Genomic DNA, 144179 nt, shown 5'->3' with positions numbered 1-144179 from the left:
TGGTTTACAATTCCTACAATTGATTTCATATATTTTTTCATGTTCTACCATATTTCCATGTTTTTATTGGTTATATGTATATATGTTATCTCTCCCCCAAACTGGAGAATGGATATTCTGCCCATAGTCCCTCCTCCTTGCAACCCATCCCAGTTACTCACCCTGTGTTTGGCTTGGCTAGCCACATGAGTCCCCTTGTACAATATTTTTACAGTGCTCTTGATTTAAATACATCCTAGGGGGCTTCCCTGGTGGTGCAGTGGTTAAGAACCCTCCTGCCAATGCAGGAGACATGGGTTCAAGCCCCGGCCCAGGAAGATCCGACATGCCGCAGAGCAGCTAAGCCCATGCGCTACAACTACTGAGCCTTTGCTCTAGACGTGAGCCACAACTACTGAGCCCATGTGCCACAACCACTGAAACCCACGCACCTAGAGCCTGTGCTTCACAACAAGAGAAGCCACCGCAATGAGAAGCCCGTGCACCACAATGAAGAGTAGCCCTCCCTCGCCGCAACTAGAGAAAGCCCGCGCACAGCAATGAAGACCCAGTGCAGCCAAGAATAAATAAATAAATTTATTTTAAAAAAATAAATGCATCCTAGGTGTTTAAAAATGCATTATCTCAGTTAATCCTTTCAACAGCCCATAATATCAGTATAGTTATTCTCAATACAATTAAATTCATGTCATGGATCTCTGAGGCTGTTTGTGAATTGAAGAGTTGAAACAATGAATAGTAGTTCACAAATGTCAAGGGTCTGTTCTAATTTACCTGTCTCCCAAAATAGCCTATGAAAACTTTGAAGTCATGAACCATATCGTATTCATCATCATATTTTCAACAATATCTAGCATGGTTCCTGACACATAGTAGGGGTTCGAAAGTATTTTTAGAATAAATGAATGAATTAATGGAAATATATAATCATTAGCATTGCATTTAAATCATTTAAGTAGGGTGCATTTATGAATAATAGGTCAAAGACACATAAGGGAAATCTCAAAATAGTCTTAACTATAGTGAAGGATTAGAAAAACATCCTACATGATATTTCCACTATATGAAATAATGCATTCTTGAAAATTAAGACAGGGAGCAGGAATAGTTAAAAAATACCCTTCACATCTAGCTGTCACTCTTGTGATGAACCAAAATAATTTAGCTTACTCTAAGGAATAAAAGGGGAAGCCCTCAGTCCCATCTCCTTCCTTTCCCTTCTTTCCCTCCCATTTTCCCTTCTCCTTCCTCTCCTTTCCCTTCTGTTCCCATATTCAAACATTTATTGAGATACTACTGCAGTAATGCCCTATGAGGATTTCAGCCCTTGCCTTCAAAGAGTTTACTCTCTAGTCAAGAGGAGAAAACGTTCAAAAATAGCAATATCTACAACCATAGTGATAGCATCTGATTCTGTAAAATAACATCAAACCCACAGTTTTGCCTGGAGCTGCCCTCTTGCCCAACATGAATCCCATCTTGGAAGACTTACCTGATCTTACCTCCTGAGCAAAGGACAAAGAAAATTCTTTTCCTCAGTATCTAAGTACTCATTTGACTGAATTACAATAATAACAAGGCTTTCCTCTGGGATTAAAAGTTACGAAAAGCCCCAGAATTATATCCAAAATGACTAGAGCTACTCGAAAGAAGGATTATAGCAACTAAAAGGGGACTTTATAGCTCCTCCAATCCAACCCCCTTATTTTTCAGATCTGGAAGCTGGAGTCCAGAGAGGTGGAAAGATTGCCTCCAGTCACACAGCAAATCAGTGGCAGTGCCACAGCTAGAGCACAGGTTTATAGGCTCCCACTAAATGCTCTCTTTATTTTCCACTATTTTTAAAGTTCCCAAGGTTTACTCAGGGTTAACATGTACATCCACAGGCTGTGCCCTGAACAGCTCTGATGTGACCATGATGCAAATTGCACCCTTAGACTTTTGCACGCAACAGCCCTGGTTTTACCAACGTGCTCCTGAGATTATTTTAAGTAGTTCAGGACAAACATTTAAGGATACTAATAGTTATGCCTTTATTTTAATGTTTAGGAAACATAAAAAGCACACTAAACTTTGATTTTATGGATAGGGATATTAGATAGTAATCTAAAGTTTACTTTAAAATTTAAGTTGAAAGGTGAATGAAATAAAATTAAAATATTTTTTAAAAGGCATGCAACTGGTAACAGAATGTGATAAAAATCATGAAAGAAGTATACAAATTACTGAAGTTTAGGAAACATTGTGTTTATCATATCGTGCTGCATCCCTCTAAGATAAGATAAAGTATTTTTACAAATTTACCTGCTCAGGACATTGTGAGAAGATGAGTTTTTAATGTGAAAGTGATGATTGAATGGTTGGATATATGTACATTTAGTAGAAACAGGTTAAAAGCAGTTAGGAGAGGATACTTTATTCAGGAAGGTTAGAGGGCAACTAGATGGGAGAGTTAGGCCTGAGTTTTGGCGTGTCATGGAAATGATTATGATTTTCAGATATGCACTCTTGGATTAGCAAAGGGTTAGGTAAAAACCTTGTGACCTATTTCCTGTAATTGAATGTGAATATTTATCAGAAGAGATAGGTTCAAATCCTGCTGCTGCCACTTCCCAGCTTGTGCCCTCTACCAAGTCACTTAACCCCTTTGAATTTATTTTAAAAAGCTGTGTTGTGAGGAATAACTATGAGAATATAAAAATGCCTTGAAAGAGAGAGTGAGAGAAAGACTGAAAGGGAGAGGTAGAAAAAGAGAAGAATGATGAAAGACAGGAAGCCAGGTTGGATGGACTGTCAGAAGAATGGGAGCTGGTGAAATTATCTCAGAATTTATGTGCTGAAATAGTCATTCTTGTCACAAGCTGCTAGATTTTTTTCTTATGAAAACATTTCTAAGGTGGCAGATGAATATATATATATATTTTTTTTTTTAGATGGATATATTTTAAAAAATTTTCCTGAAACATAACACTCCAAAAGGATGTGTTAGAGAAATGCCAAGAAAAGAAGGCAGAAGGAGGTAAAGTCCTTAGATGAAGAGGAAGATAAAATGATTTATACATGGACCTATGGAGGCAGAAGTCTCACCTCCTCCATGAACCTTCCTGACCTCCTGGGTGGAATTGACTATCTCCTCTTGGACTCCCACTAGACTTGTACACTTTCTACTAGGGTTGGTACAATGGTTTAGGAGCTTCTCTGCCTGTCATTCCCATTAGATAATACAGGCATGCCTTGTTTTATTGCACTTCACTTTATTGTGCTTCGCAGATATTGAGTTTTTTACAAATTGAGGGTTTGTGGCAACTGTGCATTGAGCAAGTCTATTGGCGCCATTTTCCCAACAGCTCACTTTGTGTCTGTTTTGGTAATTCTTATAATATTTCAAACTTTTTAGTTGTTATTATACTTGTTATGGTGACCTGTGATCAGTGATCTTTGATGTTACTGATGTAATTGTTTTGGGGTGCCACGAACCAGGCCCGTATTTAAGCCCCTTGAGTACTGGCACTGCATCTTATTCACCTTCTGTATTCTAAGTTACTTCCACAGAACCTGGCACATGCAATATGCTTGACTAATGTTTGTTGAATGAATGAGCCTGGGTCAAGGGACTTAACACCATATCCTTTGAGGGATGAAAGGCAGTCCAGAGGACATTTAACCTGGAGAAGAGATAACTCTGAGGAGGTATACTCACTATTTTTCCAATATTTGTAGCACTAACTTGGGGAAGTGTATTTGACTGTTTTATTTTTGGCCGTGCCGTGCAACATGCGGGATCTTAGTTCCCTGACCAGGGATCAAACCCGTGCCCCCTTCATTGGGAGCTCAGAGTCTTAACCACTGGACCGCCAGGGAAGTCCAGAGGAAGTGTATTTGAAATGGGCTCTGTGGTCCCCATGGCATAACTAGGACTAAGAAAGCAACCTGGACTCATTATAAGGAATTCTAACCGTCAGAACTGGCCATAAATGTTATGGGTTATCTCATTGAGGCAAAGGCTCATTTCTACAGAGACTAGATACCACCTTTCAATGTTTCAGATACTGGATTAGATGATCTCTGTAGTCTACCTGTCTTCTACTCTTCTTTTTTGCTTGTTAGGTTTCTAGCTGATTTTAAAACATCTTCCCACTGGACACCTCTATCTATTCTTGGAAACACAGACCTTACAGCTGGAAGGAACCTCAGAATTCATTTGGTCCAATCCCTTCTTTGTACCACTCTACGTATGAGAAAACTAAGACCCAAGTCAAATAGCTAGATTATGGTGGAAGATAGCCCTAGAACCCAGTTCTCCAGGGTTCTCTTCAGTGCTGACCAAGATATGGTGCCACTGTGTCTCGAGCAGTAGGACTCTCTTCCCCGTCCTTGTAGTATGTCAACAGGTACTGTATCTCTATTTCCCGTTCTCTCACTTCAGAATAAAAATTGAAAGAGAGAAATTGCAGAATTAATGCAGGCTTATCCTGAAGTAAGACAGAGAAAGAAAAATACTGTATGATATCACTTATATGTGGAATCTAAAAAATACAACAAACTAGTGAATATAACAGAAAAGAAGCAGACTCACAGATATGGAGAACAAACTAGTGGTGACCATGGGGAGGGGTGGGGAGGGGCAACATAGGATGAGGGAATGGGAGGTACAAAGTATTGGGTGTAAGATAGGCTCAAGGATGTATTGTACAACACGGGGAATATAGCCAATATTTTGTAATAATTGTAAATGGAAAGTAAGCTTTCAAAATTGTATACAAATTAAAATTTTTTAAACAAAAAAAGAGGAAAGAATACAGACATCATAATGAAAATACCATTCTTTTGATAAACCATTATTGCATAGTGGTTAAGGGCTACGAGCTTGGAGCACAATGCATGACCGATGCACAGCAGATGTACCCATGTCCATGAGCTCTGGTGCAGGGCTTCATGTGCCCCAAGGCAGAGGCACCCGTTTTTAATTTACACAGGTGACACGGGATTGAAACTTGAGGGTCAGAGAGACCTGGGTTCTAGTTACTCCACATTTCTAGTAGTGTGACATTGGGCAAGTTAATTAGCCCTTTGATCCCCAGTTTCCTTATTTCTAATATGAGAATAACTATACCCCCTCCCCAGGGGAGTGGTAATACTTAAGTAAAATAGCATGTAAAACTCTGAGCACAGTATAGTAATAAGCACTCAATATATAACTTAAAGTCAGCCCTAGTCTTTTTGTTTTTCTTTCCAGTCTCTTATCAGATATAAAAAGAGATAATTGAAGAAAACTTCTCCTCAACATTCCAGCCTCTTCCATTTCTACTGGAAATAATCCAGCTCAATCCCAGTGTCTGTCTCTGTGAAAACTTCCCCTGCACACTCACTAGATGACATTGCATAGTCACTTTACTCTATGAGCTGTTTCTTCACCTGTAAATGAAGGCAGGAGAGGAAGGAAGGTCTATTTGCTATTTATAGCAATCTGTTACAAGTATATCTTAATTTTGTAATGTAAAAAAATAATAAAGGATTTTTGAAAATTGGACTAGAGTGTTATCTAAGGTCCCTCCCTGCTCTGACAATATTTGAGTTTGAGAAACTAAGCCTTCCTCTCTTTCTTCCACTCCCGTTCCTTTCCTCCATCCCCACTCTCTTCTCTGGCCTTAGAACATGAAACTCAGTAAGAGTGAACCATGCAGGTGGAAGGATTGTAGGAAATGGATTTCTTCTTGAACCAGTCCCAGGAATCACTGTAGCTGGAAGCGCAGGGAAGCCCAGGACAGATCCAGTTGCCTCCCTTAGCTGGAGCACAGCCTATCTTTTAAATTGGAGTGTTTTTCTTTACAATTTCACTATGTCATCCCTATCTAGTATCACATTTCCTTTAGGGAAATCCAGCAGTTGAGTTAAAAAAATACAGACCTAAAAGTGCACAAACTGGGTAATAAAGAAAACAAGTTTCGGGACTTCCCTGGTGGCGCAGTGGTTAAGAATCCACCTGCCAATGCAGGGGACACGGGTTCGAACCCTGGTCCGGGAAGATCCCACATGCCGTGGAGCAACTAAGCCCGTGAGCCACAACTACTGAGCCCACATGCCACAACTACTGGAGCCCACGCGCCTAGAGCCCGTACTCTGCAACAAGAGAAGCCACTGCAACTAGAAGCCTGCGCACTGCAATGAAGAGTAGCCCCTGCTCACCGCAACTAGAGAAAGCCCGCGTGCAGCAACGAAGACCCAATGCAGCCAAAAATAAATAAATACACCTATAAAAAAAATCTAATTAGACTTATTATCATAGAATAAATGCAGGTGGGATGATATCACATAAAATGTAACTTTAAGCTGTCTCTGAGAGCTCCATCTCTGACATTCCACCACCTTCTAAAAACCCACTTTTCTAATACCCTATTCCCAGCTGCTTGTCTGACAGCAGTCTTAACAAATCCTTTCCTAATCCTCCAGGAATTCTGCTGAGTAATGTTACCTCCATCTTCTTACAGAGGTGTTTTTAAAGTGGGAGTCCAGAAGAGTTATGCACTCTGTATGAGGATGAGGGCAAAGCATCACAGGGATTACTGAGGAAGGAACCTCCTTATCCCAGGTTTCATGCATTCCAGTGGAGGGACCCCCGAAAACAGAGAAGCAGTGGCTTATGACTTGTGCCTGGTGCGTCTGGAGGAAGGAATAGCACAGACAGGGCTTTTTGTTTGGCACAAGCCCACATGGACCTGGCAGATATTCTGAACTGTTCCTTTATACCTCATGTGTTACTGGAGATCAATGATTGCTGGGAGCTGAATGAGGAGAGGTGCAGGAGGTGTATTAGAAAAGGGTATGGAATACTTTTATGGGTGATGGATATGTTCATTACCTTGATTGTGTTGATGGTTTCATAGGTATACAGGAATGTCAAAACTATCAGATTGCACACTATAAATATGTACAGTTTATTATATCTCAATTATACCCCAATAAAGCTGGGGAAAAAACTAAATAGGTAAATGCTGAGAGGATTGTGAAAAAGCATTTTCTATAATAACATGATTTTATTGTAAAAATCAATGAGAGTCACCTATAAAATTTACACATACACACATAGAACATGGAAAAAGAATGGTTAACCAGTTTTAAAATCTTGAAGATAAAGAGCATCATTGGGTTTTTAAAAACTCATTTGTTAGGGGCTTCCCTGGTGGCGCAGTGGTTGAGAGTCGGCCTGCCAGTGCAGGCGACACGGGTTCGGGCCCTGGTCCGGGAGGATCCCACATGCCGCGGAGCGACTGGGCCCGTGAGCCACAACTGCTGAGCCTGCGCGTCTGGAGCCTGTGCTCCGCAACAGGAGAGGCCGCGATAGTGAGAGGCCCGCGCACCGCGATGAAGAGTGGCCCCTGCTTGCCGCAACTGGAGAAAAAGCCCTCGCACAGAAACGAAGACCCAACACAGCCAAAAATAAATAAATAAATAAAATAAATTAAAGAGGAAACATTTCTAAAAAAAACTCATTTGTTAGAATTATTGTAATGCCACATCTTGCAAATAGTTTGCAGGAAAAACAGATTAACATAAAAGAAGATGGAAATTTACTAGATGAATTTCAACGAAAAGCAGTAGGAGTGTAAAATTGAAAGAGGAAATCAGGTTTCGATATACATATCAAAGTCTTGGATCTACATATCTCTGTGAAGCATCTTTTATAGCTAGGACAGCCTCAAAACAAACATCCAATAAAGCTGAAATGAGACTAGACCTTCAAACATCTATATCACAAATTATTTTAAAAGTTTTAAAAACAGCAAAATACATTCAGTATATGGTACTCACTAAAATATTATCATTGGTTAAACAAATGCTTTTTTCTATGACTAATAGATAAAATAAGGTAAAACTAAATTTTTAAAATAATGTTTGAAATAGTACTTTTAATAGATAAAATTTTAAAAATTAAGAAATAAAGTCTCCTGAGAAAACCATAATTCAGAAAGAGTCATGTACCAAAATATTCATTGCAGCTCTGTTTACAATAGCCAGGACATGGAAGCAACCTAGGTGTCCATCATCGGATGAATGGATAAAGAAGATGTGGCACATATATACAATGGAATATTACTCAGCCATAAAAAGAAATGAAATGGAGGTGTTTGTAATGAGGTGGATGGAGTTAGAGTCTGTCATACAGAGTGAAGTAAGTCAGAAAGAGAAAAACAAATACAGTATGCTAACACATATATATGGAATCTAAGGGAAAAAAAAAAAAAGAGGTCATGAAGAACCTAGTGGCAAGATGGGAATAAAGACACAGACCTACTAGAGAATGGACTTGAGGATATGGGGAGGGGGAGGGGTGAGATGTGACAGGGTGAGAGAGTGTCATGGACATATATACACTACCAAATGTAAAATAGATAACTAGTGGGAAGCAGCCGCATAGCACAGGGAGATCAGCTCGGTGCTTTGTGACCACCTAGAGGGGTGGGATAGGGAAGGTGGGAGGGAGGGAGATGCAAGAGGGAAGAGATATGGCAACATATGTATATGTGTAACTGATTCACTTTGTTGTAAAGCAGAAGCTAGCACACCATTGTAAAGCAATTATACTTCAATAAAGATGTTTAAAAAAAAAAAAAAATGAAGGAGAGTGGGAGGGAGACACAAGAGGGAGGAGATATGGGGATATATATATACATATAGCTGATTCACTTTGTTATAAAGCAGAAACTAACACACCATTGTAAAAAAAAAAAAAAATAAAATAAAATAAAATACTGAAAAAAAAAAAAAAAAAAAAAAAAAAAAAAAAGAAATAAAGTCTGACTAATTCCAGGGCCAAATATTAACATAGTCATTTGGCCTCAAGCATAAGCCATGTTCTCCAACCTAGACTTTATGAATAATAAAAATGACATTTTACTCTGAATCAGCCAGTTCCTCTGTCTACATCTCAAATAGTTCTGAACTGAGCAGGGAAAAGGGGAGAGTCATTTATTAACCTCCCAATAGTGGTGACATTTTGCTTGATTTTTGAAGACTGAATAGAAGATCACCAAGTAAAGATGTGGGAGAGGGCATGACAGGTAGAAGGAGAAGCATAATCAAAGTTACGGAAGCATTAAAGAACCTGGTGCACCAAGGAAGTGCATGGCTGGAGATTTAGGGTGTATGTTGAAAAGTGGCAGGAAAAGAGGCTGTTGAGCCATACCCTTGGGTCTAGATCGATGCTAAACATTCGTGTCTTAAAAGCAGGGGTCATATCCATCATGTTCTGCGCTGACTACCTGATGCCTCGAACAATGTCTGGCTCAGGGGAAGGAATAAATACTGTTCTGCACTATGTTTAATGAATTTGAGTATTTCACTGGGGGTGATGGGAAACATTCCCTGGGGGTGATGGGTGAGTTCAATTCTTCAGCCTTTCCTTTTCTTCTGTGAGCTAGCCCATATCATTTTTTCTTAAGTTAGCCAGAGCTGATTTCTGTTGCTTGCAACCAAAGAACCCTGCCTGATTCAGCTCCCTCAATATCTCTTCCATGAAGTATATCAAGGGCATCCAAAGTGCTTTCAGTAGTGGGCTACAAGTTCAGAAATCCCTGGGTGTGTGCCACTGGCATTTAAACTAATAAACATAGAGAATAAAGAGGGTCCATATGTGTGCTAGATGGAAGTCAAGTGTGTGTGTTTAAGTCAAGTGTGTGCAACATATGAATGAGCAGAAACATTAAACATAACCTTTAGAAAAGGAAAACAGGCAAGTCCAAACAAAAAGAAAGCAGAATATGCATTATTCATATTACAAAATAAATTCAAGGAAAGCAAAATCTATTTAGATATTTACCAAAGGGAGAGCACTACATAACAAAGCTTATGGGAATGGGCCAAATCTCTACTTTCAGGAAGATTAACAACCTTAATTTTCCTTATTATAGAAATAAGAATGAAATGTCTGAACTGAGCAGTCAAGTTAAGAAACTTGATGAAAAGAAGGGAGCAGACAGAATAAGAAAGGTGTTCGGCTGCAGTCAGGTCCATGGTAGGGGGCAGGGTGAGGAAGAAGGGCCTCTCAAATGCATAAATCATATGGTCAGAAGGGTTCAAGGACAACCAAAAGAGCTCAGTGTCACAGAAGCAAGGAAACAGAGTTTTAATGAAGTAATGAGTTGCAGAAAGGGGAGAAACCAACAGCATCAAATGCAAAAGAGAGATCCAATAAGAAAATTACTCAAATTTCTACAGAATTTGGCAATTACCAGCAAGAGGTCATGAGAGTTTCTTCTAGCTTCTCACAGAAAGAAAAGACTTTTTCAGAATTAAAAAAAGGACATGGAGTTAGTGGTTATTTCTCATGTTTGCCATCCAGCATCTTATTAGCCTTCTTATGGTAAGTGCACTCCAATTTTGTTACAAAAGAGGCAGCCATGCAGAAACTTGCAGCCATGTTGTTCAGATGAAGGTGACACGTTTCCATGTCTGGGGTTGATGTGGCACTGTGGGTTGGATAACCTAACATCATTCCCATCCTTCTTCTCCCTTACCTGCTCCCTGCCCTGTACTCACTTTCCCGATTACTTTATAGCAAGCAGTGGCAATGCGATGTGTGACACAAAGGAGACATAATGTCTAGACAGACATGATGAGTAGAACTGGGGCGCCCATCTTGTAAGAAAAAGTAGAAAGATCAAGAGAATCACAGCTCTACCAGCCCTGAATCATTGCTCACTGGATGGACACCAGTAGCTGTGTGACTCTAGACGTTTTATGATGTGAGAAATATAAACTCCTGATGTATGAGAAGTATAACATCACCCTTCGGTGGGAGGCATATCAATCACATTGCAAGAAGAGAATGTGCAATGGGATAAATATATTGATGCAGCCATCTCTGGAAAAAACAATCTGCTACAGACTGTATCAGTTTCATGTTACAGAAACTCCAAGACTAACTGGCTTAAAGAGAATAAAGAGAAATTGGGTTCAAATGACATAGCTTAAGATTTAGTCAAGCCTTATCTGGAGTCAGCCCTACCCCTGGAGTTTTCACATATGTGACTCAATAAATTTCTTCTTTGTTTAAGCCAGTTAGTCTTGGGTTTTCTGTAACACAAAACCGAAAGAGTGTAGCAGATTATTTTCCCTAAAGATGGCTGTATCCATGTATTTATCCCACTGTACGTTCTCTACTTGCAATGTGACTGGGTCTGTGTTCCCATCCCTTGAGGCTGGGTGGGGCTTGTGACTGCCCTAACCAGTGGAGTATGGCCTGGTGATGCTGTGTGAGATCCTATGCTAAGGTATCAAAAGGTACAGATTCCACCTCTCTCTTTCTGTTTGCCATTGTAACCCACAACTATATTGCAAGGAACCCTAAGCCACATGGAGAGGCCATGTGTAGGTGTTCTTGCCAACAATCCCAGCTAAGGTCTCAGCTGACAGCCAGAATCAGTCACTAGATGTGAGTGAATGAGCCGTCAGCTAATTCCAGCCTCTAGTCTTCAAGTCTTCCAGCTGTGACTCAAGATATCAAAGGGCAGAGACAAGCCATTCTGGTGGCGCCCCATCTGCTATCCTGACCCACAAAAAACATGAAAGATAATAAATGATTGTCACTGTTTTAATGAAACTAAGTATTGGGTAATTTGTTCCATGTTGCTAGATGAACTAATACAGAGTCCTAATTAATAGGATTGGGGTTCTATGTGAGAGTGGTTTAAGAACGGTGAAATGAGAAATAAGATTGCAGAGTGTGAGTAGTGAATTGGAAATGAGGAAAATGGAGCCAGAGTGTAAGCTCCTCAGGAAAATTTGCATGAAAGCATCTCCCTGGTGTTGAAAAAGGATAAAACAAGTCTGAATCCAAAGCAAACAGCAGCCTTCATGCTTTTGCTCATCATCAGAAGAATAAGGTTATGAGTTTGACAGAATCCAGAAGAAGGAACTTCAGCTAATAAGTTTCATGAATTCCTCTGAATTCAAAAAGGCATTAAGAAGGAATTAAAGGTGAATCAGTGAAACCCTCAAGAAGAAGGCATTTATTTGAGAAGCTCTCTGCTCAAAACCTCCAGCAGACTGCATCACCTATGGTTAAGATCAAGCTCTTCAGCCTGGCATTCAAGGGTCTCTTTGTCATTTCTGTTTCCCAGCCTTCCCTTTACATGCACTGTGCTCCAGCAGAACTGCAGTGTGCAGAATGGCACTACTCGATATTCTCCAATCGCTCCTTCACTTTGCCACCTCTGGGTCCTTGCCCTTGTGGGGAGGAAGCTCTGGGACCCCAGCCTTGGTCAGAGTGCTGTTCAGAGCCCGTGCCCATCCTCACCTCAGACAAGGTCGAGAAGCCCCCTGGAGACAAGAATCAATGCTATGTGGTCTTAGGGCCTCCAGCCTTCTTCTTATGTGACTTTTAAGTTGAGGTATAATGTATATACAATAAAATGCATTGCTCTTAAGCATACAGTTCTATGAGGTTTATTTATTTATTTATTTATTTATTTATTTATTTATTTTTGGCTGCGTTGGGTCCTCGTTGCGGGCTTTTCTTTTGGGCTTTTCTGTTAGTTGCGGCGAGCGGGGGCTACTCTTCCTTGCAGTGCACGGGCTTCTCATTGTGGTGGCTTCTCTTGCTGTGGAGCACGGGCTCCAGAGCGCAGGCTCAGTAGTTGTGGCGCACGGGCTCAGTTGCTCCACGGAATGTGGGATCTTCCCGGCCCAGGGCTCGAACTCATGTCCCCCTGCATTGGCAGGCGGATTCTTAACCACTGCGCCACCAGGGAAGCCCCAGTTCTATGAGTTTTGACAGTTGTATTCACATGGTAACCACCAGTCCAATGAAGCTTTAGAATATTCCTGTCACTTCAAAAATTTCCCTCATTCCCCTGTCCCTTTCCAGTCAATACTTGTGTACCTCCCAATCCCCCAGAAAACAACTGCTCTGGTTTCTATTACCATAGATTAGTTTTGCCTCTCTTTGAACCTCATATAAAGGGAATCACACAGTATGTATTCTGTGTCATGCTTCTTTCACTCAACATAATGTTTCTGAGATTCATCTGTGTTTTTGTGTGCATTAATTTTTCATTCCGTCTTATTGCTGAGTAGTATTCCATTGTATGAACGTAGCACAATTTGTTTATCCATTTCCCTGTTGATGGAAATTGGAGTTGTTTGCAGTTTTGAACTATTATGAATAAAGCTACTATGAACATTCTTGAACATTTCTAGTGGACATTTGTTTTGATTTCCTAGGAGTGGAATTGCTGGGTCATGGGATAAGTGAGGGTTTAACTTTGTAAGAAACTCTAAGCAGTTTATCTAAGTAGTTGTGCCATTTTATGCTCTCATCACCATTGTATGAGAGTTCCAGTTGTTCTATCCTTGCCAATATTTAGCATTGTTAGTCTTTTGGTATTGTCAGTGGGTGTGAAATTATATCTCATTTTGGCTTTAATATGCATTTCCCTGATGACTAAAGATGTTGGGAACCTTCTCATGTGCTTATTCATATATGCTCTTTTGTGAAGTGTCTATTCAAGTCTTTTGCTATTTTTTAAATTGATCTGTACATGTAGAATTCTTTGTTGCCAAGGTTACAGATACAGAATCCAGAAGCCCGCCTGGCGTTCACCTGGAGCTGGCACACGGGTTCAAGGCAAGAAAGGCCAAGGGTCTATAATCAAAGAATCTGAATATACTTAGGAGTTAGGCTACACAGGATCATGTAAACATTGAGAATTGTGTCTTTTGATATTGGACATTACACAGTGCGCCTGGAAAAAGAGCAGAAATTCTGAATATTATACTACAGTAGTAGCTCCCAACATTGGATCCAAATTATCCAAAACTCTGGAGAGTTTTCATCTCCAGAGATTATGATTAAATGATGGTGGTGCAGCCACGGCATTTGGAGTTGTACAAGTTTTCCAGGTGACTCTAAAATGCAGCCAAGGTTGAGAATCACTTTTCTAAAAGGAAAGACATTCACTCATTACTGGGCATCTGCTATGCTACTTTGCTAAACCATCAAGCTCATTTAAACAGAATATTAGGTGTCTTTTTCACATAGGTAAGTTATTTAGAGAAGCTGGAGATTTCTATTCATTTATCAATATCAAGTATCAAACTGCAGAATGTGGACCATGATCAGTTGCTTTTCGTTCCTGGCTTCATAATTCTCGCAAGACTTCATCTCGTCTGTAATAATCATGTTTGAAATAAAGTGAGGATTTAGTCTTCAGTTCTAGACACATTCTCCACCCAACAGTTAAAATGAGATGTAAGAATCATCTTTATTTCTTGTCTTAAGCTAAAGTGGAGACATCCCATGTATTTGTAACTTACTACCAAGTTCTATCCCCCCAAAAGCCAGATTTCAAATTTGGGAAAATCTGTATAGAAGTTATGATCTAGGGTAAGGGTCAGCAAATTATGGCCAGTAGGCCAAATCCTTCCTGTGGCCTAAATCCAGTACAATGCCTGTTTTTCTAAAGTCTGTGAGCTAAGAATGATTTTTACATTTTAAATGATTGAGAAAAGTCAAAATGAGACTAATAATAAGAATTAATCAAGGTCCATAAAATTTTTTGAAACACAAAAACACAACTGTTCATCTACATATTGTTTATGGTTGCTTTTGCAGCCAGAGGTTAGGACCATGAAGCTTTAATTCCTTAACCCATCAAAATAGAGACTTCCTTTTATCCAGCAGTAAAACCTCATATTCTCCTCCAAAAAGCACCTTGTGATCACACTATTGAACTGGAGGAGAACCCTTGTGACACAGGTAGGGCAGATGAGACATTGTGACACTCTGTAGTGGACACATCTTGTAATCAAAAGTTAGCCAACTTCAAAAAGACTATTTGATTACAGGACTTCCCTGGTGACGCAGTGGTTAAGAATCCGCCTGCCAATGCAGGGGACACAGGTTCAAGCCCTGGTCCGGGAAGATCCCACATGCCATGGAGCAACTAAGCCCGTGCGCCACAACTACTGAGCCTGCGCTCTAGAGCCCGAGAGCCACAACTACTGAGCCCGCGTGCCACAACTACTAAAGCCCGCATGCCTAGAGCCTGTGCTCTGCAACAAAGAGAAGCCACTGCAGTGAGAAGCCCGCGCACCACAAAAAAGAGTAGCCCCTGCTCACCGCAACTAGAGAAAGCCCGCGCGGAGCAACGAAGACCCAAACCAGCCAAAAATAAATAAAAAAAAAAAAAAAAAAAAGACTATTTGATTACAAATTCTATAGGTAAATGGTACCATTTCTTTTTAAAAATCACAAGAGAAAAAGAATAAGAAAAATCCTACATATTAAAAAAGACTTAAGAAACATTGCCACCAATTACAAAGTATAGATCTTTATACTTTGAATCCTGATTAGAGCAAACTGGGGAAAAAAATGCGACGATTGAGGAAATGTGCACTCTGGATATTTGATTATATTAAGAAAGTTGTATGAACTTTTTTACATGTGAGAATAGCATTGTGGTTATGGTTTAAAATAATTCTCATTTTTAGAGATGTCTAAAATATTTATATGAAAAGATACAATATCTGGGCAGGAGGGTAGCAGGCAGGGGTATAGATGGAACCAGACTGACCATGAGTTGATAAGTGTTGTAGCCTGTTGATGAGTGTATGTGTTCATTATACTATTCTGTCCATTCTTGCATATATTTCAAAATTTCCAATATAAAAAGTCTTATTTTGTTTTTTAAAAAGGCTTTTTGAAAGAGAAGCAATAACATTTATTTGAAAGAAATCATTTATTTGTCCAACAAAATATTTAGAATTCTTGTAAAAGCATTATAGTATTTGTGCAAGTGAGTAAAACATTAGAGGTTTTTATTTTTTTAATATTTATTTATTTAGGCTGCACCAGGTCTTAGTTGTGGCACATGGGATCTTCATTGCAGCGTGTGGGCTCTTTAGCTGCAGCATGCAGGCTTCTTAGTTGCAGCATGTGGGCTTCTTAGTTGCAGCATGCATGCGAGATCTAGTTCCACGACCAGGGATCGAACCCGGGCCGCCTGCATTGGGAGGGCGGAGTCTTACCCACTGGACCACCAGGGAAGTCCCAAAACATTAGAGATATTTTTGATAACTGAGTTTTGCCTGCATGATATTTTCCAGTGTTTCATTGGGAAGGGGCTGCTTTCCTCATCATTTTCTCCCCTGTTGGGATAGACCAATCCCCAAATACATACCTATGCATTCGTTGGGCCATGGATATGCCTTTCTAGGGATAATTGCTGTTTATCATCACTGTATGCTGGGGAAGGTGAGTGAGGGGGTAGGAAGATCTTCCACGTAGGCAGCAGCAAACCACCATCACAAGTAAGGTAAAGACTGCAAGGAATCCTATAGGCAGGATTCGCTCTGAGGTTTCCCAGTTCACACAGCTAGTCCTGGAGTTATTTATCCTGCATATCCACACAGTTCTCCAAGAATACGTCACGGTGGGTATCTCTTAGTGAGTTATGGATGTCTCTTCTCTTTCCAGGTGAAAGCCACTACAGAGCAGTGAAAACTTAGGAGTTCCCTTTCAGGCTATCGTAGTCCTAAATGGTACCTGTGATTTGGAGAGGAGTCAGTAGTACTTAGTTTTTAGTGCTTTTTGGTGTGGTTGTGGCTTCTTAGCTTTTAGTACTTTTGATGTGGCTGTGGCTTGTTTCCAATCTCCAGGAAGGCTTGCAATGAGATATGCGTATCCACATGGGTGGTCTGGTACAAAGTACAGCAATGGGAGTGGCCGAAAGAATTTCATAAGGCAAATCGCTTTGGCAGGTCTTTCTCAAGAATTCCATTTGTGTACTCAGTTTCCCAAGCTGGAATGAATCTGTTGATAGAGTCCAATCTTGACTTGGAAGCCTGCTGAGGCCCATGGTCCTTTCAATTACAGTTTGCATGTACATCATGAAAATTGGAAATGGCTCGACTATTTAAGGCTGTACTGTTGCAAAGTTTACTCAGTCCTTGCTTTGCAGTCTATTTGCCAGAGTTTTGGGGGCGACACAAAATATGTTGAAATTTGATGTTTAGGTATATATATATTATACATACATACATATGTTGGAAAATTTGTCCTATAAAAGGTACCCATACTTTTTTATTAAAGGTAATAGTATTTGCTTTCCAGCAAGGGATGCCTTGAGCCATTGAGAATAGTTATTTCTTGCTGCCTAACAAACACCCCAGAACTCAGTGGTTAAAACAATAATATATTATTCTGAGATCTGTCTGAGATCACGGTCCACCAGAGGGTTAGCAATGACACTTTCCTCCTCCTCTCCTCACCTTTACGCTTTTAAATCTTCCTCATCCCCATCTTGCTTTCTCCAGACTCCCTGCTCTGTCCTCAGCCGCTTTGAGCAGGCAACTCTCAGAGCCTCAGTTTATCTATCTGTAAAATGGACACATTAATTCCTGCCCATTTCATAGTCAAGTTCCATGAGGATGAGGACATGCTCCGAACATTGTCAAGGGCTGGGCAGGTGGTGCCGAGGCAGTGGAAGATGCTGCAGAGACCTGCCCAAGGCCACCTTGAGGTGGCAGGTGAACAATAAAGACAGAGAGAGATACAGAGATATATAGGGATATATATATATATATACACGTACATATATATGTGTATATATATTATAGAGATATGTATGTGTGTGTGAATATATATATAGAAAGAGAGAGAGAGAGCCAGAGAGAGAGAGAGAGAGAGAAAGAAAGATTTATTATGAGGAATTGGCTCATGCAATTATGGTGGCTAGAAGGCTTATAACCTGCTGTCTACAAGCTGAAGACCCAGGAAAGCAAGTGGTGTAATTCAGTCAGAGTCCCAAAGCCTGAGAATCCGGTGAGCTGATGGTGTAAATCCTAGTCCAGGGGTAGAACAGGAGATGAGATGTCCCAGCAGTTCAAGCAGTGAGGCAGGAAAAAAGGGGTAAATTTGTCCTCCCTCTGCCTTTGTTCTATTTAGGCTCTCGGTTGATTGGATGATGCCCACCCAAATGCGGGGGTGGGGGATGTAATCTGCTTTGAGTCCACCAATTCAAATGCTAATCTCATCCAGACATACCCAGAAATAACATTTAATCTGGGCGCCCTGTGGCTCGTCAAATTGACACATAAAATTAGCCATCCTGCATGGTATGGATGTACCACAGTTTATTTAACCATTCATCTATTGAAAGACACTTGGGTAGTTTCCAATTTAGGGCTATTGTGAATAAAGCTGCTATGAACATTCATGGACATGCTTCTGTGTGAAAATAAATGATCATTTCTCTGAGGTAAATGCCTAACAGTGAAATTGCTGGGTCATATGTTAAGTCCATTTTTGGTTTTAAAAGGAACTGTCCAACTATTTTTCAGAGCAGGTGCACCATTTTACATTCTCATCAGCAACGTATGAGCGATCCAGTTTTTCTGCATCTTCACCATCACTTATTGTTTTAAATTTTAGCCATTTTTAATATTTTGGTAATCAAAATTCCCCCGTATATTTCCGAAATGTTCCCTAGGTAGCACTGCTTCCAATGAGAATAGCTAGATCACTGGTTCTCAAACTAGACTGCCCACTGGGATTGCCTGGGGAACTTATGCCGGTGTCCCTCCCTCAGAGACTAGCCATTGGGAAGTTTTTTTTTTCATTGGGAAGTTTTAAAGTTCCCCAAGTGATTTCAACATACAAACAAATTCATGAAACACTGATGCCATTCTCATAACTCCATCATTTTAGTCCTAAAGTTTCAAGATCTCATGAATGAGATAAATTCAAGGACTGAGATAATTGTCTCTTGAATAAAGTAAGATTTAAAAGCCAGAGCTGTATTATATTCACAGCAGAACGTCAGTAGAGATCAAAGGGGGAAGTAAAAAGAACTGTGGCCCAACAAGCCATGTTATAAGAAGAAACTTTAAAAATAGACATATAGGGACTTCCCTGGTGGCGCAGTGGTTAAGAATCCGCCTTCCAATGCAGGGAACATAGGTTCGAGCCCTGGCCCAGGAAGATCCCACATGCCGTGGAGCAACTAAGCCTGTGCGCCACAACTACTGAGCCTGCGCTCTAGAGCCGCCTACAAACCACATCTACTGAGCCCGCGTGCCACAACTACTGAAGCCCGCGCGCCTAGAGCCTGTGCTCCGCAACAAGAAAAGCCACCGCGTTGAGAAGCCCGTGCACCGCAACAAAGAGTAGCTCCCGCTCGCCGCAACTAGAAAAAGCCTGCATGCAGTAAGGAGGACCCAACGCAGCCAAAAATAAATAAATAAATAAATAAATTTTAAAAAATAGACATATATAAGACTAAAACCCAAACCAAATTCTATAAAAACAAACTACAAAAGCCTGGGGTGCATTTCAATTCCTAGAATTATGATGTACTGGTAGAAAGAGAATGGGTTTTGTAGTTAGAAGTCCTGGTTTTTCCACTTAAAACCTGTGAGATCTTGGATGAGTCACTTGGTCTCTTTAAACTTTATTTTACTCATCCCTGAAATCTGTAACAAAAGGCTACTTTAGGGGCCTTTTGCAAAGATCAAATATATTGATATGTGCTGTATTTTTAATCATAACACGCTGAAATTATGATACACTTATTTTTGATAAGAAAATTAGAAATATTTGCTATCTGGGCAGCATCTGGCTCACCTCAACCAATATTTAGAGCATCTTTGATGTAATATTTGCTATCCATTATAAAGTTTCTTTTTATAATTTCTTAGTTTTTACATTTTTACTGTGGAAATCTCAAACATACACAAAAGTAGAAAGAATAATGTAATTTGATGCTTCTTAAGCATTAAGTGTTCCTATGATTCACCTGGGGAGCTTGTTAAACTACAATTCTGACTCATAGGTCTGGGGTGGGGCCTGAGACTCTGCATTTCTAAAAAGCTTCCCTGTGACTGACATGTTGCTGACCACAACTACCATATATTTGTGCTGCCCTAACAAAATACCATAGACTGGGTGGCTTAAACAACAGACATTTATTTCTCAGTTTTGGAAGCTAGTAAGTCTGAGATCAGGGTACCAGCATGGTCAAGTTCTGGTGAAGGCCCTCTTCCCGGTTTGTAGACAGCTGCCTTCTTTCTATACCCTCACCAGAGGGAGATCTGGTGTCTCCTCCTGTTCTTATAAGAGCACTAATCCTCTTAGTGGGGTCTCCATCCTCATGATATCCTAATACTTCCTAATACCATCACACTGGGGGTTAGGGCTTCAACATAAGAATGTTGGGAAGACATATATGGTCCATAACACAAGGATATAATGAACCTCCAAGTACTGTACTTAACTTCAACAATAATTAACTCACGGCCAATTTTGCTTTTGCCTCCTCATCCCCTTGCCCTCCGCAGATTATTTTGAAGTAAATATCAGACATCCTATCTTTACAAATATACATCCTATGTTTCAATATGTATCTTTTAAAAAAGAGAGATATTAAAGTACTTCCTTTGAAAAAAATAACCACCAGACCAACCCCCCCAATTCAACAGTGATTTCTTAATATTATTCAAAATCAAGTCAGCATTCATATTTCCCTGAACGCTTTTTTTATTGTGATATGTTAATTTGTCTCTTCAGTCCTTTTTAAAAAAATTTATTTATTTTATTTATTTATTTTTTGGCTGCATTGGGTCGTCATTGCTGCACGCAGGCTTTCTCTAGTTGCGGTGAGCAGGGGTTACCCTTCATTGCGGTGCACGGGCTTCTCATTGCGGTGGTTTCTCTTGTTGCGGAGTACGGGCTCTAGGAAAGTGGGCTTCAGTAGTTGTGGCACACGGGCTCAGTAGTTGTGGCTCACAGGCTCAGTAGTTGTGGTGCATGGGCTTAGTTGCTCCATGGCATGTGGGATCTTCCCGGACCAGGGCTCAAACCCATGTCCCCTGCATTGGCAGGTGGATTCTTAACCACTGTGCCACCAGGGAAGCTCTCTTCGGTCTCTTTTAATTTGAAGATTCCTCTTCCAGCCTTGTCTTTTCCTTGCCCTTTTTTTTTTTTTGGTTAAGAAACTAAGGCATTTGTCCCGTAGCGATTTCCATACTCTGGTTTTGCTGCTTTGCATCCTCATGAGGTTTTTTAACATGGCTCTTTCATTCCTGTGTTTTCTGTAAATTGGTAGTTGGATCCAGAGCCTGAATTGGACTCAGGTCTGCTTTTTTGGCAAGGCTACTTCAAAGGTGGTGCTGTGTACTTCATCAGGAGGTCCATAATGTCTGGTTGTCTTTCTGTACATAGCCTTTTAAAAGGAGTCGGCTCTCCAACGAAACCCATGATTGGGGCATGCTGCCACCAGGTGGTAACAGCACACATAGCCACAGGTTCAAGCAGCAGAACAAGAAACACTTTTCAGCAGAGATCCCAGAAGGCGGGACATGTCTTCCTCATTGAACCTACATTAAATCACCATGATTTTCATTTTTTAAAATTTTATTTATTTATTTATGTATTTTGGCTGCGTTGGGTCTTCGTTGCTGCGCGTGGGCTTTCTCTAGTTGCGGCGAGCGGGGGCTACTCTTTGTTGCGGTGCGTGGGCTTCTCATTGCGGTGGCTTCTCTTGTCGCAGAGCATGGGCTCTAGGCACGCGGGCTTCAGTTGTTGTGGCACGTGGGCTCAGTAGTTGTGGCTCACGGGCTCTAGAGCGCAGGTTCAGTAGTTGTGGCGCACGGGCTTAGTTGCTCCGCGTCATGTGGGATCTTCCCGGACCAGGGCTCGAACCCGTGTCCCCTGCATTGGCAGGCGGATTCTTAACCACTGGACCACCAGGGAAGTCTCCTCATTTAATTCTAACAACTCCCAGGAATGTTAATCACTCTGTCCATGGTAAAACAGTGGTGAGGCCGGGATTTGATGTCTATGCTTTTTCTCTCTACCATTTCTGCAGCCTGCTACCTTCTCTTTTGGTTTGTACTGGAGTCACCTGTACTTGCTGTCCTCCCCCAGCTTACAGCTCTACTGATTTTTTTCCTGCTCCCTTCCATCCCCCACCCCCGTTCATTCTCCACCTATCCGTGCCCTGGGAAGTTGGCTTCTGTGGATTCTATCACCAGGCTGCCTTACCTGCTGGCTTCCAATGACTTCCAACTGAATTCACCCCGATTTATTCTTCATGCTTCTTCCCCACCTCACTCTGTTTCCGAATGCTGCTTTCCTCAACTACAACTTCTGTGCCAGGTGGCCCCTCTTCCATGGCTTTTCACCCAGCTTCAGTTAATACCTCTCTTGCCCCTCAGGCCTCAGCTTCCTGCTATTCTATTCCCTGGGAGTCTCAACTTCCCCTTTAGTACTCTTACTCCACCTACCTCAGTAAAGAGTATCTTCATTAAGATGGCTCTTAAAACCGTGCAGCTGGAGGGGCTACGTGTTTCCTGCTGGGATTCTCTCCTTCTCTTCACTCTTGTCCTCACCTTTCATTTACTCTTCAGTTGACTTCAGTGAGGCAAGCCCCTTAGCGCTTTTCTGAAAGGTTGCCACCGGTTCCATCTTCCCTAGCAAATGGTTAACTCTCAGTTCTCATCTTATTTTTAATCTCCTAGCAGCTTTTGATGCAATCCTTGATGCACTTCCTCTCCAGGCCTTCCCAGTCACCATGTACTCCTCCTTGTGCCTTCTCAGCCACTCCTTCTCTTCCTGACCACATCGTGGTGGCATGTCCCGGTGTGCAATTCACAAACTTCTTCTCCATCTCCACTCTCTTCCTACTCATCTCATCTAGTCCTGGAGCTTAAATACCACCTCTGCACGGATGACTCCCCAGTCTGTCTGTAGTCTCAATCTATCTCCAGAGTTCCAGAATCACATATCTAGCTGCCTACTTGCTGTTCCAAAATTAACAAAGCCTCAGATAGAATTCTTGATTCCAGACCTCCTCCCACCCCCTATATATAACCATCTCAGTCGATGATATCACGATTCACCCAGTTGCTCAGCTCATAAACTTTGGAGTTATCCTTGACTCCTCTCTTCTCCTCACTCCCCAAGAAGATTCTTCCTTCAAAATATATCCAGCGTCCCAACAACTTTTCACCATCCACTACTGTCACCCAAATCCAAGCCACCATCATCCATTTGGACAGCAGTAGCTTTCTTGACTGGTCTTACTGCTTAAACTCTTCCCATTTCCAGCTGATTGCCTACACAGCTGCTTTCTGGTCTTTAAAATGTAAATCAGTCATATCACTCCCCAGTTGTGACTTTACATCACACTTGGAATGCAGTCTCAAGTACGTCATGGGGCTGCAGGGCCCTACGCAATCTGGTGGCTCCCACCTCCCCACCTAACTGCCAGCCTCTCTTCTCTTGCTCCTTTCGTTCCAGACACATGGGCCTTCTTTGAACATGCCAAGCCTGGTCCTGCTCAGAACCTGTCTCTGTTGTTCCCTCTGTGTAGAATGTTCTTTCCCATCTTCACATGGCTCTCTATTTCTGGCCCTTCACACCTCTGCTCTCTCATCACCTCCTCAGAGGGGCCTTTCCAGATGGCCTTATCAAAAGCAGCAGCTCTCTGTTTTGCTATATACATTAGTTTGTTTTATTTTTTAGATTCCACATATAAGTGATATCATACAGTATTTTTCTGACTTATTTCACTAAGTATAATATTCTCTAAGTTCATCCACATTGCTGCAAATGGCAGAATTTCATTCTTTTTTTTATAGCTGAGTAATATTCCATTGTATATGTATATACATCTTCTTTACCCATTTGTCTGTTGATGGGCACTTGGGTTGCTTCCATACCTTGGCTATTGTAAATAGTGCAGCTATATATAGCAAAACAGTAACAGGCTCACAGATATAGAAAACGAACTAGTGGTTACCGGTGGGGAGAGGGAAGGAGGCAGGGCCAAGATAGGGATGTGGGATTAAGAGATACGAACTGCTGTGTATAAAAGAGATGAGGAATAAGGATATATTGTATAGCACAGGGAATTATAGCCATTATCTTATAATAACTTTTAATGGATTATAATCTGTAAAAATACTAAATCACTACGTTGAACACCTGAAACTAGTATAATATTATAAATCAACTACACCTCAATAAAAATGAATAAATAAAAATAAAACAGCAACTCTCTCTCTGCATCACTTTCTATCCCCTGTCCCTGCTTAGTTTTCTTAGCATGTGTCACAATCTGAAATGAAATCACTTATTTATGTGATTTCACTAGAAGGTCTCACCCACTAGAAGGTAAGCTTTTTTTTTTTTTTTTTTTAATTAATTAATTTATTTATTTATTTTTGGCTGTGTTGGGTCTTCGTTTCTGTGCGAGGGCTTTCTCTAGTTGTGGCGAGTGGGGTCCACTCTTCATCGCGGTGCGCGGGCCTCTCACTATCGTGGCCTCTCTTGTTGCGGAGCACAGGCTCCAGACGCGCAGGCTCAGTAGTTGTGGCGCACGGGCCCAGTTGCTCCGCGGCATGTGGGATCTTCCCAGACCAGGGCTCGAATCCGTGTGCCCTGCATTGGCAGGCAGATTCTCAACCACTGCGCCACCAGGGAAGCCCAAAGGTAAACTTTTTGAGAGCAGGGATGTGCAGGCGCTCAGTAGATATTTGTCGAGTGGGTTAATGAGTGAGTGGTATCACTTTCATTTCTGTCTCTATACACAGAAAGCACTTGGCATATGCTTGCTCACTGGAGAGTCTTAGAATCCAGGCCCTGATTTTGAAGGTTCCAAGCCTGGTGCAGGCCCCTCCTGAACTTGGGGGTGGACGGTGTGTGAACTCCCTAGGATTCCCCTAAGGAATCTGCAAGCCCTTCTCAAGGGCATGGTGGTATCATGACTATGGGGTTGGAGGTTTCAGAAGACTGTCAGTGAGCCTTCTTATTGTGGCCACAGCCATTTCTTCACCTCAGCCCTCCTATTTGTCCTTCATTTCAGATCTACACACATCCCAGAGTCTTCTGCCCTGCTGGTGGGGAGACAGAGCCAAGGAAGCCCTGCTGTGACGAACTCATGGCAAGGAGGGGTCCACAATAATTGTTGCAGAGGAATGAGTGCACAACAGAGGCCAAGCAGACAGGCGTAAAATGCCTCAGCTGCAGCCCATCTGGTCCCAAAGTACTGGTCTGAATCTTTCTGCTCTTGGATCTGCTGCCTTGCCTGAACCTAGAAATATTCCTCAGAGTGAACAGGTTGGGGTTTCCACACTCCAATCCAGCTTCAGAGATTCTGGGAATCCCGGCTGGCATGAATAGCTTCTGAACAGAGAGTTAAAGCTATTTTAAGATTTTGTTTGTAGCCAGGGAGGGTGATCTGTGGGCTCTGGTGACTGTAGAAGATGACCCTCCAGATGACCTGTTCTTCTGATGGTCATGGCTCTCAGGCACAGTGTTGCAGCTGAATTGGAGTTGGGAGACAACGCAATATCACTTTTTCCTTGGCAGATGTGGATGCTCATTTATTTACATGTCATTTAAAACGTATTGAGTTTTTAAAAAATTTATTTATTTAGTTGAAGTACAGTTGATTTACAATGTTGAGTTAATTTCTGGTGTACAGCTAGGTGACTCAGTTATACACATATATACATTCTTTTTATATTCTTTTCCATTATGGTTTATGTATTCAGTTGTTATGTTATGACGTAACATAACATTTTTTGTGATGTTTTAACTATATTCCTTTCTCCATGTGGTTTACTACTCTCCCCTCAACTCATCCCTCCACACCCTCCTTCATTCAAGGTGCTGCCTTTTTTGTTGTCTATGTCCTTATGGAAAGAATGTGATAGAGATGAAAGAAAAATCAAAGGAGTCTCTCTTGCTTTGGTGTCCAAAAATGTGTGCACTTCCATAGAGAAGACTCCAAGAATAGACAAAATCTCTGTGGGAGACAGCAGGGCTTCCTGAATCCCATCCTCAAACAGAGAAGAGATTTTCCTGAGGCTGGAAAAAAGAAAAGACAAAGGGGAAGTCCTGATGATGGAGAACTTAGTGGCGTTCTGAGGGACAAGCCCTGCCTTCTGGACAGAGCCCCAAGAGGTAAAGCTGAAGCCTGGGAGGAGGGAGCACCCTGATTCCCATACTCTTAGATGGCACAGAGGGGAAAAGAGCTTCCAGGCAGAAGGCCTGGCTGTCAGGAAGGAGAGCAGTAGCAGGAGCCACTGGCATGGCCTGATGACCAAGGGTCAGATGCTTACCTCCATCATCTTAATGGGATGAGGGAGAAACTGAGGGGTGGACTCCAAAGACTATGTTTCTGCTCCTTTAGCAAAATGGGGATTTAAATTCAAAATTAAGCCGAGTTCTCTCTCCCTCTCTCTCTCTCCCTCTCTCTCTCTCACTCACTCACACACATACAGTACTTCAAAAAGAAAGTTTATTGAGCTCCTACTGTGTACCAGGCTGGATAAACCACATAGACACTGACTCTGGTCTCTAGAGTTACAGAGTCTCTCTGGAGGAGTAACACTCGACCAATTGGCCACGAGCCTTGGTGCTAAGTGGACTACTGGAGATGTGAGCATAAGGCTGTATGATCACAGAGGTGGAGTGTGTATTCTTCTGAGAACTATACCTCAGGCTTCACAAACTTAGAAGATCCCAGTTTTGGGGTGTTCACAGCAGTCACCAAACTCCCAGAAGACTACTAGAGAAAGCCAGAGCTTGTAGATTCCTTCACAGGAGGACAACAGACACGTGGGCCGCTCTCAGCTCCCAGAAGATTGCTCAGAGTGTGCAGGCTAGAGGCAAGGTGCTGGGATGCTGCTGTGGGACAGTCCCCTCTGGCTCTGAAAGGGCTCAGAATTCTCCCTGCCGCCCTGCTGCCCTGCTCAGTCTCTCCCCTGGTGACAAGTCCTCCACCCATAGGGACTGGACACACAGCATTTATGTCTTAGATGTTGGCCTTCTTTCCTCAACGCTCTACTCAGGTCCCTTTCCTTCTCCACTTAAAAAAAAAATTGAGGTGTAGTTATTTACAATATTATATAGTTTCAGGTGTACAACATAGTGATTCAAAATTTTTATAGATCATATTCCATTTAAAGTTATTATAAAATATTAGCTATAGTCCCTGTTGCTATACAATATATCCTTGCTGCTTAATTTATACATAGTAGTTTGTCTCTATTAATCCTCTATCCCCATCTTGCCCCTCCCCCTTCCCCTCTCCCCACTGGTAACCACTAGTTTGCTGTTTATATCTGTGAGTCTGTTTCTTTTTTGTTATATTCACTGGTTTTTTAAGATTCCACATGCAAGTGATATCATACAGTATTTGTCTTTCTCTGTCTGACTTATTTCACTAAGCATAATACCCTCCAGGTTCATCTATGTTGTTGCAAATGGCAAAATTTCATTCTTTTTAATGGCTGAGTAATATTCCATTGTATATATATACCACATCTTTATTCATTCATCTGTTGATGGATACCTAGGTTGCTTCCATGTATCAGCTATTGTAAATAATGTTGCTATGAACATTGGGGTACATGTATCTTTTCGAATTAATGTTTTCATTTTCTTTGGATATATATCCAGGAGTGGAAATGCTGGATCATATGGTAGTTCCATTTTTAGTTTTTTGAGGGACCTCCATACTGTTTTCCACAATGGCTGCACCAATTTACATTACTGCCAACAGTGTACAAAGGTTCCCTTTTCTCTACATCCTCACCAACATTTGTTATTTGTGGTCTTTTTGATGATAGTCATTCTGACACGTGTGAGGTGATATCTCATTGTGGTCTTGATTTTCATTTCTCTGATGATTAGTGATGTTGAGCATCTTTTCATATGCCTATTGACCATCTGTATGTCTTCTTTGGAAAAAGGTCTATTCAGGTCTTCTGCCCATTTTTTAATCAGGTTTTTTTTTTGATATTGAGTTGTATGAGCTGTTTACATATTTTGGATCTTAACCCCTTACTGGTCATATCATTTACAAATATTTTCTCCCATTCAGTAGGTTGTCTTTTTGTTTTGTTGATGGTTTCTTTTGCTATGCAAAGATTTTAAGTTTAATTAGGTCTCATTTGTTTATTTTTGCTTTTGTTTCTCCTTCCCTACTTTTGTCACTGACAACTTATTTTCCTGGATTAGTGTTTCTCTGATAATTGCGACCCTTTTACTTGGCTGGTTTTTGTTCTCCTGGTAAAGATTTGAGGGAAACATCTTTATTTCATGGACAACACACAATCTTGCTCTTTGGGTGGGCCAGATTTCTAAATTTTGGTGATTTTCATAAATTCTATTATTTCCAATCAGAGCAACACTTCCTACCCAGGTTCCCAGGTTCTGGGAGTGCAGGCCATTTGGAGAGGATTATCTAGCTCTGAAACCACTGTCCACATACAGATTTTTTTTTTTTCTTTCCATCCAGAAGGTCATTCATTAAAAAAATTTTTAAATTGTAAGTAATCATACCTGTTGCAAATTTTTTTTTTAACTGCAGGTATTGCTTTAAAAAACAATTCAGTTTTGGAAGGGTAATAGACAAGCCTGGTATAAAATTCAAAATGTATAAAGCCAAAGTGGTGAGAAGCCTTTCCTTCCCTTTCCTCTGGTCAACCAGTTCCCCAGAGGCAATCTCAGCTACCAGTTTATTTTGTCTGTGTATACATTATAAATCTTTCCCAGTTTGTTGTTTGCTTTGCAAATTATTTTTTGTCAGATTGATGTTATAACATTTTTATATAATCTATTATTTTTAGATCTAAAAATTAGTTTAAAAATGCATGCAATAACCCGCACACAAATGTTCATAGCAGCTTTGTTTGTAATTGCTTCAAACTGTGATCATCCCAGATGGCTTTTGACAGGTGAATGGTTAAATAAGCTGTGGTACATCCAACCATGAAATGCTACTCGGCAATAAAAAGGAATGCACCATTGATGCATGCAACAGCTTGGATGAATTTGTTTTGCAAAATGTTACCACTGGGGGGGTGTGACATAATAAGAAATACGTATTTGGTGTATGCCTTCCCCACTCCCCCTTTCCTGGCGCACAGCTCTAAAACCCTTGTAATCTCTGAAGTGGTAAGTGTGTTTTTGTTGTTAATGAGATGACTAGTGGCTGGAGGATCCTGGAAAGCTCCTAAGGATGGGGGACTAGTTTTTGCTTGGAAAGTCAACCATGTAATTAGAGGGTTGGAATTTTAAAAAATATTTATTTGTTTATTTTATTATTTATTTGGCTGCGCTGGGTCTTAGTTGTGTCATGCGGGATCTTTAGTTGTAGTGTGCGGGATCTTTTAGTTGTGGTGTGCAGGATCTAGTTCCCTGACCAGGGATCGAACCCGGGCCCCCTGCATTGGGAGCATGGAGTCTTAACCACTAAACCACCAGGGAGGTCCCAAGGGTTGGAAGTTTTAGTCAATCATGCCTACATAGTGAAGCCTCTATAAAAAACCCTAACTGAAGCTTTCGGAGAGGGTGCTAAATACATCAAGGTGCTGGGAGGGTGACGGTCCTGGAGAGGGTATGGAAGCTCTGCGCCCCTTCCCATACATCTTGCCCTATGCATCTCTTCCATTTGGCTGTTCCTGAGTTGTGTCCTTTAATAATAAATCAGTAATGTAGTAAATAAACTAATATTTCTGAATTTTGTGAGCTGCTCTAGCAGATTATCGAACTCAAGAAGGGGGTCATGAGAACCCCTGATTTATAGCTGCTTGGTCAGAAGTACAGGAAGCCTGGATTCCAGATGGCATCTGAAGTGGGAGCAGTTTAGTGGGACTAAGCTCTTAACGATTGGGGTCTAATGCTAATTTCAGGTAGATAGTGTCAGAATTGAATTGAATTGTAGACACCCAACTGGTGTCAGAAGTGTTCAGTGTGAGTAGTAGTACAGAAAAAAGAGTTTTGGTATTTTTTTCCAATTTAGAGAGAAACTGAGCAAAGCATACAACAGAACTCTCTGCATTATTTCTTACTACTGCATACGAATCTATAATTATCTCAATAAAGATTTCAACTAAAAATACACAAAATAGAGTAGTATAGAAAGTAAACACTAAATCTTCTTTCCATACCTTATCCTAATTCCATTTTCTAGAGAGAATGTTAACACTATAAAGTATATCCTCCCAGACATTTTCCTATACTTACACATTTTTCTAAACAAAAATGGGGCTGTGTTTTTGTTTATATCAGTAGCTTATTTTGTTCACTTAAAAAACAGACATCGTTTCATGGCGTTTAGGGTTGCCAGATATAGCAAGTAAAAATACAAGATGTTCAGTTGAATTTGAATTTTGGATAATGGATAATTTTCTTAGTGTAAATATGTTCCAGTATGTTGCCATTTTATTTGGCAACCCTAATGGCAGTATACTTACCTAATTCTTTTGAAAAATTGGTTGCATAGTAGTCCACTGATATTTAGCCTTTTCCTATTGATGAGGGTATTCTTTAGATCAGAGTGTTCATCATAATTCTCAGTAATTCATAAAGTCTCTTATATTTGTATGGTACCTTAAATTATTCAAACTTCTCTCATATTTCATTCAACAAAAATTAACTGAGAATTACAGCAGAAAAATCCTGGGCTTTGGATTCCTGGCTGTTATTCTTATCAGATACTTAAACTTGTTGAACTTCAGTTTCCTCATTTGTAAAATGGGAATAAGAATACCTACTCTGCAGGATTAGAAATAATGTGTATACAACCCCTAGTAGTGCCTAGCAGAGAATGGAACTCAAGAGATAAATCATTGTTATTTAAAGTAATGTTAAGATCCTGTGGTAGGTGCTAAGGGATAAACAGAAATAAGAAACATATTCCTGACATTTCTGGGTTACTTTTAATTTTGAAATAATTTCAAAGTTATTGGCAAGTTGCAAGGATAGAACAGAACGAGGAATTCCCACATACTCTCTACCCAGATTCACTAATTCTACATTTTGTCCTATCATCCTCCTCCTCCTCCTCCTCCTCCTCTCCCCCACTGTCATGTTTTCCTATGAACAAGAACATTCTGTTATACAACCATAATTTAATTATCAAAATTAGGAAATTTAACAAATTCCCAAAGTAGTTTTCAAATTCAAATTCCTGAAATATTTTTAATAGGTTTTATGGAGCTATATCCTTTTCTAGTAGGACTATGGCCCAAAACTTAATTTTGTGTGGCTTCCCATTTTCTCTTGGATTGGATATAAGAATCAAGGCATGGTTTGTAGCCTGAGGTGTGCTAACCTGACTAGCCTCAGAAGAGAAACAGCATTGCTATGAACGGACTGAAGCCTTTGCTTCCCGTCCCCACTGATGACTCAGCCGCAAGTGGTGCTGACATTCAGGCATTCATTCCACCACCAGAGAAGCACAGCTCTCGCCCTGCCTTGCCAGGCTCGGATACTCTTATGCTGGCAGAGTGGCTGTGTGGGCTTCCTCTGAAATGCACAACTGCTCATCTCCCTTTCCTGGTCAGCACCCCTCCCAACTCTAGCCTGGCACACAAGGCCCTTCACAAAGGGTTCCCTGATTACTGGCTCTTCCTTTCCTGCCACACCCCTTGTCTCCTGTGCTCCACCCAACATACCTTTCTCCCAGGAGACTTGTGTTTTCTTGCCTCTGTGCTTCTGCACATAGAGCTCCCACTGTCTGGGGAATGCTCTTCCCTCGTCAAATTTTTCTTTTTCTTTTTCTTTGTTTTTCAAGGCCTAACTCCAGTACAAAATACTTCAATCCCCTGGTCAGAAATAATTGTTCCCCATTTTCAGCTCTAACCAGCATGGCTGAGTGCACTTGTATTTGGTGCTTCTGTCTGGTCCTTTATTAAAGTTGGTTGTCTATGGATCTGGCTATTCTGTCTTTGAGATTCCTTGGGCAGAAGACACACCTCTTTTCTTCCCTTTTCTGGCATTGCCCTGAACAGGGTGAGGCATACGGTAGACACTGGTGACTGATAAAAGAATGAATAGCATGAATTACCCTGTGTGAGAGGGGCAGACACTTGGTTATAGAGATGATGCATGTAAGTCCACATTAATCATTCAAAAAATTGTAGAGGGTTTTATTATTGCTGCTAATGGTGTTATTATTGGTAGAGATGTTACATTCCAAATGGCCTGACCCACCCAGTTAGTGACTCAAGAAACAGGGAGCAGCAGAATCATATCCAATCTCCTTACTGTCCATTTGAGGAAACAGGTTCACAGAGGGGCAGGCACTTCTATCAGGTCAGGCTCCACAGCTCAGAGCCCTGCCTCCTTGCACTGGACTGTTTTGTCTTGCAGCGTAATTACTCTCCTTAATTCAGTAATACTCAAGCTCTTTTGAATATGTACACTCAACATAATTTTGAAAAACTTTAAGTAGATATCTAAATTTTCTCACCATACTTTTAGTAATAATTTTTATAACCTCCTTTATTTATATAGAATTCTAAGTTAAAAACTGTTATTTTCCTTAGTACTGTTAACCATGTGAGGCAGACAGGCTTGACTATATTAGCCCCATTTTACAGGCAAGACTGGAAACATTCCCATGTTTAGTATAAGACAGATCCAGGATATAAGCCCTGGGCTTCCACACTCACAGCTGCTCTTTTTCCATGACTTTTTGATACATCATTTTAAAGTCATCTGATTTTACGATGTTTCACAGTATCAGGGTAACATCTGTAACATCTAATCCTGGCAGGTTAACTCTTGAGCCAACCAATTTAATTACCTCATAATCTGGCACATTTTAAGGCACTGTTAATACCTCCAATTCAATCTCACAGCTATGTTCGTAATAGGGAAGAACATTTTGTATTCTATTACAAGTTAATCAGTAAAGGGATGTTGCCTATAAGCTTAAATTATACATAACGGCCAATCTCTGGGAGCCCTGCCTCCCAGGTAATGAGCCTTAAGCTAAAATACCTTTGTTTAGCTGACCAGGCTCACCTGTGAACGAATAACACATTCCCTCCGGAGGCTGACAGGAACCAGGAAGTGTTTGACTTTACGCCCTCCCCTTTCAGTATAAAAGAAGCCTGAATTCTAACTCAGGCAAGATGGTTCTTTGGGGCACGAGCCCGCCATCTTCTCAGTTTTCTGGCTTTCTGAATAAAGTGGCTATTCCTTGTCCCAACAACTCGTCTCTCCATTTATTGGCCTGTTGAGCGGCGAGCAGTATGAGCTTGGGCTCAGTAACATGTTTGGGCGCCCCATGAACCAAAACTGCAGCAGAGCTGATCTTAAAGGACCAGGGGACACAATAGTTAAGCATGTTTTCAGCTCTTAAGCTGGGCCTGGCACACCCTCACCAACTGCTTAGATGGCAAGTTGAGGCAACTAAGTGAGTGACAGGAGCAGAGGGAAGGCCCATTTAGGGGTGGGCACTGATGACAAACACAGCAGGGTCAGACCCTCTATTTAGGTCTAACATCTCCAGGAGTGTTGGTCTACATTATTACTTGCAGAGTAGATGGCAATACTTCTGGAGTCTAGAATATATAAGGAAAGGGTCCAATTAAGCTGCTTGCCTGCAGCCTAAAAGACCAAATAGTGCTAATTTCATCCATGCCAAACCAAGAAAATGGTTCACTCTTTCCTGATTTGGGTTTAAGAAGAAGACAGATCATCAGGGAAACCAGAAAATTCCATCCTGAAACCCAGCAGAACTAAATGGTGGGCATTTCCCTGAGTCATAGATGGCACAGGGACTCAGTAATCTACCACCGTGTTTTAAAAGGAAACACTCATTTGGCTTGAAGAGAAAAAACTACCTTGGTAAGCTTTGGTCTTCCATAGGACACGGAACCAGAAGAGACTGGGAAGGTCAGAGCCTGGGTGACCAATCCTGATAGTGCAGGACTTCTTCACATAAGGTGCATGGGTCCCTGAGTAGGGTCTACAAATACTCTAAACTTCCAAGAGAGAATTGGAGTTTCTGCATGTTTTCCTGGGGAAAGCGTCCTTCCCTTCTCATAGATCCAAGAACAGGTTAAAATCCTGAGCTAAAGAAAAGCATTAAGCCAGCTGCAGGCAAGGATAAGGAAGCCATCAGATACACTTAGAGCTCTGTGTAAGTCTGAGAGCTCACAACGCTGTCACTGAAGTTAGAACATGGACTCACAGCAGAGACAACCGAGCACTGCTTTTGTGCTCTTCTCTCTAATTGTACTTAAAATTCTTTCCAAAACAAGGCCTTAGGAACCCCTAGGTCCAAATATGTCCCTGGGGTTGGTCAACTACTGTCTTGTATTCATGCTTGGGTATTCATTCACCAACATTAAACCCCAGGATAGAAGATGTGACAAAGCATGCCTCCTTCATGGCATGAGTCTTTTGCTGGTTTCAGAGGTGGATGGTGACCAACACCGGAAATACACAGGAATGTTTCCTTGGACCTGAGGTGGGATGAAAAGTGCCTGCCATGACTAGCACCATCTTTTCCCTGACACTTCCCCTCCAGTTTCTGAAGATATAGTAGAAAATAATCTTTTTTGAAGATACTGGGTAACAATTCCATAAAACAAAAACACATGCTTCCAAATGCACTGTGCTTTCAGATATTCTGGGTTTAGTTCAGCTGCCGGATGACCTGACTGATGCTTTCTCCTCGATAGCCAGGTGAGCCCACCTCCTTGAGGAAACCCACTCTATTCTTGGTAGCCTGATGGGCCACTGAGAGTTGGAAAGGGCGCAAAACCCCTGAGATCGACTGAAAATTCTTCCTCAAGAAGGCAATTTCATGAATGAGGTCTCCCAAAGCAAATGAAACCAAACTTCCGCAGGTGCTCCTCAATCTCTGTGTCGTCTGTCGGATGGTTTTGTTCCTGACCTTGGCTTGTCCACGTTTCAAGATGAGTTCCCAAACAGACTTCAGATTTGGAAATCCCCAGGTCATATAAGGTTCCACTATCCAAAGCGTTTTTATGGTTTTAGGGGTTACTTTCACAAAGACACCACTGAAAATCTTATTCAAGGGAAGTCTTGCAATGGTCCTCTGCACCAGTGAACTCACCCCATTAATCCTTTGGATGCATACAACAAAGGCCAAAGAATATTTATCTGGCACTTTCAAGCCATGAGGTTTCACTTCTAGTCGTCTGAGGCACACCCTGTCACATAGCTGCTGCCAGGAATCATGTAGGAACCATTCTAGTTGCTTAAACTTGAGCCCTTTTCCATTCCTCTGTTCCTTCTTGTGCAAAAGCGCCTGCTTTGCCTGGGTGGCTTTGAGGGCCTGATAAGCCTTCCTCTTTTTCAGGAGGTTTTCTGGAACCAAAGGGACCTTCCTTCTTCGCTCTTCCTCCATCTTTCCCATACTGCGGCTACTGCTCATGCGCAGCCCCACCAGGTGGGGAAGAGAGGAACGGCTCTATGCTTACTTGACCATAGAGACGTCTATTCTAGCTCAGGGGTCCCCAACCCCCAGGGCGCAGACCGCTACCCGGCCACACAGCAGGAGGTGAGTGGCCAGCTAGCGAGAGCGAAGCTTCATCTGCCGCTCCGCATCACTCGCATTACCGCCTGAACCATCACTTGCATTACCGCCCCCCTCTGCCCCCCCCGCCCCATGTTCAAATTGTCTTCCACGAAACCGGTCTCTGGTGCCAAAAAGGTTGGGGACTGCTGTTCTACCTCATGGTGGGGCGACCAGGACTGCTGCGCCTTCTTAGCAGCAGTGAACCGCGGAGGCCTTGCTAACCCTTATTCCTGCCAAGAGTTGCACAAAACTTCCTTCGCACTGCCTCCAAGCTTTTTAGAGCTGTGTCATCTTCAAAACCCAGCCCTTTCCGTTTCAGCTGTATTCTCATAATGCTGGAGGCCAGGCTATAAACACTGAATGGCTTCCCACCATGCATTTTCTCGTTATAATTTTAAATAGTCACAAAGGTTTTAATTTTTGGATTAATTGTAAATATTTTTAAAAACAACTGGTTATTGTAAACCTCTGATAGTAAAGCTGTAAGTCCTTAAAAGATATCCAATGGATTGGAAATACCGGAATGATTTGATACCCACCATTATCCGATGAAAATTACACGAACAAAATAAACAATTTACTTTTTTTTTTTAAAAGACCACCTTCTTCCTCATTCTTTTTTTTTTTAAATTAATTTATTTATTTTTATATTTTTTATTTTTGGCTGTGTTGGGTCTTCGTTTCTGTGCGAGGGCTTTCTCTAGTTGTGGCAAGCGGGGGCCACTCTTCATCGCGGTGCGCGGGCCTCTCACTATCGCGGCCTCTCTTGTTGCGGAGCACAGGCTCCAGACGCGCAGGCTCAGTAGTTGTGGCTCACAGGCCTAGTTGCTCCGCGGCATGTGGGATCTTCCCAGATCAGGGCTCGAATCCGTGTCCCCTGCATTGGCAGGCAGATTCTCAACCACTGCGCTACCAGGGAAGCCCAACAATTTACTTTTTAACTTGCTTGTTTTCCCTCTTTTTTCTCCTAACTCATATTTCGGTTCCACAGAATGTTATCGTAGTATAATTTTTTTTTTTTTTGCTTGAAAATCTTTTATCCAGTGCAATAGCACACTTCATTGCAATAAAAATACATATATAACACTATTCCACTTCACAGGTAGGCAGAGCAGAAAAATTTAGGGCAGTGAAACTACTCTGTATGATACTATAATGGTGGAGACATGTCATTATACATTTGTCTAAACCCATAAAATGTACAACACCAAGAGGGAACCCTCATGTAAATTGTGGTCTTTGGGTGATAATGTAGGTTCATCAGTTGTAACATGTACCACTCTGGTGGGGGATATTGATAATGGGGGAGGCTATGCATGTGGTTGGGACAGAGAGTTTAGGAGGAATCTCTGTACCCCTCAGATTTGCTGTGAATCTAAACCGTTCTTTAAAAAAAGAGTGTATTTAAAAAATACATATATAAATTTATACTTAATATTTTTTTCTTTCCTCTTGCTATAATTTTTTTTCCTTCTGGATTATCATTACAATTGTAATTCATACAGCCCATGAAAGTCACATAAATAATGACCAACCAGTAAAACGTATTAGAAGGACTTCTCCTGTGATGCTAGGTAGGTGTTTCTGGTACCTTGAGCTATCTAATGGACAGTTTGTCCCCTGGGGGTTTTATTCCTCGTGGCAACATATTTTAGTAAGATTTTTAGAGGGGAGAGGTATACTTGTCTTTTGTTGGATGGGAGAAGGGCCACTGGGCAAGGGGAGGACGAAAATGAGAACTGTGACTACTAGCGACTTCTCTGCAAATCAATTTTAGGAAAGAGAACTTAAAGTTGAATTATGTAAAAACTTTGTATGTTCATGGCACCACGAAAATCTTCACGTGCCCTCCAGGAAGGGGCACTCCAGGTCGAAGACCAAGGCCTTAAGTCACCTCTCAGCAAGCTCCAGAGGCCTCTTGACCATCCCACTCCCTGGCCAGCCCTCCCCGCTCCCCGTCCTAGGGCGACCGCGCCCCCGCCTGGCTGCGACCGCCCAGACGCCGCTGCGTCCCCGCCCCTTCCGGCGCGCGAGGTTTGATTCCCTTGGCGGGCGGAAACGGCCAGAGCGTGACCATCCAAAAAGTTCCTAGGATCTCTCTGCGCTCGCCGCTTCCCTTCGGACGGGAGGCCGGCGCGTCTGTCTTTCTGCCTGGCCCAGTTCCTCCCGGCCCTCCGCCCTCAGGTCAGTGTGTCCCGCGTGGGTGAAGGCCGGGGTCCCGGCCGTGCGAGGCGCGGGGGACGGCGGCTCGGGCCCAGAGTGCTCCTGGCTCACAGGAGACTGGGGAACTTCACCGGAGTCCCACTTTATGAGCACCGTTCCTTGGATGAGACAGCCTTTCCGACCCCTGGTTTTCTCCTCTGTAAGTGGGATAGGGATCGTATCCGCCTCCGGGTTATCGGTGAGGTAAAGCACTTGCCACCTAGGAGGCTGTGATAGATGTGAATTCCCATTCCATGTTTCCATGACACTGACGGTCTCCGGGAAAGAAGTTCAAAGAAGGGTTTCGAGTTATTTCTGTTCGTACAACTCAATTTACTAGGCAGTTCAGTAAAAAAGGAAATGTGTTATGTTTTATCACCCCCTTTTCAGAGTCCAAATCCTTCCTTTTCCTTCACCTTCCCAAAGTAGTGGCTTAAGAGGCTTAACACTAAAAGGGGAATATGCACCGAATGCTATAGCACTCAAAGGAGTGACCCACCGAGAGACCAGTGGGAAAAAGGGAGACTTCCAAAGGAGGGGGTCCCAGGAGAGTGATCAGGCCTCTAGCTCCTAGGATGAATAATTGTCCTTGAGCTTCACAATTGGTATTTCTCCTTGGTAGTGGAAAGGGGGAAGGTAGTGCCTGGAGTTTTGCTTAGAGCCCAGTGTTCCTAACTTTTTTGTTCATATTTTGGTTTCTATCTCTGTTGTGTGGGATAAATCAGAAACATCCTTACTGCACCTTCATGGGCGTGTCTCACCAGTGGATCTGTCCTTTCAGTATATCTACTATGGACCAACCAGATGGCCAGATCAGTCCCTTACTACCTTTGGGAGTGAATGCCTCTTTACTGGTGCTCCCAGAAGCCTCTGCAAGGGAGCAGGACAGTACGTTAATTAAATGTATTACAAGGCCACATTATATGCCATTCTGTATTTTACTTCTCATTTGAAATATCCTCAGCATCAGTGTCACACCAAGCTCACTAGATAATGTAAATGTATTACACAGCAGGTAATAGCATAGCCCAGATAAGACTATGTTGGTAGGAAAATGCCCCCAATTTGTTGCTATCTTATAAAATTTACTGATAAACTTTCTCCCACTATCTAGGCAGTTCCTTCTTTCCTCAGAAAAGTTCAAGACCCCAATTGTATATAGCTCCAGTTCTTCTACTTAGTCACATTCAGAAGGACATTCAGGTGTCTGGGGTCTAGTTTCCTTCTTCATTATCCACAGTTGGGAGACTGTCTTCCACATTGACTGATCATATACCTCCTTTAGCAGCAAGTGGGTTACTCCAGTCAAAAGTCTTTCCTGTGTTTTGTATTTCCAAACTCTAGAGGATAAACAGGGAGAGCACTTCAGAATATTTAGAACCAGCTCCACTTCCACAAAATTTAAAAGCCAAGTAAAATCTGCTATTATTATAGCAGTTTTGCAATGTAAACACCAGTTTTCTTATACAGTAGCAAAAATGATGTTCCCTGGATTCAGTAGATACAATTTAGGGCCACATTGGTATTACTCACCTAAAGACATGGTGTGATTTGAGGGAAGGGGGTAGATAAGAAAATGGAAGGAAGAAAAAGAAGAGATGTGTGATTTAGTCTTACACTGGTGTGAGTTGATCTCTGCTAGTTGACTGGAGGCCATAACCTGGAAGTTCAAAACTCATTTGGGAAAAATCTATCAAGTTGGTTATGACACTCTTATATCCCTATCTGGGAAAATGAATTCCAACATCATACCAATTGCTTTCTCTTTCTGAGTGTGGCAATTTGAAATAGCCCAGTCCTTTGTATGGAATTTAGGCATGTGCAGTGGTGGCAATTAGGAGTCTTACTTATACTTCCTAAGGCCTACTTCTTTCCGTTTGTCCATTTCCATCTCATGTTATTTTGTTTGTTTCTTTGTTTGTTTGTTTTTTGGCCGAGCTGCGCAGCTTGCAGGATCTCAGTTCCCTGACCAGAGATTCAACCCAGGCCATGGCAGTGAAAGCCGGGAATCCTAACCATTAGGCCACCAGGGAACTCCCTCCATCTCATGGTTTTTAAACTTTGAAATGTCTGTTTGTGTTTCCTCTTTAACCCCTGTGTTCTGAATACCCCAATACTGCATTAGTTGGGGCTTTGCTCTCTAAGGAACCTGATAGCCTACTTTTATAGCAGACCACTTTCTAAACAGATTTATAGCCTAACATTCCCCCATTTCCAAAGTCCTGCTCATTCTCTTCTCCATCATCAGGATCCCAAAGATTTCTTAGCCTTGTGTTGACTTCTATACCTTTGCTGCTATTTTTGCCTGTTTTACAAATTCTTAGTCCTGTGATTCCTGTCTTTTGGGGGTGTGGTTCCACTTCATTCCCAATTTGCTCCAATAACAAATGCCCTTTGAAAGGTTTCTGAATTAGTAAGGATATTTCTAATCCTGTGTCTCAGGTGCCCAGGGAGAATAATATGTCCTCTGTGCTGTCTCCTTGCCTGGAACAACTTTTGCCACTCCAGTGGAAGCAGAAATATTTCATTTTATATCACCAGCTTTCCGCTAGTATCAGGACCTGTCTTTGCTTCCTTTGTTTGCCTACGCTGTTCATGCAGATTCAGCTAGATTAAAAGTTCCACCTGCTTATTAAGTTGGTCCAATGCCACCTTTTCCTAGGAAATGACTAATATTGTTTATTGGATCAGAATGTCTTTTGCCCATGATCTTTATCTTTCTTGCTATTTCAGCTTTGACATTGCTACTAAAACCTTTTTTTTTTTAAGCTGATTTTTTTCTTGGGTTTTGATACTTTTACTTCCAGAACTTCTGCTCTAGTGTTCATTTCACTGACCAAATTTTTGAAGGCTTTTTACTTGCTAAATAACATACCTTTTATCTCCAAGTAAAATGATTCCTGAAATCAGAGTGCTTTAGGCATTTTGAAAGGAAATTTAAAGGGATCTTAAAAAAAAAAAAATCCTCTGTGTCTCTTGGACTTTTGATAATTTCATTCATTTTTTTCTCCACCTCAGTTTAAGAAGATTACCCATCTTCATTGTAGCAAGGACCTTCCCTATTGCTCTGTCTTTTCCTTTATAAACTCACCACAGTCCTGAGGTTGAACTCATACTCTAGGTCTTCCGAAGTCATACCGTTATTAAGGTTTAACAACATGCTGGCCACTCAGCTCTGGATGAGCCAGGATGAAGGACAGAGAACTTGAAAGTAGTAAACATGGTGTTGGCCACTTAACCAGTCCCAGAGCCTTCAGCAGACTTGCTAAAGCTCTGCCTGTTGGTGAAGGGAGACTGTCTGGCTCTAGAAATGAGCACTAGCACCAGGTTTCCACTACTGAGAGGCATTAATTAAGATGTATGAGTTTTGCCCTTTCCAGGTAGAACTTTGCCCAAGTCCCAGTTGGCTATGCATATACTTACCTAATCTTTCTAAGTGTTACAGAGAGTGGGGTCCTGGGATCTTGAACTCTGTGGTGCCATCCCTAGTCCAGTGCTAGGGCACAGAAGGAGATTTGTGCATAGGAGTCAGACCAGGCAAAGGAGTTTATCACTAGCTGGGTCTTGGACTCAAAGCCCTTTGTGAACTCTAGAGCCCTTGGTGTGCTGTGCTGACTCAGTGACCTCCACTTCCCTGGACCCCCTCTGATTTCTATGTGGCTTTCTAAAGGGTGTGGAAGCATCTTTTTCTAAGGTTGAAATCTCAAGTCCTGTCCTGTCACATTAGCCTCTAGGAAGAAGAGCTCCTTAGAGAAACTTTATCTATATAGGTTCAGAGAGCTTGCACCCCATGTCTACCTATAAGAAAGCTCCACTTTGCAGTACCTAAACTCAGGTCCTAGGACTTAACCTATATAGGAGCACTTCCAAATTTATTTAGAAATCTACTTCCTAGAAACTTTCTTTTTAGTAGTGTTGCTTTTTTCCTTCCTTCTTGGCTTCCATTAAACTGTATTCGAATTCTTGCTTTTCTAATTGTTATCTCCATGCTCTTCCTCTTGCCACTCAGAGCTATAGGTCTGGTATGGGTAAGGCCTTATCTGTCTTAATTGTCTGCCTTTCACTTTACAGTCTTTACTGTAATTGATATTGTGTGTGGTGTGAGGTAGAGATCCAATGTTCTTTCTTCCCATGTGCCTAACCAATTGTCCCCGCTCCAAATCTGCATTTCCTTTTCCTGGTACCTCTGAAAGCAGTTTCAATTCAGTACATGTCAGCCTTTTCTTCCTCTGGGATCTTTGCACCTAAATTCCCTCTTTCTGGAATGCTCTTCCTCTCATTCTTTTTGGGTTAACAATTCCAGTTAAGGCCTATCAACCACAGACCATTAGGGACACATCTGTAATTAAAAAACAATTAGGTACACTTAGCTTGCTGCAGCAAGAGAAACCATACACCCTAGGATCTTGGGCATCTCAGTAAGAGTGAGTTGAAAGGGGCTTATAGGATTTGGGCTTGTGCTGGGGAAGCAAGGACCAGTTTTTTGTTTGTTTGTTTGTTTTTTTAGTTGCGGCATGTGGACTTCTTAGTTGTGGCATGCAAGCTCTTAGTTGCGGCATACGAGCTCTTAGTTGCAGCGTGCATGTGGGATCTAGTTCCCCAACCAGGGATCGAACCCAGGCCCCCTGCATTGGGAGCACGGAGTCTTACCCACTGGACCACCAGGGAAGTCCCAAGGACCAGTTTTGGAATGGATACTGTCAAAGAGCAGGAGCATTTCAGCATTTGGGTATCTGAGGAAGCAGGAAGTGGGAGGAATGAGGTAGTGCTGAGGATGTGGTTGGTGAGAAAGCCGCAGTCTGTCAAATAAAGGAACATTATCATTTTAACTGCTTCATATAGAAACATTGTTTACATGGGCCTGCACAGTTCCTATTGGAAACATTGTTCAAGTTTTGATGAGAAGGGCTGATTTTCTTTTTCTTGCTTCTCATTCTTTGAGTTAGATCTTGACTTAAACATTACCTTCTCAGTGACCCATTCTAACCACTGTTGCTTATTTTCCCCAGTATTTATTACATAGTTATTTATTTATTTATTTATTTATTTATTTATGTCTGTGTTGAGTCTTCGTTGCTGCGCGCGGGCTTTCTCTAGTTGCGTCGAGAGGAGGCTACTCTTTGTTGCGGTGCACAGGCCTCTCATTGCGTTGGCTTCTCTTGTTGTGGAACACGGGCTCTAGGCGTGTGGGCTTCAGTAGTTGTGGCTCATGGGCTCTAGAGCGCAGGCTCAGTAGTTGTGGCGCACGGGCTCAGTTGCTCCACGGCATGTGGGATCTTCCCGGACCAGGGATCGAACCCGTGTCCCCTGCATTGGCAGGTGGATTCTTAACCACTGAGCCACCAGGGAAGCCCTTTATTACAAATTATAATTATTTAATTCGTTGTCTGTTAATTTTCCTTTTGTCTTCTCCACTGGAATGCAAGATCTATGAGGGCAGGAACCACATTTCTTCTCTATTATAGCCTTGGTGCCAAGTGCAGGTCTGGCACATCATTGGTGCTCAGTAAGCACATCTGTATGGATAAATGATTGAATACAAGAAAGTTCAGAGTTAATAGTCTGATTGCATTAGCAGTTCTGCCAGATACACTGCTAATCTCTAGTTAAAGTCAACTAGGAGCTTATCCTCCCCAAATAAGACAAAGCTGGTATGAGTATGACCTCATGTGTACTCACCCCATGGTGTTTTGTAATTCTAGTTAATTTTAAAACTCAGGAAGACAAAAATCAAATAAGACCTCCTAAGACTTTTACAACTAATTTTTTATTATTTATTCATTTACTTATTTAATTTTTATTTTATATTGGAGTGTAGTTGATTTACAATGTTGTGTTAGTTTCAGGTGTAGAGCAAAGTGATTCAGTTATACATATACATATAACCATTCTTTTTCAGATTCTTTTTCCATGCTGGTTATTACAGAATATTGAGTAGAGTTCCCTGTGCTATATAGTAGGTCCTTGTTGTTTATCTTTTTTATATATAGTAGTGTGTATGTGTTATTTCTATAAATTATTTGATATATACTTAAGAGTATAGGGACTTCCCTGGTGACGCAGTGGTTAAGAATCTGCCTACCAATGCAGGGGACACAGGTTCGATCCCTGGTCCGGGAAGATCCCACATGCAGCTGAGCCTGTGTGCCACAACAACTGAAGCCCACCCACGCGCCTAGAGCCCATGCTGTGCAACAAGAGAAACCACTACAATGAGAAGCCTGCGCACAGCAACAAAGAGTAGCTCCCGCTCGCCACAACTAGAGAAAGCCTGTGCACAGCAACAAAGACCCAACATGGACATAAATAAATAAATAAATAAATAAATAAATAAATAAATAAGAGTATATATAACACATGGAAGTTGTGAACCATAATAATAAAATATGTATCTCATTACATGTATCTTAAAATTGTATATCATTGGAGTCTTAATTTGCTTATCCCTGATGACTAATGAAATTGAGCTTTTTTTCATGTTTTTATTGGTTATTTGTATTTCTTTGTGAAATGCCTTTTTATTTCATTTGCTTATTTTTCTGTGGGGTTGTCTTTTTCTATATTGTTGTGATGGAGTATATGTATTCTGGATAGAAGTCCACTGTTATAAGTGTTGCAAATATTTTCTCATATTTATGTTGTTTTTTTCTTAAATGATGTCATTGGATATGCAGAGGTTCTTAATTTCAATGTTATTTAATATTTATTTATTTAAATAATGCTAGCCTTTTAAAATTTATCTATCTATCTATCTATTTTTTATTTTTGGCCTTGCCACATGGCTTGTGGGAGTTTAGTTCCCCGACCAGGGACTGAACCCGGGCCCTCGGCAGTGAGGGCGTGGAGTCCTAACCACTGGACTGCCAGAGAATTCTCTATTATTATTTTTTATGATTAGCACTTTCTGTATCTATTTAAAAGATCCTCTTCTATCCTGAAATGATGACAATATTCTATTAAAACTTTTAAAGGCTTACCTTTCATATTTAAGTCTTTGTTTGATCTGGAATTGATTTTTATGTATGGTGTGAGATAGGAATCCATTTTTTTTTTATATGGCTAATCAGTTTTTCCAGTATCATTTATATGCCTAAGACTTATTTATATTTGTGGTTACAAGAATGAAGGAGATAGTCTCTCTCTCTCTTTTTTTTTTTTTTATACGGTAGCTCTATTTTTATTTTTTAGGGATCTCAATAAGAATGAAGGAGATAGTCTCTTAATAGTTCCTTTTTTGATCATGTACTGTTTTTGTTTTTGTCTTACAGGTTCTTTTTATAATTTTGAGTAAACTTCCAGGAGGACTATGAAAGATTATGATGAACTTCTCAAATACTATGAATTATATGAAACTGTTGGGACAGGTAATTATTTTCTTGGAGAGGATAGGTCATCTATTTGAGAGTATAGTGTATTTGGGCAGCCAAGAGCTTTTTAGCCTAACCTATGTAGTTTTAAAATTCTTCAACCTATTTTAGTAAGAAAAAGTGGAGCAAGAGAGAGGAGAGTTGTAGGAGGGGCCTTGTGGTTCATCTTATTTAGAATAAAAGTCACTAGAGAGTTTTGAGCCAAGTAGTGGTCTGACCTTTTGTTTTTAAGGTTCACTCTGGCTGCTTGGTTGTGAAAAGACTGGCTGGGAGAGGGCAAGGACAGAAAAACATAGATGTTAGGAGGTTATTGCAATAATTTAGGTGAGTGATACTGGAGATGATGGTGACTTGGATGGTGATAGAATTGAAGGTAGTGAGATTCTGTGTATAGAAAGGGGTGGGATTCTGTATACAGACCTACACACACATATGTACATTTAAGTATAGTTTATTGAGGCATAACACATAGTAAAATAAGCAAAGTGTACTAATTTTGGTGGAGTTTTTGTACACATATACCCATATGTTCCCTGCTCAGATCAGGACATAGAAATTTCCAGTCAGTGCCTGCCTCCTTTCCCCTAAGGTAAACATTAATATATTTTTGAAGACAGAGCCAGTGTGATTTGTTGGAGGGTTGGATATGTGGTGTGAGACAAAAGGGAAGGGCTAAAAATGGCTTCTGGAATTTTGGCCTGAGCACCTGGGAAGATGGAGTTGCCATTTACTGAGATGAGGAAGACCATGGGAGGGACTACCAGGAGCTTCTTTTTAGAAGTACTAGGTTGGCGGTTTCTTTTAGATACCTAAATGTGGACATTTATCCAGCTTTTGAGCCAGTTTTGAAACAATTGCTTATTTTTACAGTTTTAACACTGAATGGAAATTTCATATTACTTGTCTTTTGTCTCTCCAACTTTATATTGTGTTCTGGCAATGTTAATTATAAAGCAGGTTTAACTGCAATGTTAATTATTAAACACATTTCTAAAGAATGAATTCTTTTTTCCTACTTCTTCATTGCAAAATTAAAGATATCCTATCATGGCAAAGAAGAGTCTTTAGTTAGTCATTGAATGAGGAGAGGTTAGGATCATGGCCAACACTTTGGAAGCAACAAGAAGAAAGGGCCACAAACTTCAGGAAAATATAGATCAATAGAGCCTTATAAAAGTATGTGGAAAGGTATTTGTGCCTGAGTTCTCAGTTTGCTCTGATGATGATATTTAAGTTAGTTTGCTTCTCTCTTCATAATACATTTTCCCATACTTAGGTGGCTTTGCAAAGGTCAAACTTGCCTTCCATATCCTCACTGGAGAAATGGTAGCTATAAAAATCATGGATAAAAATGCACTAGGGGTAAGTTTAACATTACTTAAAAAATATTTATAGATCAGTTTTGTGAATTAAAACTTGAATTTGCTCTAATGTTCTAGTTACTGCTCTTTTATTAGAATAACATTTCCATAGCCCGTTATGTATAAATCTATGGTTTTAAAAAGTAATCTGGGGACTTCCCTGGTGGCGCAGTGGTTAAGAATCTGCCTGCCAGTGCAGGGGACACGGGTTCAATCCCTGGTCTGGGAAGATCCCACATGCCGCGGAGCAGCTAAGCCTGTGCGCCACAACTACTGAGTCTGCGCTCTAGAGCCCCCGAGCCACAACTACTGAAGCCCACGTGCCTAGAGCCTGTGCTCCTCAACTAGAGAAGCCACTGCAATGAGAAGCCTGCGCACTGCAACAAAGAGTAGCCCCCGCTTGCCGCAGCTAGAGAAAGCCTGTGTGTAGCAATGAAGACCCAATGCAGCCAAAAAAAATAATTAATTAATTAATTAATTTAAAAAAAAGTAATCTGGGGAAGGGGTTACTTTGTTCTTAATTTTAATACAGGGCAATGGCACATATTTGAACTCGACAGGGTCCATTTTCCTGTAGTTGTTTCATAGTCTTGTAGGTATTTCTGGGTATTGATATCTCCCTTCTTTATCTTCTCATGATACCCTTACTAAATGTTGATCTACTTTATAGTATAGATCGATCTTATGTCCCAGAATTTTATTCAAAGAATAAATTTTATTCAAAATTTATTCTAACTTTTATTAGAAATTATGAAATCCTTTTCTTAATCAGCCTTTTTTTCCTCTACATGAATGCTTCTAGGATTGAGTTGCTCATTACCTTCTAAAGCAGCCCATTTAATTTGTGATCTTGGCTATAATGTGCATAAAGTTTTCTGTTTTTCTATTAAGGGAAGATCTGTCTCTTTTGATGGTCTTTTGGGCATTATATACCCTTCCCAGTGTTTGAAGTCATCCTGAGTGGTCTTTTTTTTTCTAATTCTTTCTACCATCCCTTGTATGGTTTGGTTTCTATGCTTTGTTCTGGTCTCTTTCTGCTGAGAATTCACTAGTCTCTTAGTATGCATCTGTGATTGTTTCTTTTTTGGGAGATAAATTAAAAAAAATTTTTTTAAATCTTTTTTTTTGTCCTCTGACCAAAGATCTCTGTTAAAAAAGGTTTTTTATTCTTTGCGATTGAGTTAGCATTATAATTATTATTAGTATACAGTTGAGTAAAACAGCACAAACATTTTATGTGTTGATAATTATCAAACATAAAAATCAGTTTACTGAAAATGCATCTTTATATTAGACACGTTGGACTTTTTTTGGGGTCTCTCTTGTTGTTAGGACGAGGCAGAGTTTAATATCAATTGTTACTTTATTTTTAAGGATGGAAATGCTGATTAACATACATAAATTAGTCAAAGAGAATATGTTTTGTTATAATAACGTCACTCAATTCTTTGAACTCCTTCTGAAATATATGCCAAAATCACACAATGATCTATATCAGAAATTATTTTTAATAACCTATCAACTGACAATTCAGGCTCTCCTTCAATATTTTTGTTTTCAGTGCTCAATACTGTATTTATTAAACTAATAAAAAGGTATTAAAAAACATTTTTCTTGAGCATTTAAACATTGTTTACAAAACTGATTAATTCCCTTAAGCAATTTCAACTTCAGTTATAACTTTAGTATGACTTATTTACTTGGACACAGCAAACACTTAAATAGCAGACAAAATGTGAACTGTTATTACAAAATGCATTACCACATCAGTACTCAAAACTTATTCTAAAGCATCAATATGATGATATTAATTCATTATTTCTAAACTTGTTTTTGTATTTTTTATTGTTACTATGCTTATTTTAGTTACTTCCTAGGACTTTAAAAATATTTTGATTACTTTCAGTGTTTTAGTCATCAGACTCCCACATCCCCCAAAAAAGAAGAAAAAAAGATTATCATATCAAAATAGTCAAAGTTACAATTGATTCTTGGTTAAGAACTAATATCTGGTTGCATGGCTCTAGATAATTGCATATTAAACCACAGATCATTAGATCAAGTCCCTTTTTTTTTTTTTATAAACATCTTTATTGAAGTATAATTGCTTTACAATGGTGTGTTTCTGCTTTATAACAAAGCAAGTCCCTTTTTATAATAAAATTTTACTTGTTTACTTCATGGATATCTGGATTTCTATCTTTAATATGGACTTTGAAAGTTTTTCAACTTGGTTTACCCTCCTCCCCAACCAACTTCTTATTTTGAAAAATTTCAAGCTCCTTGAAAAGTTGGAAGACTGAGACAGTGAATACCTTTTATCTACATTCACCAATTTTTAGCTCAGCATGCTTCCTAATGGACATTGCTGAGACCCAAGTGGTAGCCAAGGCATGTACACTGAGTAGTGTTTCTGTCATTTTCCTTGTTTGGAATGCTAACCTTCTAAAGGGAGTCTGAGATTATTTTAATTTTTCTAGATGTTGTACTATTGCCCCACGTTGAGGGTTTCATAAAACCCTCAAGGCCTTTTTAAAATGAACACACAAATAAGTTTTGTTTTATATTTCTATATTGTTGAACAAATTGTTTTGAGGCTGTTGATTGCTTTTGCTACTTAGTATTAAAGTTGGTGATATTGATGCTTGGAACACTTCCCAAATAGGTTTATTGCTCATTTAATGAAATGTTTTGTCACAGAGTGATTTGCCCCGGGTCAAAACAGAAATTGATGCCTTGAAGAACCTGAGACATCAGCATATATGTCAACTCTACCATGTGATAGAGACAGCCAACAAAATATTCATGGTTCTCGAGGTCAGTAGTATGTTGCAGAGACCTAAAGTTATTTGGTCATTGTCTTAGTCTGTTTGGGCTGCTATAACAAGATATCACAGACTGGGAAGCTTCTGAACAACAGAAATTCATTTCTCACAATTCTGGAGGCTGGGAATTCCAAGATCAAGGCACCATCATGGTCGGGTGAGGGCCCTCCTCTTGGTTCATAACTGGTACCTTATTTCTGTGTCCTTATATGATAGAAAGGGCTTGGGATCTCTCGAGCCTCTTTTAGAAGAGCACTAATTTCATTCATGAGGGCTCTGCCCTCATGTCCTAATCACCTCCCAAAGGCCCCACTTTCTAATGCCACCATCTTTGGGGGTTAGGATTTCAACACATGAATTTTTGGAGGGACACAAACATTCAGACCATTCTCACTCATTTTATCAATAGTTATGGGAAAAGTACATTTCACCTGAAAGATTAAATGTTAAGTGGCTTACCTGTTTGAGTTCTGTAACAATTTAGATCAAGTAGGCATATAGAATAAATTGGAGATACATTGTGAATGTATCCTTTCTGATACCCTCCTAATGGGATGGTGTACTTTAGTGGACAGAATATGTTAGAATTTGTTCCTAGAGGGAAGGATTCATTTCAGTTTTTTTTTTTAAATTTAATTATTTATTTATTATTTATTTTTGGCTGTGTTGGGTCTTCGTTTCTGTGCGAGGGCTTTCTCTAGCCGCGGCAAGCGGGGACCACTCTTCATCGCGATGCGCGGGCCTCTCACTATCGCGGCCTCTCTTGTTGCGGAGCACAGGCTCCAGACGCGCAGGCTCAGTAGTTGTGGCTCACGGGCCCAGTTGCTCCGCGGCATGTGGGATCTTCCCAGACCAGGGCTCGAACCCGTGTCCCCTGCATTGGCAGGCAGATTCTCAACCACTGCGCCACCAGGGAAGCCCTCATTTCAGTTTTATATGATGTATTAGCCTAGGGCTGCCGCAAATGTGGTTTAAAAGAAGAACTTACTGTCTCATAGTTCTGGAGGTTAGAAGTCTGAAATCAAGGTGTGTACATGGTTGCTTCCTTCTGAATCCTCTGTTCTATGCCTCTTTCCTAGTTTCAGATGGTTGCTGGCAATCCTTGGCATTCCTTGGCTTATAGATGCACCATCTCTGCCTCTGTCTTCAAATGGTGTTGTCTTACCTGTGTGTCTGTGTCTGTGTCCAAATTTATCTCTTCATACAAGGACACAAACAATTGGATTAGGTTCCACCCTAATCCAGTATGACCTCATTTTGACTTGATTACATCTATAAAGACCTTATTGACATATAAGGTCACATTCACTGGTACTGGGTGTTAGGGCTTGAACATATCTTTTTGGAGGGACACAGTTCAACCCACAGCCTATAGGTAGACTTTAATGTATGTGTTGTTTGAACCAAACTCTTTCAAGTTTTAACCTGCCCCTTTTGGCTTGAAATGTAAAGTCTTTAGAACATGTATCATTCATCTCATTTCATTTTCCTTAGTCTCAGCCAAATAATTTGTAACTGCACATCATTTTGACAGATTAGCTCTGTTTTAAAAGCACATTTTAAAATTCATAATGCTGAAAATTTCGGACATAGGACCATTTTCTCTTTATTACACTGTAGATCCACCCACATGGTTTACAGTGGTGAATTTAAAGCCTTTTTAAAAGTTAATCCTTTTGTCCAAATTAAATACTTAAAAAAACCCAAAATCCATGAACCTGGGACAAAATTTAAAGGATACAAGAGAGGGGACTTCCCTGGTGGTTCAGTGGTGGAGAGTCCACCTTCCAATGCAGGGGATGTGGGTTCGATCCCTGGTCGGGGAACTAAGATCCCACATGCCGTAGGGCAACTAAGCCTGCGCGCCACAACTACTTAGCCCACGTGCCTCAACTAGAGAGCCTGAGTGCCGCAAACTACAGAGCCCCTGTGCTCTGGAGCCTGTGCTCCACAACTAGAGAGAGAAAACCCGCATGCCACAACTAGAGAGAGGCCTGCGCTGCAATGAAAGATCCTGCATGCCTCGAGGAAGATCCTGCGTGCCGCAACTAAGGCACAGCCAAAAAAAAAAAAAAAAGAAAATAAATTAAAAAAATTAATATTAAAAAAAAAAAGATACGAGAGAGTATATATTGAAAAGTAAAATTCTCTCTCCCCTCTATCCCAGTCATCCTGTTTCCTTTCCCTTATGTCAGTCACTTACTTTTTTGGTTTCCTATGTATTTTCCATGTACTTAGAAATACCTATGTATATTTTATATATATATATGTGTGTGTGTTTTCACATATATTTATGTGTATGTGTAGCTTACTGGTTTCTGTCACACAAATGGTCACATACTATAATATTATTCTGTACCTTTTTTTCCCCCCTATTTAACATTTTAGCTTGGAGACCATCTATGCATATTCATAGAGATTTTCGATGTTTTTGTTTTACTCTATTTTGTATTTCTTTATTTGAAAATACAAAGTAGGCTGTTTTCTTTATGTAAATCTTATTGGATAGCATTTAAAAAATTGACTATTTAGGTATAATTTATATACAAGAAAATGAACACATTAGGAACATAGTTTTTGAAAAAGGTGCACACCCATGTATTTCCCACCCCACTCAGGGTATAAAACATTTCCACTACACTAGAAAGTTTTCTCCTGACCCTTGAAGTTAATCCCTGTTACCCACCCTCCCAGTGCCCTTCTCAACAACCACTGACCTGATTTTTATCACCAGAGATTAGTTTTACCTATTCTAGAGCTTGATAAAAATAGAATCATACATTGTGTACTCTTGTATTTGGCTTCTTTTATTCGGCATAATGCTTTTTGCAAGTCATTATATCAGTATATTCTCTTTTACACCTTGCTTTTTTCACTTAATATTGGAGATTGTTTCATATCAGCTTATAAAGAGTTTCCTCTTTTTTTTTTTTTTCCTTCTTTTTATGGCTGCATGGAATGCCATTTTATGTAGTGTGAGTACATTTGGGTTGTTTCCAGTCTTTTGCTGTTACAAGCAATGCTGCTGCAGTGAATGATCTTAAAAGTGCATTGTTTTTTGATGTGAGAGTGTATCTATAGGAACAGTTCCTAAATGTGAACCTATGAGGTCATAGGCTATCTCCATCTGTAATTTTAATTGATATTGCTAAAATGAAATGAAATCTTAAATGGAAACCCCCATTTACAGGATAGTGGAGCTGCTCTGGTGAAGAAGGGATGGAAAGCCTAGATAGAGCTTTGTGCTCTGGTACCCATTCTCTCGTAGCCTCTGAGGAACTTGTGTATAATTAGGTTCTTTCTGGTACAGACTGAAAATCACTGATCTTCAGGATGGAGAAGCAATAATTGCTGCTGGGTTTTTGTTTGTTTCAAGTAACTACACTAAATGTGAGTGCATTAAGATTAGAATGGGTTTTAATACTTTGCTATAAAAATATAAAAACCCTGAATGAACTTAAAATCACAGTGGTAGTTGGTTCTACTTCTACTTACTGGTAATAAAACTGCTCGAGACCAAGAGCTGTTGCTCTCTTTCTTGGAATACTGAGAGTGTATTTTTGAATGTGCCTTACTTAGTTTGTTCCCTTGCTTGTAAATTGAATTAATAATATCTCTGTGTTAGGTATAATTTTTTATTTTAAATTCCTCTGAAGCGATTTCTGTAAGTAGTAACAATATTTATGTGACTATTGCTCTTGAAGTATTGCCCTGGAGGAGAGCTGTTTGACTACATAATTTCCCAGGATCGCCTGTCGGAGGAGGAGACCCGAGTTGTCTTCCGTCAGATAGTGTCTGCAGTTGCTTACGTGCACAGCCAAGGCTTTGCTCACAGGGACCTCAAACCAGTAAGTGACTGCTTCACAGATGGTCACCTGAGAGTTCAACATCATTTACCTGTCATTACTAGGTTTTCAAATGTTCTTTCTGTTTAGAATTTGTCTGGGTTTTGCTTTTTGTTGTTGTTTTTGTTCTATTCCTAATGTATCACTTCTTTTTCCTCCTTGACTTTTGACTCCTGGTAGGCTCTTCAGGTTGGACTTATTATTGGCATTCTTTTTCTCTGTCAATTATGTGTGGCATTATAAATATCTTTGTAGTCAGCTGCAGAATATGAACCTCAGGGTTTTATTTCTAGGAAAGAAGAGTTTTAGTATTTTCTTTGAGAATATTGTCATTGAGTATTTCCTCTCAATACTCTCTTCCTGACACCATCTTCCTTTAATTTTAATTCCATTACGCTTCAGAAAGGAACAGTTCAGTGGAATGGACAGACTCAGCTTTTCAAGGACAGAATAAAAATTTGATACTCTTAAGTCTGTAGGCTCTGACTGATATGCATGATGGTGAACATGGATTTTAATGTTATTTGGTACTAGGGTTAGGGACCTAGAATTGGTCTAACAAGATATGGCAGTTTCTATCCTTTTCCCTCTGTTTATATCCAACCCTTTGATTTGAGTTCACTCTTTTTGTTCAAACTTGCTTTTGGCACACATTCTGTTTGCTTGTAGTTGAACCTCAGAGCACCAAAGAGAAAATGGTTTATGCTAATGTGTCTTGAGGGGAAGCAGGATAGTTATCAACATTCATCTTCTCTTCCCTTATGTTCTTCTTGTCATTTCATTCTTTTTTAATGATTTTCATTCTTGTACCCACGCTGTTTAATATAAACAACCTTAAAGTGATTTTAGAAATAGCTAGAGGTGGGATGTGATATAAGGAAGACAGTATATAGTTATGAAAATATCTTTGTTTTTTCAGGAAAATTTGTTGTTTGATGAAGATCATAAATTAAAGCTGATCGACTTTGGTCTCTGTGCAAAACCCAAGGTAAGTGCAGAGATAAAAATGCATTTATTTCCTTTGTCAGTGTACCTCTTAGTATGTTATCTTACACTGACTTCACTTAGTCTTTATTGAACCTGGTTGCATCCATTGAGAAGAATGTTAAATTTCATGGTTTTTATAAGTTCTCTAGATGATTTTAATATATAACCAAGGTTGAAAACCACTGCTCTAGGTCTAGGGTTGGTCCTGCTGAAGACCCCATGGGTATGCTGTGAGAGAATTTACAGCACCTAGGTGACAGGAGGCCATCACAGTGTGAATGCTGAATTGACCATGTTCTTGCAGTTAGAGTGTGTTGCCACTAGATGATGCCTTTTTTCATTTAGATATGAGTTTTGGGAATTTAGTGCAAATCTGTTCTTTATTACCCAAATGGTTATATAACTAACAGTTAGTTACATTTTGAGAGACAATCCCCTTTCCTTCTAAAAGAAGAAGGAAAAAGTCCGTATGCACTTTAAAATTTATACCGTGATATATTTCTTTAATTTGCGCTCCATAGTTAGGTACTGGTGTTCTCCAGCATACCTTCTCTTTGAGGTGACTTTGAACTTCCTCCTGTGTGGCTGCTGTAGGAAGCTTCCTCCCGAGTTCTCTAATGATGGTACTCACAGTCCCTACAATGAGCTGTCTACCCTCATTAAGGGTGTTGAAATTTCAGACCTGTCTCAGCCCTTTGGAGTCCCATGATTATTTCCTGCCCCAATCAGAATTAGCTGCGTGCAAAGGGAAGCAGATTTTGCCCCTTTGGCTGAATGTCTGATTCTTTCTGATTTTCCTCTCTTTCCCTTGGCTCTTCAGAGATTGTCAGTCGAGTCTTGTGTCTGAGAACCAAGTGCTAGAAGGCATTTTTTTTGATCAGCAGGCAATAAAGATAAAGCATACTTTGAGCAGATAAGCTGGTTTAAGTCATGTTCATCAAGGAAGCAGTGGAGAGTGTGTGTGACAGACTCCCTTAGCCGTTAATTTATGGCTGCCACAGATTCAACCCACACAGACACCATCTCAAAAAGCAGGGGTTGGCTGGGAGAGGGTGGCCTCAGCTTTCCTAAGCTGAGGAGCTTACTTCTGGGTGTGTTGTAGCAGTTGTAAATGAAATCTCACAATTTCACAAGTCATCTGCCATTTGTGGAACTCTATATAACTGTTGGGCAGTGGTATCATTTTCATTATGTCTCCATATTTCTGTGGGAGACCAGAAGAGGCTGAGCAGATTCCTCATTTGAACAGTCTGGAAGCTCAGGTCGTGATTTGTGTTATAACCGAGTCTAGAAAGCAGACTCCCAAGGCACTATTCTGTGTAGCATTTGCTCTCTTCCCTCTAGGGGAAAAGAAACTCTTCTGTATTTGTAAAGATTTGATATTGGAGATAGGGTCCCATAGAGAAATAACCCTTTTTCCTTGAGTACTTGGGAGTGGGAAGACATGGGTGCTTGGATGTATGCTAAGCTGATTATTATGCAAATGAATGCCTAGGGAAGTACGAACCTGACTTGACTGAGCTAAAGGGAGAAGGATTTTTTTTGTGTCGGGTTGTCGTGGTATTGGAAATCAGAGAAGAGGAAGCCACACGTGCATGCATGCACATAGGCAGAGTATTGAGTTGGCAGCAGAAGTGTTTTATTATTTGGGGTAATTCTTCATCTAGCATCTCTCTGCTTGTGCTGAAGAATATTTATCGGGGTTTTAATTTTCTTAAGGGCTGTAGTTAATAAGTGTTTCATTTTTATCTTATTGGCAGGGTAACAAGGATTATCACCTGCAGACATGCTGTGGGAGTCTTGCTTATGCAGCACCTGAGTTAATACAAGGCAAATCATATCTGGGATCAGAGGTAATTATTCACTGATTAATTCAATATAACCAATATATGTTTATTGGTGACCTGTAGTGAGTCAGGCACTGTATGTTGAGGGTGTAATGAGGTAAGAAATAAACTTGTTAATCAAAGAGCTGTCTATTCAGAGAGTGAGATATGTAAAGTAATAAGTGAAATGAACAACTTGCAATAAATATAATAATACACAGTATACTTATGAAACAAGGATATATTTCTGATGTCCTTGTTGTGGTTGCTTTTGTGTTTAACTGTGCCATAGTTTTAGACTGATTAGTCCAGCCAGGTAGAACATGAGGCCAGGATTATAGGCACAGTTTTCAGAGATGCTGGTTAGCACAGAGAAAACCTGTACTTTGTTCACAGCCAACTATTCAAGGCCAGCAGTCCCGTGTAAGAGGCCCAGGCTCAGACGGCCTGGGCATTGCCTGCTTAACTACTGGCTACTGCAACCTAGTCAGCCCCTTCCACTCTCTGGAGTACTGTTTTTGCTGATATTAATATCATAAAATGAAAAAGGTTTAGTTGTCAAAAGGTCTGGAAATGCTGGGTTGAACAGTTTTCTTTAGTTAAGGACATCTCCAAATCTTAATATGTTCCTGTACAGTGTCCTTTGAGAGTAGAACATCACAGACAGCAGCTGGTCTCAATTTTATGCACCTACAGAATCCACTTTTTACGTGGAGCATCTTTTGGAACTGGCGTTATGCGGGAGAAGCTTTGAGATATGCTGGTTTACTTAATTTGTAACATGAGAAGATGGGGACTAACTTGTTTTTGGTGACCTTTTATTTGGATATAATCTCAAACTTACAGAGTAGTCGCAAATGTGGAATGAGGAACTTCTGTATATATTTAGCCAAATTCATAATTGTTTACATTTTTCCCTATTTGTTTTATCATTCTCTATGTTTATATGTACGTGTATTATTTTTTGAACCAACTGAGAGTAAGTTGGAGACATCATACCCCTTTATCATTAAATACCATGTATATATTTCCTAAAGGAAGGACTCTCTCTTTTATAACCACACTTTAGTTATTGAAATCAGAGAATTTAACATTGATACAATTTATTAAATATTTATTTATTTATTTATTTATTTGGCTGCATTGGGTCTTGGTTGCGGTCCGTGGGCTCTTCGTTGCAGCATGCGGGCTCCAGGGTGTGCGGGTTCAGTAGTTGTGGTGCACGGACTCTAGAGCGCTTGGTCTTAGTTGCCCCGTGGCATGTGGGATCTTAGTTCCCAGAACCAAGGATCGAACCTGCGTCCCCTGCATTGGAAGGCGGATTCTTAACCACTGGACCACCAGGGAAGTCCCTGATACAATTATTTAATCCACAATTCATATTCAGATGGTGTTAATTGTACCAGTAAGGTCCTTTATAGCTATATTTTCCCTCCAGTCCAGGATTCCATTCAGGATCATGCATCGCATTGTTGTGTTTCTTTGGTCTTCTTTAATCCGAAAGAGTTCCTTAGGCTTTCTTTATCTTCATGACCTTGAAATCTTTGAGGAAGCCAGTTATTTTGTAAAATGTCCCTCAATTTGAATTTTTAAAATTTTTTTTGAAGAATCAATTTTATTTATTTACTTATTTTTGGTTGCGTTGGGTCTTTGTTGCTTCGAGCAGGCCTTCTCTAGTTGCGTTGAGTGGGGGCCACTCTTCGTTGCAGTGCACAGGCTTCTCATTGCGGTGGCTTCTCTTGTCGCGGAGCACGGGCTCTAGCGCACGGGCTTCAGTAGTTGTGGCACACGGGCTCAGTAGTTGTGGCTCCTGGGCTCTAGAGCGCAGGCTCAGTAGTTGTGGATGACGGGCTTAGTTGCTCTGCGGCATGTGGGATCTACCCAGACCGGGGCTCGAACATGTGTCCCCTGCATTGGCAGGTGGATTCTTAACCACTGTGCCACCAGGGAAGCCGCCTTTTACTTTCTATCTCTATGAGTTTGACTATTCTAGGTACCTTGTATAGTGGAATCATACAATATTTTTTTGTGTGTGTGACTGCTTTATTTCACATAGTGTAATATCTTCAAACTTCATCCATGTTGTGTAGCATGTATCAGAATTTCATTCCTTTTTAAGCTTGAATAACATACCATTGCATGTATATATCACATTTTATTTTTCCGTTCATCCATGGGTAGACACTGGGATTGCTTCCACCTTTTGGTTATTGTGAATAATGCTGATAGAAACAAATATCTCTTTGAGACCTTGCTTTCAATTCTTTTGGATATACACCCAAATGTGGAATTGCTAGATCATATGGTAATTCTATTTTTAATTTTTTGAGGAACTGCCATACTATTTTCTGTAGTGGCAGCAACATTTTACATTCCCGTAACAGTGCACAAGGGTTCCACATGATAGATCCTTTTTATAATTTTCATTTAAGCACCACAAAAATCCTTTGGAGCGAATACTGTTACTCTGTTTCATGAGATAAAGAAGATAAAGAAATTGAGGCTCAGAAATTAAGTGCCTTTGCAGGGTCACAGCTGGCAACTGGGGGTCAAGATTTGAACTGAGTGAGGCTTTACTGCACACCTCTACTCTTTCCACTGTTCCATTCAGTCTCCCAGAAGGAGTGGTAATCATATGCCTGATGCTCACAAGATTCCTAGAGGTCTGGTGATGAGGCCCTGCTGGTTTGAATGCATCAAGATTTTCCTATAGGATCTTGTTTTCTTATTCATTTTAGTTCAACTTTCCATCCTTCTAGGACAGTTTCTTAAGGACCGTGTACCAAGGAATTGTCTGGGGGCACTTGTTAAAATATGCAGAGCTCAGGGCTATGCATGTTTAGAGATTTTGGTTTTTTCTAAGGTGAGGCTTTAGCAATCTTCATTCTAAAAAAAGTACTTTAGGGCTTCCCTGGTGGCGCAGTGGTTGAGAATCTGCCTGCCAATGCAGGGGACATGGGTTCGAGCCCTGGTCTGGGAAGATCCCACATGCTGCGGAGCAACTAGGCCCGTGAGCCACAATTGCTGAGCCTGCGCGTCTGGAGCCTGTGCTCCGCAACAAGAGAGGCCGCGATAGTGAGAGGCCCGCGCACCGCAATGAAGAGTGGCCCCCGCTTGCCGCAACTAGAGAAAGCCCTCGCACAGAAACGAAGACCCAAACACAGCCATAAATAAATAAATAAATAAATGAATGAATAAATAAATAAATGAATGAATGAATGAATAAATAAATAAATAAATAAAAATTAAAATTAAAATTAAAAAAAAAAAAAGTACTTTAGGTTATTCTGTTGCTCGTGGTCCAGATCATGCTTTAAGGAATGTTCTATGGTAAACATCTCTAATTCATTTTGTAATTTCTCAGAGGAAGTGGTTTCAAACCCCTCTTCCCCCCAGTTATTTTTTTCTTATTTGGCAGTTGGTAGCTTATAGATTTACTTGCATTTGCTTTGGTTTATGGTTTTAGTTGATTCACTTATTCTCATATCCATTTCAAAACAGTGAAGTGAAGGTGCTTTGATGCGTTAGCTGAAGAATACTTTTTCTGCTTTTTTTTCTCTCTAGTAGGCTTTTGTAGATTTCTATGGGGATGTTACTACTATTTTCTTCATCTTTTCCTTTAACCTCAGACGTAATCTCTCTTTTGACCTCTTCTTATGGCATTTGATGAGGCCATGTTAGCCCACTCTTCCCTGTGTAGTCTCTTTACCTTGACTATAACACCCTGGTCAGGAGTGCCATGCCGTCAAGACTCAATTTATAGATGAAGCATTTGATATCTTTCAGGCATAAATGGTTAATTTCTGACCTCCTGCAACTTGGAAGAAAAATCTGGTGTTTGCTTGAAAGTAAATTGTTCACTCAGGGCTTCCTAGTTGAGTCCTAATAATTTGATGCGATTTGGTAGGCAGGACTAGGTGTGAGATTTGTGTTATTTAGTATAGGTACTACCTAGATGTGTGATGCTGCTGAAGTTATTTTAACTCTGTTTCTCCCCTCTGTCCTTTCCCCCCACTTTTTTTTTTTCTTTAAACATGCTACATGCTGCCCTTTTACCTCTTAAAATTTTCCTAAGGCTCAAATGAGGGTGGGAACTGTGACTTCTCAGTCATCGGTGGCATGGATATCTTACATAAAGGCTAAGCTCCTTTCTGGGACTTCTTTTTCTTGCCCCCTCCCCCCCCTCATTTAAAAAAAAATTTTTATTGGAGTATAGTTGCTTTACAATGTCGTGTTAGTTTCTACTGTATCCTTTCTGGGATTTTGATATTTGTAGGGCTATTTGTGCTGGCAGGCTAATTTCTATTCTCGATCCTTGAAAAGTCAGTTGTTGAACTTTATTAAGGTGTCTCTACATAGAGAGGACTTTACATTATAGCTTAGTTACATTTGCAGATTATCAGCAGTAAATTTTAAGACTTGTTTTGACATCCTCATGCATGTTTACATAATCCTCATATGTAATAAACCCTCAGTAGCACTATAGTTTTGTCTTTCAGAATCAGAGACCTAGGGACTTCCCTGGTTGTCCAGTGGGTAAGACTCTGCACTCCCAATGCAGGGGGCCCAGTTTCGATCCCTGGTCGGCGAACTAGATCCCACATGCTTGCTGCAACTAAAAAAAAAGAAAAAAAAAGATCCCCCATGCCACAACAAAGATCCTGCATTCTGCAACTAAGACCCATTGCAACCTAAATAAATAAAAAAAAGAATCAGAGACTTAGCCTTATCTTCTTCCTTATCATGCCCAATCCAGCCCAGCCAACTAGAAATGATTTTCTATTAAGCATTAGAGAGGATTGCACTGAACTGGTCACTCTGAACTGAACTGGTCACTGGTCAAGAGACCTATCTGGGTGGCCTGCCATTGACTGGGTGACTTTGGACAAACCTTCCTTTCTGGGCTTCAGACTGTACAAGGAGCAGGTTGAATTGGATGATCTCTGAGCTCTTTTCCAGCTCTGTGAAGATTCTATGTAGTGCCATTTTGAAATGTGTTCTAATTTTTTTTTTAATTATTATTTTTTTCTCCTTCTCAGGCAGATGTTTGGAGCATGGGCATACTCTTATATGTACTTATGTGTGGCTTTCTACCATTTGATGATGATAATGTCATGGCTTTGTACAAGAAGATTATGGTGAGTATTACAAGGCACAGAATTTCATTGTAGAAGTTTTCTATATTGTAAACTATATGCTTCTATTTATAAAAGTACAAGAATAGGCAGAAGTAATGTATGCTGCTAGAAGTCAGGATAGTGGTTACTCTTTGGAGGTGGTTAGTGACTGAAAGAGAGACATGGTGGGGCTTCTGTTTGGTTTTTGATCTGGATGATGGTTATACTTGTATTCAGTTTTTGAAAACTTATCAAAGTATACCTTATGATAGGTGTACTTTTCTATATGAACATTATACTTCAGTAAGAAGCTTAACAAAACAAAAACAAATGGGAAAGTAAACATGTAAGTTGATTTTTCTGGTAAGAGTTTTTGTTTTGTATCCTGAAATGATGCCTTAGTAAGTTGCTGTGTTAAATCACATTTTTCTTTAGAGTTATGTTAAAATAAGAGAAACTGTTTCTTTTTGAAGGTAAAATTTGGCTTTAAGGTATAATAAAACCACAGTTAAGAGTACTGTAAGCTTTGTTAAAATCATATATATCAGAGATAGAAAGCAGATTTGTGGTTATGGGGCTGGCAGGGGAGGGGTGGAGTGGCAGTGGGGAGTGACTGCTAATGGGTGCAGGGTTTCTTTTTGGGTTGATGAAAACATTCTGAAATTAGATAGTGGTAATAGTTACACAACTTTGTGAATATACTAAGAACCACTGAACTGTACACTTTAAAAGGGTGAATTTTATGTTATATAAACTATATTCAATTAAAAAAACTCAAAAATCATATATAGGAAGGAAAATAGTAAAATTATTTTTAAAGAGTTAATATTCAAAGCAAGCTAACAAAAGAAGACATGTAAAGAGGAAGAGCACCATATTGTGTCCATAGCAAACCAAAGTCAGACCAGCAGAGCAACTTCTCTGAATGCGGCTTGAATTCCGTTCTGTTTAACAGATATTTCCTAAAGGTCTTCTTTGTATGAGATAGTGAAAGATGTGAACAAAGATCTATGAAACTTAATCATTGTCTGCCAGATTTCTTGTTGGAGACAGATACAAGGCTATCTAAAAAGGGGAAAGGGTGAGGGGTGCCATTTTATAACAGAGGTTAAATGAAGTTAATACAGGAGTGGGTGTGGGATTTAGGAGAACATTTTATAGTAAGTGAGGTTTGAGCTGGGCTTTAAAAGAAGGTTAGAAGCACTTCAGAAAGGGTTGTGGGGGAGAACATGCCTGGTAGACAGTATCAGCCAAGGGGTAAGATGGGAGAAGCGTGGGAAGAAATGGTCAGAAGTTTTATGTGGCTGGACCATTAGATCTCTAACACCCTTTAGGTAGGGAGACTACCTAAATCAGCTCTCATTTCTGGAAAGTAGCACACAGAATTGAAAGTGGTAGAACCAGTTGGCTCTTTGCCTACCCTACTGAACAACCAAGTCTGAGGGCACTGAGTTCAACCTGCAGTTATTTTATTTATTTGACTTAATAGTTTTTCCTGTATCCCACCCTGGAAAAAGCTTTAAAATCAGTGCCAAAACTGCAAGAGTAGTTTTGGGAAGTGATGGAATTGCAGTAGTTCCAATTTCTTGAAGGCTGAGGAGCTCTGATTCTGCAGGATCAAAGAGAAGTCATGTTAGCAGTAGCTGTTGCCACTGTTTTGGGGAACCGTGAGTGCTTGTGCTTCTCCTTGGGGAGGGGAGATGGATGGGGCAGTGGGCTGGAGGCCAACCTCCTGGAGCCTGCTGGGGTAGCCAAGACAGCCCGTATTTCCTCCCATCTCTTCTCACAAAGCCTCCCCTAAACTTTGCAGGGTAGCAGTTGTTGCCTTGGCTCTGCTTCCTGCCTGTGACAGCAGTTCCTGACCTCACAGAGCCACATTCCCCGTGTCAACAACAGGATACAGGGAGGGTAGTGTTAGGATTGCTTTGTAGTTTCAACTTTAGTTAACAGATGTGGAGTGGGAAGGAGGCTTGGTCTTTGGGCAGCTCAGTAACAATTTTCCAGTTTCACTTTCAAAAAACATTAGGTTGACCTCTTGAGTTGTTCCCTCTTTTTGCTACTCTTTCTATAAAGTAGAGCTCTGTTTTTTGTTCTGAAAATAACTTCAGTATTACAAGCTACTAGTATGTTTTACCATATTCTTTTTTTGCTGGGGGTACTCCATGCCAGAGAATAAACTGACAGACAGGGTTATCCAAAGATGAAGTAGAATTGGATCTGTTTGGTGTTATAGTATGAAATCTTATACCTTCTAGAATTCTAGAAACACAGTGTGGGGACACATGATCATAGAATTTCCCTGTTGGAAAGGATCTTACCAGTCATGTTTTCTCCTCTCTGCTTCTTGTTTCATATTTAAATCCTCACTAAAACATCTCTTGCCCTGGCTATGTCCAGGTAATCTCTCTCAGGACGGGGGAAGCCTTAGCTGATGGACTTAGTGTAGTGGTTCACAACCCTGGCAGCATACCAGCATCTCTTGGTGTGCTTTAAAAAATACAGGGTCCAGGGCTTCCCTGGTGGCGCAGTTGTTAAGAATCCGCCTGCCAATGCAGGGGACAAGGGTTCAAGCCCTGGTCCGGGAAGTTCCCACACGCCGCGGAGCAACGAAGCCTGTGCGCCACAACTACTGAGCCTGCACTCTAGAGCCCGCGAGCCACAGCTATGGACGCCCGCGTGCCTAGGGGCCATGCTCCGCAACAAGAGAAGCCACTGCAGTGAGAAGCCCACACACCGCAACGAAGAGTAGCCCCCACTCGCCGCAACTAGAGAAAGCACGCACGCAGCAAGGAAGACCCAACGCAGCCAAAAAAAAAAAAAAATTTAGGGTCCAACTCCTGGAGCAATTAAATCAGAATCTCATTGGTATTTTTAAAATCCAGGATCTCTACTTCTATCTGTGGACTTTGGCAAATTACTTAGCCTCTCTGTGTGTCACCTTCTTCATCTGTAAAATGGATGATAGTAGTCATAACATAGCGTTGTTAGGATTAAATGAGTTAGTTCATTTATCGTAGTGCTCAATAAATGTTAGCTATTATTATTATTATTATTATTATTTTTAATGAAAGGCCCAACAATCTTTTTTTTAAAAAATGTTTATTTATTTAGCTGCGCTGGGTCTTAGCTGCGGCACGCAGGATCTTCGTTGCCGCGTGCGAGATCTTCTTTGCAGCGTGCGGGATCTTCTTTGCGGCATGCAGGATCTTTAGTTGCAGCATGTGGGCTCTTTTAGTTGTGTCATGCGGGCTCTTTTAGTTGCGGCATGCGGGCTCTAGTTCCCTGACCAGGGATCGAACCCGGGCCCACTGCATTGGGAGGGTGGAGTCTTAACCACTGGACCACCCGGGAAGTCCTAGCTATTATTATTGACATATGTTTCTAAATTTGGTTTGCCAGTATTTTGTTCAGGACTTAAAATTTGTTCAGAGATTAATATGTAGTTTTCCTTTCTAGAACTGTTTTGTTTGTTTTTGGTTTCAAGATTTTACTAGCCATGGGCTTCCCTGGTGGCGCAGTGGTTGAGAATCTGCCTGCCAATGCAGGGGACACGGGTTCGAGCCCTGGTCTGGGAAGATCCCACATGCCGCGGAGCAACTAGGCCCGTGAGCCACAATTACTGAGCCTGCGTGTCTGGAGCCTGTGCTCCGCAACAGGAGAGGCCGCGATAGTGAGAGGCCCGCGCACCGCGATGAAGAGTGGCCCCCACTTGCCGCAACTAGAGAAAGCCCTTGCACAGAAACGAAGACCCAACACAGCCATAAATAAATAAATTAATTAATTAAAAAAAAAAAAAAGATTTTACTAGCCACGTAAAGTTGATTGGGAATATTCTCCCTTTTACTGTTTCTTTTCTCGTGTGTGTGCGTGGGGGCAGTATAAGGTTGGAATTTTTGGGTGTTATGGAATGTGCTTGGAAGTCCATCTCCACCAGTGACTTCTTTATGGGAAGATTTAAAAATAGTAAGTCAGGTCACATCCCTTTATTGGAAGCTCTCCAGTGGCTTCTTTCCCGTTTCACTCAAGTACTACAAGCCAGAGTTCACCCTGTGGGCTGTAGGTGTTATCCTAGGTGAACTGGCCTCCCATTATCTCAGTGCCCTCATTGCTTACTCATCTTATGATGAAATTCTTAAATCTTAAGTCTTAAGTTCAGTCTAGTTACTGAACACCTAATCTGTGCTAGGCACTTTTCTAGATGCTTGGGATAAATCAGTGAATAAAACAGATGGAAGGTCCCTGCCCTCGTGGAGTTTATATTGTAGTGGTAGGGAAAAAATAGTGGTGGTGGTAGAAAAAGATAATAAGCATAATAAATAAATTATATTAAAAGATGATACTTGCTTTAGAAAAAAGAAAAAATTGAGCAGGGTAAAGAGGAATCAGAACAGATGAGGAGGGGTGTGGAGGGAAGAGAAGGGCTGGTTGCATTATTAAATATTAAATAAGGTGGTCAGAGGTGAGATTTGAGCAAGACTTGAAGGAGGTGAGAGTGTTAGTCAAGAGGCTATCAAGGGAGAGAATGTTTCAGGCAGAGGAAGCAGAGCAAAGGCTAGTAGGTAGAAGCATGCCTGGTGTAGTCAAGGGAGGGCAGAGGGCTAGTGCCACTGGAGTGAAGTAAATGAGAGCCGTAGGAAATGAAGTCTCAGGGGACAGGAGCTCCAACTGCCTTGGGCTCTGTAGCCGTCATAAGGATTTTGGCTTTTTCTCCAAGTGAAATGGGGAGCCACTAGAGGGTTGTTTTTTTTTTTTTTATAAATTTATTTCTTTAATTTATTTATTTTTGGCTGCATTGGGTCTTTGTTGCTGTGCGCGGGCTTTCTCTGGTTGCGGCGAGCGGGGGCTCCTCTTCATTGCAGTGCACGGGCTTCTCATTGCAGTGGCTTCTCTTGCTGCGGAGCATGGGCTCTAGGTGCGCAGGCTTCAGTAGTTGTGGCACCCGGGCTCCGTAGTTGTGGTTCACAGGCTCTAGAGCGCAGGCTCAGTAGTTGTGGCGCATGGGCTTAGTTGCTCTGTGGCATGTGGGATCTTCCCAGACCAGGGCTCGAACCCATGTCCCCTGCATTGGCAGGTGGATGCTTAACCACTGCGCCACCAGGGAAGCCCCCACTAGAGGGTTTTGAGCAGAAGAGAGACATGGTCTGGTTTAGATTTTATCAGGACCACAGTGGCTACTGTGTGGAAATAGGCTACAAGGAGCCAAGAGGAGAACCATGGAGACTGGTGAGGAGGATATTGTATATTGTAGTAATTTTCAGATAAGAGATGGTGGTCATTGAGGTAGTGAGAAGTGGTTGGATTCTGGGTATCTTTTTTTTTTTTTGGCTGTGCTATGTTTAAGATTTTTTTTTGGCTATGCAGGAATTGTTTTATTTTTGTTTCGTCAAATTTATCAGTCTTTCACTGTCATATTTGGAAAGGCTTTCCTACCTAGATTATTTTTAAAAATTCCCATGTTTCCTTCTAGCGTTTTTATTTTATTTTTTTTTACGTTTAAATATTTGATTCACTTGGACTTTGCTTTGCTGTTGTTTCTTGCCTTTAAACATCACTAAAAAAATTGTAGAGATTTGTTTTCATATTCTGGATCCTTGTTTTTAAAAATCTTGTAATTGTGATGACAGTGTAGCCATATGTACTTGGATTTGAGGTTCACTGTTAGCAATAATGTGCATAAGTGTATTTCAAATAGTCTTGATAATTTCAGGTTTTAAGACCACTTGTTAGATCTGATTAGGTCTTTTTTTAACCTTGTGTTTCGGCTGATGGCCTCACACTAAGAGTAAAGGTGTCAGCTCTGTTATTGTTGTTTGCTTGTGCTTGTAGCAAACAAACAACCTTTAATCTGTGGTTTCTTTGCAAGAATCTTTTAAAACCAATTGGCTATTTTGCGAAGATTTAGTTTAGTTAAACCAGATACTATGATCTGTAAATCCATTTAACTGGGCACAGTAGTTCACAATAGGCACAGAGTGGTGCAAGGTAGAGCCACTGTCACCTGTCATGTGTCACTGTCACAGTCAAGGAAGAATGACTTCATTCTGTAGTTTATGTAGGGACTAGTGAGGGTGCCACTGCCAATCCATATACTAAATTTTAATAAAGCTTAATTTTTGTCTTATTTTTTAGATAGAAATGAATATAAATGAAAGTCTTAATATATTCTTTCCATGCCCTAGTGTGTCTTCTTACATGCCTTTGAAGACCACCAATCAAGAATAATGAGTGGTCAACTCTACATATTCTTTAGATGGTCTCTCAATTAATATAACCCCTCTCAGCCAAGTTATTGAATATCAGTAAATTAGGGATTATTCTCCCTGGAAATTTACTGAAGTTATGGCTGAGTTGAATAAGAGCAAAAGCAAATGTCAGTATAACTGGTGCAGGAGTTGACATCCTTCTGTGAACATTGAGTCTTCCCAGGATACTTGATTTCTTGGTGATGAGTATTTGGGAATTGCAGTAAAACATTATGCCGTAAAGGATGACTGTAATAGGGAGTTCCCTGGTGGTCAGGGAACTGGGAGCTGAGATCTCATAAGCTGTAAGGATGACTATAATAATTTTATCCAAGAAAAATTTTGAATACGTGCCTTGATCATGCAAAAGTCTCAATAAAGATGTCTGACTTTGAGCAGTCTACCTTCCATATACCCTGTGGATATACACCTAGTAAAACAAAATGAGGTATGGATTTACTAACTATAAACTTTGATTGTAGAATAATTATGTCTCCTTTATAACAATGATTATACAGGGCTATAATTCTTGATTTGTGATGTTAAAATGATGTAATCCACATGTAAGAAGAATACTTGGCAGGAGGGCATGCATTCAGTTCTTTCAAGTCATACCCAGGCATTAGGTGCAAGTTAAACAGAAGGGTAGGTAGGCAGGGAGGGGGTGTTCGGGGGGTGGGGACATATCTATGTTTTATCATATTGAAAAGTACTAGCTGTTCTGTCAAGAAATCATTCCTCCCAAACCTCACTCTTGAGTAAGTAGTATAATGTACAATTCTATAGATGTGTGAATAGCTAAGAGTCTGTGTTGGAGCTTAATTTACTCCTTTCTAGAGTGCTAAATGCAAGGAAAGTTTGGTTAAAATCTTAATCAGTCTTCTTGGCTAGGAGTATAAAGCAGAGGTTGGCAAACAATGGCTTGCCGGCCAAATCTGACCCACCACCTGTTTGTTTAAATAAAGTTTTATTGGAACAGAGCCAAGCCTATTTATTTGTTTATATATTGTCTGTGGCTGCTTTTGCACAACAATGGTAGGGTTGAGTAGTTGTGACAGAGATTATATGGCCCATAAAACCAAAAATGTTTACTATCTGTCCCTTTACAGAAAAAGTTTGCTGGCTCCTGGTATAGAGTTATTGATCTGTAGAAGAATGATCCTCCCTCAAGCCTGTCTGCTCCTTTCCTAGAACATTGGCCTGAAATGCCTAGGCTTGTCATTTGTCAATGAAGCGACATTCAGTTAATTGTTTTTATGATGAAAAACAAAGTATGTACGGTAAAAAGTTAAAACAGTACTAAGGAGTATAATTTAAAAAACACACAAAACTTCCTGCTTCCTTTCTTTTCTTCCACAGAGGCAACTATTTATAAATTTCTTCTATACATTTGCATAAATTATTTGTACTTATACAAACTTTTATGTGTCTATATCCTTTGGAATTATATAATTCACACAGTTAGTGGACCTTGCCCCCTCCTTTTTAAATTTAATGCTTTACTTTGAAGATTGTTTCATATTGGTACATAGCAGCGTGTATAGGTTTTCATTTTTCTTTTTTTTAGGGTTTATTTATTTATCTATCTATCTATCTATCTATCTATTTATTTATGGCTGCGTTGGGTCTTTGTTGCTGTGCGTGGGCTTTCTAGTTGCGGCAAGCGGGGGGCTACTCTTCGTTGCAGTGCAGTCTTCTCACTGCAGTGGCTTCTCTTGTTGCGGAGCATGGGCTCTAGGCACACGGGCTTCAGTAGTTGTGGCGTGTGGGCTCAGTAGTTGTGGCGCACTGGCTAAGATGCTCCGTGGCATGTGGGATCTTCCTGGACCAGGGCTCAAACCCGTGTCCCCTGCATTGGCAGGTGGATTCTTAACCACTGTGCCACCAGGGAAGCCCCTAGGTTTTCATTATCTTTTAATGGCTGCATGGTATCATGAAATTTCCTTTATTCTAAGTTTGTATACATCATTAAAAAATTAATTTTTAATTACCCAATTATTGCATAAAAACATTCTCTGTATAAAGAATTAAAACATTATAGATAACTAACATTCTCATGACCTCTTCTCCAATATCTGTCCCCAATCCTGCAATCTTTACATAGGTAACTACTGTTATTACTTTGATTCTTCCACATCTTTTATTTGTATTTGTAGTATTTTGTATTTTTTTCTTAACATAAATGGTGTCATACTAATATTATTCTGTATCTTTCTTTACTCAACAGTATGTGCCTTGATACACATATAGTATTGACTCATTCTTATAAATAGTATGTCTAGCCATTCTCTTGTGAACATTTTCAGTTATTTTCTAGTTTTTTCACTATTATAAGTGATGCTTAGTAAGATACCCTGTGCATACCTCTTTGGACTTAAGTAGTGAGTAGTAGAATTGCTCCATCATTTTTTTCCAATCTATATTCCCACCAGCAGTATATGAGAGTGCCTGCTTCCCCATACTCTCCCCAATATTGTTATTTATCAAAATTTTGGATCTTGATTAATTGAATGGGTGGAAGTGGCATCTGACACTTTATTCATGTGTCCTTAGTAATTACTTAAATGTTTATATATATGTGTGTGTGTGTGTGTGTTTGTGTATATATATATATATACATATATACATATGTATATATATTTCTGTGAATGCCTGTTCATAGCATTTTCTCTTTCTCTTTAAGGTTGTTAATCTTTTTCTTATTAAATTATAAGAACGCTTCTACAATAAGGAATAGTAGTAATTGCTACCATTTATTGAGAGTTTATTATGTGACATGTGACTATATGCATTTTACATGGATTAGCTGATTTAATCCTCACGATTGTCCAATGAGGTGTAGGTACTGTTATTATACCCTTTTGAAAGATGAAGAAAGTGAAGCAGAGAGAGGGAAAATAATTTGTCTAAAGTTATCCAACTAATTATTGGCAGAATTGGGGTAAGAACTCATGTGGTCTGGATCCAGAGCCTGTATTTTTTTATACAATTTTAATTAATTAATTAATTTTTGGCTGTGTTGGGTCTTCGTTGCTGCATGAGGGCTTTCTCTAGTTGCAGCAAGCAGGAGCTACTCTTTGTTGTGGTGCGTGGGCTTCTCATTGCAGTGGCTTCTCTTGTTGCAGAGCACAGGCTCTAGGCACCCGGGCTTCAGTAGTTGTGGCACGTGGGCTCAGTGACTGTGGCGCACGGGCTTAGTTGCTCTGCGGCATGTGGGATCTTCCCAGACCAGGAATACCCGTGTCCCCTGCATTGGCAGGCGGATTCTTAACCACTGCGCCACCAGGGAAGCCCTACATATTTCTTTTTCTGGGCTCTTTATTTCATTGTATTTAACTTTTTGTCTATGTTTGTTTTATATGTAATTGTTTTAATTACTGGATTTTTTTTAATACCATTTATTTAATGTTTGGTAGAATTAGCTCCCTCTTAGTCTACTTTTCCTCTAGAATTTTCCTGGCTATTCTGCTATAAATTGTTTTTCCCTGGTGTACTTTTTAATTTTTTAACTTTTTAAAAAATTAAAAATTTTTTGGCCATGCCACGCGGCACACGGGATCTTAGTTCCCCTTAGTTCCCCGACCAGGGATCGAACCCGAGCCCCCTGCAGTGGAAGCGCGAAGTCTTAACTACTGGACCACCAGGGAAGTCCCTGTGAGTCTTTGACAGTGCTTCCTTTTTCTTTTGAAAAACATTGTTGTTAAATTATAGTACATCTTTATAACAGATATTCTATAGCCATAAAAGTGAATAGGAACCTCTTTAAATACTGATATGGAATGATATCGAAGATATATTGTTAAGGGGAAAAGCAAGGTGTAGAACAGTATGTATAGTATACTGTCATTTTTGTAAAAAATAAAAGAGAGGGAGGTATGTTTATATTATTTGGAGTAATGTGGAAGGAGATATAAGAAGTTGCTAGTTCCTGCTCCTTCTGGGGAGGAAAATTGGGAGAGGGAAGGGAGAATTTTCATTCTGTGCTCTTTTGTACCTTTTAAGTTTTGAATCATGTAAAGGTTCTACTTCTTGCCTAATTGCTCTGGCTAGGACTTCCATTACTGTGTTGAATAGAAGTGGTAAAAAGTGGGCATTCTTGTCTTGTTCTTGATCTTAGAAAAAGCTTTCAGTCTTCCACCACTGAGTATGATGTTAGCTATGGATTTGTCATATATGGCTTTTACTGTGTTGAGGTAGTTTCCTCCTATTCCTAGTTTGTTGAGTATTTTTATCACGAAAGGGTGTTGAATTTTGTCAAATGTTTTTTCTGCATTAACTGACATGATCATGTTTTTCACCTTCATTCTGTAAATGTGGTCTATCACATATATTGATTTGTGTATGTTGAGCCAAACTTGCATTTCAGGAATAAATCCTACTTGGTCATGGTGTATAAATCTTTTAATATGCTGTTGAATTTGGTTTGCTAGTAATAATTTTTTAAAAAGTAGAATAATAAAGTTTTGTGTGAGTCTTGAATCTCTAAAGCTGATGTGGAAAGTGGGGGAGGTGCCTTCGGCAGGCCAGGTCTGAGTCTCTATCTCTAGATATACAGAAGTAGAGTTCTATGCTTATTTGGGGTGTGCTGAAGTCTCCTCTGCCTAGAGCATCTACATCAGTCTTTTTTTTGTTGTTGAAATTTTTTGCTTTTCTCCCCCAATTCCTTTTTTTTCCTTCGGGGAGATAGAGCATTCTGAAGTATGTGTTTTTCATATTTTTGTGACCCTTGCACATGGTTGCTTATTCTTATTCTATTACAAAAGTAATACTAAACGTTCCTGAGTTTTTCTTATTTGCCAGACTCTGCTTTGAGTGAGGTAGTTGCTATTATTGCCCCCCTCTTATGGATGAGGAAACTAAGGGGCAGAGACCTTACATAACTTACTCAGGGTCTTATAGCTAGTAAGTGGCAGAGCTGGGATTTGAACTCAGCTAGTCAAGCTCAGAGCCCGTTCTCATACCACCATGAGATACTGTTTCTCATCTCTGTAGTTGCTAGTCTCAAGAGAATCGTAGACTCCCAGAGCAGAAAGTGATCCCCATCCCAAGCTTCTTTTTGTGTCCATTAACTTGGGAATGTTCCCAGACATCCCAACTTTTCAGATTTACCAGGATTATATTTACCAGTTCTCCTAATTCATATTAGGTATTGTGCATCAGTTTTTCTACTCAATTTAGGTGTCACCCCTGGTAGAGCAACTTGTCCTCATTTTCTTTATCAGTAGTGTTAAAGCATTGCAGTAGTCGGTTATTTCCAAGGTCCAGTCCATCTCTGAATAGCTATAAGTTCTCTGACTTCTATTTATTCACATTCAGTTTTCCTTGTTTGTTTCAGCCTAGTATTCTTCTCTGTTGATATTTTGAATCTTGATTCTGATCTCATGTAATATCAGCTGTCCTTGCCAGGATTGTGACATTTTGTACATTTCTTAAATATCTCTAATCCAAGTTGTTGATTAAAAAACTGAATAGAGGGCTTCCCTGGTGGCGCAGTGGCTAAGCATCTGCCTGCCAATGCAGGCGACACGGGTTCAAGCCCTGGGCCGGGAATCCCACATGCTGCGGAGCAACAAAGCCTGTGCGCCACAACTACTGAGCCTGCGCTCTAGAGCCCAGGAGCCACAACTCCTGAGCCCATGTGCCACAACTACTGAAGCCCGCGCGCCTAGAGCCCGTGCTCTGGAACAAGAGAAGCCACCGCAGTGAGAAGCCCGCACACCGCAACGAAGAGTAGCACCTGCTCACTGCAACTAGAGAAAGCCCGCGCGCAGCAACGAAGACCCAATGCAGCCATAGATAGATAGATAGACAGACAGACAGATAGATATTTTTAAAAAATTAAAAAAAAAAAAACTGAATAGATCTAGACCACCCCTAAGTGTTCTGGGTTTTTAGCCTGTATCAGATACGCTTAACCAAGATTTTGTGGTTTTATCCACAAAGATAAAACAAATGACTGTTAATACCTTATTGAAATTAAGCTACACTATATCCGTGGTGTTCCTCATTTACTGACTTAACTTTAAGCTTGCTTTTTTTTTTTTTTTTTAACCTATCTGGACCCAAACTTCTATGCTATTTATTTGCCTTCATTTGCTATTACTGCAAGTTCACATTCATATGGCAGCCATGGAATTAATGCTCCTAATTATTATTATATATATAAAATATATAATATATATTATAAATATATATAAGTATATATGTATATATTTTTTGGGGGAGCCACGCTGCGTGGCTTGTGGGATCTTAGGTCCCCAACCAGGGATCAAACCTGGGCCCATGGCAGTGACAGTGCTGAGTCCTAACCATTGGACTGCCAGGGAATTCCTGATGCTCTTAATTATTAATGTACTGTTTCACGAATACGAGGTGAATGTACCAACATACAAACTTCAGTGTTCTCTACTTTTATTTATTTATTTGAGTACACTAGTGGATCCTGGATGAATCCTTTGGGGGAGGGGACTTATCTCAAGATAATATAAAATTGTTACATCCTAACAGTAGATATTAGATCCAAGTTTTGATATTTTTGGTAAATCAAACATTTCTTCGGTGCAGTGAGTATGGTAGAAAATGTCTAATTCTTGTTCAATAGAAATTTAGCCTTCCTAATTAATATTATTTACTAATACTGTATATTCTTTGTTTCTCCTACTCTGAATTTCATTTTTTTTAGTTTTTCATGTATTTGCAAGTTGAAAATTGATTCAGATTAGGACTTTTATGCATTATTATGGAATTTAATTTCACACATTATAGATTTTGAAATTTATTGTAATCTTGGCTCAGAACTATTGTTCCGAGTCACAGTGTAATACAGTCTGCTGGTTGAATCTAATTAAGGTGTCGTATCACTTGCATGCAGTATGTATCTTTGCCTAGAATGTTCTAAAATTCCTCACTTGGGAATAACACTTCCCTCAGTTCTTGGTTTGATTGAAAAACCCAGCAGTATTTGACACACTGTATGTAACTCTTGTTTAAGAGGCAGACTTTTTTATCTTTTGTGTTTGTTGACTATTTTAAGCAAAATGCTAAACTGCGGTTTCCAGCATGGTTACTAATAGACTGAGTATTAACCTTATTAATGTCGCATATTCATCTGCTGTCATTGCATTCAAAGACAAGCGTGACTGTATTCCAGTTCTGGGTACACAAATATTAAGGAAATATAACCAGTTTAGTAAATGAAAGTTGAGTAGCTTGAAAGTAAAATTGCTTTCTAACAAGTATAATTTATAATTTTAAAGAAAATGAGCAAGTTATCTCTTTATGAGATAATACTTTACAATTACAGGGTTGACTGCAGTACTATTATTATGTGTTGGAGAGGTCAATCACCTGCCTTTCTTAGTACTATATGAAAAAACAAACAATTTCAAGGCCATTAGTATTCCCAGGATTATCTCACTTATTAGCACACAGATCTTTTTTCCTCCTCCCACTTGGTTTCTCCCTCTATTACCTGTTTCTTAATCTCATTTGCAAGGTAATCAGCCCTTAAATAAACAAGAATTCTCCAGAGATTGAGCAGAAACCAGGGTTAAGGGGCACAGGCCTGGTTAACACAGGGCCTTTTGTGAAGATGCTCTTCCCCAGCAGAATTGTTCCTCTCAAGGCCTTTTCTATTTGATCCTTAGATATATACTTTCAGTATTTAAATAAGGAGCCTTTCTCCCTGTCTATTTCTAGGTATCCTTAGAACTTCCAGTGCGGTACAATAGAAAAAGTATTGTATCTCTCTTCTAGTCCTGTCTCTACCCCTTTATTGCTCTATAACAGTGTTTCTCAACTTTGGCACCATTGACATTTTGGACTAGATAATTCTTTGTTGTGGGGGACCGTCCTGTGCATTGTGGGATGTTTAGCAGCATCCCTGGCCTCTACCCACTAGATGCCAGTAGCAGCCCCCAAATTATGACAATCAGAAATGTCTCCAGACACTGCCAGATGTCCCCTGGGGGACAAAAATCACCTCCAGTTGAGAACCAGTGCCTTACAACATTGAACAGGTATTTGATTTCCCTGGCTGAGACAGTTTCCTCATCTGTGTAATGTAGTTAGTAATCCCTGCCTACTGCACAGGATAAAATATATGTACAAGTGCTTTGTGTGTTTTTAAGTACTGTGTACAAATAAGAGGTTGGGGTAAGCCTGGCAGCAGAACTCAGCTCTGGACTTTATTTCTGCCAGTATTTCAGTGTAGAGAATGAAGCTGAGAATGTCAGGTCTTGGTGATGGGGCACAGGCCTCATGCTTTGTTTGTCGATAGTACTCTATAGAGCTCTTCTGTCCAAATGGAGAAAGTGGGTGGGTACGTTTCAGGAGGTGATGTGAGCAGGACATGACTAGTTGATGTGTTCTTACCAGGCAATGCTGAGATCCTGAGGCAGCTGCAGTGGGGCAAATCTCTACTGAGAGGGCATGTGCATCCTCAGAATGACTCTAGCCTTTCTTACTATACTGAATATTTAGCACCCTGGCATGCATGGCTTTGCCAACATGCCACCTTTGCTCTGCTACTTTTTTTTTTTTTTTAATAACCGGAGAAGATTATTTATTTATTTATGGCTGCGTTGGGTCTTCGTTGCTGCACGCAGGCTTTCTCTAGTTGTGGCGAGCGGTGGCTATTCTTTGTTGTGGTGTGCGGACTTCTCATTGCAGTGGTTTCTCTTGTTGCAGAGGGTGGGCTCTAGGCGCACGGGCTTCAGTAGTTGTGGCGCACGGGCTCAGTAGTTGTGGCTCGTGGGGTCTAGAGCACAGGCTCAGTAGTTGTGGCGCATGGGCTTAGTTGCTCTGCGGCATGGGGGATCTTCCCGGACCAGGGCTCAAACCCATGTTCCCTGCATTGGCAGGCGGATTCTTAACCACTGCGCCACCAGGGAAGCCCTCTGCTACTTTTTTGAGTAGCCCTATCTTCCCCTCCTATTTATTTCAAATTGAACAAATATTTATTGTCTCTTATGTGCAAGGCATTGTGCCAAGTGCTTTCACATACATTCTCTTCCATTCCTTTTATAACCCTGTAAGTGGCATTACTGTACTTGTTTCACAGTAACAGTAGTAATAGTAGTAGTAGTAATAGTAATAGTAGTGGAGGCAGCAGCAATAGTAGAAACTAGACGGTCTAGTAGAAACTAGACGGTATTGAGTTCTTACTCTGTGCGTGTGCTAAGTGCTTTATATGCATTAAATCATTGAGTGCTAGCAACAATTTATGGAGTTGATACTGTTATTATACTTCTTTTTACAGATGAGGAAACTGAGGCACGGCAAGGTTAAATAGCTCATCCACACAGCTAGTAAGTGGTAGACCCTGGATTTGGATCTAGGCAATTTGTCTCCAGAGCCTACTCTTAGGAAACAGGGTCAGAAAGATGACATAACTTGTACAAGCTCAAGGAGCGAATGAAAGGCAGACTAGGATTCAAACATAATGTATGACTCCAGTCTCTGCCTGTTTCCAGTGTGCCAAGCACCACACTTCTCATTCACTTATCTTCCCTGCCTCTCTCTGGATAGGATTGCTTCTATGATGCTAGCTTACAGCACAGCAGAGGGGATCTATTAAAAGATACTTCGTGAATTCAAGTTGGGATGATAAAAGGGGTGATAAATAAGAGGCAAAGAGGAACTTGGAATCAGCCTCGTGGAGCTCTTGTTATTCAGTGCTTTGGTCTGAAAATTCATTTTTACATCTGATTTCTATAGAATTCTGCTACCTTTAATTAAGAATGCTTTTGTTTTGGATGGTAGTTTTTGAATTTAAAGGCATAACATTTATTTTATTACATAGTTCTGGTTATGGACCTGTTGTTATCTGTGTGTTGGAGCAGACCAGAAAGGGCTAGAACCTGGAACCAGATTTATCCTTGGGGTGGGCAGGTGATGATAGGAGAGAGGTAATGCAAGTAAGTTAAACCCTTATAGATGGTATATTAGTTTCCTAGGGTTGTCGTCACAAAATACTACAAGATAGTGGCTTAAAACAACAGATATTTATTCTCTCACAGTTCTGGAGGCTAGTCTAAAATCAAGGTGTTAGCAGGGCCATGGTCTCTGAAGGCTCTAAGGGAGACTCCTTCTTTGCCTCTTTCTAGCTTCTTGTGTTTGCCTGCAATCCTTGGCATTCCTTGGATTATAGATGCATCACTCCAGTCTCTGCCTCTGTTTTCATGTGGTGTTCTCTCCTCTGTGTCTAAATTTCCCCCTTCTTATAAGAACACCAGTCATGTTGAATTTAGGGCCCAGCCTAACCCAATATGATCTCATCTTAACTTGATTACTTCTGCAGAAGCCCCTGTTTCCAAATAAGGTTGCATTCACAGGTTCCAGGTGGACATGAATATTGGGGGGGTCACTATTCAACCCAGTGCAGATGGTATCCAGAGAATAAGCAGCAAATGGCTTTGTGTGCAGTCAGCATGAGGAGAGACCCACTGGAGTAGGTGCAGGTTCTGACCAGTGAGTAAAGCAAGATAGGACACTCTAGAGGTTGTGCAGGTTGTGATCAGAAATTCAGGTAGATCATGACCCTTTGATCAGTGTAAGCAGGTAATAGAGTCCTTACTCCAGGCCAGTCTCTACTTTCTATGGGACCCTGGCAAAAGCAGGCTACAGTATTTGAGGTACCAGGCAAATGATCAGTTTGCCAAGAAAGAGAACATGTCAGGTACCCAGGATTTGAATCATGAGTGGCATTTGGTCTCAGGAATAAGGAAAAGCTCAGCTGAGAGAGTGGGGCCAACTAGATCAGGGCCAGCCATGCAGCAACTGTGACTCGCTGCTGAGTCCCAGCGAGGTGGCTGAAGCATCCAAAAATCCCCCTTCCCAGGGATAGACCTGGAGCCCAGGCAGCACTGAGCCTTCAGTGCTTGGTGGATGACGGATAGTAAGGAGAAATGAATTAGAGGCTTCATTATTATAATTCACAAACAAACTGTCAGCATCTGACATTGGCAAGTGTTAAGGTGCCCTGGCAAGGTATAAATAAGAGTGGTATCTCTGGGTACTAGTGAGTGCTTTAGATAAAGGAGAATGAAAAATTTAATAACATTAAATGTCATTTGTAAAATGAAAGCTCTTGCCCTTCCTAGGAAACACTTTGTAGGTCAGCCTGTCTGCTCTCATCAGAGAGGCTGAATCAGAGGTTGAGTTGTTTTAACGTTAACACCTTTTCTTTTTAAATAAATTGCTTGATAACACTTCCTTGGAACTTTGACTATTTCTTTAACATATTCAAAATCCAGCCTGTCATGTAGTTTTAGAATTCTGAGTGATCTATACTGTCTGTTTCTCCCCTCACCGTTAAGCTGGACTGATTTTTGTGAGAATTATGTCCTAGACAATTCATAAGAACAGAGAACCCCAGTGCTGGTGCTAGTTGAAGCCTTCTTCACCTACCTGCTTCCACCGTTTTAGCCTCGTTCAATTACTGTTGGGTGTGTGTGTGTGTGTGTGTGTGTGTGTGTGTGTGCGCGTGTGCGCGTGCTTGCCCTTGTCTCCCTGGACCTATAATATATTTCTAACCCAGGATCCTCATTCAGGTTATTTTGTCATTGATTATTTTTGGGAGCCCTCTGGATTCCATCAGACCATGTTCCTTAGTTTCCAAAGTTATCACAAACAGTTCTGTGGTGAATGTTACTGTTCATAACACTAATACATTTTTGTATGCCAAATTATTTGCTTAGGATAAATTGCTAGAAGTGAAATTGCTGGATCAAGGATATGCGATCTTGAATGCTTTTTACACGTATTTCCAAATTACTCTTCAGAAAAGTTTATGCTCTCTCGTTGTATATATAAGCGCTCTTATCGCCGAACTCTAACACTGGATAATTTTTTTGAAGTTTATCAATTTGGTAGATCATATTTTTGTTTAAATTAATTGCTTTTTTTTTTTTGGCTGCGTTGGGTCTTCGTTGCTGCGTGCGGGCTTTCTCTAGTTGCAGCAAGCCGGGGCTACTCTTTGTTGCAGTGTGCGGGCTTCTCATTGTGGAGGCTTCTCTTGTTGCGGAGCACGGGCTCTAGGCGCGCGGGCTTCAGTAGTTGTGACGTGTGGGCTCAGTAGTTGTGGCTCGCGGGTTCTAGAGCACAGGCTCAGTAGCTGTGGCACACGGGCTTAGTTGCTCCACGGCATGTGGGATCTTCCCAGACCAGGGCTCGAACCCATGTCCCCTGCACTGGCAGGCAGATTCTTAACCACTGTGCCACCAGGAAGTCCCTAATTGCTTTTTTATTGCTGGATTAGTTGAACATATTTTCATGTTTATTAACCATTTAAAAGTTCTTGTTTTGGGAATTACCTGTGAATATTCTTTGCCCATTTTCTTTTGGAGTGTATGCTTTGATCCCATTTCTTCTTTTATTGAACAAATATTAATTGAGCACCTTTTATATGTTAGGGCCAGACAATGTTCTAGGTGAACAGCACAGACAAAATCCCTATGATTAAAGAGTTTATATTCTAATATAGTGAGGCAGAAAATAAATAAATATGTAGTATGACAAGTAGGGATAAGGACTGTAAAGAAGGTGCCATGAAAGGCAGGTAGAGATGATGGTGGGCAGGGATGCTATTTATAAAGGTGGTTTGGGGAGGCCTCACTGATACCACTGGTATTTAAGGGGAGACCTGAAGAAGATAAAGGCACAAACTCTGCTGATATTGGGGAAAGCACTATAGTGGCGGGAACAAAGAGTGCAAAGGGCTTAAGGCAGGATTGTCTTTGACGTGTGACGTGATCATAGTTTGGTGAGTGCGGGAGAGAGTTAGGAGGTGAGTTTGAGAGGTAGCAAGGAGTGGGGTGGATGTGGGGTTACAGACTACGTAGGGCCTTGGAGCCAGAGTAAGGAATTTGGATTTCATTCTGAGTGAGATGGGGAACCATTAGAGCGTTTTGAACAGTGAAGTGATATGACCTGACCCAACGTTTTGAAAGAACATTGGTGTTGGTAGGTAGAGACTAGACTGTGAGGGACAGTGATGGGATCTGGAAGACCAGTTAGGAGTCTCTTTCAATATATCAGATGAGAGACCCTGGAGGTATGGTGCAGGTAGTGACAGGTGATTCTGGATATATCACATAGAACCAGTAGATTTGCTGATGGATTGGACGTGAAGTGTGAGGGAAAGAGGAGCTAAAGAAGATCCAAGGTTTCTGACCTGAGGAGCTGGTAAGGCAGTTGCCATTTGCTGAGAAGGGGAAATGTGGGAAGGAGAGGATTGGTGGTGATCTGTGAGAGCTTTTTATGTGATGAAATGTATTAATCTTTTGCCATTTAGGTGGAAAGGTTTTTTCCCTCAATTTGTTGTTAATTAACTTTGTTAGTTGTGTTTTGCTGTACAGAAATGTCAGCTTTTAAATCTTGTCATCTGTTAATCTTTATAGTTTTTTGGTATTGCTGTCATGTCTAGACAGGTTCTAAAAAATAATCACCGATGCTTTCTTTAAGTATTCTCATGGTTTAGTGTTTGCATTTAACTCTTTAATCTGGGTAGAATTAAGTTTGACATAGACTGTGAATTATAGTTCAATCTTAATTTTTCTCATATAATTAACCTGTTAGCCTAGCGTCATTAAACAATTTGTTCTCTGCTAAGAAAAATGATTCTATCATTTCCTTTGAATTGGGAAAGAGGGGTGTGTGACAGGTTGTGTGAAGAGGTATTATATCACGTATTTGTGTTTAGCAAGCCCCTCGTCTTGTTTTGGTTGATGACTTGGTGACTGTAATGTCTGAGTATGACAGGTTATAAACATTTATCTCCTGAGTCTCTTCCATTCCCAAAAGAGGTACTTGCCTTAGAAGGTGGCTTTCATCAGTTCCCTCAATGATTGTGAATTCTGCCTTGCGGATGATATGTGACCTGTTTTCAACCACAGCCTGTGTCCTCCTACCAAATATACTTTTCTGTGACCTACTTTTGTCAACTGACAATTCCTCTGGGATTATAAACTAAAATGTGCTTCAGCAATACAAACACTGACTACAGTGTATACTTCCTGTCCATTTAATCACACTATAGATTCCAAAGCCCTGTAACATTTACGTTTGCCACTCTTACGTTCTCTGTGCTCTAGCCCTTACCTGATATGTGGATACTTTAGAGGTGACAATAGTGTTTAATTTACTGGATTTTCTTCTTTAAGGCAAGAAATGGGTTTCTTATGTTATTAATAATGTTTACCAAATCTTAAACTTGGGTGAAGTCTTCAAGCTTGGAAGCAAACCTCCAGCATGTTGTTAACCTTAGAAATTTGTGTCAAGGCTGATTGAACCTAAATCTCTTAAATGCTTTCTTTGTTTTTTGTAGAGAGGGAAATATGAGGTTCCTAAGTGGCTCTCCCCCAGTAGTATTCTGCTTCTTCAACAAATGCTACAGGTAATCTTTGTTATTTATTTTAAAATAATAGAAGTCTTTTGTAATTATTTGATTTTAAGATGTCTGTAGTGCTACCACATTTATCTATCAGCTGTAAAAAATTCCATTCATTGTATCTACTCTGCAGATATTCTCTACTAGGTGCTTTCTCTGCAAATGCATTTTTTTAAAAAGACTGCTACCATATATCTTTGCTGATTTGGTTTTTCTTCCTTTTTCCTGAGCATTGTCTGTTTTCTCTAACCAGCTCTTGCTCCACTGTTTTCTGTTTTCTTGCTCCCACTCTTTTTCCATTAGATATATAGTAGATACGGAATAAATGCTTAAATGAGCTGATGTACAATTGAGTGGGCCCCATGATCTAGTGCAGTGGTTTTTAAACTTTAGCATGTATCAGAATTGCCAAATGGGCTTATTGAAACACAGATTGCTGGGCACCACCCTGAGAGTGTCTGATTCAGTAGCGCTGGGGCTGGACTAAGAATTTGCATTTCTAACAAGCTCCCAGATGACACTGATGCTGCTGGTCTGGGAACCACACGTTAAGAGGCACTGGTTTGGTGTTACGATCTCTGAGGGTGAAAGACAGGAGTGCTGAAGTCTAGTTATCCACCCTACCAATCAATAGGCATGCCACCGAACCTGGTTCTGACCTGTAAAATGGGAATTCTGAGCTTGGCCTCAGTGCTTGCTACATAGTGTTACGTGGATAAAATAAGATTAATGGGAAACACTTTGAAAAATATGAGTACCTTATTAGCAATATTTTTTTCATTATTATGTATTCAGTTTTTCCATATATTAAGCTATCTCTACTTTTTATTCAAAATTTACCTTAAGCTCACCTACCTTAAGTAGGGCAAGACCACCAAATCTCCATAATGAGATTGAAAACACCTCATCCTTTCTTCTAAACTCCCCAAAACTTAATCTTTGTTGATTAATTTTTCTCTCCTCACATTTGAAAATTACAAATGGAAAAGAAAGGTGTGCTTTTCAACTTGTTATATGTGATTGTAAGCTCATCGGAGGTAGAGATTGCATATTCAGTGTGAATGCCCTGCATTGTACCTGCTTGAATATTAAATTGGTGAATATTTCCTGTGAATAGGTTTTCCAGCAAAAGACTATTACATCATACAATAGATTGACTGAACTTCATGAATAATGTCCATACCAATGAAGTTCATGTTTGTTAAACATTTATCTTCTAAGCCCGGGTTGGTAGCTGTAGTTTTCTTGCCTCTATTCCCTTTTTAAAAGAATTTATTCCAAGGCCATTTTAAGGTCTTTGACAGCATTTTTGTGATGATAAAGTTTACATCTGTTGTGATGAATTTTGAGTTCTCAGAAGGAAAGGTGTTCTATGCTCTCTATTTAAAATGTTAATCTCCAGCTACCTCTCAATGGCCACTAGGTGGACCCAAAGAAACGGATTTCTGTGAAAAATCTATTGAACCATCCCTGGATCATGCAAGATTACAACTTTCCTGTTGAGTGGCAAAGCAAGACTCCTGTAAGTAAAATGAAATCCAGTAAAATTAAAAAACAAAAACAAAAACTTTGTGTGGATTCAGGATGTACAATGATGTGGTCTGAATACAAAAGGAAATATATTTTGTAGACTTATCTGTTAGATTGGTGTTTGGGAGATTGTAACTGAATTGTATATTTGCCCGTTAATCTCTAGGACAGTGGCTCCTAACCGGGCCTGCACATGAGAATCACAAGGACCTTAAAAAAAAGTGCCTGTGCCCTGTCCCACAGCAATTAATGGATATTTTTTAAAAGCTCCCTGGTGTTTCTCACGTAGTCAGGATTGTGAACAGTGCTCTGGGAATCTTAGGCAAGTTACTTAACTTTTCCAAACCTATATATTCGTCTGTAAAAAGTAGGTTAAACCTGTTCTTTCTATTTCCCAGAGTAGTTATAAGGTTATAGAGGTTCTCAAACTTTTAAGTCTGAGGGCCCCTTTATGCTCTTATTATTCACTTATTAAAATATTTATTGATCGATTCATTTAAAAGTAACAGTACTAAACCTATTACAGTTTATCACAAATATTTTTATGAAAAATGACTATTTAAAAAATAAATTTAGTGGGAAGACTAGCATTGTTTTACGTCTTTGCAAATTTCTTTAAAGTCTAGCTTAATAGAAGACACTTGGATCTCACCTGCTTCTGCATTGTTTTGCTATGATGTTTTGATTGGAGATCCTCAGGGGTCTGCAGACCATACCTTGAGAACTGGTCTAATATATATATGAAAGAACTTTAAATAACACAAAGTGCTACGCAAGTTTAAGCAATTATATTAATAAGTATTCCTACATTAATGTTTTAAAAAATATTTTTTAACAAATGGCAATTTGAACTTGGTAAAAATGTGAGCATTACTAAAGGGTTTGTGTAATATTTTTTAATTGAAGTATAGTTGATTTACAATATTGTGTTAGTTTCAGGTGTACAGCATAGTGATTCAGTTATGCATATGTATATTTTTTCAGATTATTTTCCACTATAGGTTATTACAAGATATTGAATGTAGTTTCCTGTGTTATACAGTAAATCTCTGTTGCTTATCTATTTTATGTAAGGGGTATGTATACTTTGTATATTAGCGAACTATTGCTGCATAAAAACCCACCCCAAAATTTAGTGACTTGAAACAATAATAATTTACAATTCTGTGGATCAGCAGTTTGGGGCTCAGCCAGACATTTCCTGTGTGAGTCTTACCTGGGGTCACTCATGTGGCTGCAGTTAACTGGTGACTTGACTGTGGCTGGATGGTCTGAGCCTCACTCAGAAGACCAGCTGTTTGTGCTGGTTATTTATTGGGCCACACTATCCAGCAGGCTAGTCTGGGCTCCTCGATATGGCAGCTGGATTCCAGAAGAAGCCAGAAAGTGGGCAAACCCTAACACTCAAGCTTTTTTTTTTTTTTTTTGGCTGCACCACGTGGCATGTGGGATCCTAGTTCCCCAACCAGGGATCGAACCCGCACCCCCTGCATTGTAAGTGCAGAGTCTTAACCACTGGACTGCCAGGGAAGTCCCACACTCAATCATTTTTCAAGCCTCTGCTTGCATTGTGCTTACTAATGTCTGGCCAAAGCAAGCCACAAGGCAAAACCCAGAGCCAGTATGGAAGGTGTAGCCATCAAAGTTGGTACAGTTCTTATCCTCTTTTCATAGATAAGGAAATCAAGACATTAAACATAACTACTTAAGAAATAAATCTAGTGAGAAGAGTGGCACTGCTTTACATCTTTGCTGATTTCTTTAAAGTCTAGCTTAATAGAAGACACTTGGGTACTCATCTGTTTCTGCATTCAGTCTGTTTTGATATGGTTTTTTTTAAAAAATTAATTAATTAATTTATTTATTTTTGGCTGTGTTGGGTCTTCGCCTCTGTGCAAGGGCTTTCCCCAGTTGCAGCAAGCGGGGGCCACTCTTCATCGCGGTGCGCGGGCCTCTCACTATCGTGGCCTCTCTTGTTGGGAACACAGGCTCCAGACGCACAGGCTCAGTAGTTGTGGCTCACGGGCCTAGTTGCTCCGTGGCACGTGGGATCCTCCCGGACCAGGGCTCGAACCCGTCCCGCATTGGCAGGCAGACTCTCAACCACTGCGCCACCAGGGAAGCCCTGATATGTTGTTTTGATTAAAGCATATGGAGAAAATGCAGCCTTACACAGATACATAGTTAGAAAAGCATTTTAATGCTTTAAAGGAGAAGTATTTTAATAGCCTTTTCAGATAATTGGGGATTTTTTTTGATAATCTACTACAACGTCTGCAGTGGAGAGGGGTATGTGCATGGTCAACAGAATAGCTTGGATACATGCCACATTGTAGACCTGGTACAGCTGTGGGGTGTTTGCTTTCTGGAAGAATTACACCAATAAATATAAATACTTGGAAAAATAGACTATATTTGTTTTTAACCCCTTCTCACTAGTCTGCCCACTGTTATGACCATGCAGCCTGATGTGAAATTCCTCCTGATTCTCCTGTGACTGTCAACCCCTAAAATCTCTCTTCTCCGTATTTCCTTTAACCTTCCAAGATATCTTCAGTATCTATTGAGCAAACACAATTAGAGCTGAAACTTAATGCTAACGACCATCAACACTGAGAGCCTAGGACAGCAGAGTATACGGTGTCTGAGCAGCGCAGCAGCAGGGCCAGGGGAGCTGTGACGTGCCCTTGTGAGGTGGAGAACGTGGGTGGTGCACATGCCTGTGTTCAGCCATTGGGGGTCATCATTTCTCCATGTGTGGGAGGGCTTTGCATGTCTTCTCAGCCGTGATCCTTAATAGGGTAGGATATGCTACTGTTTGCAGTGGAACAGATGCCCAAATGAAGAAAGTCTCTGATTTCAACAACACAAAGATTATTTTAAATTGGGGCACAGTATAAGGTAAGATACATAGTTTTGAGTGTTCCAAAAAAGTATATGATTTTCCTTACATCTTAGTATAATAATTACTAATATTTATTGAATGCTTACTATAATAGAAAAATGTGCTACTGTAGTACTATAATATAATATAGACAGAGCCCTTAGGATAGTACCCTTAAAGGCTTTGTGTTTTTAACTCTATTAGCTCATTTAATCCTCATACAAACCCTCTGAAGTAGGTACTGTTATTGTCCCCATTTACAAATGAAGCAACTGGACACAGAATCATGAAATAACTTGCCCAAGGTCAAACAACTAGTAAGTGTAGAACCAGGATTTTAACCCAGACAGAAGGGCTCCAGAATATAATGGATCTGACAGGCTAACTAATTCAAACTCAGGGCCTGTATTCTGTGTAGCTGTAGCCTTTGTGATGAACATTAGTTGTCTGGTCTCTGTTGGAATAGCTACTGGAATAGGGTCATGGAGAGGCGGCATTATGGTGTGGTAGGAAAAACCCTGGGCTAGGATGAAAAATGCCAGTTTCAGGCAAATTGCATAAATTTTTCTGAGTCTTCATTTTCTCACCTCTAATATGGGTATTCTAATGCCAGTCTCTTCTGTATGTTTGGATCATGTTTTGTCATCTATAGAGTGCCTTTAAATGTTATGTCATTAATCTGTCATGTCTGCCTTACAGAGCTAGCTGTCGCAGGGATCAAATGAGTTATATACAGAAGAGCTATAAGGGATTATTGCTTTTCGAAGTATTTGCTTTTCTGCCTCAGTATTGTGTTTCATCAAGAGTGAACTATAAAAAATAATTCAGATTTACTTGGATATTTAAGGTATAGATGCTATTCTGTAACTCTATGCATGATCTCCTTCTGTCATTTTCACACGTAGCTCTAGTACCCAAGTATTGTATCAAATAGAAGTTATATTCAGTTCTATTTTCTGCCCTACTGAACAGGAAATGTAGTAGGCACGGATAATCCAAAATAATTGGCTAGCTTTGGGTATGCATTTTTGTACTTAATTTAACTGGAGCATGTGTGGCTGAGAATTCAGAGTACTTAAAGTGTTGAGCCCCTTTGGAAAACTTGAGATAAACCATATTTTTCAGACTTTGGTGTCTTGTCCCACTCTTTTCATTCTTTCCAGTTCAGGAGCCCAGCAAAGAAGATAGCATCTCCTTCCTACCCTTCCTTCCTTTCCTCCACACACCTTGTGGTAAAGTTACAGAGCAAGAGACTATGGGGGAGAGGTTTTTGTTTTTAAGAAAGTAACTTAAGATCATGGAGGGAACCCCAGAAATCATTTCCTTCATGCTTGAGCAGTGGTATCAACAAGAAGATACCCAACTGGGTGGTAAAGTGTCCGGGCTTCTGAGGTTGAGCCCTTCCTGAAGCAGGAATCTACATTTTGGGGAGCTGCTAAGGTCAAAGCAACACAATGAAAACTTAATTGTGGCATTTTTGACTTTCATAAAACCATCAGTATAAACCTTTGTGGTCTCCCCATTCTCCATAGCCCTTGAGGTTGAGCTTGTACCAGCCAATCATGCAGGTCATTGTCTGTACTGTTCCTCTAGTTTCATGATGGCAACATGACTTTCTCTTGAGTCCGATGTTACAAGTGTGGTGTCCAGAACAAGGGAAGGTCATGATATTGCTCTGCCGCATGCTGGTACCTTGAAGGTCAGTGAAAATCTGAACTATGTGATCTAAAGAAAGGGCCAGAATGGTAAGGAGGGTTAATCATTAAAACAGTGGTTAAAGGAACTGGAAAAGAGAAAACTTGGAGAGGAAAGGTTGTTGATAATAGGAATATTCAAATTTCTGAAAGTTCTTATACCAAAGAGGAAATAGAATTATGACTGTTAGTAAAAATAGTTAACAGTTTTTTGAGGGCCTACTCATTTAAGATGATGTACTAGGTACACCACATAGGTTACATATATTGCAAGGCAGGTGCCATCTCTGTTTTACAGATGATGAAACTGAGGTTCAGAGCGGTGTAGTAATATGCTCAAGGTCACACGGTTATTTTGTGATGTAATGATTAAAACCAAGGTCTCTCTACTTCCAAAGCCTGTCAGCTGTCAGATTGTACCAATTCACAGTGCATAGGGGTCACAGGGAGACAGACCTTAGGGGAGGAGGAAGAAGCTAACCATCTCAGCTATTCTGGAGAGGAAGACTTTAAGCAGAAAGCGAAACATCCCATATTGGGGCTGTTGTGAAGCGAATTCTTACATTGGAAAGATGACTTTAAAATTACATTCCTTATGATTCTTTTCCCATATGATTTTCTGAACTCCTGTTCCAGGTCCAGGCCAGACCCTTCCTGCCTTTTCATTCTCAGTGATCCTTGTTTGGTTCTGAGAACTCATTTCTGGCCCCATCTCTGGTGAGGTCTCATCATGCAGGGATCACAATACTTGGATAATTTCTGTCCTTAAGCAAAATAAAGTTTGTGTAGCGGCTGTGTCACTTCTTCCTTTTAAAAATTGTGCTTTACTGGTACCTTCAGCATAATGATGATTGTGCAACATCCATGGCACCATCATAAGGGCTCCTTGGATTGCGCTAAACCCAAACATAACCTGGGGGACAATATGCTACAAGTCTGAGCCACTCTTTTACCCAGTCTGTTGTCCTGCCAGTGATTTTGGATGCCCAGATGACTGCTCTTTGATGCAAATGCCGGTCCCTGTCTTGCGGTAGGGGAGGAGAGTATAGTCCCTTGGCTGCACAGCAGAATTGTAACAGTTGATCAGATGATGAGGGGGATGTGAAGGGCTGGGAAAGAGAGCTCATCATCTTCTTGAACTTCTTCTTGTTATCTGCTTATATCTTTAAAAATTGCGGAGAATGTTTATTCGTGTTTTTTTTTTTAATAAATTTATTTATTTATTTATTTTTGGCTTCGTTGGCTCTTTGTTGCTGGGCGCGGGCTTTCTCTAGTTGCGGCGAGCGGGGGCTACTCTTCGTTGCAGTGCGCGGGCTTCTCGTTGCGGTGGTTTTTCCTGTTGCGGAGCACGGGCTCTAGGCGTGCGGGCTTCAGTAGTTGTGGCTCGTGGGCTCTAGAGCGCAGGCTCAGTAGTTGTGGCGCACAGGCTTAGTTGCTCCGTGGCATGTGGGATCTTCCCGGACCAGGGCTTGAACCCGTGTCCCCTGCATTGGCAGGTGGATTCTTAACCACTGTGCCACCAGGGAAGCCCGAGAATGTTTATTCTTACCCAGGAGTTTGACAAACTCATGTTGTTTTTACATGTTGGTGTTTGACTTTACCAGGTAATTATGGTAATTTTAAAATTTCAAAACCATAAATATTTTGTAATTTTTTGTTAATAAAGTTGATAAAATTTTTTTGTAGCTTATTCACCTTGATGAAGATTGTGTAACGGAACTTTCTGTATATCACAGAAACAACAGGCAAACAATGGAAGATTTAATTTCACTGGTAAGAAATACAGCATGAATTTGAGAGTAATATCTTTTGTTTCATCATTGTTTTTAATTTTATCAGTACATTAAAAATAGTATAGCATTTTTCAGACCTATGATTTTATCATGGGTGTAAATATTGCACTTATTTTATGTTTATGTGTGTTTTCCACTCAGCTCTTTTTTCTGATGTCTGGTGGGTATACTCTTTAAAAATGAGATTGATCAAAGAGACTTAAAATGGAAAAAAAAATCTTAAGAAACAGAACAAACGAGTCCAGAGAATTGACAGAGTTTCAATTTTGACTACTTTAAATTCTCTAACATGGAACTGTGATTCTGTTGTAGAAATGAGGTAAACACAAAGCAGTTTTCATTTTACCTGAAAGCAACCTTGTAGCATCGCATCACCCCCAACCTTATGAACCAAATACCATGAAATCATCATAATGATTTCTGGTATTGGATCATTTTAGCTCTTTCAGATGCTTAATCTCTAGATCACACATGTGGTTTTTTTCTAGAGATAGAGGCACTCACAGCTGTCTCTGAGTACAATCTAACACGATGGGCAGGGATCGCAGCCAGCATGGCTTCTGGTTCAGTACTATGTCTCTCATCACCTATGAATCGTATTTGTTTTTTTCTCTTTTCTAACTTGAAAGGTAAAGGCCTTAAGCAAATTTCTTTTTAAACTAACCAAAGCTTTACTAAGCCACAATTTTTTTCAGTGAGGAGGAGATATGAAGGAATTCTTTTGAATGACATAATACATCTTTTGAATGACAATTCCAGACAAACGGAACATGTCTGGAAAACAGAATGATAATTTACTTTTTCATGGAATGAAAGGGGATGGTAAGAATTGGGAACTGCTGCCAGATATGTCAGGTCCTTAGTATTTTACAATGAAAATTCGAAGTTTTCATGTAAACAAGTTAAAAAAAATTACATGACCTTTTCTTTGGAATGCTCTTTAATAGAAAACTATATTTTGGATTCAAAAAATTTCTTTTTAAATTTTTATTATAGAAATTTTCAAACACCTACAAAAGTAGAGAGACTAGTATAATAACAATGGTTTTCCATGTACTCATCATCCAGTTTTAACAGTTATTAACATTTTGCCAATTTTATCTATATTCCACTACCCTCCATCTGCCCTTTTTAGCTAGGGTATTTCAAAGCAAGTCCCATATATCATGTCATTTTATCCAGAAAAAATTTAGTATGAGATTCACAAACTTTTAAAATCTGAATCTTAAAAGCAACATACTCAGAATTTCAAGAATCATTAGGAAAAAAAAAAAGTCTTTAAAATAGTATCCTTTATGTGGTGTCTACATAAAATTTTCAAACTTAAAAGTGAAATGGAAATGGGAATTGTTTTCTTACTTCTGATAAAGAAAACAAAATAATGAGGTGATAGAGATTGTTTTCTGGTGTTACATCTCTTTAAAGATCTCAGTTATCCTCAAAGCTAGGCATGACCAACATCAAGAATGTGTGAGGAAAGTAATAGTTTTTCTTCTTATGAGTAGATGAGTAGACAACATCTTCTTAACCTTGCCTGAACATTGTAATCACCTAGGAACTTTAATCCTGATGCCTAAATCCCACCCCCAGAGATTATTATTTCATTGGTCTGGGGTATGGCATAAGCATCACAATTTTTAAAAGCTTTCCAAATGATTGCAGTGTGTAGCCAGGAGTTGAGAAGTATTACTCTAGATTCTTGCTCTTCAAAGTATGATCTAGAATCAGCAGCATCAGCATCACTTTGTGCTTGTTAGAAATGCAGAATCTCCATCCCACCTCAGACCTGCTGAATCAGAATCGGCATCTTAATAAACCCTAAGTGATTCATCTATACATTAAAGCTTGTGAAGCATTGGTCTAAGTCAGTGGTTCTCAACTGGGAGTGATTTTGCCCCTCAGGGGACATTTTTGGTTGTCACGACGCGGGTGTGTGTATATGCTAATGGCATCTAGTGGGTAGAGGCCAGGGATGCTGCTAAACATTCTAGAGAATAGCCACTCACCACAAAGAATTATCCAGGTCAACTATCAATAGTGTTGAAGTTGAAAAATCCTGGTCTGGGTGGTCTCAGAGAATTCACATTGGTTCTAGGTACTTTCCAGTTTAAAGAGCCTTGGGAAAACCAGGTTTGAGATCAGCCGTGGTCTGTTATATTTTTTTTTTCTGGCATCTTGGGAGCTCTAGGGGCTGGCTAGACAGGACAGAGATCAGTTTAATGTGATCCATGCTGGGTATGGTGCTGCTGATCTTTGTGTAAAGAGAGAGAAACAATATTATTCCCAAACATTCAACTCATGGAACTACCACTTTTATATTATATACATGGGCATTCTTAAACTGCTTTTTGTATGTGGAAGTGAGAGTCTCTCCTGTATCATGATTTTGAGCCATCTCATAGTCCTGTTGAGATTTCCTCCTGTGGTGCTAGAGCTTCCACTTCATAGCTTTCCTTACTTTTCCCCGATCTTCCAGCCGTGAGTGGCTCTGGGTTGTGGAGCAGCCAGTTATCTATCTGGCTTCGCTGAGGGTCGCATGTGCACACGAGAACCTACAGACCAAGACAGATCCTTTCCTCTCACCCCTGCAGTGCAAACACCCATGTGTTCTGGTGGCGGAAGTTTAAAGATTGAGGGCCTCGGGAGCAAGGTCAGGAGAAGGATGGTGGGCCACTCCTCAATTTCTCAAACCCTCTGTTCCCGTAGCTGCCTCTCCTCAGCCCAGGTGCCCGGGCAGTCCTTTAACATTTGGCTTGCCTGAACAGTAACTGGGGATTTTAAAATGTTTTTTGTTTTCTAGAAATGGAACCTTCTTTACAACAGGTAAACCTATTGCTTTACTTTCAGACATTTGACTTTCAAAAGAGGGAGCTGCCTAAAAGATAAAGGAGACATTGGTTGCATTAGACTTGGGGATTGACGCCACCTGAAAAGCATAACTAATGTGTTGATTTATCTGTTATTAAACATAGAACTCCCCTGTGCATCTTATTGTAATAAGTAGTATGAAGTGGCTATGGCAAAAAAGTTATTAAAAGGATGCTTTTTTGCCTAGGGAAGTAGAGTTTCCAGGATTATAAAACTCTGAGGCCTGTTTAGAAAACTCCACCTAAAACTCTTAGCGCCTTCCAGGTATTGTTTACAATGCCTGGGTTATGCCATTGTTGACAAGCAAGTGGCAACTTGTTTCTGAGCAATTGTCTCTTATCAGTTTATGGCATCTCTTTCAAAAAGGCAGCTATCACACATGAGACCATGGATGTGGGAGGTGCAGAAAAAACCTTTAACGTAGCTTCTGGAAAGTAGAGAGTGATTATAACTATGTAGTTTTCACCTGGTTTCCAAGTACCTTCTCCATGAAACCATTTCCGTCCTTCCTTTCCCCCAACCTTTCTGGATTAAAGGCAACATTCCATGATAATTTATCACAGTGTTATACTTCTTCCACTAGATTGATAGATCCATTATGTAAATTTCAAAGCATATACTATGATTGTGGCCATCTAAAATGTTAACAGATAAAATTTATTAATAAAATCAGAAGTGATAGTAGACCTCTTTGGATCGTGTACTTTGTGAGGTACATAGCACAAAATATTATTTAGCATTAAAATTTAACACTTTTGCAGGGCAGAGAGTCTCAAACTCTTGAGTACATTATTTAGAAACTTTCAGTTATTCAGGTAGATTGAACAGACATGTTTACATCCAACACTTCCTAAAACCTCACTAAAATAACAATAAAGGAATAAAAAGGCAAACAATTCACAATGAAGACAATAAAAGAGGAGACAAAAGAAATGTCAGTAAAATTTTAGAAGTTACAAAATAGCTAAGTGGCAGCTGACCTAGCATTTTGGAGAAAGCTGAAAGCAAAGTGCCTGCAGTGGGAAAAGGCAGTAAGCAAATTGATTAGAGCCCTGGAGCTCCAGAAAGGCTCAGGAATCAGAGGTCCTAGGAACCTCTGGAGTCAGGGAAGTGAGCAGGGTGGAAACAGGAAGATTGGTTGAAAGTCTGTATTAAGAGCAGTTAGATTGCTAGGTCCCTCTGTTTACCTTGTGCTGTATGATAGCCACCTCTTCTCCACTCCAGCAGAAGATTGGAGACATTGAACAAGAGGCACTCTTGTACCAGATGCAGCTCAGGTGGGGGTGATGAGCCATTCTGAAATGGATGCATTGACACACACATTCCTTTTACTGAACAGTGAACCACTGCCTCTAACTCTCTTCCCTATTCAACTCTGAGAATGCTGGGATCAGGATTTTATCCTAATTGCAGTGGGGTTGGGGAAAATATTGGGAGACTCATCTCTAGGGAAAAGTCAAGAGAAGACCTACTATACCAATGGTTGGGAGTTCAGGTTCCTGTCTGTTCACCTTAGAGAGAAGCCCATAAGGTAATAAGCAGGCCTAAACTACACAAGAGTCTTAAGTAGCTGTGTAGTATACTCTTTGCTTTCAAATAGAGACAGACAGCCAAAGATCACCAGACCTTTGAGGACGGCCTCTAACATGTTAGTCAAAGATCAAAACAAATGGGGTGGGAGAGAAGGAAGAAAAAGCAAAGATGCTCAGAAAAAACAGATAATGCAGGGAGTGGAAGAAAATAGCTAAGAAACAATAATTAATATTCTCTGAGATAAGAGAAGCTATTTCTTTTTTGAAATAGGAATAAGATGACTAAATTAGTAACATTTTAAGAGATACTCCTGAAGATTTAAAATATGACTACAGAAATGAAAAGCTCAGTAGAAATGTTTGAAAATGAAGGTAATGTGAAATCTTTCAAAAGTAGAACCTAAAGACAAAGAGATGCACAAAGAAAAGAGAAGGGGTAAGAAAGGTCCAACATAGACATAATAGAAGTTGCAGGAAGATAAAACAGAGAAGAAGAAGGGGAAGGAAACCATCACAGAAATAGTACAAGAAGAAATATTCCAGAACTGAAAGGTATGAGTTTCTAAGAATGAAGGGACTTAACTAGGGTTTGGCAAAATGGATGAAAATAGATTCACACAAAGGCCTGTTTTAGTGAAATTTCAGAAAACTAGGGGGAAAAAGGAGATCCAAAAAGTTTCTAGAGACAAGAAACAAAAGGTCATACACAAAGGCTTGGGAATCAGAAAGACTTGAGATTTTTCGATAACTGTACTAGAAGCTAGAAGACCATGGGACAATGCCTTCAAAGCTGTGGAAATTATTGTCAGCCTGGAATTCCATACTCAGCCAAACCAGAGTCAAGCGTGTAGATAGCATACAGTCATTTATCAGACATGCAAGATTCTCAAAAAATTTACCTCCTCTTCATCCACACTCAGGAAGTTGTTGGAGGAAATGTTCCACCAAAACAAGAAAGTAAACGAAGAGAAAGGAACAGGTAGGATCTAGGAAACCAAGGGGTATATTGTAGGATAGAAGTGAAGGGAACCCCTCAACCGACAGTTGAGTTGCAGGCTGAGAAAGAAGCCAGCCCAGAGTGGAGCATAGAATGCAGACATCAGGTGGAATGTCTCCAAAAGTGAGACAGAGGAGGAGACAGATTAGCTGATGTGTTGTGAACATGTTGGGAGGAGGTGAAGAGTGTTGGAGAGTGTGGAGTTGACTTAGTAAGATGACTAACTGCTTCTTTTTTATTTTTAACTTCAAGAAAAAGTTTCAAAAGAAGAAAATGCAAGGATAGTGCCCTGTGTGGTTTGGTTGCAGGGCTGATATTCAACCAGTATGGCCATACAAATTATTAGGATACTAGAATATTTGTATACTGATTGGTAAATAACTACTACACTGAGTGCCCTCCCTGTTGCCCTGTTACCTCCCTTAGGCCTGGTACCTCCCTCCGGTCCTGCCTCATATCCAGCAATTAAAAGGTTAATAATTGGCATGGCAGGGGTTTCCCAGGAACCTACTCATATTTTGGCGTCTGTTTTGATTCACTGGGGTCAGGGTACCAATTAAATATTTTGAATATTGCCTTTACTTAGTTGCAAATACTATTTACATAATCATAATAATGTAAATGTTGATTTAACTAAAAATTATAAAACTATAGTAGGAGGATGCAGGGAAATATGTTCGGGGGAAAGAAGGAGTTGTAGTAGAGCTAAATTCTTATTTGCTATAGTAAGAAATCCAGAGATAATATCCGAATCTGAAAAAAATTAAAGCTGTATAAGCAGTTAATTTAGAAATATAGAAAAAACAGCCGAAGGTGCCTTTTAGGGAGTGGAAATTGTGTGTGTGTGGGAGTGGTGTAGGGGATTGCTGTCTTTCATTATATGCTTTAAAGCCAAAAAAAATTTCTAAATTCTGAATGTTTGTTACATTGAGGAAAAAATTAATTTAAAATAAAACATTATTTCAAAAAGCAAGTTTAGTCTTCTAAACAATTTGATTTTCTTTTCCTCCAGTGGCAGTATGATCACCTCACAGCTACTTATCTTCTACTCCTAGCCAAGAAGGCTCGGGGAAAACCAGTTCGTTTAAGGCTTCTTTCTTCCTGTGGACAAGCCAACTCGACTGCAGTCACAAACATCAAGGTGAATGTCAGAAGCTTTTGTGTGAGTGCCTTCTGCTCTTGCCATGTGCCCACCTTGTTCATAAGTGGATACATGCCAGGGAAGTTAACTTTGCTGGTGTCAGGGGCCCACAAGCAAGACATTTTTATGATTTAAATATTTTTGATGAGGAAAATGGGAAATTCTGAATGTGAACAGTAGTATTTTGAATGTCTACATGGCATTAAAAAAAAAATTTCTCCCTCCCCTTTTTTCCACAAAAGTAACTCCTGATGTAGAATAATTTTAAGCCACAGATAAGCTAAAGGAAAATAGAATTTACCTATAAAGCTACTACCACCTATAGATAAAATAGTTTATATTTTATTGTATCTTTCCAGGCTTTTTTTAGTATGTTTGTTTATATAATTTATGTAAATTATAGGACATATTATACTTTATATAACATGAAGTATTTCAGTGAATATTTTGATACTCACTTATATTAAGGGTTTAGGTTGTTTGTTTTGAGCAGCAGCTGTAGCTCATGCAACTCAAATTCCTTGTATGAGTTATAACCGAATTATTTTTTTCTATTTTGTTGTCTTTGTCTCATTTTCCTTTGTCATGAACATTTAGAGTGGTGGAGAAGCCTTACATATTTGGAAGCACCATGTCATTCCTAAATGCTCAAATTAGTGTCTGTTTTCTGTGTGATTCTTTGTATCTCCCATGCCTTAAAATTCCACCTTCCAAATACTTTGCCAGATAGCTGTGGAGCTTTGTAATATAATCTTCCCTCCATTAATTCAAGTTACAGTTTAAATGGTTTTGACATTAGGAAACTGTACTTTTGTCATTCTCAGAGAGGAGTTGGCCCTCTTCGTGGAATCCAGTATAGCAGAAATGATTATGTGTGTGAGGTGATTATTTTTTTCTTTAGATCTCAAAACTCTATTTTTAAAAAATGTTCAAATGCCACCTCTTTCATAATCTTTTTATGAACGCTGAATGCCCCCCACGCCGGCATTTCCTTTAACAACTCAATTTAGACTTCTCTTCAATCATGTGCTGTAGGTATAGTGTGTCTTTTGTCCCTGCCAGACCTAACTTGTCTCCCTTCTCTCCGTAGTTGGTCTTTTGACCAAATTAAGAACCAGAAGTGTTAGTGTAAGGGGCTGTTGTGTAAAGAAATCTCTGAAGTGAGATAATCTTATTGCTGGGTTGTTTTTCTAATCTGTTCTTAGAGAGTTGTACTGGGCTGGTGAATATCCCATGCCCAGGCAGATCTTTTACCCATGGACTCCATGAATCATCCTATCCCTCATCCTGCTCACAGGGCAAACCCTTTAAAGTCTCACACCCAAGTCAATACCTTTGGGTCTCAGAGTACACAAAAACATAAACTTTGCTTCTGATCAAGGTAATTTCAGAAAGATATTAGATACCTCCATACTTAGAATAAACCTCAGCTAAAGTTTAAGGTTTATGACACCCTAGTTAAGGTTTAAGACCCTAGTTTAAAAGGTCTTAGACATTTTCCTAAGCCATTAGATTTTCTTATATGTGGATTGGCGTGGTCTCAATTCATCTGCATATGTGAGTCATAGAGTATCCAAGTAGAAATGATCTGGGAAGATATTTACTCTTATCTTCCATCTAATGAGCATTTATTTACCTAATAATTTAATCATTTGGGCATTTATATTATTGAGCCAATTTTTATAGCCAATAAAGAGATATTTTAATGACAAGCAATGAAGTAGAAATCAAATTTTGGGGTTTTTTTCTGGTCTTTATGCAACTCACTAAGGCTTGAAGCAAGCTATATAGTCTCTTTGTGCTATTCTCCTCCTTGATAGAATCACTCTTTTTTCTCTGGAGTGTTGTTTATAAGAAACTAAGTAATTCTGAACTGTTAATCAATAGATGCCACTTTCAGTGAAACAATAATACAATCTGATCTGAGAATCACAAAAGACCATGTATCATCAACATCATTAGCATTTTCAGGCCCCGTGCTAGCTCTTGGGAAACAAATCTGTATAAAGGGTAGTGCTTGCTGTCTAACAGTTAAGTTGAGGCAAGATATACATATAGATAATACTACATCGTAGTAGGTGGTGGGTGCCAGCTAAGCGCTAGAGGTGTGCGGTAGGGGCTTTAGAGGGTGAGAGTGGTCACCATGGGTGATCTGAACTGGATCAGATTTAAGTTTAGAAAAATGCAAAAGAAGGAGCACAGAATTCAGGGCAAGATAAATGGAATTAGCAAAAACTCAGGCACCTAAATGTGCTCGATGTATTCTTTTGACAGTGACTAGACTTGTTTGGTTAAAATAAAGAGTTCAAGGGGGAAAAGTAAAAGAGGAAGAGAGTGAATGGGTGATCTGGAAGGGTAGCTGAGAGCTAGATTGTAGGGAACCTTGAAATGCCAGGTCAGAGGGTTGCACTTTATGCTGTAAGTAATGGGAAACTGGGTTTTTGAGGAAGACATGACATGTCACCAACATGACTGATTTTCAGAGTTCATCCAGTTGTATATAGGATTGTTCAGTCAGGGATGTTTATGTGCTTTTATTCTCTACTGCAGTACCCTGACAGCCTTCATTCATATGACACTGTGCTTTTCCCCACTGGGCATAGACTTAGCTTTAGTATTTTTCTCAGCCTAGCACTCCATGTAGCTAGTTCTAGTTGATGGTAATTGACAACCCTGGAGAACTCTGTCACCCCTGGTTGAGAGGGTGGGAAGATTGGTGGCAGGGACCATATTGTCCATTTGAATAGTTCAGGTATGAGAAGATTTGTCCTTGAATCAGAAAATTAGAAAAGAAAGGATGGAATGTAAGAAATTCAAGTACAGTTGCTTGGCCAGGCTAACTAGATATTGAAGGAAAGGAAAGGAGTGAAAAATAAAAAATCCAACTATACTCCATAGTCTTAGAATTTAGGGTATATCTAGTGTACTCCTAGTGTTTTGAGGGGGGAGAGTGAAGGAAAATAAATGACTGGTGGTATTATTAGCATAGGACCCCGAATAGCCTGTCTCCAGGAGATCTTTCATAAGTCTAATTTATTCCTAATAGAAATTGTGAGCTACTCAGTATGTTCTTGCAACCAAGAAACCTGTATTTCAGAGTCTCTTCCATCTTCTACTTTGTCAGAGAGCTTCTTATTTATAGATTTGCAAAAGAATTATTTGTCTGGTGTTATAGTGATTATCTGATAATGATACGCTAAGTAGATTGCCATATAACGTAAGAATGTTCCAAGGCATCTTGTCTGAGAGTCAGAGATTCTCCTGTCTAATAATTTGAATTAGAAATTTTTGACTTCCTGTTTTGGGTGGTGATCTCCTTCAGTCTACTGTCTCTCATTTGTTTCTGCTTCGAGGACCTTGCCCTGTGCCTGCAATATACTCTTTTAAAATTGAATCATGGTGGTGTTGTTTCTGAGTTCTTCTATTTTTGAATAGTCAAAGAATCTGAGTCTAGAAGATGTGATCGCCAGTGATGAAAATTATGTGGCTGGATTAATAGACTATGAATGGTGTGAAGACATTTCATCAACAGCTGTGGCTACTCCACAAACACCACAGGTTGGTTATTTTTATTACTGTTTAAAGTAGAATATGTTATCTCAATTATAAAAAATATCTAGGCTCTAACATAAGATCTAGTTTGTGCTTGCAAATTTAATGAATTCCTAAGCCATTGAAAATATTAATGGGAGATTGTTAGAATATAAATGAAAGGGAAGCCAATTATTTCCAAGTTGAAGAAAGCCAAGGTTCCATTTTGGAGCACTTCACTGCTCTTTTTTCCTTCCTTTCCCTCCCCTCCTCTTTAAAAAATGAGGTATAATTTACATGTCCCTGTTGCTCCACAAACTTATCAATACTTGATATTTTTTGTTATTTAATATTTTCTAATCTGGTGAGTGTAAAGTGATATCTCACTGTGGTTTTAATTTGTACTTTTCTGATTATTTATGTATCTTTTCATACATTAATCAGCCAATGGTTTTTCCTGTTTTATGAAATGGCTTTTTTTGTGTCCTTTGCCTATTTTTCTGTTGGATTGTTTCTTTTTTCTTGGTGGTATTGAGGAAGTTCTTAATTTAATTTTAATTCTAATCCTTTGTTGGTTGTGTGTTGCAGGTATATTGTCTGAGTTTGTCACTTGTCTTTTTACTTTGATGGCAGAAGTCATTAATTTTAATGTTACAAGTTGTCAGTATTTTCCTTTATGGTTTATAATTTTTGTGTATTTTAAAAGAAATCATTCTACAGAAGTCATAAATGCATTCACATATATTGCTTCTAAAAGTTTTAAAGCTTTTCCTTTCACATTAAGTCTTTAGTCTGTGGAGAATTAATTCTCTTGTATGGTATGAGGGAGGGAATCAATTTTTCCCTCTTATAATCAGTTGCGCCAGCACCATTGACAAGTCCAGTCTTTCTGCACTGATCTACAATGGCACTTCTATCATATATCAAGTTGTTATATAAGTGTGTCTGCTTCTGAGAAATATTTTGTTTTATTGGTTTATTTGTACGAATACCATATGTCTTATTTCTTTAGTTTTATAATATTTCTTTTATCTGGTTGGCCAATTTGCTCCCATCTTCTTCTTCTTTAAGAATGTCTATTCTTGCTCCTTTGCATTTCCATATACATTTTAGAATCATTTTGATAAATTTTACATACACTTAAAAATTGAAGTTACATTGACTCTAAGATTCAACTTGGGAAAAATTGAAGTCTATATCCTCAAATCCCCCTATCTGTAAACACAGTATACCTCTCTATTTATTAGGTTTTAATTAATTGCTTTCAATAAATTTTATAAATTTCTCTAAAATGATCTTACATATCTTTTACTAGATTTATTCCTGAGTACTTTTGTTTTTTATTGCTATTGGGAATGGTAGGTTTTTTTAAATCACATTTTTAAACTGTCTGATACTGGTGTAAAGATATGAAACTGATTTTTGTGTATTGATCTTATATTCAACAACTTTCTTAAACTCTTTTAAATTCTTATAGTTTGTATATTCTTTTGAGTGTTGTAGAAAATTATATCATCTATGGATGACAGTTTTGTTACTTCCTTTCCAGTTCTCATGCCTTTAATATCTTTTTATTACTGCACTTAGTAGTCCTAGCAGTATAGTAAGCATTCTTCTGTTCTTCCCAATTGTAGAATGATGCTTCTAATATTTTATCATTCAGTATGATGTTTGTTCTCTCTTTTTCCCTCTGCTTTCCCCTTCCCTCTCCCTGTTCTCCTTTCCCTTATCCTTCTTTTCCCTCTCTCCCCTCTGAGTCCCCCCACCCCATATTTTTCAGATTAAGACCTTTTTTTCATCTAGTCCTGGTTTGCTAAGATTTGTTTAAAAATTATGAATCTCTGTTGCAGAAAAACGGTTAGATAGAATTCATCTATTGAGATAATCATCTGGTTTTGTTCTTTCCATTTGTTAATGTAGTATATGTTATATTAATAGATTTGATGTTAAACCAATCTTGCATTCTTTAGATAAGCCCAGTTTGTCATGATGTATTACTATCTTTTTTATACATTGCTGGGTTTAGTTTACTAACATTTTGTTTAGGTTTTTTGCTTCTATGTTCTTAAATAAGATTGGCCTATTATCTTCTTTCTTATATGATTTTTTTTCTTTTGAAAACTTTAATTTTATTATTGATACATAAGTAACACATAGATACATTCATCTTGTAAAAAATTCAAACAATATGGAACTGCTGGATAAAGAGTGAAAGGCTTTCTTCTCCTGTTCTTGCATCCCATCCCATCTTATATTAATCGTATCTGATTGGCATTAAGATTGCCCATCCCATCTTATATTAGTCATATCTGATTGACATTAAGATTATAACTAGTCTTTGAAAATGACTTGGGACATATTCTTTCTTTTTTATTCTCTGGAATGGTTTTTAAGAGCTATTAATTATATTTTCCTTGAATGTATGATAGAACTTATTCTGTAACTATCTGGCCTGGAATGTTTCTGTGAGAAGCTAGTCAACTACTGATTCAATTTCTTTTGTATTTATAGGACTACACAGTATTTCAATTTCTTTTCGTCAGTTTGGTGAATTTTGTTTTTCTAGTGTCCATTTCATACAAGTTTTAAAATGTTTTGGCATAAAATCAACAGGAGGATATTATGATCTTGTTAATATCTGTAGTATCTGTGTTTATGTCCCCCTTTTCATTGCTGAAGTGTATTTGTTTATTGCAGCTCTTTCATTTTTTGGATCAGTCTTACCAGAGTTTTGTCAATTTTATTAGTCTTTTCAAAGAACCAACTTCTGGCCTTATTGATTCTATTATATTTTAGTTTCCATTTTGTTATTTTCCGCCTTTATTTTTCTATTAGACCAATCTTATTAAATTCTGTTGTTAAATCTTCTTCGTCCATACTAATATTTTGTCTGCTTGACCCATAAATTTATCTGCTTGAGAGTGGGATATGTTAAAAATCTTCTAATGGGATGGTAGTTTGTCATTTTCTTCTTGTAGTTCTATTTTTGCTTCATATATATATGTACGAAGCTATATAATTAGCATACAAGTTTAGAATTTTTATTCTGGTGAATTGAACCTTTTATCATTTATAGTGATCCTCTTTATTACTAGTTATGTGTTTCTCCTTGAAGTCTATTTGTTTCTCTGATATTAAGGTAGCTATATTGATTTTTTTGGTTGTTATTTGCTTGGTTTATATTTTTTTATCTTTTTATTTTCAACCTTTCATGCCCTTATATTTTAGGTATCTCTTTTTTTTTTAAAGATTTTAAATGACTTTTTTGAAGTATAGTTGATTTACAATGTTGTGTTAATTTCTGCTGTACAGCAAAGTGATTCAGTTATACATACACACATTCTTTTTCAGATTCTTTTCCATTATGGTTTATCACAGGATATTGAATATAGTTCCCTTTGCTATACAGTAGGACCTTGTTGTTTATCCATTCTATAGATAATAGTTTACATTTGCTAATCCCAGACTCCCAATCCATCCCTCCTCCACTCCCCCTAGGTATATCTCTTAAAAAACAACATATAGCTAGATTTGGTATGCAAACTGAAAATCTTTGTCTTCAAGTGAGAGCTTACCAAATTTACATTTATTTTGGTTACTAATGTTCTTATTGTGTATCTGCCGTCTTATTTTGTGCTTTCTATTTGTCCCACTTTTTCTGTATTTTTTTCCTATATTTCTTGTTTCTTATGTCAATTTTTCCCTTCATTCCATTGGTTTCTATTTTATTTTAATATTTACTCTAATCTTTTAACATGCTATTTAACTTAACCAAATAAAAAGTTAATCTGTATCTTTACTTTTCTTCTAAACATATGAAATCCTTAGAACACTAATCTCTGATCACCCTCTCTTAGATTACTAAATACTGTTGATATGTCAGTATTTTAGCTATCTATTTTTTATAGTTTTTCGTTTTGAAATCTTTATGTATTCACAGAAAGTTACAAAAGTAGTAAACGGAGGTCTCTTGGACCTTTCACTCATTTTTCTCCACTAGTTACATCTTTTTTTTATTGAAAAATGTATTTTTTAAATTTATTTATTTTTTGGCTGTGTTGGGTCTTCATTGCTGTGCATGGGCTTTCTCTAATTGAGGTGAGCGGGGGCTACTCTTTGTTGCAGTGCGCGGGCTTCTCATCACGGTGGCTTCTCTCGTTGCAGAGCACAGGCTCTAGGCGCGTGGGCTTCAGTAGTTGTGGCATGTGGGCTCAGTAGTTGTGGCTTGCGGGTTCTAGAGCACAGGCTCAGTAGTTGTGGCGCATGGGCTTAGTTGCTCCACAGCATGTGGGATCTTCCTGGACCAGGGCTCGAACCCGTGTGCCCTGCATTGGCAGGCGGATTCTTAACCACTGAGCCACCAGGGAAGCCCCAGTAGTTACATCTTGCATAACTGTGGTACAATTTTTTTTTAGCTCTATACATTTTCAACTTCATAAATTGCATATTCTTTTTAGAATGTATACTATCAGTATTTATTTGATTGACTCACATTTTCTTTTGTTTACTTACCCTTCTTATCTCTCAAACCTTCATTCTAAAATTATTTTTCTTCTTCCTGGAGTACATCCTTTAAAAATTCCTTTAGTGGAAGTCACAGTTGATGGCAAACACTCTTTCTAAATTGGCTAAAATTGTCTTTATTTCACTTTCATTTTGGAATGTAGTTTCCTTGTGTCTTGATTTCTAGTTTATCAGTTATTTTACGCTCTGCAGTTTGAAGATATTATTCCACTCTCTTCTTGCTCCTGTTGTTACCATTGAGAAATCTCTGTCAGTCAGGTTCCTTTCTAGTTAGTCTTCTCCCTGGCTCTTTTTAGGATTTTCTCTTTGTTTTTGGTGTTCTGCAGTCTCATTGTTAGGGTTACTGTCTCTGTGGGTAGTGTCCTCTAGAGTTGTACAGCCTAGTAAATACAGATATGGATTTCTTTTTATTTATCTTGTTTATGATTCATTGTGTTTCCTGTATTTGAGGATTTGTATCTTTAATCAATTTTGGAAAATTCCTTGAATAATTGCTGCTTTTTCATCGTCTTTATTATCTATCTCTGGAACTTAGAATAGGCATATGTTAGACCATCAAATTTCGTTTTCCATTTATTTTAAACTCTCTTTCATATATCCCATATCTTTCTCTCTGGACTGCATTCTAGATCATTTCAGATTTATTTCACATTCACATTCTTTTTTTCATTTCTATCTAATCTGTTATTTGACATGTCTATTGAATTTTTCATTTTTATCATTACGTTTTTTATTTCTAGAGATTTTTATTCTTTTTCAAAACTGCTTTAATATTCCTCTTTTCATGTTTTCAATTTCTTTTATTATTTTAAACATATGAACATACTTATATTCTCTACTTGGTAATTTCAATATCTGACATCTTTATGGGTCTGATCCTTTTGTTTATTTTTTTCTGCTGACTTTTGCTCATGGTGTTTGTATCTTTTGGCATTTTTTTTTTTTTTAAATAGGCTCATTTTTCTTGGAACTCTGTGCGAATGCTTCGAAGCTTGGATTAAGGGTTGAGGTCTTGGGTTGTGTTGGATTGAAGCTTTTCTTTCAGCTAGGAATTGTGTTTGCTTCCGTCACGTCACATTCCTGGAACACAACCAGTTTAGGACTAGGACTACTTTAAATCAAATTCTAGGCTTGAAATTTCTGGAGATCATGCAGGTAGTATGAATTGGGGCTCCAAACCTGTGTGCAGACTGTCCTGTGGCTACTTAAAAGTTATTAAAGGAAACTCTCTTTTCTCCTCCAGAGCCATGGCCAGGACAGACACGTTTTCTTGCCGAGTCCTTTGCAGGGCAGGTTTATATTTAATTCACCCTTTCATTTTAGTTATAGCCCCTCCTGGCTTTACATGGGAGCTTTGGCTCTAATTTAGCACCCTGCGTGGGTCTAATCTACTCCTACTGTAGATTATACGAGAGAGTAGGTAGATGCCCTTAGGGCAGCGGACAGTTTCAGCCTTGATTACATCTCTGAATTCCTGCTCCTGTTTTTAGTTTGGCCTCTGAGGATTTTCCTATCTTTTTTGCAAGCTCGACCATAAATTTAAAAGGATTAAAATATATTTTCTATCCAACATTTCTGTTAGAGTATTTTAACATGGTTTTTCTGAGCCGGTCATTGACTGAACTTTTATTTCTTGTTACATATTAGAGACAAACTGGCAGTCTAGGTATGGGAAGCAATTCTTAGGGATTTATATGTGCCCATCCTCAATTGCCTAGAATCTGGGTATGTTTGATTAAATATGGCCCGAAACATGTTGAAAATTACCTGTCAATAGAACAGCCTAAAGTGATCTACATGTACTAAAGAGAACTGAATATACATTTTCAAATTTCCTGGTATTGCCCATAATATCCTTTTGATAGTGTTTCATTTTAATAAAAATGGTGCAAGGTAATTTGCAAATGATTAAGGCATGTTGTAAAGAAATTGACTTTTCTTCTTCAGTGTGCTTTATCCAGTAACTTTTATTTTCCAGTTTGCCAAGTATTGGACAGAGTCAAATGGTCTGGAATCTAAATCATTAACTCCAGTATTATGCACAGCATCTGCCAATAAATTAAAGAACAAAGAGAATGTATACACTCCTAAGTCTGCTGTAAAGAATGACGAGTGCTTTTCATTTCCTGAGCCAAAGACTCCAGTTAATAAGAACCAGGATAAAAGAGAAATACTCACTACACCAAATCATTACAGTACACCCTCAAAAGGTATTTGCTGTGTAGATTAAGCAGTGGTAAAACATCTTAAAATTCCTTCTTCTTATCATGCTAAATAAACATATAGCAGGTCAGAAATGGCTAGCAATGCTCTCAGGAATTGCTAGGAGAAGCCAGGCTGCTTTTTAAGCATATGTTATTTGCATTAGTTGAAATGAAAGCATATTAATCACCTTTGAATTTTTTGTATACTCTCAGTATACAAAGATGAAAACTGTTTTCATAGATATTGTTGATTAATTTTATTTTCTTGTTCTTATGGAACCAGTGAGAGTAATGCTGTATGGTCATAGAGAGTAATGCTGTATGGTCAGACAAAACAAAACCCCCGATCTGTTTTTAAAAGCTTGGAATCTTATATTTATTATGAAGTGAATATTATTATCTCTAATTGGTATACTTTTAGATCATGAACAAAAAGTTAACTAATAAGTAGTAACCAGATTTGTTAATGCAGGTTTGTCACAAACTAACTGGGATACAAATACCCTACTAGAATAAAACACCAAATTTTGGAATAGGGAATATAAAAATAACCAAAGCTTACAACCTCTTTAATAACTTTTGTCAGCTTTCACAGGGGACTATTCTCTTTGCCTGATAGGAGTTGAAAGGGCTATGAATTGAATTAACACCTCTCAGTAATATATTCATTCAAGGCATAAATACAGATTGACTTTTATTTATAGAAAGGAAAATCAGTAATCATGAAATATTATTTATGTGATCTATTTAGATTTTTCATATGATATTTATGATAAAATCATAAGCATGACCTCAGTTTTACAGTGAAGAAAAAGAAGAGCCACACATGTAAAGCAAAATGATTTTGTTTTTATTATAAATCATCTGGAAACATTTCTTTAAAGAATTAGAGCCTTAACATCACTGGGCAAGTGATTACAATATTTCTGAGCCAATGAATGAGGTGATATATGCATTATTGATGGAAAATTTGAAACTATAGCATGTCAGCTACATATGGTTTGTGTTTGTTGTTTTTCTAATAGCTAGAAACCAGTGCCTGAAAGAGACCCCAGTTAAAATGCCGGTAAATTCGGCAGGAACAGAGAAGTTAATAACAGGTGTCATTAGCCCTGAGAGGCGGTAAGTGTTCAGTTTTGTATAGTTGGTTTAGTATATGTAACCAGATTTCCTTTTTTCATATATGATAAACCCAGTTAAGGTAAACCATCATGTAGATTCTGTCAGGGACTGTAGGAATGTCTGTATGAACGTGGTCTGTGGCCATTACTGAGGCTGTTGCCACTGCCTTTCTCAGGGTGGAATTGTGAGACTCATCAGCAGTACGACTGGCACCTTAACTTAAAATACAGTTCCTGTGCTGAGGCCCATCTTTCCCTACACTTCCGCCAGTGGAGTATAGACATCCATTAACAAACAGCAGTCACTCAAATAGTAAAGATCCTAAAGGGTGCTTTAGATAAAGCCCATTCCTCTTGTACAAACAGGTCTGCAGCATAGGTGACCTTTCATTATCTTTTATAGCTATTTTTTTGAGCAGGCTCCATTTTGAGGATAATTGGGAGAATTAGAATGTGAACTAGATATTAGATGCTATGGCATTATTATTAATTTTCTTGATATCATAATGATATTGTGGTTATGTAGGAAGATGTCCTTATTCACTGGCGATGTATGCTGAAGTGTTTCAGAGTAAAGGGTTGTGATATCTTTTTTTTTCTAATATTCATTCATTCATTCATTCTGCGCCAGGTCTTACTTGCAGCATGTGGGATCTTCGTTGCGGCACGCGGGATCTTTAGTTGCGGTGTGTGGGATCTTTTAGTTGCGGCATGCGGACTCTTGGTTGCGGTGTATGGACTCTTAGCTGTGGCATGCAGACTCTTAGTCGCAGCAGGCGAACTCTTAGTTGCCGCATGCATGTGGGATCTAGTTCCCCGACCAAGGATTGAACCCAGGCCCCCTGCATTGGGAGCACGTAGTCTTGCCCACTGGATCACCAGGGAAGTCCCAAGGGTTGTGATATCTTCAGATGGATTACTTTGATGTACATATTTTTAATGTATTTATTATATATATGTAGAGAAAGGAAATGTGGCAAAATATTAACAATTGTTGACTCTAGAAGGATATGTGGATGGTTATTATACTTTTTGTTCAACTTTTCTATATATTTGACACTAAAAAAAAGGTAGGGGAAAAATAGTTTTGGCAGTTGACTTTGGGGAAAGGTGATGGCTACATTTCAGTGGGAGATGGCTTTCGTGCTCCCTGAGGAAGAGTAAGATGGCTTGGCCCAGGCATACCTGAATGAGGTGCACCTAACAGCCAGGACAAATGCACCTCTGTGAGGGACCCAACAGGCAGGAAGTCCAACTCTTACTCGTGGGTTCATTGGTTTTTTTTTTTAAGGTGTCGCTCAGTGGAACTCAACCTTAACCAAGTACATGTAGAGGATACTCCAAAAAGAAAAGGAACCAAAGTGTTTGGGAGCCTTGAGAAGGGGTTGGATAAGGTTATCACTGCGCTTACCAGGAGCAAAAGGAAGGGCTCGGCCAAAGATGGGCCAAGAAGACTAAAGGTAAGTGGACTGGAATTCTTTAATATGGATTTTAGAAGCTGACTGCTAACTGGACTACTTTTTTTTTTTTAAAGGAAAGTACTGAATGAATGAATTGATTAGTATTTTTAATTTATTTATTCATCCATTTAGCTAATACATATTTTTTGAGCACCTAAAACATACATGTTACTATGCAGTGGGCTTTGAGAATGCAGAGGTAAATTAGATACAGTTGCTCCTTTGGAGGAACAAATAACTAAAATTCAAATATTAAAGTTCACGTAGGGGGATTAATCACAGAGGCGAAAGAGGAGGTGGGGAAGCATGGGGCATATATAAGGAGCTGCCTTAAGGATGGGGGCTTGAGGTCAGTTGTCCTATCTCTGGTACATAGGAGAGTCCCTGACACATGGGTACCTTTGTAGGTCCTTATGAAATATCTGAATGCATGGAAAGTTAATTTGAACTTTGAGTGTGGTGTGTGTGAGGAAAATTGCAACAGGTCAGGAAAATAGGCTGGCTAAGACGTTTGGACCTTACTTGACAGACTTATTATGTTTTTAGAGCATGTTTAATATGTCAGTGGTGTGGACAGTATATTTGGTGGGGATAGGAAAAGAGAAAGAAGTGATTAGTAGATATAAAGTACTTCTTACTCTCTTGGATTCTCTCTGAGCATTCATTCAAATATCTAATGAATGACATTTTTGTTTGGGGGAAGTAAGAGGTGAAGGGAAGAATAAGACACAGCTCATGTCTTTGAGGAACTCATAGAGTGGCAGTGAAAACAGGCAGGGATGTTGCTCTGATCCACGGGGCTTATTGCTGTAATAAAAACATGTTCCAAGAGGTGTGGGGCCCAGAGGAGGGAAGAGCAGATGGTGGTGTTCCCCATGATGTGGGGACTGGGTCTGTGTTTAGATTTTGCACTGAGAGTCTCATTTTGAGCAAATCTGGGCAGGTTTGGGGGAAGAAAAATGCTGAGCTGCTGAGTGGAAGGGTGCTTCAGGGGAGAATGTTCTGAGATCCCATTTATGTCCTGTCTTAAAGTGAGAGAAGATAGGACTTCTCCATTAGTATTTGTTGCCTTGTTGAACTTACATAATGCACTGGAGTTTTATGTTGCATATGGCTGTTTATTAGGCATATTTTATCTTTTTATTCTAAGAATTCTCTAGTTGGAGACAGTTGTGAGGTATTTCAAACCCTGATGTTGGGATTATGAAAATCATGGTGTCATTTCTCTGAAAATATTAAATAAAGAAAATTAAGGAAACTTGTCCAATTATATACATTATTGAAAAGCTCAGTGGTTATCAAATACTAATAGATGATATTCTAAAAATGTTCACCAGTGTAAATTATTTGGAACTTGAATGCATTTTTCAGTAGGAACTGCTGTGATATTAGTTGGCTTTCTAGATATTTCCCAGTACTTCCAGGATGTAGGAGAAAAATCACAAGATTGGGAATGAGAAGCCTGGGTTGTAGCCTCAGCTTCATACAGTGTAGCTTGGATAAGTCATTTTATCTCTGACTATCTCAATTTTTTTATTTGTAAAAACTGGAGATAATGTCTATCCTGGCAGCTTCACAGAGCTGGGATATATAAATGAGACTGTCTGTATGAGATGCTATATTGCATATGAAATGCTTTCTAAATATAAGGTGTTCCAGTGTCAAGTATCATTATTATTGTCATTGTTGAGCATTTTAAGCCCAATGTAGCAGAACCACAGTTGTAATTAGCACACACCTAAGATCTGAAGCTTTATCTAACTTTGGATCTTTAACCCTTTCTAATGTTTTAAGTTTTTCAGAACTGAAGGACTTACTTTAGGAGATTATCCTCATTTTCCACCTAGTTCTTTTCTTTTCTTTTCTTTCTTTCTTTATTTTTGGCTGCATTGGGTCTTTGTTGCTGCGTGCGGGCTTTTTCTCCAGTTGCGGAGAGCGGGGGCTACTCTTCGTTGTGGTGCGCGGGCTTCTCATTGAGGTGGTTTCTCTTTGTTGCGGAGCACAGGCTCTAGGCGCGTGGGCTTCAGTAGTTGCAGCACGCGGACTCAGTAGTTGTGGCTCGCGGGCTCTAGAGCGTAGGCTCAGTAGTTTTGGCGCACGGGCTTAGTTGCTCTGCAGCATGTGATATCTTCCCGGACCAGGGCTCGAACCTGTGTCCCCTGCATTGGCAGGTGGATTCTTAACCACTGAGCCACCAGAGAAGTCCACACCTAGTTCTTAAATTAAAAAATTATAAACTTACAGAAGAGTTAAAAGGATGGTACAAAGGGACTTTCTTGGCTGTTCAGTGGTTAAGACTCTGCGCTTCCACTGCAGGGAGCATGGGTTTGATCCCTGGTTGGGGAGCTAAGATCTCGCATGCTACACGGTGCGGCCAAAAACAAAAAAAGATGATACAAAGAACACCTTAATTTTTTAAGATAGCGAATCATATGTAGTTAAGCCCTCTTTTAGGAAGCAATCTATAAAAATCTGAAATTTAAATAGATAAAATAGGATTATTTCTTTATTTTACAAAGGAATCACTTGAATTGTGATTTGAAAGTGTTCAGTTTGTTATTATCTTGAAAAAGCCAATCTAATTTGGTGCAAAAGTCCTGGATTGGAAGCCAAGAGACAGAGGGGCCTGTCATAGCTGTGCCACTTGTTCGTTTTATAACTTGAAGCTGAGGTTCCTGAACTCTAGTCATTTTGACAGTCACCTTCATGTCGGCATATCAGCATATCATCTGCACTGTTATTTATCTGGTACTTTCTTTATGTGATGCATTTTAAAAGCAGATTTATAGAGGTATAATTGACATGCAATAATCTGCATATATTAAAAATGTACAATTAATATACTTTGGCATTATATATGTACCTGTGAAACCACCACCACAATCAAGATGACTAACTTTGTTTATTTATTTATCTATCTATCTATCTATTTATTTATTTATTTTTGGTTGTGTTGGGTCTTCGTTGCTGCGCGCGGGCTTTCTCTAGTTGCGGCGAGCGGGGGCTACTCTGTTGCAGTGCACGGGCTTCTCATTGCGGTGGCTTCTCTTGTTGCGGAGCACAGGCTCTAGGTGCACGGGCTTCAGTAGTTGTGGCACGTGGGCTCAGTAGTTGTGGCTCCCGGGCTCTAGAGCGCAGGCTCAGTAGTTGTGGCGCGCGACTTTAGTTGCTCCGCGGCATGTGGGATCTTCCCGGACCAGGGCTCGAACCCGTGTCCTCTGCATTGGCAGGCGGATTCTTAACCACTGTCCCACCAGGGAAGCCCCAAGATGACTAACTTTTTAAAAACTTGTATTTATTTAAAAGGAAACCATATGTCATTAGTTCTTCTAATCATATTTTGCTAAATCTGATTGGAACAAATATATAAATATTAAAATAATAGTATTTATCCATGTACCACTTAGAGTTATATTGTATAACTCCAGTTATTATTTTTATCACATTTTGGGAAACCCCATCTTAAGAAACTTATAGCTCTTCTTTGGGTCATAGGTTCTTAATGTGGAAAGTAAGGTAGTTGGGTCTTTTCTAACCTCAGCATTTTGTTATTTATAAAAAGAACTGAAATCTGAAAGACGTAGAAAGTATAATTTTGTTTGACAATGAAGGTACTGCTAGAAAGGTAGGGATTTTTTTCTGTCTCCAAAACCTATTAAAACAGTGCCTGGGGACGTTCCCTGGTGGTCTAGTGGTTAGGATTCCAGGCTTTCGCTGCTGTGGCCCGGATTCAGTCCCTGGTGGGGGAACTGAGATCCCCCGCAAGCCGCATTGTGTGGCCAAATAATAATAATAATAATAATTTTAAAAATTAAAATTAAAAAATAAAACAGTGCCTGGCACCTAGTAAGCCATCAATAAATAGTTGTTGAATGAATGGATGGATAGATACTAATTAAGAATGAAGTTATTTCTGGACTTCCCTGGTGGTGCAATGGTTAAGAATCTGCCTGCCAATGCAGGAGACACGGGTTCAAGCCCTGGTCCGGGAAGATCCCACATGCTGTGGAGCAACTAAGCCCGTGCACCACAGCTACTGAGCCTGCGCTCTAGAGCCTGTGAGCCACAACTAATGAGCCCACGTGCCACAACTACTGAAGCCCACACGCCTAGGGTCCGTGCTCTGCAACAAAGAGAAGCCACCGCAATGAGAAGTCCGCACACCGCAACAAAGAGTAGCCCCCGCTCGCCGCAACTAGAGAAAGCCCGCGCGCAGCAACGAAGACCCAACTCAGCCAAAAATTAATTAATTAATTAATTAATTAATTAATTTAAAAAAAGAAATTATTTCTGAGAATTATGCTGTTAGTGAATGAGAAAAAAATAACTTGACATTACTTTTTTAAAGGGATACTTGTTATATTCATTCCTTCATAGAATTGTCATAGAATCACCTCCTGGGATTCTGTAAAATTCCTTAAATGATCAAGAAAGAATTAAGGAAACACATGCAACTGTATACAAGTGAAATTTTCTAGGCCATTTGTTTTCTCACAGTTTACATTTCAGGAATCTTTATCACCAAGTAGGAAGGGGGAAATAGGTAGAGCTCAAAGAGATAGACATTATTTAATATTTATTTACTTATTAAAAAATTGGTAGGAGAGGAAGATGCAAATATAAAAAGGGTGATATGGATGCAGTTACTAATAAACGTGATTTCTCCAAGCTTTCCCAGTGCCATCTCAATCCAGCTTACCAAGAGTTGGTTGTACATTCTTTCAGTGTTTTTCTTGAAATATTTCCACTTGAAACGGTACTATGTTGAGGAGTTTGGGATCTCTAAATGAGGTAGGATGGTCTTTGTGTTGATGTAAAAATTTACTTCTTAACCCCTTCTTTTTCTTTTCTAAGCCTCACTATAACGTGACTACAACCAGATTAGTGAATCCAGATCAACTCTTGAATGAAATAATGTCTATTCTTCCAAAGAAGCACGTTGACTTTGTACAAAAGGGGTAAGAAGCACACTTGCATCTGTTACTTGACGTCTTTTGAACTTTGAGAAAACATAGGTTGATTCCCCTCTCAACCTATGTTTTTAATATAATTAAAAAATTATAAATTGTTTAACATAATTAAAAAATATATTTCTCTCGCCTCATTTTTCCAAAAAGCTTTTATGGTAGTGTCTGTGTTCATAATTTATTCTCTTTTGTTTTATATGAGCTATAGAAGTTTTTTAAGTGCCCATATTGTCACCACTTTCAAAGTTAGACTTTCCAAAATAGGAAAATCTGAACTTCTTCCAGTTTCTTTTGCATCTTCTCTTTTTCTTTGATGTTCTACTTTACAATAATATTTATAAGTTGTAATCTAAATTTATGAGACACCTCAAACAAATCAAGGATATATATAGACTCCTTCTCTTTATGACGTTCTATGTGACAGAACTGGTTTTCAGTACTTTAGAAAATTATTTCACCTTAGCTGTTTCCCACTGTTGAGTGAACTGCCATGAAAGCCTCCTTGGTCACGATCTCATGGTCTGGACAGCCAGACCTCTTCTGGTTGCTTAAGATGTTCATATTTCTAAACATTTCCACTTAGTTATGTCTCTTTAAAATTTCATTATTAAAGCACTAACAAGAAGAGCCACTGATAGATTAACAAAAACATTTAATTGGAACAGTCAGTATAGAGTAAGATTTTAAGAAACAATCTTTTGCAAAAGTAATTTTACTTTTCATTATCTCTAAATGTTGGCAAGTGCTCTTATGTGAACCCTGGCTTTCTTCTTTAGGTATCATTATATCACATCTAACTCTGACCTGTTCTTCATGCTTGGGGTTTATCCATAGCGTTAGAACCTCTCACCAAATCTGTGTTAGAAAGCTTTTGATTATTTTTCCTTCAGCGTATGATCTATCAGATCGGTAACTGGCTATTCACCAGTAATCTGTTCCTCGAGCTTCCTGATCCACCCGAAGATCTGCCTTTATCCTTCTTTTTTCTTTTTACCTTCTCTGTTTGTTTTTACCTTCTTTGTGACAAAGCAGAATAACAAAAGCTAAATTTTTCAGTGGTGTGGTGTCACTAATCTCGGTTATATTCCATTACTATCTTTTTCCAATGAGGAAAAATCACTTTTTATCTTTGATATGACTAAATTGCTCTATGCTTCATCTTCCCATCAGGAACCTTAACTACAGGGTTTACCTTAACGGTATTTCTGATAGCAACTGCTTATTTTTAATAGATCAAGCCCCAAAGGACATAACTAAGTTAGTAAGAAAAAGAATGATATTTTAATACACCTTGTAATACGTAACAGATACAAGTAATTTCTCCCCATTTATGTGGAACAGTGCCTAATCGTGTGCCCCTAAATATTTAGGGAACCGAAATTTAGAATTGATCCTGTTGTTTATTGTTTGTATTTATATATTGAAGATCAGTAAGACAATTAAATAAAACTAAAATATAATGTAAACAAATTAAAAGTTGATTTACATGAATTCAATTTATGCAACTTTGCAGGAACCATACCTATTTCTTAAGATGTGTGGAAGGCTTCATATAGACAGGGCCTTTCCATTATCAGAGTAGTTAATGTGGCAGTTCTAATTATATATGCCATATGTTTCAACCATGGGAATGTACTGTCTCATTGGACTTTCTTTTATAACTCTGCCCTAAAGTGTTGTAATGATCATAACCTCTTATTACTATTAGAAAAACCTCAGAAACGTGTCCTACCGACAGGTTGCTGGCTTCAGCTTTATTTATATGAAAGACAGACGTTTCTGATGAAGTGCACAAAATAAAATATTCTTAATCTTCCCTCTGCTTTCCTTTGTTGTGAACATTGTGGAAATGGCCTAATGTTCACAGATTACACCATTGAAAGACTTGCATAAAGGATGCCGGAAGGTTTCTTGAGCATGAATGGCATGTATAGCTATGAAAAAAGGGCTTTTCTTTGGAGCAAGGGAGAATTCTGGTAAAGCCTTTTCATCTGTGTTCTTTTTTGAGATCCTGGTTAGCTTTTGGGAAAACACCAGTCATACTCCATCACTAAAGCATATCTAGGTCATCTGGAAACTGTAAGCAGGACTATATTGCTTAATATGAAATAATGGTTCATTTTCCCCACTGGCCTCCTAGAGGCTTATAGAAATCTATTGTATTATACAGAATATTCATGGTTCTCCTGCTAACTGGCTTCTTATCTTGTTTTTCACAGCTATACACTGAAGTGTCAAACACAGTCAGATTTTGGCAAAGTGACAATGCAGTTTGAGCTAGAAGTGTGCCAGCTTCAGAAACCCGACGTGGTGGGTATCAGGAGGCAGCGGCTTAAGGGTGATGCCTGGGTTTACAAGAGATTAGTGGAAGACATCCTGTCTAGCTGCAAGGTTTAATTGATGAATGGTTTCCATCCTGCCTGATGAGTATGGGTGTGATACAGCCTACATGGAACCTGGTGTGATGGGTTTGATTTTTAAAGTCCTCTGGAACTGCGAACTCGTTTCTAAAGAGCTATCTTAAAGACCAATATCTTTTTGTTTTTAAACAAAAGATATTATTTCGTGGATGAATCTAAGGCAAGCCCCTCTGTCATTATCTCTTACTGTCTTTTTTAATCATGTGCTTTGTATGTTAATAACTGTTGACTTTCTTAGATTCACTTCCATACATGAATGTAAGCTCTTAACTATGTCTCCTTTTAATGTGTAATTTCTTTCTGAAATAAAACCGTTTGTGAATATAGCAGGCATCTCCTCTTCTTTGTATTTGATTTTGATCCAAATAAAACCTCAAATGGCTTCTTGACTATTAAGTAGAGACTATTTGGAGTATGTTTTATCTGTTATCAAATATGCCTTGGGTAGAAAAACAGATAAGAATTCATTTGCATAATTTTTTCCTGTCTCTGATTTAAGTAGGATTTATTGAGATCGTTAACTAAGTCACAGCTGTGGTTACCAGAGTTAAACAACACATTTAATATGTTGAATAAAAGAGTATTGACTTCAGTATGTATGTTCGGTCAACAATGAAAACTATCTGGACTATGAACCCCCATGAAATGTTACTTTATAGTAATTTTCCATTAAGACTCAGCATTGGCCTCAAATTTGTATTTTTATTTCACTTTATTGGTCTCTAAAGGCCGGCGCTCAAGTTACATTTGTATGGATTTTACCAATTAAACTAGTTGGAGAAAAAATAGCACTGTTTCTAGTCAGTAGTGAGGGAATGTTTTGTCATTCATTTATTCAGTAAACGTTTACTAAGTTTTTACAAACGTTAGGTTCTAGGGCTGAAGATGACACTGTCTAGTAAACTCAAGGAGTTCAGAGTCTATTCGTAAGGCAGATACATCAACCAGTATTTATAGCAGAGAGGGCATGATCAGCTTTGTCTGGAGGAGTAAGGGATGATTTCTTGAAGGAAACAGTATTTGGTCTTGAAGGATATGTAAGAGTTCAATAGAAAGAGAAGACAGAGTGTGACATTCTTGGCAGCACGAACGGTATGTGCAAAGGCATGGAATTATAAAATGGCTTTGTGTGTTCAGGGTGGAGGCAGAAGGTGGTGCAGGGGAAAATAGCAGGAGATAAGAGTGGAAAATTTAGCTGGAAGTAAGTGATGCAAAACTTGAAGGGACTTGAAGGCTCCACTAAACTGTTTGGGTAAAGGAGAACTGTCAAGGGGTTTAATTTTTTTTATAACAGCTTTACTGAAATATAATTCACATACTATAAAATTACCCCTTTAAAGTGTACAATTCAGTGGTTTTTAGTATATTCACATTTGTGCAAGCATCACCACAATCTAATTTTAGAACATTTTCACCACCTGAAAGAGAAACCCTATACCCATCAGTGGTCACTCCCAATTCCTCCCCCCACACCAGCCCCTAGCAACCACTAATCTACTGTCTGCCTTTATGGATTGACTGCTCTGGACATTTCATATAAATGGAATCATATAATATTTGGCCTTTTGGGTCTGGCTTCTTTCAGCTTAGCATAATATTTTCAAGATTGATCATGTAGCATGTTTTAGTACTTCATTCTGTTTTACTGCTGAATGATATTCCATTGTATGGATATATCACATTGTATTTATCCATTTATCAGTTTATGGATATTTGGGTTGTTTCTACTTCTTGGCTATTATGAATAATGCTGCTATGGATATTTGTGTACAAATTTTTGTGTGGACGTAGGTGTTCAGTTCTCTAGTGTGTATACCTAGGAGTGGAATTTCTGAGTCATCTAACATTTTGAGAAACTGACAGACTGCTTACCATTTTATGATCCCACCAGCAATGTATGAGGGTTCTAATTTTTCCACATTCTCTCTAACCTTTGTTATTGTCTGTCTTTTTTATTTTAGTCCTGTGAAGTGGTATGAAGTGGTATCTCATTGTGGTTTTGATTTGCTTTTCCCTAAGGAGTAATGATGTTGAACATCTTTTCGTGTGCCTGTTGTTCATTTGTACATCTTTTTTGGAGAAATATCTATTTTGAGCCTTTGCCCATTTTTAATTGGGTTTTCTTTTTATTGTTGAGTTGTAAGAATTCTATGGTTGTAGATATAAGTCCCTTATCAAATACATTATTTGTAATTTTTTTTCTCATTGTGTATGTTGTCTTTTTGCTTTCTTGATGGTGTCTTTTGAAGAACAAAAGTTTAAAATTTTCTAAAGTCCAATTTATCTGTTTTTATAAGATATAAGAGAAGATCACTCTTCTATTCCTTCAGCAGATGGCATGGTCTGGAACAGTGACTCTTAAAAACTTTTGACCATGAGTCATAGGAAGAAGCACATTTTACTTTGGGATCCATCACATAAACATATTTATAAAATACTGCTTAACCTTAATATAAGAGATACTATTTTCTATTCTATTTTCTCTTTTAAACATGTAGTCTGACAATTGCAATCCTTAAATTGGAGTTTTTAGTATATTAAAAAATTTTTTTTAATTAAAGATCTTTTTTGGGGATCAATTCAGTCTAGAAATGTTGTTATTAATTCTGCCACCCATAGACTGGATCAAGTAAAAATAGGTTCCCTGACTGCTATTTAGGATAAATCTTGCTTTTCTTTAAGGAAAATGTTAATGGTTGCCATATCATCTAAAAATCTATCACTTAGCTCTAATTCTATAGAACCATTTGGAAAATTAAAGGGATGTGAGTTAATTAAATAAGGCTGGGTTAGTTCCTAAGAGGCGAATATGGTTTAGATTGTTGACACTAAACTAAATCTGCATAGTTGTAAGTCGGCTCCATTCTCCATTGTCCAGCCACACCTGGGCTTCTTTATAGGGCATATGTGAATCTTATGTCCAGAGGAAGGCAGTCTGAAAGAATGATGAGGGAATTTGTAAAGAATTGTTGAAGGAATTGGGAGTTTGGAACCTGGAGGACTCCCAAGTGGAGAGTATGGGTCTTGTTTTGGTGAGAATAGCAGGCAAAGAAAGTCCAGTGAAGAGTTGGAGATAGAGGTCATATCTTATTCATCTTTGTGTCTCCAGCATGTAGTAGTGTCTGGAACATAGTAGGGACTCAGTATATACTTATCGAGTCGAACCATATTGGACTTTTTTTTTTTTTTTAATTTTTTGACCACACCGTGTGACATGCGGGATCTTAGTTCCCTGACCAAGGATTGAACCCATGCCCCCTGCAGTGGAAGTGCAGAGTCTTAACCATTGGACCACCAGGGAAGTCCTTGAACCATATTGAACTTAAGCTCACAATAAAGAGCTTTCATAAAAACTTCAAGCTACATGACAAGAGAAAGGACACTTAGACATAGAGTGGTTTCCCTGTCATTGGAGGTGTTCAGACATGTTGGACAACCATTTGTGGGATAGGTCATAGAAGGGATTTAAGTACTGAGCTGAACCAATAGTCCTGAAGCTCCTGTCTGCTTTAGCATCTGAGGTCCAGTAACATCGTGGAAGACGATCAGTTGTTTGGATGATGGGAGTAGAGTGACCCCAGAAGCTTTTGCAGCAGCATTGTAGGTAGTTTTGAATATTTTTGAAGTTGGGAATGATAGAATGGTGAATGAATCACAGGAGCAATAAAAGATAGTGTTTGTTAGCTGTGATAGGGAGAAATAAAGCAATGATCATAGTAGCTGTCAGGTATTGAGTGCCCACTGTGTGCCAGATACTGTGCTGGATGATTTGTATCAGGGGTCAGCAAACTATGGCTTGTGGGCCACCCTGCAGCCTTTTCTGGTAAAGTTTTATGGGAGCACAGCCAATATAAAATAGCTCATAATGTCTATTTTTGTGCTTCAGTGGCAGGATTGAGTAGTTTTGACAATGTATGACTGGCAAAACAGAAAGTACTTACTATCATAAAGTATTGAAAGAAGAAGTTCGCTGACCCCTGATTTAGATCTATGTTTTCAAATCATCATAACATATATTATACACATTAACTCATTTATCTTTACACTAACTCTGCAAGGGAGGTGGTATCCTTTTTACAGGGGAGAATGCTGAGGCTCAGAAAGACAAAGTAATAACTCTCTCCAGGTTGTAAAACTTTTAAGTGCATTGGATTTGAACCAGGAATGACAGGCTCCAAAGTCCATGTTCTTTCCTATACTAGAAATAGAGGTAATACCTCTCTCCTGAAATTGTACCATATAGGAAAGCATGATTATATATGATACTTATTAGATTGCTTTTTTATAGCAGCAATCTTACACAAACTGGTTAAGACATAGGAAAACTTCACTAATTCAGACTTTATTACAGTGTAATTTACTACAGTTGAGTGTGTTATGTGATTCTTTTTAGTAAAAGTAGCAAGTTCAAAGTGTCTTCCTCTGAGTAAGGAGAATACAGTCTACTAAGGGAATAAGAATTGAAAGACTTTCAGCTTCTGGATTCCACAGTGATTTCATGCATTTTAAAAGCTTATTTTTATGATTATGATTATTATGTAATACAGGCCTACAGAATTATATATTTAAAAGCCTTTCTTGTAGAGTAGGATCCACTTCCTTTCCTTTTCCAATTTCTAGAGGCTGCCTGCATTTCTCAGCTCATGGTCCTCATCCTCCATCTTCAAACAAAGATGATCACATTGGGCCCACCCAGATAATGCAGGATTGTTTTCCTATTATTAGGCCAGATTTTGCCAACTTTAATTTTGTCTGCAAGCTTAATTCTCCTTTTAATATCTCATTTTCATATATCCCAGGAATTAGGTTGCAATGTCTTTGGTCAGGGGACATTCTTCTGCCTATCACAATGGTCAACTGATTTTTGACAAAAAAGCCAGGACAATTTGATGGGGGAAGAACAGCATTTTCAACAAATGGTGCTCAGATAACTGGATATCCACATGTAAAAATGAAGTTGGACCCCCTACCTCACACCATATAAAAAAATAACTTCAGAGACCTAAATGTAAAAGCTAAAATGATAAAAATTCTTGGAAAAACATACAGGATTAAATGTGACCTTGGATTAGGCAATGATTACTTAGATATGACATGAAAAGCACAAGCAACAAGAGGAAAAATAGATACATTGGACTTCACCAAAATTAAAAACTTGTGCTTCAAAGGACACCATCAACAAAGTGAAATGACAACCCACAGAATGGGAGAAAATATTTGCTAAACACCCATCTGATAAATGACTTGTATCCAAAATAGAAAAGAATTCTTAAAAGTCAACCATAAGAAAACAATACAACTTAAAAAATGGGTAAAAGATATAAATAGATGCTTCACCAAAGAAGATGTACAGATGGCAAATAAATGTATGACAAGGTGCTCAACATCATTTGTCACTGGAGAATTTCTAATTAAAACAAGATACCACTATACACCTATTGGAATGGCTAAAATCCAAGAAACTGAAAATATCAAATATTGACAAGGATGTGGAGCAACAGGAACTCATTCATTGCTGGTAGAAATGCAAAATGGTACATACACTTTGGAAGACATTTTGACAGTTTCTTACAAAGCTAAACATAATCTCACTATGTAACCTAGTAATTGTGCTCCTAGGTCTTTACCCAAATGATTTGAAACTTAGGTCCACACAAAAACCTGCACGTGAATGGTTATAACAGCTTTATTCATAACTGCCCCAAATTGGAAGTCACAAAAATGTCCTTTAATATGTGACTGGATAAACAAGCTGTAGTACATCCATACAAAAGAAGAATATTCAGCAATAAAAAGAAATGAGCTGTCAAGCCATGAAAAGACATGGAGGAACATTAAATGCATATTGCTAAGTGAAAGGAATCAGTCTGAAGAGACTACTGTATGGTTACAATTATATGACATTCTGGAAAAGGCAAAACTGTGGAGACATTAAAAAGATCAGTGGCTGGTTGCTAATGGGATGGGAAGGAGTGTTGAATAGGTGCAGCACAGGAAATTTTTAGGGTAGTAAAACTATTGTGTGATACCGTAATGGGTACATAATATTATGCATTTGTCAAAATCTATAGAAATTTAAAGCACAATGAGTAAATATTAGTTGTCTTAATCTATTCAGGCTGCTGTAGCAATGTACTATAGAGTGGGTGGCTTAAACAACATTTATTTCTCACAGTTCTGGACGCTGGGAAGTCCAAGATCAAGGTGTTGGCAGATGCTTGCTTCCTGGTTCAGAGATGGTTGTCTTCTCGTTGTGACCTCACGTGATGGAAGGAGTGAGTGAGTTCTCTGGGGTCTCTTTTTTTTTCTAGGGGGGGTGTCTCTTTTGTAAAAGCACTAATTCCATTCATGAGGGCTTCATCCTTATGACATAATCACCTTCCAAAGGCCCCACCTCCAAATATCACATTGGGGATTAGGTTTCAACATATGAATTGGGGGGTGAGGGGCAGACACAAAACCTTCAGTCTATAGCATTACTATAATATGAATTTTTAAAAAATCATTTAGAAGATGGGATATCACAGGAAGAAATGTATACTGTGACAAGAGAATCTAATTGTATTACAAACGTATGAAACAACCTCACTAAAGGGAGTGGGGGAAAAGGTGCTGACTTAAGTAACTTCGGAAATGAGGAAAGTGTGTAAGACTCAGTGCAAAAGGAACCACACATAAGCACTCTACTCTAGATGATAAAGTTGTTTCCCGTGGGCATACAGTTTAACACTTCTGATACTTGTATACTAGCACTGAAGTAAATGGATTTTGGGTGGTGGAAGCCAGATTTCTCACTGTTGGAGTGGGGATTTACAGATAAACAAGGGAAGGAGGCTAGAATGATCCATGTGGTGTTTACCTTAATATAGATACAGACGGTTTCATATAGAAATATATAAAGCTATGTATAATTACACAAGTTCATATTTGCACATATATTTCTTTGTCCTGTCAACTGAGAAGGTCTCAAAGACACTCTGGCAGCAATAAGCAGACGGATGCTCAGATCTTAGTTCCTAATACCATTCTCTAATAAAAGGCACCAGGGCTTCTTGGAGAATTGGCTAATTCTAGGACTGGGGCTGGAAATAAGCAAGATGAATCTTGATCATCTCTTAGTGCCAGAAAGTAGGGAAGTGCTAACAACGACAATAACACTCACACTGATGGGGGTGTGTCATTAAGTGGAACAGTTGGGGTTGTTGGCAGATTTTAAAACACTTAAGATGTTTGAAATGGCAGTTATTGTAAAAGCTCTGTTATGTCCTAGCTGGGAGACTTTGAGCAATTGCTTGGCCTCTGAAAGCTTCAGGTTCTCAGCTGTAAAACAGAAAAAATAATGTCCTCTTCAGAGGGTGGTTGCAAGAATTGTTAGAATATATGTGCAACTCAGCACAGGGTCTGCCCCAAGGGTCCGCAGACAAACTTCACAGTGTCTTCCTCACTGGACTCTGTGTAGAGTGGCTTTGCCAAAACACAGATCTGATATGTTTGCCTGGCCCTAGTCCTTCCACTACCAAACTTAACGCCCTCAAATGATTAGCCAGTTGACCCCATGCCATTTGTTGAATATTTAGTCTTTTTTTTTTTTAAACATCTTTATTGGAGTATAATTGCTTTACAATGGTGTGTTAGTTTCTGCTTTATAACAAAGTGAATCAGCTATACATATACGTATATCCCCATATCTCCTCCCTCTTGCGTCTCCCTCCCACCCTCCCTATCCCACCCCTCTTGGTGGACACAAAGCACCGAGCTGATCTCCCTGTGCTATGTGGCTGCTTCCCACTAGCTATCTGTTTTACATTTGGTAGTGTATATATGTCAATGCCACTCTCTCACTTTGCCCCAGCTTACCCTTCCCCCTCCCCGTGTCCTCAAGTCCATTCTCTACATCTGCGTCTTTATTATTTAGTCATTCTTGACTCACTTTTAACTTCATTTAGTTCAGCTATTCAGTCAACATTTATTGAATTTGAACTTGATACTTGGCACTAGATGGGATATGGGAAAGAATAAATGTATTATCCTGCCATCAGGGTGCTAAGGGTCTCAATGAAAAACACAATGGGCAGCACCAAGATGCATAGAAGTTCACACATGGGCTTTTTTGGTCTCTCTTTTCCACCCGATCCTCATTCTAAGCCAGTGTTCCAAGAGGCACCTGTTTCTCATAACATATGAGAAGGGTCTGGCTATGACCTCTTATTCCTACTTTGAGACATTGTGAAGACTTCTCTAAGACCAGCTGTGGCATTTGTATCACTGTCTATGAGCCTGTGCACTTTAGCAGGAAGAGCACTGGATGCTGGGACTCAGGCACTTAAGGAACTCAGCAGACCTGATTCTGCTGTATGACCTTGGGCAACTCACTGTCTCCAGGATTGATTCTATAAACATGAAACATACATGCAAATATGTACAAACCCCATTCAGGGTTCCTCTTAGCTGATACTGCAAATGACATCAAGGTTTGATGTGTAATTTAGAGTGATGGATTAAAGTTTAGCCAAGATGAGTAGCTCCGACGGAGTGGCTACAAACACCTCAACACGTGACATAAATATAAGGATACTCTGGCCTGGACAACACACTGCCTCTATATTTAGATGTCCATTCTGCTGATCTGCTTGGTGTTCTGAATTCCCAGTCTGGTTTATACACTCTAAAAAGCCTCAGGCATAAGCTTGATGGAGAGAAATAACTTGCATAGAAAAATATTTTGAATTACTAAGCTCAGAGTTATAGAGCAGAAAGGTGTAATTCCATAGGAGACTTTGAGAGAAGTTTGGTGGTTAATGGGAAATTTCTTATATGTGTCCTAAGAAACGTAAACCATACAGAAGGCGAGGGTATATACTCAGAGGTGAGAGTGGTGTACTTTGATATTTTAGAGTCAGAGGTGCAAAAAAAAAGTCTTTGGGGGAGGGGGTGTCTCTCAGGATTTAATATTTTATTTTTATGTTTTAATGTATTTGGAATGTTAAATTTGATTCTGTTTGGGGCTAGACATTAGAATTAGGAAATATTGCTTTGTAGAATTTCAGGGGCCCTTGAGATAAACCTACTGCCTTCTCCCCACCCCTGCGCCTGTCCCTGCCATGTCCTTAGCTGAGAGGAGGATCTTTTTTTAGAGAGAGAGATGGAAAGAAATCATAGGGGACAAGTCCAGGGTGACAAGATCCACCATCCATCATGACTCCTGACCACGAACAGTTGGAGCCTTTCTCTTTACTCTGTGGGTTTTTTTTTTTTAATTAACACTTTTTCATTTTTCCTACTTTAGAATTTCACATTATAGTCCTTTGTTCATTCTCCTCTTTTCTCTCGATAATGAAAATGGATATAATATGAACTTAAACTCACTTGCCCTGGGTCATTGCCAGTGCTTAATAAAAGTATATTAGTATTTGTAGTAATGATAATAACCCACAGATAATGATGTCGCTAAAGACCAAAGGGTCCCCTTGTATGAGAAGCCCCCCCTTCTAGTCACCTAGCTTTGCTGAATTTAATGGAGACCTTGACTGCTTCAGATAGTCATTGTCCCTTTTAAATTATCAAGGTTTCATGGAGACAAGCAGTCTTCACTTAAGGGTTTTCCAGACTGTCTGATGTGCTGGGCTCTGGGTAACCTTGTTCCTATGTCATCATATGTCATGCTGTCTCTCGGAAATTGTTCCCTGATGTTTGCAAAAATGAACTACTTAAAGGAAAACTAAAAAAAATTCCTTTTAACTTACACACACACGCACATACACACACACACACACACACACACTTAGTTCACTATTGGAAATGGTTACATTCAGATAAGTGGGTCAGGGTCATGAGGGGATTTGAAGCTGTGTGATGTGAGGAATGGTGGAAGGCATGGAGGTAGCCAGGCTTCATGGCGACAAGACTGAGGAGGAGGTGTGACAGGCATCTTCAAATCTGAAGATATGTGGAAGAGAGATTTGAACTTTTATGGGTAGACCCATTCGGTATAAAGAAGACAGAACGCATGGGTATAATAAGAAGCTGGATTTGGTTTGCTATGACAGAGGCCTTTCTCCTTAGCTGTCTGGAAAGGAAAGATGCTTGGCCAGGAAGTGGCCAGTTCCCTATCCCTGCAGTGCTCTAGTAGAAGCAGGACAGTCCCTCAACTGGGACTATTGAGGAAGGGTTGTAAGGATTTAGTGGTGTTTGAACTAAATCACTTGAGGTTCCCTTTCAACCCTGAGAAGCAATAATTCTAGTGGTTCTTGACATGAGAATCTATGATCTGATTTGTACATTGCAGCGTGGGAGCCCCAGGGCTTTCTTGATAGAAAGTTCAAGTCTAGAATCTGGCTTTAGGAAGGAGAAAATGGCCCTTTTCAATGGCCTAGCATGTCCCCTGGCCCCAGGGTGATATGACTAGATCTCAGCCCAGGGAAACTGCAGCTGGATCTAGCCACTGTCAACTACTCTTTGAAGAATAGGTGATGGAATTGAAAAGAGATGGGAGAGGAAACAAGCCATTAAAGTCAAGAGAGGAGGCCTTTGAAGGAGGGATAAACAGCAGTGCTGGATGCTGCAGAAAGGACAAGAAGGCTAAGCAATGAGAAGAGGGCATGGGATCTGTCAAGGAGGAACCAGGGGCGGCTTCAGGAGTGCGGTGGGGCAGAAGCTAGACCTCAGGAGCACAAGAGAATTGCTGAGAAGTAGAGACAAGAAGTTCAGACCACATGCTCATGGATTTGGCTGCAAGAATGATTGGATGGAGCCTAGACAGGTAAGACCTATGAAGATGAAGATTGAAGGCAGAAGGGAAGGAGAATGAGGATGAGGATAAGTATCAGATCTTGGAGGCAGAAAAGATGTTGGGTAGGAGAAAAAGAGAGAACTTCAGTATGGCATTTCTGGTTTGCAAAGTGCTTTACAAATAGCAGTCCTTTATGCAATTTGATCTTTTAAGTACTAATATTCTACAGTCTGTGGATATCATCTCCATTTTTTTCATATCCACAAATAGACTCCAAGCAGATGGGATGAGGTTTAAAGAGAAATCCTTTGGTCAGAAGGGGATATTAGAGTGTGGCTATGGAGGAAACTGTCCAGCGGTAGAGTCTCCAGGGGTACCACTGACTTGCTCATTGCTGAATTCAATTACTGCATTATCTCTTCCTGTCCCCTGACTCGGTTGACCACTTCCTCCATCTGGAACTCCCTCTGCTTTTGATTTTATTCTCTTCTGGTTTTCCTAACACTCCTTCTCAGTCTCCTTTTCAGCCTCTTCCTCTGTCTGCCCCTTAGATGTTAATGCCAAGCCATTAACATCTCTTCCTGCTCTTCGCACTTCTCTAGATGTTCTCATTTGTCCTGTGGCTCATGATGGTTCCCAAATCTGAATCTCTGGCCCAGACCTCTCTCCTCAGCTCCAAGCCCCCATGTCCACCTTTCCATTGTACGGTTCCATTTAGATGTCCCATAGGCACTTAAAAGGCAATGTTTCTAGACCCAAGCTTTTTATCCCCCCAAACTCTATTTTCTCCTATAATCCTCGTCTTTAGGGCGACTATACACCCCAGGTTACCTGGGATAGTCTCAGTTTAAGCCTGTTGTCCCAGCATAATTATTAATAATCCCTGCTTTTACTCTGAAAAATGTCCTGGTTTGAATGATATAAGGTCACTTTATTCATTTTTGACAGTGGCATGACCATTCAAATGCCTATGCCAGGAACTTCATATTTATCCTGAGCCCCCTCTTGCATAATTCCCACATTCTATATTGTTCATCTCACGCCAGTAGACTGAGACCCTGGAGGACAGGGACAGTGTCTTTTTCACTTTGATATTCCCAGTGTCAAGCACAGAGTCTGGCCTATAGAACACACTCAATAAATGTCAAGTAAAGGCTATGAAGATGGAATTAAGGGATAGAATTAGAATCACAGAATATTAGAGCTGGAAGGGCAGGGCTTTAGGCCTGTCTTCTCATTTTATATAAGGAAATTGAGGCCCAGTGTGGTCAATGGACTTGACCAAAGTCACATGGCCAGTTAGTGGCAGGGTCAGTATTGGGCCCCATATCTGTCAGAACTTATCTAAGGCTCTTTTCTAGGTGGTTTCAATTTTCTTCATTAAGTAGAGGGAAAGCTTAGCCGTCACCCTTCATCAGGTTCACTGTGTGCGTATGCGTGTATGTGTGTGTGTCCTAGGGATTTGGGGTGTGGCATGGAGGGGGAAGAATAGATATTCTTGTTTCCAGTAGTGTTCAAAAGAGCTGAGCAGACCTTTCAAGGCTTATCTGAGAGGCATTATACCCGTTTTCTATTGCAGATATTTTCACCTCCTTAACATTGCCAGACCAAGTGAAAATAAAATCTGATCTGACAGGAGCTCAGGTGTTATCTTTTTTTTTTTATAAATTTATTTATTTATTTATTTTTGGCTGCATTGGGTCTTTGTTACTGCACGTGGGCTTTCTCTAGTTGCGACGAGTGGCTTGCGGGCTCTAGAGGGCAGGCTCAGTAGTTGTGGCTCACAGGCTTAGTTGCTCCGCGGCATGTGGGATCTTCCCGGACCAGGGCTCGAACCCGTGTCCCCTGCATTAGCAGGCAGATTCTTAACCACTGCCCCACCAGGGAAGCCCCGGATGTTGTCTTTTGTTTGTGTTTTTAAACTTAGAATCAGATACTATGAAACACATCCTCAGCGAGGCGAATGGGAGGCTATGATATCCTTTATTGCTCCGTCTGACTCTTGTGTTGGTGGATGCAGAGATTCTAGAAAAGAGGCTGTCTGACCGTCTTTAGTAGAATCCTTTCCCCCTTCTTTTAGTTCACCTCTGATTCTTCTCTTAGTCTTGCCTTGGCTAAGACATCATTTGATTTTGAAAAAAAAATCATTCCCTTTTCTGAATTTTTTGTTCCTCATTTGTAAAATGAGTAGGTTAGGCTATATGCTCTCATAGCTGCTTCTAGCCCTGAATTCCATCATGTTAAGGCTCCTCTGTCCATTGCTTGGAGCAGACTTAGACATTCATATCTGTTATATATATATTGTATGTGTAAATATATATATATATATATATATATATATATATACCAAAATCTATGACTCTGCTTTGTTCTTGGCCAGACTGAATATCTCTCCTATTCTAACACTTGATACTTAAACTCATCATTCCTTAAACGTCCAATCCTCTTTCTTTTCTAAACACTCTAATAAGCTTATTATTTCAACCATTTATATTTAACATTAAAGTTTAATCATGAAGTTGTTAACCATAGAAAATTATTAAATAAGTGAGTTTGGAATGAGCATGGAACAGCTGAAAAAAATGAGTGAGTATTTCAAAATGAACACTTTGGAAAAGAAATTTATGCATAGAAAACAATGGAGAATTACAATTAAGAGCTCTGGGGATCTCAAACTGATTTGTCCAGCTATTACATAGTCATTTCAATTTAAATTAAAATTGTAACTATTTTCTAGTCTACTAAAAATATGAGGTGTCACATTAAGAGTTTTAATGGTGCATTCTCTGGGGAATGCAAAAATGTGAGATTGTAGCACATAAATAACTATATAGTGAAGAGTGAATAAATTCTCTGCCAAAAATGAATATGATAAAAACAGAACTGACAGTGGATTATTTTATTCCCTCTAGTGAAGCGCAGCTCACACATTAGAGCAAAGAAATAGTTCACAGGGTGTCTAATTCCATATCACTTTGTCAGAGCTGATGAAAAGAACAACACAAAAAATTTTAACTGGTTGATGAACTCAGGCATAAATGAGGCCATATATTTTGTTCCCAAAGTAAAATATTTTTTTAAGCCTCAGAAAGTGGGTTGATATTAATATTTGATAGCCCTGATTCATAGAAAATTGGATTAGTCAAGGTTTTAACCACTGTAGAACATGTTCAAGGCAATCAAACTTCTAGAGGGGAAAAAAAAAGATTAAGTCAAAAGCAGGAGGTGTGGCTTCCTGGAGTAGGCTAAACCCTGTTTTGTCTCTGTGTGTGTGTGTGTGTGTGTGTTCATGTGTGGTTATGTATGCTAGAATGGTTGGTCAGAGTGGGTGGAATTCTGATGATAGAACACAGAAAATTTTGGATTTTATTGTAATACAAGTGAATTAAGAGAAAAGAATCAGCATCTGAACATCTGGAGAAAGGAGTTAATTGAAGTAAGAACCAGGGACAAAGGAGTTACTATAAGTTTGTTTGAGCTTGCTGGTAGCCAAGATAAAGAGGAACCTAGTGGGTTTTATAAATCTTGTTGTTATATCAGTGTTTTCCTATTCCTAAGTTCCTGGAGGAATTTGTTGTTTAGAGCAGTGGTTCTCAAACTTGAGTGTACTTAATAATTATCTGGGGAGTTAAAAAAATAGTGGTGCATGAACCCTGCCTCTAGAGATTCTGTTTAATTTGTTTGGAGTGAGACATGTGCACCTATATTTTTTAGAAGCTCCTCAGGTGGGTTTAAGGCACAGCCAGACCTGTGGCTCAGTGATGTAGAAACTTAAGGAGAACAAATGAGTAATCGCTGTTCTGCAGAAGATGCAGAAACTCTTAATACAACCAATTATCATATTGATTCTTAATACAAGAGGGATATTGATTTGTAATTCAGTGAAGGCATTTATAAAACAATTCAAATTCAGTTTTCCTACCACATCTGTATTTTCCGTAATCCATTCCTGAAAATCAGACATTTTGCACACAATCACTAACTGGGATCCAATTGTCCATCATTTTAAATGGGAAAAAATTTCAGTGTGTCACATGCAACCCAAACCTCTAAACCAAATTTTACTAAAACACAGTCAAATGCCTGTTTAAATTTAAGTTACAAATGATCATATTAGGATGTAAAAAGGCTTACAACATCCCTTCCTGTTGTTATATGATAAATAGGGAGCTCAGCTCGGTGCTTTGTGATGGCCTGTTTGGGCGGGATGGGGGGTGGGGAGGAAGGTCCTAGAGGGAGGGGATGTGTGTATGCGTATGGCTGATTCACTTCACTGTGCAGCAGAAACTAACACAACATTGTGAAGCAATTATACTCCAATAAAACAAAAAAACCCCAAAAAACAGTTGTTTGTGCACAGTGAAAGGCTTCATTTAGGGCCAGCTTCATCTGAGACACACCTCCTTTTTGTTGTCTCCTGGTCTGCTTTTCAAAATTTTGTATAAGATTCTGTTGATCTACCAATTATATTTGCAAAAAAACCTGGAGACTTTTCTCATGCATTGTTTTGTTAAGAATGTCATGATGAGTTTTTGTGATAAATTTTTTAATTAAAATTTTTTTCCTTTATGAATACTGGCAGAAATATTATGTTGAAAGATATGTATGTTTTATGAAGTTTGGGTATTCCTATTCTAAGAGGCATTCTACCAGGATAACGTTAAACAGGGAGACATTTTATATTTTAAAAGTCCAAGTTGGATGAACAGGGGTGAGAATTAAATTAGTAAGGATTTTTTTTTTTTTTTTTTTGGTGGCGAGTAACATAACACCCTCCCTAATTAAAGTAGGTATTCATGGCAAGAAGTCCAGAGGTGAATGGTCACAGCAACTTAATGTGATCAAGGGCTATGGCTATTCCCACCTGCTTTACGCTTTACTACACTCATGATGTTGGTGATGTCTCCCCTCATGGTCACAAGATGGCTGCAGCAGCCCCAAGCACCATGTCTTCTATAAACAGAGTACAAAAGTAGGAAGGGAAGCCAGTGAGAGAACTCACCCTATTAAGTCTCTCTTTATATCAGGAGCAAAATCTTTTTCACAAGCCTTCAAGCAGAATTCTTCTAACATCTCATTAGCAGAAATGGGTTACATGTCTATCCATAGCTATAAAGGAGACTGGGGAAGTGGTTATCTTGCATTTACAAGCTCTATCATGTAAAGAAGATAGGGGAGAGGAAGGGCCAGTAGCAAGGTCAATAGGGTCCAAATTCTATTATTAATGAGCGGTATGTCCTTGGGCAGGTCTCTTACCCTCCATAAATTGATAGGGTTTTCTGACAGAGCACTTTTGCTTGGATTTGAAGATGTTACTTATAAAGATTTGTCTTAATTGGAAAAGAGAATCTCTTTGGAGATTCGCAGGGCACCTTGCCATATAAAAATCTCTAACACATTCTGCAGTAAAGACAACAGTTTAACTGTCCAACCCAGCATTTCCAAAATGCATTTGACCACAGAACCTTTTTAAAAAAAATTCTATTTATTTATTATCATTATTATTTTTTGGCTGTGCTGCGTGGCTTGCACGATCTTAGTTCCCCAACCAGGGAGTGAACCCTGGGCCCCGGCAGTGAAAATGCCGTGTCCCAACAACTGGACTGCTAGGGAATTCCCCAGAACCTTTTTTATAGACCAGAAACTTGTTAATATGCAGCCAGTGTTCTATAGAACTCTTCAGGAAACACTGTCCTGTTAGATTGAAGTTTCTTGAAGATAGGGCCTTCATCTTTAAATTTCCCTGAGTACTGAGTTAAGTTTCCAGATAACTGCCACTCATCATTCATAGCTTCAATCTCACTTCCTCAGGGAAGACATCTCATCCATCAAACTAGGTTGGAAGATAGATATAGATATATAAAATATTATCTATCTATCTATCTATATCTATATTCCTGATCTATTTTGGTATGTGTCCTGTATAAATATATCCTGCCCTCTTCGTTTTTACCCTCCAGTTGCAATAAATTATCAGGTATGATTATGTATGATCTATCTTACCAAATAGACTGTAAGCTCCCTGAGAACAGGCATAGTTTCTTTTGTTTTTTAAAATTTTTATTTATTTAATTTATTTTTGGCTGTGTTGGTTCTTCGTTGCTGTGCGCAGGCTTTCTCTAGTTGCAGCGAGCGGGGGCTACTCTTTGTTGAGGCACACAGGCTTCTCATTGCCGTGGATTCTCTTGTTACGGAGCACGGGCTCTAGGCGCATGGGCTTCAGTAGTTGTGGCATGCGGGCTCAGTAGTTGTGGCACACGGGCTTAGTTGCTTCGCGGCATGTGGGATCTTCCTGGGCCAGGGCTCGAACCCGTGTCCCTGAATTGGCAGGCAGATTCTGAACCACTGCACCACTGGGGAAGCCCCAGGCATAGTTTCTTTTTTTTTTTTTTTTTTTTTTTTAAATTTATTTTATTTATTTATTTATGGCTGTGTTGGGTCTTCGTTTCTGTGCGAGGGCTTTCTCTAGTTGCGGCGAGGGGGGCCACTCTTCATCGCGGTGCGCGGGCCTCTCACCATCGCGGCCTCTCTTGTTGCGGAGCACAGGCTCCAGACGCGCAGGCTCAGTAATTGTGGCTCACGGGCCTAGTTGCTCCGCGGCATGTGGGATCCTCCCAGACCAGGGCTCGAACCCGTGTCCCCTGCATCGGCAGGCAGATTCTCAACCACTGCGCCACCAGGGAAGCCCCGACATAGTTTCTTATTCACTGCTTTGTCTCCAGTGCCTATCACAGTGGCTAGCACATAGCAGGTGTTTAGTACATATTTTTGAATGAATGCATGCCTCACACATGATGGACCGTGGAGGTGTTTGTGTAATGGAAACCTTGTGTTTTGTTTCCTAGCACTAATCCTCCAACCTCTTCTTTTAGGATTGCTCCCTCCACTCCCCCCCCATTCTATTCATATGGTGGTTCCCACTGACGATTGATTCAGGAGTGGGTACCTGGGCCAATAAGCCTCCTCCTGGGGCTTTTAAGATTTGGGATAGAAGAAAGGCCAGATTTCTTTCTTCCTAGTGGTTAAAAACAGAAGAGGTGAAGGTCAGGAATCAGGGATAACCATATTTCCTTTCCTTTGAACCTGAGAATTGGAGAAGACTGATATGGGAATTGAGAGAGAGAGAGAGAGGGAGAGAAAATTACAGATACCAGCCAGAGAAGGGAGATGAAAAGTGTGGTGACCAAGATTGAGCTTCTGGGTTTTGCCCCTGGGACCTAGGTGCATTCTTGTTCTTGGGTTTCATGAGATTCTCTTTAATCCTTACACTAACTTCCTCTTTCTTGCTTAAGTTCATTTGAGTTGATTTTCTGCTTCTTGTGAATCCTAACTAGTATAATTTGCTAAATGAATTAATAATTGAGCATGAGTCGGATGGAAAAAGAAAGGGGATATAGGGCATCTGGGTTCATGAGTGTATATAAAACAGTGATCAGAGAGGGACTGAGTTGAATTCAGACTTGGTGAACTAGGACACAAGCAGGGCATGCCAGATTCAGGAGAAAGAAACATTCAATCTGTTTATGCACAAGGTGGTTTTGAGGATCAAATGAGTTAAAAGGCGTAAATGTGCTTTAAAAGCTGAAATAGAAGGAATCTTTTCAGTAAACCCAAAATATGCATTCTGGTGGGGGGGTGGTTGGTAAAAAAGACAACAAAACCCCCAAACCACAGGGATTACCATGAAACGTGAGGGCCACCGTTCTGCAGCCATCATCACCCCCTCTCACGCCCAGACCTCTGCTGCTTCCCTGCAAAGAGCACTCAGCCCCACGCTGCCACAGCACCTGGCTCAGCTGCTCTCTGCATGTGTGTTCAAAGTCATTCTGCTTCTTCTTCCTTGTCTGTCCTGCCTGGAGACACTCTCAGACTGTGTGAAGGACACCATCAGGGCCACTGTAGGGTGACTCTGGTGACTGAATAATGCATGAAACCAGCAGTGGCCAAGGGGGAGACTCCCCAAGTGGGTGGTGGGTTGAGGACAGGGTCTGGTCTCCATCTGTGGGGACCTGACTTTCCTATCCATGGGATCTTTCAGATTGATGGATCAGTCCATATGGATGAAGTACCTTTAGTAGGTTTCCTGAAGTGTTTCTTAGTTGTACTGGAAGGAGGTATGGTGACAAATTAGACAATAGTGCTTAATAGTTTACGAAGGATGCTCATGTCCAATTCATCTCATTTGGGCCTCACAATAGCTCCGGGAAGTAGAGGGGTCAGGGGTTGTTATCTATCATCTATTGAGAAGGAAACTGAGACCCCAAGAAATCATGACTTGCCAAGAGAAGATCAGTCTTGTGGGGTGACTTTTAAAAAAATACTCCTAGATTAACTGAACTCACAAGATTCTTCCGTTCTTAAGGCAAATTAGAAAGTTTTGCCTGCTCTGTGTTTCCCATTTATAATTAGAAAAAATTATGGTAAAATATACATAACATAAAATTTATCATTATAACCATTTTAAGTGTATAATTAAATTGCGTTAACTACATTTAGTGTTGTACAACTATCACCTGTATCTAATGCGGGAGCTTTTTGGTCATCCCACGCAGAAACTCTGTGCATTAAATAATAACTCCCCATCCCCCCACCCCCACCCCCTGGCAACCACCAGTCTACTTTCTGTCTCTGAGAATTTGCTTATTCTAGGTACTTGATATAAGAGAAATCATACAATATTTGTCCTTTTGTGTCTGGCTGATCTCATTTATCATAATGTCTTCAAGGTTCATCCAAGTTGTAGCATGTGTTAGGATTTCCATCCTTTTTAAGGCTGAATAATATTCCATTGTATATATATACCACATTTTGTTTATCTATTCATCCATTGATGGACTCTTGGTTGCTTCCACCTTTTGGCTATTGTGAATAATGCTGCTGTGAGCATTGGTTTACAAGTATCTGTTAGAGTCCCTACTTTCAATTCTTTTGGGTATATACCTAGGAGTGGAATTGCTGGATCACGTGGTAATTCTTTTTTTTTTTAATTTGTATTATTTTTGGCTGCATTGGGTCTTCACTGCTGGGTGCAGGCTTTCTCTAGCTGCGGCGAGCTGGGGCTACTTTTCGTTGAGGTGCGCGGGCTTCTCATTGCGGTGGCTTCTCTTGTTGTGGAGCACGGACTCTAGGCACCCAGGCTTCAGTAGTTGTGGCTTGCAGGCTCTAGAGCGCAGGCTCAGTAGTTGTGGCGCACGGGCTTAGTTGCTCCATGGCATGTGAGATCTTCCCGGACCAGGGATCGAACCGTGTCCCCTGCATTGGCAGGCGAATTCTTAACCACTGTGCCACCAGGGAAGTCCCACGTGGTAATTCTATGTTTAACTTTTTGAGGAACCACCATACTGTTTTCCACAGTGGCTACACCACTGTCCAGTCCCACCATTCTTTCTATTTTTAAGCTAAAATTCATCCTCTGCCACAGCTCTCCAGCATCACCCATTCATCTCCACTCCCCAAACATCCACCCTGTATACAAAGCGGATGTGCCTGTCCCACTTATTAGAGAAAAAAAAAAGTTGCATTAATAGTTAAAAGTGTGGTATTAAGGCTGTGTCTGGCAGTAGGTGATTGATGGCCTCCATTACACCCCATTAGATATTTTATTCTTGTTAAATGAAGAGCAGCCAACTTTGTCAAGTATTTTTAGCTCCCTCTGGTCTTATTGGTCCAATCTATTCTTCAGGATGGCCTGTAAATGGCCACATATGGCTGAGTGTCTGCAGGACGGATGGCCGTGCAGCTGGCGTTCATTGGCCACCAATTTACCCCGGCCCCCTTCATTGTGAGCCTGACAGCGCCGGGGAGCCTTGTAGATCTAACCAAATATATCTATTTTCTAATTGTCTATTTATCACCTTCTGGGGATTTGTGGGCCTCCTATCTGAAGGCAAAGGGGGGATGGCCTTGAACAATGATCCTTGTCAAGGCTCTCGCTCGCTCTAAATGAGGGCCTAGTTGCTAAATAACTAATTTAGTCCTGCTATCAAGCTGAAAAAGTGGGTATTCAGTGCAAAGTGCCAGCTGGGGAATTGATTATGTCTTCTCTCAGCGAGTGTGATAAACCTGCCGCCGAGCCACTGTGGAAGGCTGGAGACAGCTCCCTGGGGGCAGCGGCATTTCATCATCGAGAATCGGCAGAGGGGCCAGGTCCACTCCCCGTGTGGCAGCTGAAGTCTGGGGCACTGGGCTTGCTCTGCCGTGGTGCGCACGGGGACTCTGGCCCTCTCCTCGTCTTCCTGGTCTGTGGCTTCTGCTTGGAGCCGAGGGGACCTTTGCATCTGTCAGAACATGGACCAAGGTGAGAACTGGGGAGGGGAAAGGAAGGTCATCCTGACAGCTCCAATTTCCAATTAGAGTGAGATTATTGAAGGTAGCCCAGGCCTGGGGTAGGGGAGGTGGGAGGAAGTAAATGGGAATAAGAGGTTCTTAAGAAAATGTATTAATAACAACTACCAGATTTTGAGCAGAGAAGGAGGCTGGGTAGCTGAGAATAGAGAGTTATGGTTTACTGTTTGGAAACTCTAACAACAAAAACAGCACCAGCAATCAATTACTCAGCCCTCCCCTGGGCCAGGCCCTGTGCCAGGAGTCTTCAAATCCGTGATCTCCTTGAATCTTCTCAACATCCAGGCAGATCAGGGTTCCTATCCCAATTTGTACTTGGAGAAAAAGAATGTCAGAAATGTTACCTAATCAACTTGTCAAAGGCTGAACTCTGCCCATAAATATCTTCCCCATCCAATTGTTTACAATGCCTGAAATGCCTCCATTTTTCCTTCATTCAGTTGGTCTTTATTGAGTACCCTTCTGGGTGCCAGGAGCTAGTGTGGGGACTCAGTCAGACCAGGTCCTGCCTTCATGGAGCTGATCTTCTAGCGGGGGAGACAGACTACACAGTGGTTCTCAACACAATCAGACCCAAAGACCCCTTTGGAACTCAAATCTTTTGAATGGCTCCTTTGTCATTCTGAAACTAAATTCACAGATAACACATTCCACTTTTTTTTTTTGTCATATAAAGATTTTATTAGAGGTAATCTATTAGGAAGTAAATGTTTTCAACCAAAGGAGTACAAGACAGTAATGCATCTGGAAAACGAGTGAGACCATTTTATCCATACTTCCTTTCTCCAGAGAGGTACATTCTTTGCATTGTTTTTTCCAAAACACTTAAAAAAAATTTTTTTTTTGGAGTATAGTTGCTTTACATTGTTGTGTTAGTTTGTACTGTACAGCAAAGTGAATCAGCTATATATATATATCCCCTTTTTTGGATTTCCTTCCCATTTAGGTCACTACAGAGCATTGAGGAGAGTTCCCTGTGCTATACAGTAGGTTCTCATTAGTTATCTATTTTATACATAGTATCAATAGGATAACACATTCCACTTATTCACATAATTTAAAAAATCAATATAGCCTTTTACTGTAATGTAATAGAGAAATAATAGGAAAGTAATTTTAATAAAGTGATATGTATTTCAATATTCAAATGTTTGCTAGCACACCATTGTAAAGCAATTATACTTCAATAAAGATGTTTAAAAAAAAAAAAAAAAAATTCAAATGTTTGGTCATAAGTACACCAGAAAGCATCATGAAGCATTTCGATGCTCACTTACTTATAATGAATGTTTGAATTTAAGGAAAAAAGAGATAATGTCTAACTGAGTGTTGATGACATTTTCTCTTTATCTTTGACAATTTGAAATAAGGGTTATAAAAAAGATATTGGTAAATATACTTAGAATTGCTTTGAATGTGACAGCTACAAATGCAGACTGATACAACTGTAATAACAGTGACTCAAATATCATGAATGGTATTGCCACCGAGGACGTCATTTTCTGAAATGAGGAAACTCCAAGTTGAAGAAAGTAAGGTAATCTCTTGCTTTCCATGGTAGTTGCATTCCTGGAAAAGTCAGCGTCAATTAAACCAAGCATATGATCCTTTTTGTGTAAGATGGAGCCTGAGTCTAGATTTAGATAATTATGAGTGGTTTTTGACCCACATGGATGTCTGGTTAAAATTCAGATGTTGTAAGGGTGTGAGACAACCCATGACTTGCTTTGCAATCACCGGGGGTTGGTTCTGCCCTATTGAGAATTGCTGAACTATATAAAAGACAAGTAAATAAACAAGAAAATAATAAGTAGTTATAACTACAATGATCAAAATAAAACTGGGTGACAGGCCAGAGAGTGTTTGAGGAGCTGCTTTGGAGTAGGAGGTCAGGGTTTCTCGTTTGGGTTAAGTGGTCCCTCTAAGCCCAGATGCTCCTGGGGAGGAAGAGGCAGAAGCATAGCATCCTTTGGAGGATTTATGACTCTGTGAGGGAGTCAGGCGGGGGGGTCGGGGGGGTGGGGAAGGAGGGTCTGGAAGTTGGCCAGGCTGGAGGTCCAGAAGACCCAGACTGGGTGCTGCTTTACTAGTTATTGAGTGACCTTGGGCAAGCCACTTTTTTCTTTGTGAGCCTCAGTTTTCTCACCTGTCAAGTGGAAAGAATGATGATCACATTGTCCTCTTTTCAAGTTAATGAGAAGATCCAAAGTGATGGGAGCAAGTGTTTTATACACTGTAAAATTCTAAGAGGCCTTATTTGTAATGGGAAAAATTAGAAACAACTCAAAAGCCTCCAAAAAAAAAGAGGAAATTATTTTTTTAAAAAAAGCGTGGTACAATCAGTTAGTAGATTATATAATCATAAAAATGTTGTGAAATAATAGTTAATGCTATAGAAAGCTGTTCACAGGGTGTTAAGTGAGAAAAGCCAGTTACAAAATAATATGGAGGGTATGATGCTATGTTTGCAATTAAGAGAGGAAAAGCCTGGGCTTCCCTGGTGGTGCAGTGGTTAAGAATCCGCCTGCCAATGCAGAGGACACGGGTTCGAGCCCTGGTCTGGGAAGATCCCACATGCCTCGGAGCAACTAAGCCTATGCTCCACAACTACTGAGCCTGCGCTCTAGAGCCTGCGAGCCATAACTACTGAGCCCTCGTGCCACAACTACTGAAGCCCGCATGCCTAGAGCCTGTGCTCTGCAACAAGAGAATCCACCACAATGAGAAGCCCACGCACTGCAACAAAGAGTAGCCCCCGCTCCTCGCAACTAGAGAAAGCCCGTGCAGCAATGAAGACCCAACGCAGCCAAAAATAAATAAAAATAAAGTTCCCTTTAAAAAAACAATTAAAAAATAAAAAATCAGAGAGGAAAAGCAGGCAAATAAAAAACCATCAACAAACAAAAAAAAAGAATTGGAAGGATGCCAAAATAATAACTGATGTTATCCCTGGGAATTAGAGTTCATTGTAATTGTCTTTTTGTTTCTCTGTATAATGAACTGTACCATTTTTGAAATAAGAGATCAAGTTGCAAACATGATTTTTAACATAGTTGTCACACACCAAGCTCCCTGCTAGAATCACTGTGTGTCTGGGTGGGTGGCCAGTTTGCTATCTTCTTTTTTGCATTTCACACATGCAAAGATCAGCAGTGTGACCACTTGTTGCCCAGGGAAAGCTTGTGTTGTCCCAAGGATCATCTGGTTGTTTTTATATTATGTTCTCTGCTGTCAGAGCTTAAGTCTTGAAGCTCGAAGTTCTTACAGATGTACAGGGTTCCGGGCTAGGTGCCATTATTTTAATCCCCATGACAGCCCTATGAGGCAGACATTATTACCCTCACTTAATAGGTAAGAAAAGTAAAGCTTGAAAGATTAAGTGACTCACTACTGGTCATACGTTTCCTAAGTGGAAGAACAGGATTTAAATCTGGGATGTCTAATTCCCAAAGAGAACTCTGAGCCACTGGGCATAAGTTTGTAACCACTTGGGAGATTAATTATTGGCCAAGTTTTCATGTCTCTATAAATGCAGTTGAAAAATGCCTAGAGCTTCAGTGTCCTCCTGGCTAAAGAGCCACCTCACAGCCTGGCTGGGAGCCTTAGCGGGGTAGCAGAGGAGAAGGCTCCAGGGTGCTGTCTGTACAGAGGAAGCACATGGTAAACATGGCTTCCTTTCTCTGGCTTGGGTCGGGGTCAGGGTCGGGATGATAGCCCTGCCATCAGCCTCTCTCTGCCCAAACTGGAACCCATTGTACTGGTGGGCCAGTCTTGGGGGAGATTCCAATGAAGGACTCTTGGGACCTGGAGGGCAGCCCCTGTGAAGCCCCAACCTGGGAGGGAGGGTCTTGAATTTAGCCAAAGACTCCAACACCCAACTGTTCATCCACCCAGCCACTCACCCATTATCTCTCAGAAAAGAGAGATTTACCTTCTATTCAAGTCCTTACTAAGTCTTTTCTGTTACAGGGCTCACTCTCAAACACCTAATATTAACCCACAAAGCACTATTTGGGGATGACATATTAGCTCCCAATAACTTCAATCAATGCTATGCTTCAAATGCTTATAAACGTCACTTAGGCAAAAATGGAGACAAAAACACTAAGCACAGATTTAGTCATTTTTCCTTATAATTGCAAGTGTTGGATGTTATAAACAAGCCTTTTAAAGATCCCTTTAAAAAACAATACACTCTAAGTGGTTACTTTGCAGAGCTCATGAATAGAGAATGGGTAATTGGGGCTAGGAGTATAATTTCCAGTGACAGCATCATCCTAAAATGCAAACCATCCTGTATCTTAACTGACTTGGATGGAAGTGAAGATGATGTTCTCTGGAAAGCTGTGTTAGATGACTCGGGACGTGGCTCTAGTGGTGGCAAAGATACCAATGTCAAAGCTGTATGTGAAGAGAATGAATATAACTGTTTCATGAATTAAATGTGAACGTGGAAAAACAGTATTCCTAAATATATTTGTAATTCATATAAGAGTTTATATTAGTATGTTAATTTTCAATGAACATATTAATTTATAATTACTATATTGGTATAGTAATATGTTTTATATAAGTTACTTGACATATATGTGAAATTCAATTTTAAAATTTATTAAATAAGTAGACCTCTATCTCATCTATATTCCTATAAGTATATACATGCAAATTGCTCGAAAGCTTTGTTCTGGAAATTTCTATAGGGAAAAGGCAGATCTCTCCATATTTGAGGTTGTCACATGGGTAGACATATTAACTGTAGGCCTACTATGTGCCAGGCATGGTATCTAGCACTCAGTGAGGGAGCTTTGGGGGAGTAGAAACCAGAGCCCCAAACCATCATCTGAGTCCTGAGGGTCTGATTGACCCCTTCATCTTCCTGACAGCCAGACTGCTGGAGCCCAAAGGGAGGTGAACCCTTGCACAAAATCACACAGAAAAAAACCCGAGTTCTGTGGCGAAGAGAGGAATGACAGCAGGCAGCCAGGCAAACCTGCTCTGGTAGCCAAAGACCATCCTTTCCACGCAGTAGCATCCCTGTCTCTGAGCCTGAGCTTGGCCTAAAGAAAAGCAAAGAATTGGTGCTCCCAACGTGAGATATGTGTTCTGCTGTGGAGAGGATGCATCCACTTGCTGGGACAGGCTGGTGTCTAAAATAGGGTTGATATCAGTGGGGTTAACCATTTTTTCTCAATGCTCCCTAAAATAGTTTTGAAAATTTGTATCCCTTCTTGAGCATTTAAAAGTTGACATCTAGAATATCTGAAGCAATTTTAAATAATTTTAAATAAACAATTTAAAATATTTACAAAGGATGTAATGTCTGGTGTACTATAAATATAGACATTGTAAGATAGAACTCTCACATCGCTATTTTAAATGTGTCCAATAAAATACAAATATCATAGCAATTTTATACCCACCACCAGCCTTTTAAAAAAATACACGAATGAGCTCTTATTTAACAGTAGGAAATTATATTTCCAATCCACTTCCCCCACAGAATTTTATTCTAATGTAATGTATTTTTATGCTTGAAAGTCTTTTATTGATTTTCCTATCATACTTCTCTGCAACAAAAAGATGTATATAAATTGAATTTTTTAATTTCCTGTGACCATAAGCCTCTAAGAATTAAAAAAAATTCTTCTGGATTGAGCTATCATTTCAACTATTAGTAATACAAACTTGATTAAAATAACATGAATGTACTGCAAATTTTTTTTTAAATTTATTTATTTATTTATGGCTGTGTTGGGTCTTCGTTTCTGTGCGAGGGCTTTTTTTCCTTCTAGTTGTGGCAAGCGGGGGCCACTCTTCATCGCGGTGCGCGGGCCTCTCACTATCGTGGCCTCTCTTGTTGCGGAGCACAGGCTCCAGACGCGCAGGCTCAGTAATTGTGGCTCACGGGCCCGGTTGCTCCGCGGCATGTGGGATCTTCCCAGACCAGGGCTCGAACCCATGTCCCCTGCATTGGCAGGCAGATTCTCAACCACTGCGCCACCAGGGAAGCCCTGTACTGCAAATTTTGATAGTTATTAAACAGTTAAATTTTATTGGAAATGTTTCTCTTAATGAGATGGATGGGGGAAGACCACCTCATACAGCCATGAAGACTGTACACCACAAAACTCCAGGGAGAGCCATCCACATAGACTATGATGCAGATGGCAACCCCTGGAATTATGCAATGAACAACCTGCACAACTGTATGTTGTGGCCCTGGATTTGGGGAGTGGTGTTTATAGAGCCTTAATTAAAGGTGACATTGAGAACACTGTTGAATTGTCCTTTTATTTGACGTCTCAGAAGTTTGGAGTCAACAGGACAATACACCATAACAAGATTCAGGGTGAAAAGATACATGAGTCTGTTTGTACAGTAGAAGGGGTGTTATAGAAGGGAAGATGGAAATGGAAAAGTGGCCTGATGCTTCCACCATAGGCAGATCAGTTTTAGGAAATGTTTCATGTGGAAGTGGAGAACCCAGAAGTAGATTCCCTTAAAGTTATCTGTGCTAGATATCCCCTGGAAAGTCTATATACCCTCAGGAGCTGTGAACCTCTGGGGCACCTCCACAGTCCAGCTAAGGATGCCTACAGAGCTGTCCGTGGTGCTGACCAGGTCGGAGGTTTTCTGCCATTAGCCAGATGCTCTGCCTTCTGGCAGGCCCTCTCAGCCAGGACCATCAAATCCACAGAGCCCACCACAAAGCCCAGCCCTGACTGTGGGCCTGGTAAAGCCTCAGACCAGCCTAAGGAAGAACATAATAGTGCCCGCTTGTTTAGAATTAAGTTTCAGGCACTATTCTCAGCATTTTAGTAATCTCATTTAAACTTCCCTCAAACCCAACAAAATAGGTACTGTTATTCTCATTCTACAGATGAGAAAACAGAGGCTTGCATACATTAAATACCTTGCTCAAAGT

The 144179-nt window shown here is 39.7% G+C and overlaps 1 protein-coding gene and 1 pseudogene across 1 annotated transcript; one reads left to right on the top strand and one right to left on the bottom strand.

The window, feature by feature from the left end:
* Window positions 1-34445: 34445 nt before the first annotated feature.
* On the bottom strand, window positions 34446-35210 carry LOC133098354 (large ribosomal subunit protein uL30-like; annotated as a pseudogene).
* Window positions 35211-37424: 2214 nt separating this feature from the next.
* Window positions 37425-116343, top strand: MELK (maternal embryonic leucine zipper kinase). Its single transcript, XM_061201137.1, has 18 exons — window positions 37425-37538; window positions 44825-44920; window positions 46200-46285; window positions 48985-49101; window positions 52814-52957; window positions 53874-53942; window positions 55702-55794; window positions 60807-60905; window positions 81453-81521; window positions 82939-83037; window positions 89310-89396; window positions 95826-95954; window positions 99390-99512; window positions 105988-106219; window positions 107239-107335; window positions 108626-108794; window positions 113649-113752; window positions 115981-116343. Exons 2-18 carry the CDS (start codon window positions 44863-44865, stop codon window positions 116156-116158), a joined length of 1953 nt encoding a protein of 650 aa, XP_061057120.1. The 5' UTR covers window positions 37425-37538; window positions 44825-44862; the 3' UTR covers window positions 116159-116343.
* The last annotated feature ends 27836 nt before the right edge of the window (window positions 116344-144179 follow it).

Source organism: Eubalaena glacialis, chromosome 9, assembly GCF_028564815.1.
Source record: "Eubalaena glacialis isolate mEubGla1 chromosome 9, mEubGla1.1.hap2.+ XY, whole genome shotgun sequence".
NCBI lineage: Eukaryota > Metazoa > Chordata > Mammalia > Artiodactyla > Balaenidae > Eubalaena > Eubalaena glacialis.
Note: the sequence above shows the minus strand (reverse complement) of the source record. Positions and strands in the feature narration are given on the sequence as shown.

What these genes read in the sequence shown, in the direction of transcription:
- MELK (XM_061201137.1), top strand. Translation starts at nt 44,863, where the DNA reads ATGAAAGATTATGATGAACTTCTCAAATACTATGAATTATATGAAACT. An exon ending in GTCTCTGTGCAAAACCCAAG is followed by an intron (nt 53,943 to 55,701) that starts GTAAGTGCAGAG and finishes TCTTATTGGCAG; the next exon opens with GGTAACAAGGATTATCACCT. An exon ending in TTCTTCAACAAATGCTACAG is followed by an intron (nt 81,522 to 82,938) that starts GTAATCTTTGTT and finishes AATGGCCACTAG; the next exon opens with GTGGACCCAAAGAAACGGAT.